This window comes from Chamaea fasciata, unplaced genomic scaffold, assembly GCF_029207755.1.
Source record: "Chamaea fasciata isolate MVZ Bird 193981 ecotype frontalis unplaced genomic scaffold, bChaFas1.0.hap1 SCAF_2, whole genome shotgun sequence".
In the NCBI taxonomy this organism is placed as follows: domain Eukaryota; kingdom Metazoa; phylum Chordata; class Aves; order Passeriformes; family Sylviidae; genus Chamaea; species Chamaea fasciata.
This window is the reverse complement of record NW_027094087.1, coordinates 85,952,457-86,068,889: the sequence shown is the minus strand read 5'-3', so window position 1 is coordinate 86,068,889 and position 116,433 is coordinate 85,952,457. Positions and strand designations below refer to the sequence as shown.

The 116,433-nt window shown below is 42.8% G+C and overlaps 1 protein-coding gene across 5 annotated transcripts; it reads right to left on the bottom strand.

Moving 5' to 3' along the window:
• Positions 1-1,904: 1,904 nt before the first annotated feature.
• On the bottom strand, positions 1,905-106,175 carry NPAS2 (neuronal PAS domain protein 2). 5 transcript variants are annotated; one of them, XM_066176595.1, is made up of 21 exons: positions 105,576-106,175; positions 56,211-56,264; positions 51,188-51,336; positions 47,894-47,985; positions 44,516-44,605; positions 38,211-38,331; positions 37,077-37,190; positions 28,000-28,118; positions 25,510-25,592; positions 24,501-24,607; positions 23,215-23,362; positions 22,620-22,701; positions 21,783-21,924; positions 20,963-21,069; positions 20,703-20,795; positions 14,703-14,849; positions 8,744-8,938; positions 7,245-7,411; positions 6,656-6,748; positions 4,566-4,752; positions 1,905-3,411 (listed from the first exon to the last, which is right to left on the bottom strand). In XM_066176595.1, exons 1-21 carry the CDS (start codon positions 105,878-105,880, stop codon positions 3,220-3,222), a joined length of 2,787 nt encoding a protein of 928 aa, XP_066032692.1. In that variant the 5' UTR covers positions 105,881-106,175; the 3' UTR covers positions 1,905-3,219. The 5 variants fall into 5 exon arrangements, with proteins under 5 accessions (XP_066032692.1, XP_066032695.1, XP_066032693.1 ...); XM_066176598.1 differs by having other exon boundaries at positions 20,703-20,777; XM_066176596.1 differs by having other exon boundaries at positions 25,510-25,589.
• Between the last annotated feature and the right edge of the window lie 10,258 nt (positions 106,176-116,433).

The following is a 116,433-nucleotide window of genomic DNA, read 5'->3' as shown; positions in this document are numbered from 1 at the left end:
TCTTTCTCCCTTTTCCTTGGAGTGGTGTGTGAGGAACTCAGCTTGGCGCAGTGGTGCTTCCAGCAAGCATTTTTCCTCTTGCAGATCTGGAGCTCTTGTTCCCGAGACAGAACCGAGACATCCCGGCGTGGGACAGTAGCCTGATGTAATCACCCCCCTGCCCGGAAAACCGACCCGAGCTGAGGGATTATGTTGGAACAAGCTGGGTTTGGGCTATAATGAACTAGAACAGCCCAGCTCTGTGAGGGGGACTGGCGTTGCCTTGTGCGTGCAACAGAGAACAAGGACAGTAATCCCAAACCGGGATGTGTGTATGGGGAAGAGCATGAAAAACTACGTCTTGACGTAAATCTCCTCTTGTGAGCTGTCTGTATCCTTCCAAATAATGTATTAAACCAGCTCAGAAGAAGGCAACCCCATGCTATTTACAGTATCTCCCTGTTAACAGCCTACAGTGCCACTGGTTTTAGAAAGTTAAGTGTTTGCTCCGAGCCTGAGTTTGGTTTGGACATACCACTGGCAACTGGGAGAGATGTGTGTTTATAATCCCTGAGAGTAGAACAGATTCTTAAAGGAATTTTCCCTTCCTTGTCTCCTGTCATAGTAGTTGAGATCTGTCAGCTACTGCTTCCACAGGCATTTCCTCTGAGGTGCTCATATTCCCTCATTACCTATTCCTGCATGAACTTAGGACTTACAGATTTGTCCCCTCCCTTCTCAGTAGTGGCTGGGATTTATGAAGTTAGCTTCTGGTTTAGTCAACTGGCCTTTGCTTAGGTTTGTCTATAGTTAATAGAGAGGTTCCTTCAGACATTAGGTGAAACTTTCACATCTAGCTTTCTAATCTTCATCTGGTGGGGTCACTCTTGCTTCACTGAATACAAGAATTTAAAGGGATGAGCAGGCTAATTCACCTTGGTAACTAAAGTTAGCAGTAAAAACACTTTCTTAGAGACACAATTCCCACATCCTCTCTCAATGAAGGACAAATACACATGCACCCATCAGTGCTACCAGCAGTCTTGCAGTTGAAGCATTGGGGTAATTTTGTCAATGGACTCTCTTTAGGAGATTTTTAGCTTTTTCAAAACTCAGTGCAAATAAGCTTTTTTTCATTTCCATGAAAGCTTACTTCCACAATTTCCATCTCCTAGCCCGGCTACCTCTACTGTTTCCCTATGGCATAGAAACCAGAACACGTGGGCCCTGCTGATGTGATACTTGGTACGCAAGGGAGGAAGGGCCATGTGTGCACTTTGTTGAACCTAATGCTGGCACCAGTGGTTTCAAGCTGCCATGAGGGCCACCCCCTTTCAATCTTACTGAGGGGAAGGAAGACATTCCTGTGCTCAGTTACCTGCCTCAATCTGGTGCGGGAGGTTCTCCCTGTCTCCAGAGGGAAAGCAAGCCTGTACCCTGGCTGCTCCATCCTGTAGTCAATTTGAATTTAACATAAAAAGGAGTCTGCACAAGGATGCTAAAGTGGAAACCAGACTGTCTACAGGGTGAATATTCCAGAAATGATGTACCCCAAAACTCAGGATAGCTGTGTCTTAAAACACTGAAGCTGGACATGGGTCAAAGCCCTAGATGTATGCTGAGTCAAACTGTTCTTTTAACCATCTGTTTTGTGCTAATATAAAACTCTTTGGTTGGAAGTACAAAGCTGCCTGAGGTCTTTAAAGGTGCTTGAAGTTTTAAAGGTGCTTAAAATGAGCTGTCTTCACTTGCAGCTAAGATAACTTCCTGAGCTTTCATTCCCAGTGTCTATGCCATGACAAAAACTACAAGGGATAGTACTTGGTTTTGCTAACTGGGTGCCGAACACCATTCAAATGTGTGGCTAAGATTAAAAGTCTAAAGTGAATCACATAGTTCAACAGTCACAGGAAAATGTGTGCAAGTCCTGCAATAAAGCCTTTTGGCTATTTTATTTTATTCTACAAATAAAGACAACTGTCCATCATTAAATGGAAAAAATAATAGTTTGAGTTGTATATAGCATGAAACAGTAGTTCCCTTCACAAAAACATTTCTAATTCATTAGTTTATTACAAAATACCCACTCACAAAAAAGCACAAGCACAATCTTTATACTTGTGAAATGAGTTGATATTTCATATACAAAATAATTTCCACATAATTCCATATAATTTTATTTTATATAGAAATAGGTCATTATTACAACAGCTGTACAATACACTACTTTTTATTTAATAATTACATAAAATCTTTCTTAGAAACATATCAACGGAAAACATACAAAAAAAGCGAAAAGTGCATTTTCTTTTTTTCTTTTCCTCCAAAGGAAAATTTAATCCTAAATGTTATAATGAAAGAGATATGTAATAGTCTGCAGCATCCCGAGTCAGTGGGCCAAAACACAGTGCATATTTCTCAGAGACTTGGAGTGGGTGAGTTTAGGTTGAAGAAGGCTTCATGTTGTACTATTGGAGAGTTGCATGATTGTGCTTACAATTTGAGTTCTCCTTTGCAATCACAATTCATGTAGGAAACGGTCCAGTGTGGGTTGTGGGTTTGTTTTTTTGGTTGGTTGGTTTTTAGTAATGAAGAACAGTTAGGGTAAGCTGCATAATACTTCTCAGATTCTAAATCAAGGGTTATGAGCTGTAGACCATCTTCACCAATGGCTGGGCTTTTTCCTCCATTGGATGTGCTAATTTGGCCACAAGAATAAAGAAACAAACTTCTCTTTACAGAAAGTGCCTAGGTTTTGTCATCTGTGCAGTTGTGCAAAATAATAACAATAATCATAATAAAAATAATCTCTTGTTCTCTCCTCGATAGACCTTTGACGCAGTGCTTTTCATACACAAAAGAAGAACTGAAACAGTGAAGGCCAAGTACCTCATGAGTCTGTCGACAGTCTTTTGGAATTGCCAGATGGCTTCCAGAGTGACACGCCGGGATTGAGTGCCTCTTCCCATGCTCCTAGTGGTGATGGAGGCCGCACAGGATAGTGCTCCTTTTTATTTTGCTCTGTCAGTACATCCTGTGCTCATGACACAGCGCAAATGGAAGCCGGTATGCCGTGAATGCACTGTCTGTGGCAGTCTGCACTCTGGGCGTACTTCTGTCATAGAGCCTGGAGAGAAATGCTTGTGCAAAAGCCAGAACAGTAAGTACAAAGTCATTCTCTTCTGCCCCATGTGCCCATTGGTTAAAGCTAATCGTGCATTGATTGTGCTGGTGGGACTCTTATCGCAGAGGCTGTGGTAAATTTGATGATTCCGATAAACTATTCCTTCTTCTTGATGTTAGTTGTTGCTGTTGCTGCTGCTGCTGCTGCTGCTGTGTCTGATGATACCCCATATTTCCTTGCTGTGGTGAGTAAGATGGCAGGAGCAAAGAATCGGGTTGTTCATTGTGCAAAGAACTTGGTGTTTGCACCTACAGATAAAATAAAATTTATCATGGTGTTCAATTCTTTCACACGTTAATGTCCTCAGGTTACAGGATGCTTAAAAATGCTACTGGTTTGCTGGCTTTTATTTCTGGAGCTGCTTGGCATGAGGTTAGCTTAACTAATGCTAGAAGGAATGGACATAAATTGCAAAAAAGAACAATCCAATTAGGCATCGAGAAGGTTTTCTCATAGGAATGCACTGCCTGGGATTTGCAGGTTATCCTAAAAAGTCTTGTTTGGGAACTGCGTGGGTGAACATGTCAGAAATGACATGGATGGAGGGCAGAAATAAAACGGGATCCTAATGTGCCTCACACTGTCCCTTCTACCCCTTCCTTTTCCTGAGCTTACAGTTGGGCATGACCTTGCAGTGTTGATGTGAATTTTGCAGATGTTTTATTGGAAACAGTATCTGCCAGATTTTGTTTTAATCATTCTCCACTATGATAAGGATTTCATTTCAATAACAAGAGTTTAATCATTTGAGGTTGGTTATACTCTTTCAATGATGCCAGTGGATATGTGACCGGGTTTTATAGACTCAGTTCAGCTCCTGTTGAACTAATACAGAGGCACCTAATTTCCTCCCTTTACTTTAGTATGTGTTGAATTAGGTCAAAAAATAAGTATTTTTACATCTTCAAATCACCTGGTTCTTCCAGGCAACATGCTCTACTTTATCTTCTTTGCCTTGTGCAGCTGAGAAAATATGTTAGTTTCCTGAAGGGATCCAGATATCTGATCCAGATCTATTTTATGTTGATGCTGGTAATTAAAAATCATCTTTTGACTTGTAAACTAAGCAAATTTTATACTGAATAAAGAGTACAGAACAAATCCTAAGGCATTGATTTTCTCCAGCTGGAAATAAACTTCAAATATATCCAAGATAATCTGATTATGCTTTCAATGTACAGAATTAATAATTTCCTTTAAAATATTCTGACTGTTCCCACTGCTCCCTTGCTGTACCAGCCACTGTAGCGGTGTGTTGCAGGTCAGAAGTCAGAATCGGAATCTCTTAAATGGACACTTCTGCCAGGATCAGGCTCCAGCAGAAACCTGGGGTCCCCTTTGCACAGCCCACTCACTTTGTTACTCAGTGTGCACACTTTATGCATCATCCTCTTTGTCCTACCTGCAGGTAGCGTTGTTGCTGATGCTGTTGGTGCTGGAGTTGCATAGGTGGCAAAGAGGATGGCTGGGAAGGAGGGGTAGTGGTGAACCCTTGGTTTAACACTGCTTGTCCCATCAGTATGATTGGAGAGCTGCTGCTGGAAGTCTGCACTTCCAGACTTTGAAACATTTGTTGGGTTTGAGAATACCTATGGAAGAAAGAAGCAAGACAATCAAGAACGAAGTGTTGGAAGCAAAGGTCTTCTCTTAAAATAGGGATGGCAATCCCTAGTCTTCCTAAATCATAGAATCACAGAATGCTGTGGGTTGGAAAGGACCTTAAAGACTGTCTAGTGCCAACCTACCTCCCATGGGCAGGGACATCTTCCACTAGACCATGTTGCTCAGAGCCCCATCCACCAATCTGTCTTTGAACACTTTTAGGGATGGGGCATTCACCACTTCTCTAGGCAACCCGTTTCAGTGCCTCACCACCCTCACAGTAAAGAATTTATTCCTAATATCTAATCTAAACCTGCCCCCATTTCAGTTTAAATTCACTACCTTCTGCCCTATCCCTATATGCCCTTGTAAAGAGTCCCTCCCCTTCTCTCTTGTAGCCCCTTTTAGACACTGGAAGGCTGCTGTAAGGTCTTCCTGGGCCTTCTCTTCTGCATTATTTATTACCCAAATAATTCTCAATAAATTATTCTCATGCATGGGACCTGCTAATATGAACAACAGCACTACTGGCAGCACTGCTTTCCCTTACTCTGTGCACAAGCTGGACTTGGAGGGAAGAATACATTTCACCTCAAAATCCAGATCACATTTTACATTCATTAAAAATTCTGGTTTATGCACATCTCGTCTTCAGCCACAGTATTCACATCCCAGGCTCATTAAGCCAAATGGCCTTTGATTCTGTTTTAATATGCTGAACCCTGTACTGCAGCAAGAGAGAAGCAAATGCACCTTCTGTCCTGCTGCCTGTGCTCCCCTGTGACTGCCTGAGGGGTGGTGATCTGCAGAAACATGGCGAGGGTTGATTACTTCTTAAGCTGCTCATACACATATTACCAAGTATGATCAGCAGTTCCCATCACCATGAGCCCCATTCTAGGAACAGAAGAAGCCTCTAGAAACCCTCTGGAATGAGGGATGGGACAGAACCAAAATACTCATCTCCTCTTGCCATTCTGCTTTTGCAAAGCAAAACTTAAGTATGTGTTGTTTTGTGGAAGGCTGTGGGCAAAACCACAATGCGACTATTTCCAACTCAGCCTAATTCTGTTTATCCTGTAAAGGGTGATGAGATCATAGTGTGACTTGTGTTCACTCAACAGCTGTTCAACATTAGGGTTTAGTCAGAAATGCTACAGTGGAAACTTGTATGAGGATGTGAGTTCCTATAAAAGGGTCCCACGAGTCAGGAATCTACATGAGCTGGGAGATGCATCTTTGCAAGTAAAGCCTCTTTTATTCAGAGGCTTAAAAGCAGAGCTACAATATTTACATTTGACAAATTAACTCAAGGTAATCTTAAACAACAATAATCATGTTTAAAGAAATACTGAGTAGCTACATTCCTGAAATAACATTAGAAAAATACTGTTTTGTAAAAAGAATTATTTTTGAAGAAATGATGTGCAAACAGTTGCTTATTATTTTAGCAGCTCACAATTAAGTACAGTGACAAAAACAGCTTAAAAAAGGTGTATTTTCATCAGTGTGTTCTGCTTCCTTCACCTAAGTCTTGAGGAGACAAAACAACTGAGGTGAGGCTTTCCTGGCACCAGTCATTTAACTGAGCCAGTGCTGACTTTCTCACATTTACCTTGGTGGGTCAGAAGTTCTAGTGCAACAGCATGCAGCGTGTGAGGGACAAAAATTCCCCCAGCCACGGCTTGTTAAAATGCTACTGGCACTTTGTGTTTCTCTCTGTCATTCTTCCTGATATAACCAGGCAGGGTAAGGCTGACCCTGATGCTGGAAGGCAGGCTCAGCACAGTAACACATTCCTAATATTTATAACTACTTTGTCATCTTATAAAAGAAGGCTACTTCCCCTCCAAAGCAGCTTTGATGTTTTATCTTTTACAAGGCACGTACTTGGCCTGGGATCCCGCCATGCTGAGGTCTGAAGGGTGTCTTGCATTACAGGACCCAGGCATCATGGGCTGAATAGGCTGGCTAAGCAACAATCTGGCACATGAGGGGAAAAAAAAAAAAAGTGACATTGCTGGAAGAAGAGGACCATACACATCCCACAGTGTGCAAAGAAACGGCATTTTCACAGGCACGGCACCAGGCTGAGTGTGAGGAGGTCTGACCCAGCTGCCGGCTGTGGCAGGCGCATCCTGGGCACTGCAAGGTGGAGGCTGGGGCAGCGCCTGCCCTCTGGGGTGATCTGGGTGCCCCAGCCCTAATAAATCACATTTTTTTACCATTATTATCTGCTAAGTATATGAATGCTTGAGTAATATTTTACAACTCTAGTTAAATTCACCTTGTGCTCTTCAAAGTGTCAGCAGCAAGGTTTCAGTTTTCGTAACGCTGCGGGGTCGGACGGCTACAGTTTGGGAATGTTAATGCACCCGTGCATGACTGCAGTCGCAAGAGCTGGTGTGCGCTGCGGTCGCTGTTCCCGCGGGGCAAAGCCGGCGGCTCAGCCCTCCCGGAGCGCGGCCGCGGCCCGTACCTGAGCTGCTGGTCGTGGCTGCAGCCGGCGGGCGCGGGCGTGCCGCCGCGGGACAGGCCGCCAGGGGGCGCCGCGGGGCCGCCGCCGCCTGAGGCGAAGGGCGCGGGGCGAGGCGGGGCGCGGCCGCCGCCCGGCGCCAGCTCCGCGCTCCGCGCCGCCTTCGGGCCCTGCAAGAGAAGAGGGGAGAGCGGGGAGACGGCCCGACTCGGGCACCGGTGCCTGGCGGTGCCGCCGCCGGCTGCTGTCACCATACGCGAAACGACTGTCATGCCCGCGGCTGCCCCGGGCCGGCTCCTGCCGGCCAGCAAACCCGGCGCTGCCCAAACGAACCCCCCATTAAGGCAGGAGCAAAGCTAAGCCTGAGGAGCTGCCGCCAAGCCCCATGATAGAAAGAGGTCAAAGTAAAAAAAAGGTGGTGTGGTTGTTTTTTTGTTGTTCTTGTTTTGTTTGTTCTCTCTTTGGTTTTGTTTTTTTTTTCTATTTCACAAAATCAAGAACAGGTCAGGTTGGAAGGGACCAGAGTGGGAAATCTGGTCCAGCCTCCCTCTTCTAGCAGGGTCATCCCTGAGCACATTACACCAGGATCGTGTCCAGACGGTTCTTGAGAATCTCCAGTGAGGGAGACTCCACACCCTTTCGGGGCAACCTGTTCCAGTGCATGGTCACTCTCGCATGAGTGACAGAGAAGTTCTTCCTTATATTCTGGTGGAACTTCCTGTGCATCAGTGTCTGTATAACAAATACAAGACAAGGGGCACTCTCTAATAGTCATTAAATAGGTATAGCACAGGTATGTAGGAGGTGAAAAGCTACAGCTGGGGACTCTGAAGACAATCATGCAAATATGCTTGCCACACAATTAGGAAGAAGAAACAGGAGCTAAGTTTTCTATGAAGGGAGGTAGAACAGGTGGGTGAAGACCAAACACTGGAAATGCTGAGAAACCAGTAGTATGAACAAAAAATACAGTGCCAAACCCAACAGCTTTCACAGATCTCAGTTACTGCTCAGGCTGAACTTTATTTTGCTGTGCAGGAACATGTTAACATTCTCAGCCCAAGGGTCTCAAATGAATCTCAGTGTATTCTGTATGCCACCACAGCAGACAGGCATTGTTGTGTTGGTGGTGTCCGACTGGGCTCGAGGAGCAAGTATTCTGAGAGGTCTCACTATTTCAATTTTCCAGTGGGATCAGTCAGGTTTCTTTCAGGACCACCTGAAGAACAGTAAGTCACCTACACCTTTGCATGCCCCCCTGCTCCATTTTCAAGCTGAAACAGCTGCTCAAGTAACCCTCCTGGCTGAGATCTTAAAGAAAGGCTTTAAGGTAAAGTAAATGGTGTAGGAAAACCCTTTTTATAGGCTGCCCTTATACAGCAGAATAATAAAGGGAAGGCAAAGGCACAGTTACAGGACTGACATGATTTTACTTTCTTGCTTAATAACAGCTCAATGTCTCCTTTCCATCTAAATGCCTCTCTATTCAAAGAAATTATTACCTGGCTCGGTATCACGCCTGCTTCTCTCAGTGACTGCTGGTTCGTTGTTTGTGAAGATGTGATTTGCCCTTGAAGTTGAGGACTGGGGACAAGCTGCTGCTGAGAAATGGCCCCTGACCTCTGCTGTAGCTGTTGTGGGTCCAGCTGCTGAGTATTGCTAAAGCTCAGGGACGCTGTTGGCTGCTGTAAGATCATCTGGAAAAGAAGAGGGGAGGATTTATTTACATAGCCCAGATGTCTTGAATAATGAATGTGACAGAAGTAAATCCAAAGATATATTCTAAAGCAAAATTATCGCATTTCTGGATTCGTAACACATTTACTGTTAGTTGGAAATCACCTATCATTCTTACATTAACAGCTCCACTGTCTCTAGTTTCTTGGTTTCTTGTTCAGCAAGTGCACCCATTACTTGTGAAATGTGTCTTGAAGGTAAAAGTTCTCTCTCCATTGGGCAGGCACAGCCCTCTTAAGAGCAGTTCCCAGTACATTCATTGTGTTCTGGGGCATCCTGACCAAAGAGAAGAGAGTAACTTTGTGTCTTTTCAGCCCTTTTGTTTCTCCTTTCAACAAAAATCCACCTACCTTTCAGACAGAACTGTCTTTGAATTTGTCTCTGGAAATTCAACATTTTACACCCAGCTGAGTTGTCGAATGTTTTTAATGAGGCCACAGTCAGGCCAGAGCTCTCCAAGCTGAATGGCTGTGTCCTTATCATTGACAGGATGTGTAAATAGACAGTCGCTGTCATTTATCTGATTTCCCATCAGGTAACTGTCACCTGGTGTTCTTCCTAACTGTGCCATGCATTTGACTTGTGCAAAAGAGCTAGCAGCTCCTCTCTTAGTGTTTCTGTAAATGATGTCCTCTCTGCCTTTGCATTTCAAGATGAGGCTTTCTTCTTTAAAAGTTAGAGGACTTGGGAATTTTTGCTTTTCTAGGGGCTATTTCTTTTATTACAGCTGTAAAGAGGGAAAAGTAATCTTTTAAAACTATACATTATTAATGCTACAAGCTCTCTTTGCATTATTTCAGACCTAGCCTTTCTGCCACCAAGGATTGTACAGAGATACACATCCCACACAGCTGACATAATTATTGGATTCTGATTCCACACCACTGCTACATGTGTGGAACTCCATTAATTTAAGTGGGGCTACTTAAGTTTTAAATGAAATCAGAATCACAATTATTCTCTTCGTTATTCATCCATCAGTCTCATGCCTAGCAGTACATCTGAGGTACACCCAGTAATTAGTACACCTTTGCGCAGCTTATTGCTATATTAACAATTCCCTAAACTATCATGTCCCCTCTAATTTTTCCTGGAAAAAGCCTATACCTTTCTCCAAAGGCCCAGCATAATATATTACTTTTCTTTGCAGAAGTATGGCTTGATCCATCATGTTTGTACTTATTTATCTAGCTTTAAAAACACAGCTTATTTAAATGTCATAAATTTTTAATTGATTTCTGTGTGCCAAGATTTTACCCAGGAAAAAAGGTACAGACAAATCTTAAATTAATCAGCTGGGAGAGGGGGACAATTAAGGAAAAGCAACAGCTTGTTTCAGGTGCTGTAGGCTAACCACATCTCAGAGATGTCTGATAGGAATAAATGGGTCAAGTGACAGGGTTAGGGCTGCTGCTTGCAGCAGGTCTGAAACTAGCTCTGAGTGTTTTCTTTTAAAAGCACTGCTCACTGAGTTTGGAGCCGTTACATTTCAGAAAGACAGATGGTCTCGCAACTTCTGCCAAGTAAATAGGTCTTATTATGAATAAATCAAAGACAAATATCATGAAAATTCATTTTCTTGTTTATTTTCTGTAGATAGAAGCTAAGCTTTGGACATGTTTAGTACATGAACTCACTTGATTAGCCCTAGCAGTGAAACAGGTTATCACTGATACAAAATTTGATATAAAATTTGGAACAGGCAAAGCAAGTGGTGCATGTCAAAAAAGTGATGGGGAGGTAGTGTGAGCCCACTGGTACTGGACAGATCACTGCAAATTAAGACCTTTAGGAGGATTAGCTTAGTGTCCTCCTTGTACATGGCACATGGCACTGGAGAAACACTCAGTCCACCCAATGCAAATTCAACATCTATCAAGGTGAATGTCAGGCAGGGTATGAACTTGCAGCAGACTACTTACTTAGCAGGGGCCGCCCTGTGTGCTTACCTCACTTCCAGATGAAGGCCAAGGAGTTTATCCTCCAAAGAAAGCAGAGTAACCTACTCTGCAATTACCAGTGTGCCATTGGGTAGGAACATGCAGAGTTAATGGTGGGCAGCTAACACACCATAAATTTAGAACCAAGTTTATCCCAGTAGGCCAATTTCATTTGTTCATGTGTTTGTACCCAGAGAGGGCTCTGAGTGTTTCATACCTGGGGACCCTCTGTTGCCATTATAATGGTGAAAGCAGCATTGTTACCCTCTGGACATAAAGGACCTGGAAAAAACAAGCTCAGAGAGGGAAGCAATGGTGGCCATGTCCCTGCAAAACTGAAGACTCAAGATGCCTTATCAAAAACAAGAGCTAACCTGATGGAGGATCAAAGCGTGGAATTTCCACCTGCTAGTTAAACCTAAAAGCTTCATTTGTACAAAACTTAATGGTGGTTTTTCATAACATGCCTCTTTTGTGATAGTCCTGTCTCAATTCCCCAAAACACTGAAATACAGCAGCTTTAAATAACAAGAGAAACCTTTTCATAAAAATAAAATCTTCCCTTGTCTAAGTAGATAAATTAGCAGCCTCCTAACTGTATAGCTGCTAATGACATGTCTCGTTGGTGATTTTGTGGACTGCAAGGTCAGTGAAGCATCTTACAAACATTTTTTAATTGGCCAGATTGTTAACATACACAGCAAAGCAGCGAGGGAGAGGAGGGACCCCCTGACACTGCTGCCCCCTCACTGCAAGATAGATGGGTCCTACAGCTAATGGCTGCATCACACTGACAAGGTATCCTGAGGAAAACATCTCTTTGACTCTACCTGTCCTTTGGATAATCAGGGGATTATAGCTTTTGGACTCATCATTATAGGCATCAAGACTCTTTCTTTATGTAAAATATATAAAGATGAGAAGCACAGCACTAGAAAGCTGAGATTCATTGACTTCGAAGAGAGCCTGCTTCACAAATGATGGGGGGCTGTGGATGGTCTTGATTGTAGTTCTTGCAAGCTGGTCAGGCTCAGCCTTTCTGCCTTCCTCTGCATCTGTGAATTAGCTAGACTGTTCAAACTGGAGCAGACACAGCATCCTTCTGACTTCTGAGATTACTCTTTCTGCTCTTGTCCTTGTCCTTCATCGTTGGGAAAAGCAGTAACAGAGATTTAATGGGGTTTTGAACACTTTTACTCAGGGCCCGCAACCCTCCTCCAGATAGTTTCATCTTTCTCTGCACGAGGCTCCTGCAAACAGTTTCTAATGCAGACTACTGTGCTCAACATCTGTCTGGCTGGGAAAGCATTTCTTGGTGGACTGCTGTACTCAGTTTTGAAGATCTCTGAAGGAAATGGAAATCGAGCTTAATTCTCCATGGAGCTACCTATATGCTTCCGTGTGGAAGGGAGTGAACCAGTGGGGATGATACGCTAATAAATCATCTAAGAAGGGAAAAGCAGGGAACACTTCTCCCTTTTCAGACAGCCTACATCACTCCCCCACACTTACAGCTCTATTACACAGTGTATTAAAGACACTAGAAATGTGCTTGATAGTAGCCTGTTTGTTACTATGCCTTTTAGCTTTGATAGTAGACACAGATCAATGTCTGCAGACATCCAGCTCCCTGAATGATGAAATCTGTGCAGCAAAGCACATGGTTGGATTTCTGATTTAACAGTTTACTCCTCGCTGCTTGTGAGTCACAAAAGAGCTGCCTGCAGAAGTGTGAGGTTTTCTTTCAAATTGCGTCTAGCCAAGTAAGGTAAAATTAATTCCTCATCTCAATCTATCCCTGAAACAGCACAGTAGCTTCTGTGTGTGTGTGTGTGGTTTTTTGGTGGTTTTTTTTTTTTTTTTTTTGGGGGGGGGGGGTGTGTTTGTTTGTTTGTTTGTTTCTTTTTTAACCTAGAGAAAGTGGGAGAAGAAAAAGGCCCTGGCCAGGAGTCAGCGTGACCACTTGCATCTCATCACCTTGTTTGATTGCTCTGAGGAGACCAAAAAAGCACACAAAATACAGAGGATATATTCTCCATCCAGCATTGCTGGATGACCCCATCCAGCATTGCCATTTCAGGAAAAAATGCAGCCCCCCGCATTTCCAAGCTCTTTCCATTCTCCCTGCCTCTTAGTTCTGCATCTGCAGTAAGCTGGGAAATGGTAGGTACTGATACCAAAGAACTTGTAATGGTCTGAAAATACTTGGTCCAACCTGGTGCAGTCTTCATGGGAGACGGCATCACCCAAATGGTAACTCAGAGCTACAAACTGGTTAGGGGTGGGCAGTACAGAACAACCCACCTTTTACCCTCAGGGCCTCTGCCTGAGCTCCGAGTGTATCTGAGAATCTGTTTCATGGTCTTTGTGCTGTTAAATGCATCCTAAGGCATATAGGAGACAGCTTTCTAAAAATAAAATCTGTTTTCTACATATAAGAATGTGCTCTGAAATTCTATTTTTGCCTGGATGATGAAAAAAAAGACTGTGTATGATTATTGAATATGTCACCAGGAGAGAGTAATGGTTGTCACCCAATTAAAAAGAGAGGAAGTGAGAATATAATCTCTTGATATTCATAATAACAATAATAGCTTTCAGACATATGACATGATTCTGAACTGAGCACCTGTTAATTGCAGAGAGACTTTCTCTTCCCATTAATCAAAGTCAGTGGAGAACTAATAGAAGAAACATGCTGAAGCTAAACCTGATCTCCCTATGTGATTGTATGGCGCCAGGAACAGGGAGTCCTGGGTTTGGAACTCACAGTTGCTGTGTTGCCTTACAGCAGTGCACATGAAGCAACTTAGGTAGCAAAGTTTCTAATTTGGCTTCGTTGATCCCTTAATTACCTAAACATACAATCCCAATTTGTTAATGTGTGAAACTGCATTTCTCAGACACTGATGATAGGTGAGAGTCTGTTTCTGCGTGGAAGTTGCAAGCAAAATTGTCACTGACTTCAGCAGGCCCCGTGTTTTCATCCTGTTCATAAAATACTCTTTGAGATATTTGTTTCCTTGACAGAGCCTGTTTTCTAAAACCAAATACTCACAAAGCCCTCAGTGCCACATTACTAGCAAGGATCATTTAACCTGGCATTTACAGTTAAATTATGAGGAAACTAGAGGTAATCACCCTACATTCAGAAAACTTTCATAAAACTGGATGATTTGTCCATTTGTTATTAAAGGAAACTTGTGATCTACTAAACTGCACTTGCTATTATTTCTGAGGTTTGGTAGGCATAAGGGGGACAAAGCACATACTGTACTAGAGAATTCTACCTCTGTGTAGGAGGTGTTAAAGGCAGAAGCAGAGCAGGCTCAGTCAGCTTCACCCTAAAGGCTTAAGCCTGTCCAGTGAAGAACAAATTCAGGGATCTCCCAGGTGTGAACAAATGACCATCATCAGAATTTCAGGGGTTTTTATGTGACAAGGAAGTCTGAACTTCAAGATTCTTTCTACTACAGCTGCTCAGTCTGAAGACCAAGTAGTCTTCAGACTTGGTAGATAAAGTAATAAAATGCTATTGTAAATGACCCAAATAATTCTCCTCCTAAGGCTGAGGTATTCCTTCCTTCTCTTCTTCCAGAGAGCTCTTAAATCTTTCTTGACATAGGTTACTCAAGAGGCTTTTAGAAGGCAACATCCTCATTCAGATGAGGTAGTATCCACTTGTCCTGATATCCTGGACTCTGGAGCAATTTTAAGTTGCCAAGCCTATCAACAGTCATGTGAGAGAGAATGCTTGACTCTGCCCCTTCCAGTAGTGACGCACCTGTACACTGGAGTCTTGGACCAGGCAGAGCTGCTCCTGTATCTTCTGGAGCTCCTCCTGCTGCCACCGGATGTTGGCCTGCAGGATCCGTGTCCGCTGCTCCAGCTGGTCCTTGATGGTCTGGAACATGCTGAATTGTGCTGAGAACTAGGGAGGGGCAAAAAAAAAAGGCGGGGTGGAAATCAGTTATCATAATACAAAGAGGCCTCAGTAGAACATTGTTCTGTAAGGAGTTACTGGTTTATTGATTGTAAAGCACAGCTAAAAAGTAAAAATGCCTTTGTAATACACTAACATGTAGGCAGAGATAGATCTTGTCTATTTTCAGGGTTATGCACATATATGAAATTGACTCACCTAGTATGGTCTGCTTACAATTGACCACGTTCTGTTGTAAGGACTCTTTTTGAGAGTACGCTACTTCAAAATATCAATAGCATCTTAACTGGATGGCAAATGAGTGCATTATTTTCATTAGCTTGTAGTTTGGAGCCCTTAGTGTGACATAGCAGTATAATCCAGATGTGTTTTACTAACGCTTTCCTTTTTCTGCACAGAAATAGCAGTTCTGCAATGCTTTGTTCTGCTGATGACTTACTAAGGCATCACAAAACACCACCACAACAAACATTTTCTAGATTTGTACAGCTGAGTAGTACTCAAGCAAGAAGAAATACTCATGAAGTTATTTTTATATGTAATGCAAAATGAATAGCTCAACTCAATGGAAGAAAGGCTATTCTAAATAACAGTAAAAAATGGAGATCATTAATCAAGGTCAAGAAGCAGATGCAACCTCCAACAGCAGCAATACTGGCACAAACTGAAATCATTCAAGAATTGTGGAGAGGACTAACAGCAATAAATCCCTAGTATTTGGTGCTTTCAGGTATTATTCAAAGTTCACCAAAGTTAATTATTACTTTAATAGGCTTTGGAATAATTGCTTTTCACAAGCTTATATTCCAAAAGTAAAAAGCAGTTTTTGACAAAAAGAACAAAGTCCTTCAGAAAATCTTTTCAGGTTTTTATGTAATCAAGGCATCCAAGATCTTTTTTGAAAACGTGTTTGGCTGTGGGCAAAAAAACCAAAAAAATTTGCTGTGACTTGAAAATGCTGCCCTGTCCCTACAGTTGTTGCAGTGGCTCTGTGCTAATGAGTGAGCTGATGCTGCTGGAACCTTCCTGCTCCATGGTACACTGGCTTACATTGTTTCTGGCTTTTTGGTAGGAAAAAAAGATAACAAGACAGGAATTAAAGAGTACTCTGGTGCTAGCACCACTGTACACTTCCTCAGACGAAATTTCTGACTACTTAAGAGAAAGCTAAATGTGACAGAACAGATTTGTATCAGCTAACTAGTTCACCTTAAACCAGTTAAGTATACCAAAGTACCTTTACATTCCCTCTAGCAAAGCTGGTATCTGCAAGTAAATGGTCTTTGGCAGAGAAAGAGTGAGAACTTCAGAGGGTTTATTTCCATTTATCAGGTGGAGGGTGGCTTTCCCACACAGCCTGGCAGGTCACTGCTCAGAGTGGTGGCCAGGTGGACGTCAGTCTCACAGCCAACCCTGCTTAGGGGCAAGGAGGGCTGCTGAGGTGGCACCTGCAGTTGCTGGTGACAGAAGCCACAGAGCCCACTTTGCTGCCAGAGGCATCAGTGAGCACTCACAGCTTGCACTCTCTGCCCGAGGAGGTGACATGAGCCCTCAGCCATGCTGTGACTCATGGTGCTTGTGCCTGCAAACAGCAGTGCAGCATCTACAACCCGTGCCTCTCCCAGAGCAGGAGGACTGGTGTCAAACCTCCCAAAGGGAAGTTCGTGTTACTTTGAATTGGTGTTACAAAGGAGAAGCCAGAGCAGGGTCTCTTTCTTTCTTTCTTGTCCATGTATAAAGACAACCAGAGGAATGCTTGAGCAGAGACCTCAGATGTTTGGGAATAAGAACAAGTGACTCAAAGGGGAATCCAGTGCTGCTTGTTGTAGCCCACCCTTCTGGTTCTGAAGAATCCCAGGTATCCTGATTTTAGGAGTGGAATGATGCTATGAGCAACAGATCATAGACGAGATGCAGATAATTCCTGCTTTAACCTGGGTCTGTACAGAAGATCTTTAAAAAAGACAAGTCTTGTAATCTAATTATCTCTATATGAACTCTTTTAGTGATGACTGCTTTTAAGTCTTTAAAAGGATCCTTATTAGAAAAGGAATTAAAAACAGTTTTAGCAAAGAGCTTCATTTTAACTGCCCGGCTTGGTGATGGCAGACTGATTAACATGCAAATTCTTTGAAGACCCTTTGAGAAAGGAACCTGTCTTTTCTTCAACTGATCAATGTAAGAAATTTTAAACCAGGTAATTTCACAATCATTTTATACTTCAAAAAGAAACAAAATCCATTTTTGACACTCCAGGCCTTAGTTTTAAATTTGAATTTGCTTTGTAAAGTTGCACACAAGAATATATTGCTATTGATTTAAAATTATTATTCCTTAAGTTTTTGCGCAGGTTCTTATATTTAGCATATTCACCTCATATTGTCTTCTTGTTCTCTTTTTCACATGCATTTTGTATTAATATACCTAATATCAACAATTAGCTGGTATACTGGAGTGAAAGCTGTTACGGACGAAAACAAGGAACTTTCTCTTTTGCTTTTTTATTTTTTCCTTTTCCCACTCTAGCCCCCAAACTTTTGATAACTCTAATTATGACTCCTGTGATTACAGAGCTTCTATTGTTTTTTTGTACAACGAGACACTAACAGCAATTGACCTGCACCAGAGAGTATTTATCTCAAGATCATTAACCGCTCTACTAATTAGGGAGAAATCTCTAATTGTATAATAAATTAAAAGAGCTAAACTCAAAACATTTCACAGAAAACATTGCTCAGCTTTAACTCTGCCATTGGCATCATATGAAGTTGCTCTTCATCTCACTTAGGTATTTACAACTGTCCACAGAATCCTTAGGAAAGTCATGTAATACACAGAAAAGTATCATCTTCCTAGATACAGTCAAACACGGGAGACTAAACCTGTGAGATCTTTGTAGTTGCGCCAGTTTAATCAAGGTTTGTTAACGCAGGCAAAAAAACCCCCAAAATAAACAAGTAAAACCCAGAGCAGTAATTTCAGTTTGGTTTCTTAAAAAAAAAGTAAAATAAAGTGATGCATTTGGGATCATGTCAGCAAATGCCCTGGTAGGGAGGGTCTCAATGCACTAGTGCTGGTGACGATCCAGGGAGGCTCTACAGCTCACGGAGAGGGACTGGCATTTTCATGGTGTGATTCCTCTCCTCCACCATGGGCATCTGAAAGAAACCAGCTGGACCATGCCCAAGGAGAGGTGTTTTTCTCCACTGAGTGCTACCCCAGGATGCCAGGGTTACTCCTCTCTCTCTGAGTGCTGGGGGGCTGCAGCCAGGGGAGGAGACCTGTGTCTGTCAGGATGGTTCCTCATTTCAAATGTGATGAACAAAAAGACATTCTCAAGACATTCAGTTCCCACGAGTGTAATGACAATAGGTAGCTGGGTAAAGCAAAGAAATCCTATTTGTTCTTTAGCTCAGTTTCCTTTAAAACTTTCTTTTCTGCCTACCTTCCAACTTTCTTTCAGTCCTTCTGGCCCAGGAGATGAGCCATGTTTCTTTTTGGAGACATTCAACAGAGTTGTGGGAGTGTCAGAAATACCAGATTGCTGTAACTTCATGAAAACTTCAGCTGAGCAAAGGAGAGAAGGAGCCACTCATCCCTTCCTCCTGTGGGAAAGGCTGCACCAGCCCTGCAAGGCACAGCCCCTGAGAAACTGGTTTTCATTAGTTTTGCAGCTCACCGAACAACTTGTTCTTTCTTTCTGTCATCTGAATAACACCTGCTCAATCCCAAACGGATTATTAGTGTTAATTATTATTCAGTCATCAACATCCGCTCTGTTGTACGGGATTTTAATTTATGACAATGAGGAAGGCAAACAAACAAATATTCTAATTGGGAGCACTTGGTTTAAAGTAAACCATTTACATTCAGGTGACATCTAGGGTGACACTGTGGTGTCTGTTCATTCACATAAGCAAGGCAGAAGCTAAAATTGCATTTCAGTGGAGACAAAACCATCACAGCCTTTGCTGGAAATAAAACTACTCAAAGTTCAAGCAGATGGTGCCCGAGGCAGCAGCTAGCTGCTCACTGCAGACACAGTTGTGGCCACTTATCATGTTTTCCCTGCTGCTGCCACCCTGTAGCCAAATGTTAGCCACAAGGACACCCAGGGCCTTCCAGCTCCCGCCATCAGTCACCTTCAGCTAAGGACAAGTGGCAGAAAAGGCAGCAGGAAGAAACCTGTGCAGCTCCTCCTTGTGAGCTGGCAGCAAGGCACCTGGCCACACCATTTCTACAAGCAACGAGCTTGTGTTCTGCCACTAAATTGCTGAGCAATGGTCAGCTAGGAAGCCAAGAAGTGTTCCTGGTGGGATGTACATGTACCTAGTTTCATCCCTCACTCACCTGGTGCTGCAGGCACCTTTGCCTTTTAAATAATTAATTATCTTGCTGTAGGCTGACATATTAATTATTTTAAAGTGGGATGTACAGCATAATATCATAATATTAATAACAGTTTATGAAAATCACTGAAGTGTGTGGGGATTTGGTACTCTCTGCAGGAGTTTTGCTATGGAGTGTGAACATCAGCAGCCTGAGCTGCGATGTCCTGGTGTTATTTCCCTGCTCCACGTCAGGCTTCATCTTGAGCTTCGCCAGGAGTACTGCTGTGACTGCTGCCAGAGGGCTGCCTGTGTAGACAGACTCGATTCAGCCCTCTTCCTTTCACCAAGATTTAGGTGGCTCAAAGAGGCTTAACCAATGACTGGACAGCACTCTAACTTGTCAGGAAAAAAACGGAGCTGGTGTGCCAGTAAGAGCCTTTTCTGGGGAAGGGACAAGGCAGCAGGGCTCTTGGTAAACAGCTGGAAAGCTGCTCCTCACAAAGAGCTTTGATGGAGAAGAAAGGGAGGTAGAAAAAAAGTCAAACAAAACACATGGAGGCTTATAATACATAAACTAATTGATGTTTGAAAATGCATTAATGAATAACGGAGAGAAGTATCTGTAAAAGAAAATGAATGCTCAGAGCAGATAATTGATATGCTGTTTATTCACTGCATGCTAGTGTGGAGTCATGAAAAGAATATTAAACATGGAAGATAAATGAGAATTTGTTATTTTAAAGCCAGGATCAGGACTTTATATGCTACAGAAATAAACTCTGGGATCTTGTGAGTGAGTATATGGCATCAATGGTAGAAGCAGTCTAGGTCCAGCAATATTCTGTCATTTCTAAAATCAGAGGATAATGGGGTGTATCATCACAGCAGGACCACAGGAGAAAAACAGTGTGCTGGGAACGTGGTACTCAAATCTGCTTCTTCAAAATCCACTGCAAATGTAACCCTGAGATGACTTTTTGGGCTATCACCAACTTTTGAGATATGGGTTAACAGATTGGAGGAATCTGAAATTTGTCTTCAGTGGCATCCTCACCATTATTGGCACACTCACAAAATGGGTGTTGTTGAATTTGCACGTCCTTTACTGCTGGTTAGTTCTACATCAGCACAGCCAAACAGGTGGTTTTGGCAGGACTGGGTGTCTCTGTTAGTTTTTGGTTTTAATTCTCATTGTGAATTTGATCTTGATGAGACCTGGTTCTGTAAAAGCAAAGTTGAAAAGTCTTTCTCTGTCTGTTTTTTGTCCTCCTGTGAAACAGATGTATGCACACCTGAACCTACATGCACCTGGGCTTCTGAACACCTGCATGCAGTTAAATGTTTAAACATACAAGTGTATAATTCAGATTACTTTCCCACAATATTATAAGTTTTTGAGAGTTTGGATTTGGAGATTTTGGTTACTAGAGAGGTAACCTAAAAGCCCCAAAAAGAGAAAATATCAGGAGATAAGCAAGTGACCTATTCCACTTCCAAATTCCCAACTAACCTGTGCCAGAGGTGCAGGCTGATTTTGCAGAGTTGCTTGAGGCAGCAACTGCTGTGGGAGAAGCTCACATGGAAGCTGAGAAGGCAAAGAAACCTAGGTTAAAAACAAAACAAACCAAAACTTATAAGTTTGGCTCCTTTAAAGTTTAGGTTTCTTCTAATGCCGTGGCTTCTGTGTAAGTTGTTTCCAATTGCTACGCTGCATATGTGGCACATGCTGTTGCACCCTCTGCCTACTTCCATGATTCCTTGTGAAGTTACCTGAAGAGCAGTAGGTTGGCTGAGTCTATGCACGGATAAATCCTGCTGTGTGCTCGGTGTTCTTGGCAAGGGAGTGTTAGACTCCGTAATCAGCTTTGTTGGTGTAGCTGCAAGAAAAGTACCAGTGAGATCTCACATGCTGGAAATCAACCCTGTTTGAAATGGGTAATACGACAAGACCTGGGTGGAAATTGTAATGGCCTGGCTAAATTCCAGTGGGAGTCAGAGCTGTTCTTGTTGACTTCAATGGCAATAAAATTAAACTGATAAGGAGGGTCTGGGCAAAGATTGAAGTAAATGAGACCGATTATGATTCTATGCTCCAATGAGCAGTGCAAAAGGACCCATGAACCAGCTGGAACTCCCTTTATATGGGCAAAATAACTGTAAATTTAGGTTAACTCAATGGTTTTTTTTCCAGATCAGGAAGCAGAAATAGTATACCCAAGTCAACACTGGAGCATCCTAAATCTTGGCCAGAGGAGAGTCACCCACAGGCTGTTGCTACTCATGTAAGTCTAGAGAAGTCTCATATTGCTCACACTGGTGCCCTCAAATCTAAAGACAAAATCCTCACTTTGGTAACAGATTGAAACAGCACATTTCACGTCTAATCCCACTGCTCATCTTCCAGCATTAGGGTGGTTGTGCTAGAACCTTCCCTCCTGTACATTACCACTTCAGCTTTTGCACTTCTTTGTCAGTGCATATCATCGATACCTCATAATTTACTGTAAAAGTCGCAGCTGTGGTATATAAGCACACCTTCTTTAACTTGGCTAAATTTAAAATAATTCCGTAATTCAGGAATGCCACTCACATGCTGGGTCAGACTTGGGTGTGTGGGAGGATTTTGGTGAGCTCCTGGATGATACTGAGGGTGTCCGACTAGCGCTGAGGATTGAGGCACCAATATCAAGTGCATTAAAGTGCTGTTCAGGATCCAAGCTGGTGCCACTGTCCTAAAACAAACCAGAAAAAGAGAATAGCTATTGCATCTGTCAGAGGTAAAGAATTTTAAAATTTAGTAATAGTAGCACACCAGTTCTTTGGCAGACCTAAAATGACTTGAGCAGAACTAATCTCAGGTGCGCCAGCAGAAGACCTGGACAAAGGCATCAATGCCCCTTCCAAACAGCATCAAACTAATGCATTTTACAAACAACTATCACTGAGTTAGAAATAAATAGCAAGTTACTGCTATAGTCACTTTGTGCCTTCAGATGTTTTTCTGAATCTTTGTGTTCAGTTGGATGTGACAGCAACTGCAGCCTCTGTGAGACACTCAGCCGTGCACTGAGGATGAGCCTTGCTGTCTTTCCTCAAGAGATCACTGAGATGTAGCCAAGAGGGCTGATTGCCAGAACTTGTCCAAATTAATCTTAAAACTGTAGTACCTTGCCAAGGAAAAGTCAAGGTATCTCACACTGTCCCTGCCCATGTTCCACTTCATTTGTGGCCGCTATTGATGTCCAGGTTCATCCTTTCATAAACTCACCTAATTTATGTCAAAGTTGTTCAAGTGAGCAATGAGTTCTGAAGTTGAGAGAATCCACTAATATTGGAGAAAGACAATGCTGCAGTCTTTGGTGAAGTTAGCATGGGAACAAATTGTGATTACTACATAAATTCATGGAAAAAGCTTTTCTCATGGTACCTTTAGTGCTGAGGACACAACCTCTGAGGACACTTCTTCCAAGCCCATCTCCTGTCTCCTCTCCACCCGAACATCTGCGTAACTGAATGGAAAACATAATTCTGTATATCAACACGAAACTGCTATATTTCTTAAAACGTGCTTTAAGAGAGTGAAGGAACAAATTACTGTATATTTCACCTGTTAAATGAACAGCTGAAAAGTGACTTAAGCCAAATGCTACTGAATAACATTTGACAGTTTTAATTTTCAGGTTTTGCTCTGTTCCTATCTCTTGAAGTCAAGATGCATATTAAAGAACTATATAAAAAGGTCAAGTCCACATCCTACAACCACTTTATGAATTCACTGGAAAGCTTCAACACATCCCTTTAAAAACAACGTAAGGTTTAGAGGAAGTGAATATTTAAGGGATCTGTCCATTCTCCGTTTTTGCACAAAATTGTGCAAAAACCTATTTCCTTCAGAAAGTTCAGGCTTAATTTTTTTGTTATGTAAATGATGTTATATTTTTAAAAGAAAATGCTGGCAGATACAAGGATGCTCCTATCTTACTGTCCTTTATGTCCCGGCCGGTTGATATGATTTTCCATACCTTACCACCATGTGTGTGCACACAATGAACTCTGGCTTGGAGTTCCACTGGTGGTAGGTGATGTAGTAATGGGTCTGGAGCCAGATCCACTGCTGTCCTTTGGTCAGAAACCGATAGCAGCACGACTTCCCCTTGCCGAACTGCATCACTGCCAGCAGAAAATACACACAGCTTGTAGCACAATCCCCCACGTGAAAATGACATGAAATGTGAAAAAAAAAAGTGACAAAAGTATCTGTCCTAGGTAGACAGAAGTATAAGCACCAATTTCGCTAAGTGCTCCTCTCAGCCTTCTGACAGAACAAAAATCGTAATGATTAGTAGGTATCTACTTCTGACACTTTGGATGGTACATTCCTACACAGTATAATTAACCTTAAGTCTGGACACTAATGAATTAGTGTCTGCCAAAATTTAAACATAGATCTAACCCTGCTTTATGTGCTGATCACATATTGCCTAATTAGACACCTGGGATTATTTTCTAAGTCATCATCTTAAGTTCTAGAGCAGGAAAATACAGGATAAAAATGCTTGAAAAGATGAGTATTGTGTGCAGATGGATTTAAAATGAGGTAAGCACAGGAGATAATACTGTGCAAAGACAAAAATAATTTGAAAGAAAATTCCCAGACTGACAAGAATTCAAACTACAGCAAACCAGGGTGCACTGAAGGTTTTGAAGATTCACCAACCAAATTAACCTCTACTTTTTTCCCCTGGTGATTTCAAGAGGTTCCCAAACATCCACATATTTAGCCTTTCTATATTTCAATGTCAACATATGAAAACTAATGTTGACAGGATACTTTCAAGACAGGCAGAGGTGGTAAGCTGAGATGTTACAGCCAGTTCTGTAGGCAAATATTTGAAAAGCATTGCCTTATTTTCTTTACTTAGTGAAAGAGTTTTTCAATTAAATCCTAATAGACCGTATTTAAATAATCACAGCTAATCCCAGATACACAGTCAACAACATTAGGAGAAATAATCCAAAAGAATTGCTTGAACTATTTCTGCATATTCTTCACTAACAGAACAGGGGTCAAATTGGGCATATTTTATCCATTCAGTGAGTCTCACTGACTACTTTTGGGGAAGGTAAAACTGTATTTTTCAGAGCTTGGTCAATCTGTCCCAGATGCCAATCAGCCGCAATGCCTGCAGTCTGCTACAGCTCTGCTAAGGTATACAGGCTGAGGCAAGAGTCAAACCTCCCCTTCCAAACAACATTTCACTGAGGTGTCCCAGTGATTTCCCAGGAACCTGGGCCATGAGATACTTACAGTGTTCATGGCACCTTGCTAGCAGCTCTAGGTCATCTATGTGGTAATAGTCGTAGCCAGAAGTACCCAGCACTTCAAAAGGCAAGTATCCGATAATCGGCGGCGCTCTGCGGTTGGGCACAACATGAGTCCATGAAACACAGCACAAGCAGTTCTGCATGTTGATGCAGAGATGCAAACAGCCCAGATCTACTTTCACTTATCAGTGTATAGTTGTTCACCTCAGGGGGCTGGGTCCTGGCTTTCCCCCACCTTGAGCCTGGGATACCCAGCTGGGCACAGCAATACCAGCAGGCACCATCCCACCAGGACTATGACAACACCCCTTCTTCAGAGAAAATGTCATTGTGGAAAGCAGTCCAGCTTCTCAGGGACCTTGACACAGGAATCTGCTGTGAGGGAGGCTGGCTGCTGCTTGGTCAGGGGCTCTGCGATGGCTCCTGCAGCCCTTACACAGGGGAAAATGCGTGGGGAGGTGTTTGGAAGCCATCATGTGCTGGGACTGGGGGATAAGAGAGGAAATCATCTGTGCTGCTTTCCTGTGGGTGCCTGGAGAGCTCATCTGTGGCATGCTGAGTACTTGCTTTGTACTTTTGCCAGCACAGATGCCTCAGGCCAGCATAGACTTTCCCTCCATAACTCAGTGGGAATTGCACACACGCAATCAATGACTGGATTTGGAAAGAAGGATTTCTGCAGCTGTATAATAATTAGATCATTTTGCCATGTGACAGACTTTGGTCTGTTGATAATTTTAAAGGAAGGAAGAACAAGCTAATCAAAAATTCAGCTGAAGAAACAGAGTCCTTTTGTTTTAAAAGCCCATTAAAAATAAAAGCAAAAGTAAATGTAAAAAAAGTAAACATCAGCTTTTGTAGGAATTTTGGTGGCAGCCCTCTTGTTCATGAGATTTAGACGTGATATGGAACACTACTTGAGAGAACTGTACTTGTGAAATAGTAGTAGAAAAGCACGAAGCACAAACAGCAGGGCTTTTCTTGTTACCAACCTGTGATCCAGGAATAAAAATTTCCACTCCAGACTGTGTCTTGATGTGAATTCCTCTAGAGGTTCTTCTACAATGCACATCTCCTGTCCAATGAAGAAAACTGACTTACTGAGAGTTGGAGCTTTGCCCCTCTGCTTCATCTAGCTTTTATCAGCTATAAATACATGGTGCATAAGAGGACAAAACAGAGGATTCACCCATTTTCTGGCCATTTCAGAGAGAAAACTACTGTATTTATCAATGCCAACATTTTTTATAGGAGATAGGGAGAAGAACTTGTAATGCACACATACTTAAGAGCTGAGACTTTGCCTCAGGGTGCCAAAACTTTTTTGGCTTTGAAGCGGTGCCTGGGGTGTGATGGCCGTGGGCTTTCCCAGCATCCAGCCTGTGCCTGATCCCACCAGGGCTTGCCACATCTTGCTTCACTCCCTCTGTGTTACTAAAGATACCCACCACCCTTGGTCCTTTTGGATGTCTGCCCTCCAAGCTCTCTGAGAAAGGGGGACACTTTCCTTCTCCCTCAGTAGCTGCAAAGGAATAAATGCCTTTTCATGCAACCAGCCTGCCTGGGACCTGTCCAGTGGGTAAAAAGGGTCAGTGTTGCCTTGCATTACACTGCCACAGCAAACAAGCTGGCCCTTAAGATTCACAGCAGCTCTCAGTGCTCACGAGCATGGTAATTAATAAGTGAGCTGTGCAAGGCAGGGCACAGGGCTGTCTGTGAGGCAGGACGGCCTTGCCCCAGAGAGATGAGGATCAGGAGGCAGTCACTGGTGGTCACTTGCTGGGTGGAGGTGGGAAGTAGAGGGAAGGATGGCAGCACAGTGCACACCTGTACATGGGCTGGGGCTGGCTGCACACTCCATGGCCACCTCACTGTCCACTCCAAGCTCTCCTCTGCCAAACTCTCTTCTCCCACTGGGTGCTTTGCAGGGGCAACTGCAGCTCCATGAGCTGCCTAGAGTCAGCCTGGAAGCTCCTGGTCTGGGGACCTCCCAGCATGAGCATTTTGGATTTGTGGCATCCAGGGTTCCTGCGTCCTTCATGACTCTCCTGCAGGGGCGTCTCCATCCTCACTGGTAAGGACAGCCTGCCCATTGGCCCCCAATGCAGCTCTTCCCCTGCTCCCTGATGCCACATCCCCCTATGCTGTGGGCTCAGTGACACCTTCCCTTCATTTCCATTACTGCTTCTCTCTCTGCTGTCCCTCAGGCAGAAGAGACCATCGATGTTTTAAACCCTGTTGGGACCAGAGAACAAGCTGAGGTGTGCCACCATCAAGCACTTTTTTGACACATGTCAATGCTGACAAAGTTGTTTGAAGTCTAGCTGTGCAGAGGCAAAATACTTCATAAACACCTTAAATTTCTCTCTTCCCCTCTATCCAGTTTAGGCCAAAATCCATGCTGATGCCACAAACACACACTAAAAATCAAGGCGCAAACACTGCTGTGTGCAACCAAACTGCTGATTCTGTCTTCCTTAGCTGGTCAGATAAACATTTTACATTCATTTTACAGTAGGAAGTCAAGAGTAGGAGTTAGGTGAGTCACCCAGGTGAACTGAAGAGATATGTGTTCAGGACTTTGTAGCAGTTAAAACCTTCTCTGGGCTGTTCAGCAGCTGCTTCCTCCCTAGCACTGGGAAGCTCATTGCCACGAATAGCCCATTTTGTTTCCCTGTTTATTTTGAGATGCTAGCTACCCAAAGACAAGGGAATTTGCTTTTATGGTTCTCAGAGTACCTGTAACTCCAGCCGTTCTGCTGATGTGATTATTGTGGTTAAGATTCATGGAAGTGTCCTCACTCACCCAGAAGGGACATTACTTGCCTGCAGGGTGAGGAATCAGTATAGAATGCCCTGCAAGTTGCAGAGCAGTAATGGAATCAGGTCAAGGGAGCAGTGATTTCATATAGGTCACATCTTAATTACATAAAAAACCTCTTAAACTCTAGGCAGAGGACACTTGATGCAGTAATTCACATTTGTTAATTAGGGAACAGCAGTATTAGGCACAAGCTTGGTTTGTCCATCCTTATAACCACAAGCAGCTACTTCCAGGATTTGTGAGAAGGGAAACAAGTAGTAGTCCACGAAGGATGCTGAGGAGCACAAATGAAAGTGTTGGTCATCTGTATCACAAAATCACAGAATCACAGAATTAACTAGGCTAGAATAGTTAAGCTGAGACCTTTGTACATTGTCCCATTGCAGGAACAGAAAGCAGCAATGAGGAACCAAATTTCATAGTGACTTTGCAATTCCTAATGCAAGGAGGGTTTCTCTATCCTGTGCAAAGGGGGCAGAAGTGACACTGCTTCCACAGATCCTGGCTTGAACTGATAATCCTCTTCAATGGATTTTTATGCATGAAATGTGATATCTGTAATCCATTCAATTAGCAAAACTAAGAACCTTCTGTGTCAACCCATCTGAAAGTGTTTCAAGAAGTTCTGAAACGCACAGGACCCAGGGTGAGCACTTACCTTTAAAAACTGAGGCGTTGCCAAACGAACAGTCGCAACAAAGCAGATTTGCTTTCCTGGGGATGCTCTGTAAGCCCTTGGGACAGCCTCATCAAAGCCATTGCAAGTGGAGTTAGGCACTAGTTAGAGAAAAAAATGGGACCTGGAGTCATGCCTCATATAAGATTTGCTCTCCCTGAATATTTTGCACACTCCAAGTGTACTAATACTATTTTTATTCAGAGAAGTGCTCTAAAAGCTTTAAAACCTGATATGCATATATTTAAATCCAAGTCAGTCATGTTAGGCAGAAAGGCATCACAGCTTAACTTCAAGTATGAATTTTACAGGTTAATCCTGATAAAAATAAGGCCAAACCTTATTACAGAGCATAAACCAGTTTTCTGGAAAGAAACCCCACGCATCCAATTGCTCTTTTTCACCAGTCACAAGAGAAAAAAAAGAAAAAAAAAACCTGCAGCATGCCTAGCACTGTGACTTCCATGATGCAGTGAAAAAAAGTGTTGGCAAAGGAGGTAGCTGAAGAGAGTTCGTCAAGTCATCAGTGGCAAAACACTGGGGCCCACAGCCAGCAAGACTTCATCAAACTAGCAAGAGAATGCTTGTGATTCTTGGCTGCTGAAGACTGCCTTCCCCTTCTGCATCAAAAGAACTGTCCCCAGTATGCTCAAGTTATCCTTGTTTTAAGGAAGAGGAAAAGGGACCCCATGTACGGCACTGGTTTCCAGAGATGGGCTCATCTGGTGAGTCTGCAGATGGCCTGTTGTGTCCTCCAGCACTGGGCAGAGGAAAAAGCTGGATGTGATGTGGCTTCACATTTTGTGTATGGTTTTTACCTGTGTCTTTCATGACTGCATGGCTCCAGCTGCTTTGAGAGCCCACTAGCACCTCCTGCCAGAGAGATGCATTGTCGAAAGGATGTCGTGCTGTAAACTAGCCCACAGTCCCGTGCTAGAATGATATAATGCAAATTATTCCTCCAAGTTCAAGCTGTTTAGAGATGGTAATGCCACTCCCACACTATGAAAGAAAATGGTGCGCCAGGCTGTGGTGGGAACTGGGCTGGATTCTTGCCTTGTCTAGCTGACTTTCTCCCCACAGGGGCAGAGAAGGTCCTATCTAGTAGCCAGAGTTCACCAATATGAGCTAATTTAATGCTAATAGGGATTAATACTTATATGAAACTCTCTTTCCTTACTATTAGGCCCCTGTGTCTCCCTTCATGAAGTTTGCAACAGTTTGGCTCTTCTGCGCAGGGCAAAGCATTACTGTGAAATTGATGAGTTTTGTATCTGTCTGAGGAGAAGATAAACTAGCCCATTCTAGCCTGGGGTGCTTCTGCACTGGGATTGCATTCACTGCCACCAATTGCAGACATGGAAGAAGTCTCAAGTGATCACATATGCTTTTGGAACCCAATTCAACCTATTAAAAGCCTTAGAATATTGATGCATTACTGGTAATAAGGATGACAAGGGATGCGACAGAAAAGAAAGTATGCTGAGTAGAATGCACACCTGTGATTAACTGGTTTAGGCCACTGCATGTGCAATATATATTACACCAAAAAGGAAAAGAAAGGTTCTTTATGTCAGAAGACAGCACAGACATGAACATCCACAGAGATCAAGTCCTCTCTCATAGTTGAGACTGGATGGCATGGCTGACTAGATATACAGATTAAAAATATGAGCAAAATACTCCTCCTTTCACCAGCAGAGCACATGTGCTCTCAGAACACCCTAGGAATGTGTTCCCATTCTGATCCTGGGGTTATGTGTATATATGTGGGCTTCTATGTGATTATTAACACAAAAGGTTGAAAAAAAGAAGAGATAAGTTCTACAGGGCACACGAGTAGCCTAAGTAAAGAGTTATTGGTCCATCTCTGATACTATTATTTAGTGCAAATCTGTTGATTTCTGTAGTTGGTTCCATTTAAAAATTAAATGGGAATGCTATAAACCCGCATTATGGGCATTGTGAAAATGCCCATAACTTGTGATAAGTTACTTCCAAGCTTGCCATGTAGTATGTTGTGACATTTGAAGTCAGTGGGGCTGTTTCTCTCTGTAATAGCCACATACAGTTGCAAATTCTTGCAGTCTGGGCTCTAATGTATGAAAATAAGATAAGCACATTTAGCCTCCGAAACACAGGTATAATAAGTTAACCTAGTTAGCAAACCATGGGATTGCAAATGACACCAGTTGTAGAAGGAAGCAGAGACTGAGTCACTCCAAAGAGAGCAGATGGCTTTTTTATGTCAGCTGTTGGATGTAAACAGCCACGAGCCTGAGACATATTCCCAGAACACAGCAGAATAGATCCCTGAATGTGGCATTTACTTAGAAGACAGCAGAATACGTTCCTGAATGTGGCATTTACAAAATACGATTATATTTCCAGCAGGTAAATGCAGTAGTAAGAGAGCAATAATTATTGTGTAGGACAGCTAGGCAGTAATTTGGGATTTCCTCATAACGTTTGGAAATGATGAACTTAAGCAGCAGTGAATGAATAAGCCCAAAGAGATGAGACAGAGCTGGCCTGGCTGGATGTTATCCTGTCTTTGAACAGCTACTGTGCCATCTCATACTCAGCTGCCTTTGACAAAGTCCAGAGCATTAAAAGCCTCAATGATGCAGGCAGGTAGCCACTACATTGTCAAGTACATCTCCATCTGAAAATGACAACTGCAAAAACTGAAAGAAAAAAACCATTCACATTTGCTTCTGAAATATTTTGCTGCCTGACTTAGGTTGTTGGTATATTTTCTTTCCACAGCTCTATCTGCACAGCCTGCTTGGCTCTGCTTTTCCAGCTGGTCAGTGAATTTCAATCTATTTTGTTTGATGAATTTTGAAGTGTAGTTAAAAAAAGTGATCCTTAGAGGAATTTTTTTAAAAATACAATCCTGGTTTAACTTTTTAATCTTGTAACCTTCTGAAAAATCGACTTTATGACTCTCCAAGTCTCTTTTAAAGAAAAACAACATCTTGAGGTAGCAAAGTTCAGTAGTGAACTTTCTGAGAGCACCACAGAAAAATAGTGGAACAGAAAACATAGGATCAAGTCTGAGGCTATGATGATATTAGCATTTGTAAGTCAAATATAGGGCTTGGAGTGCTTTCATCAGAACTTGCCTAATGAAAATGTTAGGCTGGCCATAACCAGGTGGACTTGGGTAAATGAAGGCCAGTGTGTTTCACAATTAAATGATTGAGACAAAATACCTTGAGTAAGGAATCAGGTCATGAGACAAAGCTAAATACAGAATCAGAAAGGTGAGACAATTGTCTCATTTATATCAGCTAGCTGATGCTCCTTAGCGTGAATTTTAATAGTTTTTGTGGTTACCTATCACACCTGCTCCTAGAGTACCACAAAATTCTTTTATATAAATATTAAATACCTGCAAATATCTCATAAGAGACAAAGAAACTGATTTACTCTTATAGAAATCTTTGTTTGTTTGTTTTCTTTTTTCTTAAAGGCCAGGACACTAGGGACAGAATGTTACAAATAAATAATATACACAAGGAACCAAGCCCTTCACTATTACAGACAAAAGGATTTTTATCCTTAGGGAGAGAAATCATGCCACATGAAATGAATGAAAACATGTTTAAAAAACCTCAGATGCCACTTTATTCAGTTAATAATAGTTCAGCAGTCAGTTGCTCGGTCATCTTACTTCAACTTGGAATGTGTAAAACATAATCTTCCTAAGATAGCAAACCTCCTGCTTATGCCATTTGAAAGAAGAAATCCCTCCTTCCTACTTTGTCAGGAGATGTTAATATTTAAAGAACCTGTCTTAGTGACTGTCAAACAAACTGAACAGTGAGTTCAAAAAATACAAGTCAAACAGACCAGAATAAAATCAAAATTGTTTCATATAAACTAATTCAGGCCTCAGATAAACAGAGTATTTGGCAAATAATAGATATAATGAAGAAATCTAAAGTGCTGGTGGCAAGTCAGACTGCTCTCAGTAGCTACGGAGATGAGTAACAGTGACAGTGTCCATACATCACCTGTCCACTTTGATCTACTCTCTCCTCCTTCCTCCTCCTGTTTCTCCCCTGGCCATCCTGTGTTGATATGAATCCCAAGCAGATTCTTTAGGACAGGAATGGTGTCTTTTCTTTGCAGAGAGAGCCTAGCACGAGTGCTGCATATTGTTAGCTGCAGCTTCTATGATATTGTTAATAGCAAATAATAATATGTGGCTGTTGGTTCTGATCAAAACATACATTTTGGATTGAGTTATTGTTTCAGTTGGTTCAGCATATACTCGAGGCTCAAGATCAATGTATCTTCTGTATTAACTATCTATTTCTATTAAAAATGAATTCAGATGCAATTAATTTATCTGAAAATTAAGATTTTTTTTCTCCTCAACATAGTAATTTTCTTGATGTTTGTTATTGTAGCTGAGAGATGTATCAGCTAACAGTAGAGTATCTGCTATCATTAGCATTCAGTAACCAGATACTTTCTCAGTTTCCATGTAATTGGGAACAAAAATGCACAATTTTAAATTCCACTATAATATTTTATTACTTGATTAGGAACTCTTTTCACATAATGCTTATCTTCTTCAAGAGAAAAAGCTTCAGGCATTTTGGATGAAAGGACAGATCTATGACTTAAAAGATGCTGGTGGTCCTTTTTAATATTGGTTAACTCTTTGAAAGGGAAGACTCTGGTTTTGTCCCTTTCAGGAGTTTTTAAGCAAATGTGTCACTTCAGAAAGAGGATACGAGAGCCAATATTTGGATATATAATTATGAGAGATCTTTGTCTGTTTAAAAAGGTACAAATAATTTTTATAGGAGGGATAAATCCAGCCCATCTTATCATTTCTTATCAGAGCGAGCTATTAAGCGGCTTTGTAAAATACTTTATTCTCACTCAGTTTGACATTTTATACTGGGAGCTGAGCACTTCCTTGGACTTTTGGGGAGGGTTATACCTTTATTACTTGCCTTCCCCCTCAGTCCTCAGGCAAGACTGGATGTGAGCTGCTGTATTTATTCATTGGTGATGCTGATATGACTCTCTCTCTTATCAGGTACTACTGGTCAATAGGTATAGTGATGCACTTGGCTCCCTCAGATGTTTGCAGACATTCATGTCTCTTGTTAAAATCTGGGCTACAGACTCAGAACCTGAAATATATAAAAATATTGGACAGAGTTTCTATTTGCAAATAAAACAAAAACAACCCTGATGATCTGACAGCAAATAGGCATATCTCACAGAAGCAAAAAGGAACTCCACTTTCCTCATCCAAGTGGCCCACGGGCCACCTCCCTTCCTCTCATGGGACTACTGAATCTTCACATCAGGTTACAGTCCCGCTTTTCTCATTGAAGCTTAATTAATGATGATTATATAATCCTCCCAAATGGAAAATCAAATCTCTTGTATTTGATTTAGCACAGCCAGTGACTCATGCAGGCACTCTGCACAGCTTGCATTGCTGTTTCGCTGGTCGGCTGCTCTTGCTTGGGCACAGCCAATGCAATGGGGATTCATTCATGTGCAGGCAGCTCATCTGCATCCCTGGTGCAGATACAGCTGCAGAAATGTTCTGCAGTTGGGCTTGCAGAGTACAGATTCCTCAGGACCAGTCCAAGTGTGCACACCCTTGCTAACTGTGGCACTGGACTGGGCAGCTCCTCTAGCCTGCAGCTATAGCTGACCCCAGGAGCTCCAGGGACAGTGATCTCCTGGAAGACTGAATACCTGCTGTGAACTGTGAGAGCTCTCCTAGGCAATTTCTAGGCCATGTACATGCATGTCCCCGCTTCTTCTGGGATCAGTGAAGATGTCGGTGACTGCTCCTCTGTGGGAGTAGCATGGGTTCGATATAGATGGTGTGTGATCTGGCTCCCTGACAGCAATTCTGGTGACAAGTCACCTTGGCAGATATCAGGTATTTGTTCTACTTCAGCATGAAAAAAATTATCTTTGGCATCTCAGTGCAACGGCCTTTAAAGCCCCAGAGCTCCCATTAAAGTTAGGGAGAGCAGCTAAGCCCCTAACTGGCTTTCTAAGCCGCAATCCTTCAAATTAATCCATTCAAACCCATCCCTATATGATGTTCTCAGCCGTAAGTCACAATGCGATTTACGGAGAAGGTATGAAGGAGGAGGGATGGGGGGCAAGGTGACTGGGAACTCACACACATGACCTCCTGGCCCCAAGCACCAACACTGTATGAGCAATAAACAATAATAAAATAGGCCTAAGGAGATGATAAGTCAAAGGAGGTTACATAAAAGGTTATGTGGAAGTAGAACAAAGACAGTGATATTTCTGTTAAAGAGGGTGAAGAAGGACCTACCAGTTCTTAAAAACATCAGCAAAGGTTAAATGAGAAGGAATGAAGACAGATATACTCAGGCTGTTGCTGCTATGGCTCTACATTAATGACAATAGAATAGCTAAGTATCCTGATAGGATATAACATGCCCAGGGATAAAAGGACTTCCCTGGCCCTGGAGACTCTGGCATCCCTGTGGCAGGAACACACAGGCAGACTAGGCTCAGAGTATGCTCAGCAAACCATTGGAAACAAAGGTAGGAGTTGGCATTGGGTGTCTAAAAAGGAACGGCAGGATTTGTATTTAAAGAACATCCTGTATCAGTCTCCCATGTGTAAAAACATGCTCACACTTCCACTGCTGTGAAAAGCTACAGGGAAAAACATTCTTCAATACATTCATAAGAAATGTCTCCTGCTAATTAAGCCTAATTTGCAATTTCTGTCTTTCTCCCCCAGCTAACTCTTTTCTTATCTTTAGCTTAGAATCCTTCCTTCACAAACACCTCCAAAAAGCAGGCTTTGGGGCCAGCTGATCCTATGCATATAGGACAAATGCTGCCCTGAGGGATATGTGTCTCTCCCACCACCCTTCCCACCGTTTTCTTTCTTGCCCACTTTGCCTCACAGCTGAAGGACAGATGACTTGAGAGTGGGTATTTATTTAACAGGTGGAAAAGAGGGCAATTACTGTCAGGTCCAACAGGAGACAGCCCTGAGGAGCATGGGCTGGGGGATGGTGCCTGATAACTGCGGGCCAAGCAAAGGCAGGAACCCAGCCCACCACATGCTTGAAGTTGTTTGTGCCACAAGTCCCTGTGCCAAAGCACAGGTGCTTGCCCCCAGCCCTTGGGTGGCTTTCCCAAAGGGTGGAGCATTCATACGGTGCTCACTTGAGCTGATTCTCCTGTGCCTTGCTCAGGGGATGGCTGGCTGGTGCAAGGAGCCCAGCAGATCCAAGGACAGCCTCTTCAGAGGTCTGCACCCTCCTCTGGATGCTCATCCTGTGAGCCAAGGGTATCAGCTCCCAAGCCAACAGTGTGCTGCTGCTACATGTGAGTTCAGTGCACTTGCTTCCACCTTTGTGAGAGGCAGCCACAGGGGTGACTCCCAGCCAGAGGGGAGCAGTGCTGGACATGCACTGGTGAGGCATTGCCATCAGGCTCTGCACTGAACTGGCAAAACTGAAGTCAGATGTCAAGGAGGCCTGGAGGCACCATCTCACAGAGCCAGGCTAAGGCTGCCCCTCTCTGTCAACAAGAGGGTCAGGCTGCAGGGGAGATGGGAAGAAAGTGGAAGATTTGGAAAAAAGTGGCACAAAGGGGAAAAAAAATGTGAAGAAGAAAGCACATGACTTGTTTGAAAGTTATTAAGATGGGGTCTTTGGAAAATGATTTGGCATCTTCTGAAATCAATATGTTCCCATTTAGTTTCTATGCATTAAGCTAGGGAAGATATCTGTAATGTAAGTTTTATCATTCTTCTGAGAAACACTGAGCCACTGATAAAATTGCTGGGATGTGAAATCCTAACGGGTAAGGGAGCAATATTAATGTCACACCAAAATAAAGGGCTGAAAATCCTTGAAGAAAATGGATCAGAAATTCCCCGGGTAGAAAAGCATCCTTCTGAGTCAGCACCTGAAATCCGGTTTCTGCTCTAGAAAACAGAACAGCTTGATGTGCGCGTCTGTCAGGCCAGGCGCATTTCACTTCATTCAAACTAGAAAGCATGCAGGCAGCTACATTTTTTTATACAAATAGAGCCTCAAATCAGATGGCACCAAACAAGAAATACATATCTCCATCCTGCACATAGATTTCTATTCTAGTCATGTGGAGCAAAAGCAGAAAGTTAAATGGGGACAGGGACATTTTTTTTTTCACAGCGTGGCGTGCAGTTTTTGGAAAGCACAGTGGGGAATTTTTTTTGCAGAGGATGACCTATTTGGAACAATACCAGCAACTTTGGAAATGCCACTCTGGAGTTCAGTCAGGCAAGTAACTAAAGCAAACTTGGACAGGCAGGAGAAGGAAAGTAATAAAAGAGTATTTCATTTCTGACACTAATGGCCGTGCAGCAATCTGTTTGTTAGAGAATGGGTGAGGTGGAAATCTGCTCTTCATCCCATGAAAGATGGTTTCCCTGGACTGACTGTGGTACATTAGTGACTACGCTGACTGCATTTTTTCCTTTTTTTTTGGAGAGTATTGGGTTCTGCAGTGCTGGAGAGGAATGCAAAATGGCAGCTGGAGAGGGAGGTGGGTGGCAGTGTCCTCAGAAGTTCTGATGCCACGTGGCACTGCTGCCTTTCCCCAAGATTTTGTAGAGAAGGGTGAGAAGAGAGATTTGGCAGGTTATCACTTTTGGCACAGAATCTGTGTTTAATGTAAACCAGCAGATAAGGTAGCAAAATTATAATTTTGCTAATAGGTGGGGTCTTAACACACAGTATTAGTGAGCACAAATAAGCCCTCTAAACCTGTCATTATTTGCAAACTTACCCAGAGTCCAGGATCACTGCAAGTGAAGGGCAGTAACAAAAGCAGCTAACACAATTTCACTCATCACATGTATTCATCCAGCTATTGCAACTCAGCCATGAGATCCGTGTGAAGCAAAATTTATCCCGTAATGTTAAAAATAGTTGTCAGTTAAAAGCCTGTCTTGTTCGATGGAGCAATGCTTATATTTTATTTTACACAGCTAAAGTAACATTTATACAACAATTAAAGCTTACCATTGCTGTAAGACCGAAAATTTCCTACAAATTTTATGTATTCATATGTTGGAAATTCCTTTGGGTTCAAACTTCCTCTCAGAAGATGACAATAAAACTCTAGTTCATTGTCAGCTGGATTGTTAAAAGAAGAAGAAGAAGAAATAAATATACTATTTAAGCTAAACACAACCAATGGTGTCTTCCAACCCCAATCTTGCAACTGGTGGCACAAGTGCAGCTTGTTACCACTCAGGAGTCCTAAACACCAACGTGCTATAAACACCTTGCAGGACCAGGGCCTCTGCAAGGAAGCACCTTTCAGGGATGCAGGTTGCTCAGTGCTGTGCACAGGTGTGCCTGCAGCTCAGGAAGATTAACTCACCCTTTTCTGACACCACCTCATCACAGGAGTTACACAGCCATAGCCTTGGTGCAGCAACAGAGAGAACTGGGTCCTTCACTTACTGCTTTTTTCTATTTAGGCTCCTCACAACTCACAGCTGTTTTACATCTTGTGTTGGAAAACTATGCTTAATTACCCCAAAATATCTATTAAATTAACTTTGTATTAGTACAAATGTATTAGCTATCAGCTGCAGGTTTTGTAGGATACAGTAGATTGAGCAGCTGTATGTCTTACATTATTGTGTGCTTACTGGTTTTCTACATCTTACCTCCTAGAGTGACTAAGGCTGAGGAAGCAAAAACATTTCTAAGAAAAACAAAATTCAATTGGAAAAAGAATTACCATGGTTTTAGAAGTATTTTTCGACTGTAAGGCAAACCAAAGGGACACCACATGAGCTTATCCCTGAACTACATCTTACTTGAACAGGCTGAAATATCAATTAAGATGTGATTTGTCTCAGGCGAACTCTCAATTTCCATCAGCTAACCTATTTTCCTTAGCTGTCTCAAATGATATGATATTTAATAATTAACATAACTGCAAGTAGTCTTAGCCTAGTAAAATAAAGGCAGAGTTTCATTTTAAAATAGAACCAAAGGGTCATTCCAGGTAGCAAGATCTTTTTGAAAGGCTATGAACCTAATTTTTTTATTGCACATCACATAAAAAACTCTTTCTGGGAGAAAATTTTTTTATCCTGCCCATGCTTTTTCATTTACTAGAGAAGATAAAATGAAACTTACTTTTTAGGTAATCCGATGAGGCAGAATCTGTCATAAGCATACAAGAAGATAACATCTTATAAATTTCTGAGTGTTCTTGTTCTGGGAGGAAGTTTAACAAATTCTGATCCAAGACATCACACTGCAAGGAGAAATAACTTTTGAGACAAACAGAAATATCACAACAAACAACACTTGCAGAGATGTGCAGCAAGGTGTATACAAAGCCTGTGGCATCTGACAGGAGTTTCCTCACCAATTTCCAGGTGCTCTAAAGCAGAGAGGGAACCTGTTGGACAAACAGAATGGCCACTTCTCTGTGGGCTGGTCATCAAATAAAGTCTCAGCACGCAGCAATATTGAACGTTTCCCAGAGATCATCAGATGCAGCAGGTATGTCCACACAATTAAATGACGAGACCTGGGAGAGGGCTGGAAAAGGGTGTCTGGCTCTCCATTCTGCTACTGAGTTCCATGCATAGGCCTGTTGTGGGTCACTGGAGTTTGTTCTCTCCTTGACAGAACTTGACTTGCAGGAGCAGTGAGGCTGAGGTCACCCTGAACCAGCCAGGTCAGTCCCAGATCCAGCCCCTTTCCGCAGAGTCCCCTCAGCTCCTGGGAAATGCCCTTCGGGTGGCAGGCCTTGTTCCCCAATTCCTGCACCCTGGCAGATGGGAGCAGGGAGAAGGGGACTTCCGAGTCTGGACAACATGATTTTACAGCAGTTAGTCTCCAGGGAGGGGGACTTCACAGTGCCACCAACACAAGCCCTCCCTCTGGCCAGCCATGAGCTGAATGTCCATGTGCCTCCAGCTCCATGATCAGCTGGCTTGAACCCAAAATCCATCCAAAATCTAGGAACTGAGATTTGGGAATGGAAAGAGGAGATGGATTTGTGCAGAAGACCATGGCTGCCCCAGGGTGAAGAAGACAAAGAGTCTGTCACGGGCTGCCAAGAGGAAGATCTCCCTGTGCTCAGCATGGTGACTAACCCAACACTAGCAGAGTGTATCCAAAAGGAAGCCTGAGATAAAGTGACCCTCCAATGGCATCAACTTACATCTGTCCCACTCGAGACTTCCTCAGGCTGAGCTGGCACACTGACACAGCTTTGTGTGACATCAGAGCAGCCTCTATCAGACTGTACAGTCATGCTGAAAACATGTAGGCTATGTATGAGACTGGCAAGTTATTAACCATCATTTATTTATGTAAGATTGTGCTTTGGTTTCCATCTGCTTTCTATTCATGCTAGCTTTTCTGTGTGGAATTCCTGTTTAGAGTGGTGAAACTCATTGAGCAGACTTTAAAAATCAGAGTGCTATGCTTTATGCACACACCTTGACAAGAATACATTGCTTTAGATTATTCAGTTATGAGTGCTATATATGCTCATTAATTGAATATCCCTGTCGAGAAGAATACTTGAAAGTTATTTTTGTGGTTTTAGTTTGTATTTTATTAATGTGAATCCTACTGATCCAGCATGTGATAAAGGTTTTTTATATGTCTAAATACTTACATACACACATCTATATACACATACTACACTTCACAAAATACAGTACATGGTTTCATGTATTTTTTTGGTTTTTTTGTGCATATGAAGAAAGAGCCTTTGACAGGAAACTGCACTGTTGAGTTCTGCTGAAGTCTTAGGGGGAATCTCAGAAATGATTTTTTTTCCCTGTAAATGACAATCATACCACCAGGTTAAATAATCTCCCATCTACTCTGCAGTAACTGCAGGAAGACCAGATGTGAGCCATCAGCACCCCTCTAACTGAAACCTTTTGTCTCCATACTGTGACCAAGCTCGAATTCCAAACCTTTGATTAGTTCTGCACTGCTGTTTCTGTTTCAGGTGATAGCTGCAGAGGCCTGTGACTACACCTACGGCTGGAGTTACAAGAGACTTCTGTTCCACACATCCCCTCAGGGCAACCTCTCACCCTGAGCACCAGCTATTCATCGATTTGCAAGCCTTGGTATTTACAGTTTTTGCTGCCACCATGTACCATTATCCACAATTTAATATTTGGTTTGCATCCTTGATGATAGGAAGTACCAAATTGTTTTTTAAATGAGTTTGAAAAAAATGCCAAGGTTTCTACTTCTTAATGTATTTCACAACTCTTGCCTCTTGCAGAGGTTTGGCACACCTGTAAAACAGTGCACAGAACAGAATTTCTAGATCTTGTACATATCAAGACTTCAACAATGCTCTTCAATCAATATGTCAATCCAGAATACATTGCTAAGACAAACAGAGAGATGGAAGCAAATATTCCACTGTCTCACTGGAGCTGTAGAACATGCCAAGCAAGTTATTCAGAGCTAATTCTGCACCAGACCCAAAGAGCAGATATCTGATGTCATGGCAAAAAGGTGAGTGGTGAGACAGACAGGCACTGCAAAGGGATCTGGACACACTGGATCAAAGAGTTGAGGCCAGCTGTATGAGGGTCCAACGAGGCAAAGTGCCACATCCTGCACTTGGGTCACAACAACCCCATGGTGCTACAGGCTGGAGACAAAATGGCTGGGAAGCTGCACAGTGGAAAAGGACCTGGGGGTGCTGATCAACAGCAGCTGAACATGAGCCAGCGGGTGCCCAGGTGGCCAAGAAGGCCAATGGTGACCTGGCCTGTATCAGCAATAGTGTGCCCAGCAGGACCAGGGCAGTGATTGTCCCCCTGTACTTGGCACTGGTGAGGCCACCCCTTGAGTAGTGTCCAGTTCTGGACTGCCGAATTCACCTCACACTGAGGTGCTGGAGCTCCACAGAAGGACAATGGAGCTGGGGAAGGGTGTAGAGCATTGGTCTTACAAGGAGCAGCTAAGGGAGTTAGAATTGTTTAACACAGAGAAAAGGAGAGATAAAGTCTCAGGGGAGACCTTATCACACTCTTAAAACTATCTGAAAGGAGGTTGTGGTGATGTGCAGTTTGGTCTCTTCTCCCAGGCAACCCCTGACAGGACAAGGGGAAATGGCCTCAAACTGCATCAGGGAGGCTCAGACTGGGCATCGGAAAAAATTTCTTCACGAAAGAGTGGTTAAGCATGGGAAGAGGCCGCCCAGGAAAGTGGTAGAATCGCTATCCTTGGAAGGGTTCAAAAAATGAGTGAACATTGCACTTTGGTTTAGTGGGCATGGTGGTATTAGATCAAAGGTTGGACTTGATTTTGCAGGTCTTTTCTGACCTGATTCTATTGACGAAATTTGACCATTGGTGATAAAAATGGATCAGTTAGAGGAGAATGGTTTGCAGCTCTGTCTAATTATTCTGCAGTGGGCAGTTCTGAGCCACTAGCTGAGACAGCCACTGAGTATTGCTGAATGAGATAGGCAAAGCAGATAAAAGATAAACTACAGTGACTGTGGGTAGGCTTGCTGGATAAACTATGTTAATGCACGGTTATGCTGCTAAGCCCGGAATCTATTCTGCTGCTAAGCGAAGCTTTGGAGTATTTACTGCTGAAAGCTAAGGCAGGCAAAGAACACCTTTGCCTGCATGGATCCTGGTCTGTTGTAAATACAATGCATCAAGTTCTGCAATAATGGGATGCATAGTTAAAATATTTCTGCAGTTTCAACAGAACAGCTGTACCCCAAAATGGAACTCCTTCCTCCTAATTTCATTGCTTTTACCAGGCAATGGGGGCACTGGTTAGGAGGAAAAATTCCTGCTGCAGGGAGAAAAAAGCAAAGCAACTAAGCGAACAGGGTCACTAGAAAATGGATGGTGGAGGCCTGCAAATGAGACAGGTTTCTTTCCCATCACCACAGAAAATAAAGATGGCTATGCACTTGTGTGCTGGGATTTGGCCCCTGTATCAACCTGTATGTCCTGACTGATTCCCACTGCTACCCTGTAACAGCAACACAGCATGCTTAACTTTTGTACACTGTAAGGTGCTGTGTCCTGGATTTTTCCACCCTGACATTTACTTTAAGCACCCAATACAGCAGAGCAGCTCCTTGAGTTTCACTGGGTAGCCCCTGATGAGAAATCTCAACCCTGCCAGGGACCCTCTGGAAAAGTAAGCAAGAAGGGACAGGGAGCACTGTTCTCAAGAGACTGCGTATTCTTGGGAGTCATAGTGTACCATCTGATTGGCAAATGCTATAAGTTGTAATCAGATTTCAATGAGTTCACTTCAGTTAGAGTCATCTTTACCATGTGAGCTAGACTTCTCAACTGACCTACAAGTAGTCTCCAGATCTTGTTAAAAAAAATAAAATTAAAATTACAACAGAGAAGTTTGTGCTTAAAAATTCCCCATGGAAGTAAGGGAAGCTGTGTTAAAGAGAGCCACATATATTTGTTCTCAGCATTGGAGACTTTCATGATTTTAATGAAAGAAAATACATCAGTTTTCTTAACAGGAGCCCTCAGAGAGCCATGCTCTGCATTCTGCCCAGTTTTGCTTTCCTTTCATTGCTCAAAGCAGAAGATTTGCAGAGTATTTTTTCCCTGTTGTCACAGAGGAAAAAGAATTGGTGTTTTGTCCCTCAAACAGTGACTGAATTTAGCTTACAAATAGATCCTCGAGGTAAACAAAATAAGCCACATAGATTTTCCAGATAGCACTGTGATCAGTTTTAAAACTTAAAAAAAACAAATTGCAAGGACAACAGAAGACTAAAATACCCAGTGTGCACCTAGACGCACTCTCAGCTGGGCCCCTGACCATGGCGATTTGCCAACCTGGGGTAGGCAGAAGCCTTTACTCCTTGTTCAGTTGTGGCCTCTGGGATGCTTCCTCTCCATGTGTGAGCTGGTGGGGCATTTGTTACGCATTACCACTCCAACAGCTCCAGGAAGGTCTGCTCTACCTCCAGCCCTGCCAGGTTAGTCCCTGACTTGGACTGCCATGTGCTGCTTCTATGCAAATAAAAAGTAATGTCCATCTTCATCCTTATTTTGGGCTGGATACCATGTAACATTATCACACAAAGCATGTCTTTGGGAGAGAAAACCAATTTATTTTCTGATGGTCCAACTCAGGAATCATAAAGCAGAATCTAACCATGTTCAGTCAGGGCTTCAAGTTTTAGGCACAGGATGTGAAATGTGTCTTCCCGAAGAGGAACACATTCCCACAGCAGATCTCTCATCTCCACTAAGAATCAGCATTTGGAAAAGATATCAATGACACCTCCAAATGACGAAAGGCAAGGAAATTTCATGGAAATCAGTAAGTGTAAGAAAACCCTGCGTGTAGGACAGAGCTCTCCCCACCCCTGAAATGAGGCAAATGTCAGAAAATAGTCAAGTACTGGTCTTCTAAACTGTTGAGGATGAAAGAAAACTGAAATAAATACACTCAATTCAATCTGTTGTTGCATAGCAATATTTTTGCATTTACCAGGAGCTCTCTTTCATCAAGTTCCTTTTGTCTCAGAAGAAAGTAATTTTTTTCCTTATTCCAGCAAGGTTGTGTTGTGAAATACATTTGTCTGGGCGGAAAACATAACACATATCTGGTGAAAACTAAATGAGAGAAGGAGAATTGTAATTTTCTTAAGAACATGGCATGGGGTAGTACAATAATGATTTGGCAGCTAATTTTTTCTCCTGGGCATGTATTTATTTGAGACCAGGATACTGAAAATGAGTGTGAAGATTAATCCGTAGTTATTGTGCCGTTTCTCCTAGAGCAGCCTTAGCAACAGGAGCAGGGTTTGGAGCAGCCCCCCACCCCTGCTCCTCCAGCCCAAGCCAATGCACATGGGAGTGTCTTCTGGAGCAGCACACAGAAAAAGCAGCTAAATGTGCCAGAGCATTGGCTGGACTGGTGTAGGGATGCACCCAGCACCAGCTCCAGCAGCACCTCCTGGGAGCATCCTGCGCTCCCCTTGGGAAAGCACAGCGGAGCTGCAGGGAGAGCTCGTCAGCAGCCTCTGGCTAACTCCACATTCAATGGGGTTTTTGTCCTTTACCTCCCTGGGAGCAGAATAAGGCCCTAACAAGCTTCTCACTGGGCTGCCAGCAGCACTGGTGCTATTCTCTACTAGCTTAGAAATCAGAGATGAAAAGGATCAGCCAGGTCACCCTGTCCCTCCCCTGGCCAGACTATTCCTGCAGAGCTTTTTCCATTGAAGCTGAAGTGCCTCATAGCAACAAAATCCTGAAGGGTATGAATCAGATAGAGAGAGCGCAGAGCTGAGCAACAGCAGCAGCCAGCATAATGCAGGGACAAACTCCTTCACCACATTTGCAGGAAAACACCATCCCCAGCACCGTTTTACATCTGTTTCTAAAAGTGCAGTGCCCAATTCTACAATGTGTAGTAGAAAAGCCAATGCCAGAATTACTCACCGGTAAATGCCCTAGTAGAGGTGTGATGCTGTCAGACACATAGATGATGCTTCCACCTGTGGTGACTGCTATAATGAAGCCGTCTAATGCCTAAGGAAAACGGAGAAGTCGAGAGTGCTTTAACACTGAGTAATGAGTGGTGTAAACAGGACATCTCATCATGAGTTGATCAAGACAGTTTGACTTCGGCACCATATTGTTATCGAGTCGTAGGAATGTTATCTCAAGTTTCAGAACAGTAATTCTCTGATTTTACAGTCTGATTTAACTTTTACAAGACTCTTTGTAGTCTAGTAAAACTTACTATTGAAGCAACAAAGGGCTCACAGGAACATTTCATGTCTCAGTTTTTAAATTAATCACACATTTTAATAATGCAAAATGACTAAGACTGGATCCCTTGGAAGTTATTAAAATGAACATTTGAGCTCTGTGTAAATATCAAAGGACGATGAAAGGATGCAGTCCTATCTCAAAATGGTACTTCTCTGCAAACCCCATAAATCTCAGTTTGTATTAATGTAACATTGTATATTACTGGGCTTTCATGTAAGTAAAAGCAATGCAAATGATCAAATAATCCTTAGCCTGAGTTTTAATTGAGTGATTTATTTTAAAGGTCATGGTATTAGATTACTCATTCCAAGAGAAATTCACCCTTCTGCAGAGTTTCTTCCTCACTTTGGTCCCATCTTGTGGTAGGCCCCTTCACTCCTGAAATGTCAGCCTTATCCCCACCCTCTGCACAGGAGCAAATTCACCTTCAAAATGAGTCTCTTCTTTAGTCTGAGCTGCCAAGTTTTGAGCTAAGTTTTGTTCAAAATTAAACCTAGGGAGGTTTTGAGATCTAAGGCAAGATTAACTTAATTTTTCGGGGATTCTCCTCAGAGTGAACTAAAGCTAGCTGATCTTTAGATTACCATAAGGAGAGCATCTCAAAAAATTAAGACACAACAGTAAGTGCTCAGAGAATATATTAAAACCTTCCCATTGTCATTAGGGAGTCACCAGTGAGGCTCCCACCCTTCAAGCAAGTGGAGCAAGTCTGAGTCCTTCCTGTCAGTTCCCTGATGTTCAGGTGTCAGTGTTGCCAGCAGTATTTGGGCAGCAAAGGCACTGCAAGCACGAGTGAATCAGAGCAGGGTTTGACTGTACTCCAGTGCCCATACCTGCTCAGGAGACAGGTGTACTGCAAACAGCCTGATCAGAGAGCCACGGTGCTACAAAACCGTACCACAAATCCAGGCCTGCCTCCAAGCCGGACTTGCAGTTGATCTTGTAAGCAACAGCACATCCTTCCCCCCCATGGCTTCAATAAGGGAAAGAATTCTGAGAACACTGGAAAATGCTAATTGTTAAAAAAAAAAAAAAAAAAAAAGGAAAACACAAAGCCTTGAATAAAGACACAAACATATGTTCCTTTTTCCAGAGAATGCTGAGCACCCACAACTATTTAAGTCAATAGGAATCTGCTGGTGCTTCAATGTTTTGAAAAGCAAGTCAATAACTTATACCCCAGTAGAAGAGTGTGTGTTTAGCATCTCTGAAAACCCTCCAGCTGCTATAGTTAGTTTGATTTTGTTAATCTAGGTGCAGAGAATATGTTTTTCTTTAGTGCAGTACATTCAAGCTGTTTTCTAAAAAAGCACGATAGCTGTTAACCCATAGAAGAGAGCAGTGGTTTTACAAGGCAGTAGGATCGTGCATGTTACTATGGTGAAGGTTGTTAGTTTTTAAAAAATCAAGTCTTTATTTCATATCCAATGCAAATTACACACAGTGACTCATATCAGAACTCTGTGGTAAAATCAAGTTAATGTGTGCATAGCTCTGTTTTTATTTACTTGCAACTGGACATTCCAACATTAAGAGAGCATTTTCCTCTTCAAAGGTTTTTCTTTTGCATCAGTCCTAGACAGACAAACAGAGCCTAATGCCCACTGAAATTTGGTGACAGCCTTTTCAATGTGGTAAGGAAAGGCCATTTTCAGGAAAGCTGATATATTACTGCAGTCAATTATGCCTTGAGTCTTTTTGAATTAGTGCTTGGAAAAAAACCCTCCCCATCTTTTAATAACAGGATGGGAAAAACTTCAAGCAGTCTTGTCCAAATGCTAATAAAATAAGATTAGTAGAAAGGGAAAATAGCAGGGAATGATGAGCATCTGGCACAAGAGGACATACCAATACCCAATGTTATCTTGAAGGGCATGGAAAATCACAGTAGCAAGAAGGTGATTTATAAGCTGGGAAACCAAAAGTGATTGTTTTAATCTAAAATTGTGTAGCATACAAGTAGAATCAACAAAGGCCCAGCCTGTCAAAACAACAGTCAATTTATTGCTATCTGAGGGACATATTTCAGTGCAGACTGAAGGAGTTATGTGTGTTAAGTTCCTGTGCACAGAGATGGAAATGGGTGGTTGTCAGAGCAATGGGAGCAAAGTGTCTCATAAAACTGGTCCAGGGGAGTCTCATCACAACAAATTGCAATGGCCAAACACTGCCAGTCCCTGGGAGCCAGCAACGTGCCCCGGCTTTATGCCACTCCTTGGTGGTGAAGTTGTACCCCAACACCCTTCCCTGCTCACCACCAGAGCCTGGATCATGTGCCATGTTCACATCATTTGTGGAAGGACAAGAAGCTTGTTCTCAAAGGACACTGTGGGGCTATGCAACATCCACGTGTTTAATACAGGAGAAGACCCTTGCTAAGGGCAGTTCTAGCTATTACTGAGAGAGAAAAATGCATTCTAGCAACTCATTTGCTTTTCATTTTGAACCTACATAAACACCATTGAGCTGCCTTCCTTCAAATCCCAGCTAGCATTAAAAGAACCTATGCTGTAACTTAAAAAATATGATTGCAAAATGCTAGAATAAGAAGTGTTTGATAAGGGCCTTGCAAATCAGAGTGGAAGTACCAACTGTATCAAGCCAAGAGGAGCTGTCAGGCTTCACCTGCTTGTTCAGCACCTAGCACTAGAGGGACGTGACACCACTGCGTTTCAGGTGCTAGTCTTGCATAAATATTAGATGCTAATAACGCCTTCCTAGAACAGGAGAAAAATGGCCATGTGCCCTTTACCTCACCTCTGTTTGTGAAAAAAAACATAACCTGTGATTTGAATCTTTGTCCTGAACTGCTTTTCTTGGGAGCTGCTGCACAGCTTTGCAGGCTGTGGCAGCACAGCACAACGTTACAGCTGAGAGGGAAGAGCAACAAGTGGGAACTTTAATCCCAGTGACAGCTCTGCTTGATGGTCAAATACAGCAGTTCCCAAAACCTCCTCTTTTGGAACTGCAGGTAACAGTTTATTCTAAATGCATGGACATGAGTGCTAGACAAAATTAGGAAAGGTATATACGTATGTTTACCTCCAACATCAGCTGGGTGAATTCTTCATTGCTGAGAAATGAAGGTTTCCAGTCCTGCTGAATTTCAGAAATCTCCGTCTGTGCTGAGACTTCTAGACAAATAGAATATTTACACCTTTAAAAGTCAAATTAAATTCTACCTTGCAATATTACATATGAGTTGCTATGAAAAGAGAGAAATAACCTTTGTATTCAAAAATTGCAGTTTTCAAGCCCGAAATGTTTTCCTCATTTTTTACTCAAATCAACTTGTACTGACTTCAGTTGGAGCATGTATTCACAAGGCCATTGGCCTCAAGCAGCATTACTGGGGTATTGATCAAAAGATAAAACCACTTTGCATGAAATTAAAATCAAGGCAAGGATTAGCACGTGTCAAATTGCTATTTACAGTTTGCAGCTTCAAAATTAGGATGCTAGAGAGGGTTCAACCTATAGCTTCTGTGCCAAACAGAACAGCAAGAATGCTCCTCCAGAGGAGCTCGAAAGGGCTGTGACCCCAAACTGCAGAGCGATTGCTGTTTCCCGAAAGGAGAGCAAATCACAAGCATTTGCAGCAGCTTTACACCTGTGTTACTGCCACCACTCTCTCCCTACCTTCAGCCACATGGTGCAGGGAAGCCCAGGAGAAGGAATGGATCACCAGCATCTGATCCCAAATCCAGTGCGGAGGGCAGGGCCTCCTCTGCTGTCAGTCCATAAGGCCTCAAGAGGAGATGTGATCCACTGCTGTCCAGTTCTGACCCCATGGCAGCCTGCAGAGGGCTTGCTCCTAGAGGGCTTTCCATGGAGGGGTGCAGACACACCGGGATAACAACTCACAGCTTTGCACTGAAACTGGGGACCATACTAGATAGCTGGTTGTACTGTTTGCCTTTGGAAACAGTCACTTGTGTTAGCTCTGAGTCAGACAGGATTCTGGTGGACAGCTCTAATTTAGAGAAACTTGAGCTGGTTTAGTTTGCTGCTCACTCTGCTTCTCTAGGACTGTGCCCTCACTCAGCTCTAGTAGTGAGGGGATGGTGAGCACAGACTGTCTTCTCTTTTCAGCACCTCCTGCTAATTAATCCTGTTGATTAACACTTCCAGAGCATGCAACACTCAGTGCTCTGTATTCGGAGCACATAGGCAAACTGGCCAGAGAAACGCAAATGGATAAACGATACTAAAGACAGTAAATTTCCACGAGTGCCTGTGCATTTTGTCACCAAGAAAGAGATCAAAGCCTCTGTTCAGGCTGTATGAGTGGAGATACAGCCATTTGCTCCTACCAGCTCATTCAACCCTCTTTCTGCACTGCTGTGGGCTGTCACTGGTAGCACAGCAACTCTCCACAGCCCCCATGGATTTACACACAGGTTTGAAAAACAGACTAAGGAAAAAGAGTCCATTGGATTTTTTAAGTAGTCTCAGAATACAGGATACTTTCAGCAGATCTGTAGCTTGGAAAAGCCAAAGTACATGAAATGGTGACTGTTGGGAGAATACTTGAGATTTGGGAGATTCTGTGGATTATAATGAAGGAGGCTGTTTATGAAGGAAAAAATTGAACATTTACCTTCTCCTCTGTTTTGACTAAAATCTTGGTTTAGCCTACCAAACAGAAGGCCAGTATGACTCAATAAACCAGATCCAAAGTATGCTGAGGATAACCAACACTTATAAATGCTGATGGTTTGTAATATGTTGGGTTTTTTTTGTGACTACTAATCTGGTTTAAAAATAGACAACACTGGCTTTTTTTAGCAAGTGCACAAACCCCAGTCACATTTTGACCTACTTGCTGTGGAAAGATTTGTGACTGTTAGCTTTCTTTCACCTAGTTGTTTTTCAAGCAAAAGCACCTTTTGGAGCAAATTATTTGGACCTTCAACTACACTTACACACTTATTTCAAATCTTAGGTGATTGTTCTTTGCTTAGCTTTATAATTGAGCATATTCATATCTTCCTTTGTCTTGGACAGCTAAAAAAAAAGGGAAGCTATTACTATAATATTTTAGAAGTGTATATAACTATTAAACCTTGAGATGTCCTGGTCATTCCCTCCTGTACAAAACCATAGATTAATGGTTTGACTCATTGGTCTTAAATGTCTTTTCCAACCTAAACAAATAAATGATTCTATCCTGTCTGTGGTAAAAATTCATTTAAGGAGAAACTGCACTCTAATGACAAAACCATTATAATTAGTTCCTCAGTAAGACTGACATTCGTGACTCCATTTTGTTGCAAGCTATGATATAAGTTTTAATGGTCTTTCCTGTTACACCCGGAGTTCTCCAGGGTGCATGAGGGAGGTGCTGGATGAGCCAAGATAAGCCAGGCAACATGGCGCATCATCTTTTGAGACCCCTTTCTGCTTTCGGGGACCAGGGGCATTCCCCACAGTCACCCACTGAAACCTCTTCCTCATAGGGGGAGAGCAGGAGAGCCCCATTTTAAACCAGTGCCCTGATTTACACAGGAGAAGCACTTCAATTGACCACTACTGGTGGGTGTCAAAGCATCAGGAAGGCCACAGTGCACATTCCTCCCTCTGAGCAGAAACTAGACCAAAGAGAGTAGATCAGGAGGGTCAGAAATCTCCTCTGCCCTCTTTGAAGGTACATTTCTAGGGGATTTAACTGTCACTGGTGCAAGCATTTTAAAAAATAAACTCCCGGCTTTCCGATGCTGAATTTCACTACTGCAATTGGATGCTGTGCACATGTGATGTAGCTTCTGCTTGTGCAAACCGAGTGAAGCATGTCAACTATCTGTGGATGCAATTTGCTGATGCCAGCTTCAAAAACAGAGGCGCTTTCTGGTTTGAGTTTTCTACTCAGTGTTGAAAATTGAGTCCTACACAGTCCACTGAGGAGCTGGGGTGCTGAACAGATTGCTTCCCTGCACTTTTTCTGCAGAGAAACAGGGGTGAATGCTTTACTCTTCTGCTCAGAATATTGCAAATTTCAAGTAAGGGAATCTTCCTTCTGCTCCCAAATCTCTCTTGTTCAAAGCATCTGTCTTCCTCCTAAGTGCTGCAGGGCACTGTTGCCCTCTTTCCCTCAGCTGCTGCCATTTGGCCCCTTCTCTAGCAGGTTGAGAGTCATCTTCAACTGATGAGCAAACAAGGAGATGGATTTGGGCAGCACAGCGTCTGCAAATGATCTTTTTTGATGAGATAGAAAAAACCTCAAATACCTTATGTTGGCACTTTTAGGGCCCTCGAGCCATTCTGATAATCACTGAAGGAAACAGGATATTATAGTAACTGTCTGGCGAGTGCATGAAGAGCTACACTAAATCTTACCATTGTGTTTCTGCAGAAAGCCAATGACTTTTTCCAGCACAGTAGTTTTGTCCATTTTGCGAGTGTTGCCTGGAAGCATGGAGCTGAGCTCTTTGATGAGAACATTGAACTGATCGCGCCTCTTCTTCTCAGACTTGTTACGCGAAGCCCTGTAGACAGGGGAAAAGAAACAAAGGATGAGCAGACCAAGAATGGAAATGATCATGCACCTGCTCTTTGCAATCTGTATACATAAAATTAGCTTGCTGCATGCGTTAGCATGCGACAATTGACACTGGACTCCAGCAAAGCTGCAGAAGCAAGTAGGAGGCAACATTCCCACCTCCTGCTCTTGCCTTTGAGCCACCTTTAGCGCCCAGTGGAGAGATGGAGGTTCTGCTCACTCCTCTGTGCTGCCTCTGGACACTCTGGCTGAGCTTATCAGGAAATTGTGGCTGAGCTTATCAGGACAACATTGAGCTTGTAGTTGAGCTCTGTCCATCTCCCGGACATATGCAGGATCTTAAAAATTCATGCAGTCTCTGGGAGGCACTCAGAGTGAGAAGAAATAGGAATACTATGACAACAGTAAAATTGTCCATGAAGAAGAAGAGTGGAGACTGGATCATACCCATCTGTGAAGTCTTCACAGAAGAGACGGAGCCCAGTCCAGCAGCCGTCGCACTGGAGCTGGAATGATCTAGAAGGACCTGCCCACTTTGGTCACAGGTGCTCTGCCTACCTACAGGCTGGCAGAGAAGAATCAGGATGTTGTCCTCCAGTCATTAAGATCAGAGACCTGAGTAGAAGTTGCTGCAGCTCCCATTTGGTTTGTATGCCACTTTTTTCAGTCCCCTTTCCAAGGTCACAAGGACAAGCAGGAGACAGGGCATCAGCATGGATTGGGTCTGATGCTGGGATGCATTGCCAGACTTGGGGTCTTGGAAGTGCCAGCAGTGCTTGCCCTTAATCTCTGTGTGCCACTGGGAAAATGAGTGTCAGTGCCCCAAGTCTCTAGGTTTAAAACGAAGACTCTACAGCTTTCTTCAACGGTCTCGTCTGTTTAGCTTGCAGATTCCTCAGAGAGAGCCTGCTTCTGCTGCTGTGTTTCAAGAGCTCAAAGGAAAAAAGGATCTGATTTCATCTGGGGTGTTTTGGCACCATCATAATACTGTCATTAAGGCTGTTGATAATCTTTTCAGCATGCGCACTCTGTTTTTTTTTTAACTCTATGTCGATCTGTACACATGCGTTTTCTGACTTGTTCTCATGAATATAACAACTGTTTGACTCAAAGCTTATCACCTGGACTTCTGTATCCATCTGGAAATAGAAATAAGTATAGCCCAGTACGTCTGTTTGTTTTTCTGCAATGTCCTCAAGCAGACGAGATTTGCCTCGTCAATTACGCAAAGATCTAAAAATCTGGTTACACGTAGATGGGAAAGAAAAGCCAAGAGGCCAGTTCTCACTCTGAGTTTCTCAGTCCCAGCTACCTCTGCTGTGCCTCAAAGCAGTTCTGGATGCACACTGCTGAAAATCAGAGCTGAATTTAGCCCAGCATCTACATCCCCTGCGAGGACCAGAATGGTAATAAACATTTTCAGCAGAGAAATCACTACAGAGGCTTCTGGATGTTACTACTGACAGAGGGGTAATTTTTGTTTGTCTTGCTCTCAGCCCTGAACACACTTGGAGATACACTGGATAGAAGCCAATGCTTGATTATTTTACAGCTTTGAACACAAGAGATTGGGTGGATACTGCCTGACTGATTTCAGCTTGCTCTTATTACACTGCAAAAGGCTGTCAGAACAAGATGTGAAAAGCTTCAGCCTTATCCTATTTTTCTACAGTTCAGGACAACGTTAAGAATATCAACATTTTACTTCCTCATAATTCAATCCTCAGTTCATTTTAAACTTAAAGAGTCCAGATTTCCCTGAAAATAAAATAAACTACCAACTGTTAATAGGGAATGTGTTGCTTAAAAGAAAAAGAAAAAGAAAAAGAAAAAGAAAAAGAAAAAGAAAAAGAAAAAGAAAAAGAAAAAGAAAAAGAAAAAGAAAAAGAAAAAGAAAAAGAAAAAGAAAAAGAAAAAGAAAAAGAAAAAGAAAAAGAAAAAACCCTTCACAGAAATATAAAGTATCTATTTTTAACACTTGACATTTTATTCACAAAGGAAATATAAAAAACTCCTCTAGTGGAAATAATTCTACCAAGATATGAATCGATGATCACAGTAAAGTTTTGAAAAGGAAAAAAATGAGAAAAGATTGGAAAAAATGATAAAAACTATCCCTACACAGTTGAAAATACTTTGTTTAGTAGAGTTATAAATGCATGAAGCAAGATAGTTTTCATCATTTCCCTTTGAAGATAATTTCCTAGCCTTGCTTACTTCACTGCTAGGGCATACAATTACAGTAAGCCCAAACGACCTCTGTCTTAATTCCATACTACTTGTCCCAGTTCTCCTCCCTCCTTGCTACTCCACACAGATTATAGCATATTCAAGGGGAAGGAGGAGATACAGTATGAATAACTCCAGGACTTTTAGTGCATACAGCTAAAGGTAGTACAGAACAGCCTGAATTCAGAATGATCAAAATCAACAATTTAACAGCCATTTCTTATTTGCTTACATATATGCTGTTTGTTGTCTTAAACAGATACTGACTTGTAGATGCTACATTTTGCTAATTTACAATGGAATGTGACTTTACACTAAATTTCAGATTTCTTCTGGCTGTCCAGTGGAGTGTGTTATATATGCATCAATGCAAGTAACTGTACCACATACCTTCATTCAGAGTCTTAAATTTACTTTTTATTTCAGTGGTAAATGGCAGGTAGTAGTCTTCATGATTAAGCACTTTCTCATGGCTCACTTCAAGCTGGTTTTGGTTGGAATTTGGAATTCAACTGAATTGCAAAAAAAGTATTTTAAAATTATATACTATTAAAGCAAACTGAAAGAAGAGCAAACAGAGAAAAAAGTGCACAAAGCACACCTTTTGTTTAGAATTAATAAATCTCCATAACCAAAATAAATCTCATCTAGCATCAAAGAACTGAAAATGAAACTATGGCTTCTGATCTCAGATCAGAAAACCTTCACATAGGTCTTCAATGCTCCCAAGTGTGGTGCCATCATATCCACATTTTAGTCCTCAGGTCTTCGGAGTTGTGCATTAGGGAGTCAGGCGATGCAGAACAGGGCTCAACTTAACCAGTGTTCTTCCTGAAGGAAGAGTTATATATCTTGGCCAGATACCGAACACCTGGCACAGGTGGGAGTGCAAATGCCTCTTCTCAGGAGAGGCCGGATTTTTTCATGTCTGTGTAATACAACCTGACATGCCTAAAAAATTGCAGCAGATATACATGGTGTGTATGCGTATCTCTACACACGCCTAACCTGAGAAACTCAGCTTCTGGCTTGAGTCCATCCCAAAAACTGAGGTCCAGAAATTTTCAGTCTCACCTAGTTTTAAGAGAGAAAATAAAAGGAGAGAACAATTTCCTGGGCTTTTTAATCACTTCTGGTGTTTCTCAGTCCTTATAGCAAATAAAAGAAACAAAAAGCATTTCCCTTGTGGTACAGGACAGGTGAGAGTCCTCAGTTTACAAGACATAGCATCAAAATATTTATCAAATAGCTTCTCCTAAGTTTGACTCTCTCTGGAAGGAAACCTGTAGCTTTTAAATGAATCTGAACCATTCCAGTATAATGTATTAACTTTTGATCTTCATGAAGCATCTCATGATTTCAAACTCAATTTCAACTTTAGCTTTATTTCTAAAAAGCAAAATGAACTCAAACTACAATTTGAAAAAGCAGTTTCCTTTTTTAATTTTTAAAGTTATAACTTTTTTATGCACCCTGATAGAGGCCTGCCCCAGGGTACGACAAAAATTCCTTCTGGGAACAAACGGCATGAAAACCATACCAGATGGTGATGACAATTGCCGATAGCGAGGATACGTGTTATCCTATTTTTTCATATATGCATTCATTTTAATGCAATTTTTTTACTAAACAATTAGCACACAAAAATCTTGAAGATGCTCAGGCCTTTAGTAGGTGAAGCAGTGCTGCAAGGTGGTCTCCTTTCTGCACCCTCCGAAAGGAAGCAAAGGGGAACAGCTGAGCCTGGCTGCAGCCTGTGCTGACCTATATTGGTGAGACAAAGCTGCAGGGAGGGAAAGAAGCGGAGAAGGAATCAAAAGAGATGAAACTGGATCAACTGCTTGTGCCTGGACTGGAAATACTCTCATTAGAGGGAACCAAGGGGAAAAATGTGGGCAACCTCTGGCTCTCTCTAAAGTAATTAAACTGCGGGCTGAGGCATTGATAACCTCAAATGCTTCCAAACTGCTTTTCTGCAAGATGCCGGTCAGCTCTGATAGTTATTAAGAGTTTCACTGCCACAGGTCTTCTGCCTTGAAACGCACCTTTTCTCTCCCAACAAAAGCTCCACAATGAATTCCCACCAACTGGGACTCAGTGGAGTACAGACTGTATGTGAATGTGGGTTTTTGCCAGTTTAAGGCTAACGTTTCGTGGTCTTTCTCTGCTCCGAAGGTAACTTCTGGGTATTTTCATTGCTGTGAGATAGGCACTGATGAATAAATGACCATTCTAATAGGGAGAAAACCCCACTATTTCAGTTATTTTTCTTTTGTAGAACGTATTTAAAGAAAAAATAAAAAACCACAACATTTTTATACACTCTGGAAGCTCAGATGATGTATTATAGTGGCAGAAGTATGTTGTTGGTTCTTCAGTTCTGATGTTCTGCAGTAATGTGAAGAAAACGATCAATGCCTTGGCTTTTTTAACATTTTCCACAGGAAACATTGCTAGATTATTTTCTTCTCACAGTGCAGCCAGGAGTAGGAGTCTGTGAATGGCATTCTTCAAGTTGTGTTTGACTGTGTTTTACTCTCTTGCTCTTTGTTTAATTGATTATGGATAAAACAGCTTCTGCAGCAACAAACATTATCAAGCTCATCACAGAGAGTTATAAAAGATACTTACCTCTTTGCCCTGTCTTTCTCATCTTCATCCATTAGATTGTCTAAGCAGTTTTGTCTGTTGAAGGAATGCAAGAATCATTATGAATTGTCATTTTGTTAGCTCTATTTGCAGGTTAATCTCAGAGTCACTATTTCAATTTAATAACACAGAGATGATATCCAGGTCAGATAAATGTGTCAGCAGTGCTCTGTGCCACAGTCCTTGATTTTAGGAAATATCCATTGAGGGTAACGTTATTCCTGAGCATTATGCTAGCCTTAGGGTCTCTAGCCAGGGATAAAGCCTCCCAGGCACCACGTGGTGCATCAGCACAGTACAAGAACAGTCACTTCTTGGGGATTTTTTTGTGTGGAGGTTACTCTCTGCAAACTTGTAGACTGGATGAGCCTGGGGTCTGCTCAAGCTGAAAAGCATTTTCACTGCTCCCATATTCCCACCAAAACCATCTTCAGTGCAAGAGTCAGCATCACTGATGCCTTTGACTTCTCAGGCTGCTCTTCCTACTGGGAAGCTTTTCATCCTCCTCTGTGGATCTTGACCCAAAGCCAAAAAAGATGGTAACTACTGAATTACATCTCAAATTCAAAGTACCTTTATAAATCCCACTGCCTGAGCCATACTTAAAAAACTCTTTTGCAGCCCAGTCAGACCACCTGCCCAGCCATGCTGGCACCAAGCATGACGACTGGCCCATCCCCATCACTCTTTTTGCTGATCTTCACAACATGTTGTGACCTCAGCTTTGTAGTTCAACTGCTCTAGCAGAGTGAGTTGTAAGGAGAAAAGGGTAAATTGTCTAAATTAAGTAAATTTGTGTAGGCAAGGCAAAGGGAAAAATACAAAAGCAGCCCAACTGAAGGCTGAGTGCCTCAGAAACATTTGTCACTAGCTCACTGCCCACTCTCCTTTGCTCTGTGACCTTATGAGAAAGTGATGCTTGATCTGTAACCACTTCAGCCCAAGAAGGAAGCTCTGGGCTACTGCACCTCTTATGGCATCTGGCACCCCTTTGGGGTACAAAATCCATGCGCTGCTGCATCCTACACAAATATTTTCTGAAACAGCAGCACAATGCCACTGGATATTGTCAAAGCCTCATTTTCAAAGCAGTGGTGTAATGACAGGCAATGATAACACTCTTTTCCAGCAATGTTTCTCATATAATGAGTCCTCAACATGTAAGACATGAATAAAATTGGAAGGGAGGAGGAAGGAAGTTAATTGCTAGGCTTTATTTAAGCCCATGTTATTTTCCACATGAGTCACACATAAATTTGACTGTTTAAAGAACATTTTATGAAAAAAAAACCAAAGTGAAAACGTAACTATAGTAAAAACAGGATTCTGTTACTAGTTCTCTAACAGCAATATTCTACCTGGTCATTACTCAACAGTTAGATAAGAACACAAAACTACCCCATAACATTTTATCAAATGAGTTATGAGGAATTAGAGCCACTGGTCACTGATTGGAGAGTAAAGCTACTACATATTGGCACTCCGCTCTTTAATGAAGGATCAGCAGGAAATATGAGGGCCAAGGGACTAGTTTTTTAGTCAAAACTGGTGAATTTAAGTTGTTGAATTCCATTATACAGAACAAAACAACAAATAATACCATGTAGTTTTTAGATTTTTTTTTTCAGATACTTGTTTTGACCTGCAAAACAGCCACAATCAGTCATGACTTTTGACTTGCAAGTCAGCTATATCATAATTCATATTTTGGACTAGGAAAATGTATAAACCCAGCGAAATTTTATTAACCAGTGTTTTACACATATTTTAGGTGTTTATTTGCTTAGTCCCATAATGAAACTGTTATCCCAACCACTGTGCTTTCAAACAATCCAGGCAAAAATGAAGTGACAATATTCAGTGTGTTTTGTTGTTATTTGCTCACTTATTGCAACCTATGCTATCCAAGAATACAGAAGGCATCGTTAAAATGGCAGGATTAGCCTTTAGGATTTTGCAGTGTTTCTTTGCTAAACCTTTGCTCAAAATCATAGAATCATAGGACATCGGGGGGTAGGAAGGGACCATAAAGATCATCCAGTCCCAATGGTGGGAGGACACCTTTCGCCAGACCAGGTTGCTCAAGGTGTTATCCAACCTGACCTTGAACACTACCAGGGCTGGGACATCCACAACCTCCGTGGGCAAGCTGTTCCAGTGTCTCACCACCCTCACAGCACAGCACAGCACAGCACAGCACAGCACAGCACAGCACAGCACAGCACAAGATGTTTTGTTGCATGCACACTTGTTGAATCTAGGGTATGACAATCAAAATGGGGCAGTATCAGCAGCAGAAGATGCTCACCCATAATCCCTAAAGGTCTTCCTCTGGTTGTAACAGATTCCCAACAGAAAGCAGGAATATGTGGGTAAGTGTGCTGAGTTGCTGTGAGGAAGGATGGAGGTGGATGAGACAGTCAGCATCAGTGCTGCTCAGCCCTGGCTCTTTTGGAGAAGCACAATGCACCCAATGGAAAGGGGCTTCCTACATCTGTACCCCGTAAACCATCAAGAAATTACACGGACAGGAAGCCTCTACTCTTGAGAGAGAGCAACAGATCTAACTGGTCTGTTCTGCCAAGGATTTGGCGAGATCTGTAAAGCAATTCATGGCCAGCTTCCAGTAAACAAGGTTTCTCGCTGACTGACATGAAATTCTGGACCTGCTGTGCTGTTGCTAGCGTGAGACAATATCTAATTGTCATTTTGCTTCTGTTTGCTCACATGGCAAAATCTCTAGAGCACTGTAAGCATTGCTAACAGGGTTTGCTAGTACATACGTACCATATGAAATTAAGACTGTTCTCAATAAAATAGATACATCAGAGGATACAACTGCTGCGAGCTGCTATTGCCATCCCTCGCCAGAACCCCACCAGAGCCTTCTCCTTACACCTTGACAGAGAAACCCACGGCATGGAGCTTAGGTGGTGCTTAGTGCAACCTGCTTGCTCTATGTTATCCTCCCAGTCCCCCAGCTATGAAGGTCCCAAACTGCAAACTGGAAACCTACTATCTCTTGGTCTAAGAGAAAATTCTGACTCATTGCAATGATGGAGGCAGGCAGTAAATACCAACGCTCTGTGCCACAGTTCCCCTGCAAAGAAGTGACATAAAAAAGCGAGTGGCACAAGTATTTCTCAAAATGTGAAGAATCCTTTCATGATAACAAAGGGAATTTGGAAACCTATAGGTAAGAGCATCACATAATGTAAGTCCTGCTGGCAGAGTATTTAACAGTGACAGTTACATTTGAAGCTTCATTAGTATCATCACTATCATCAAGGAGGGAAGACTATCACCCAAAAAGATGGGAACTACTTGGAACAAAGAGGAGAAAGCTCACGTAATTCCATGAGGGAGGTACTCAGACAAACACACAGAAAGATGCATATCCACAGTAGGGAAGTAGGGAAGAATGGCATTTTAGAAACAAAAGACTGGCTAAAACCGTTAACCGTGTAACCCCGGCTTAGTTATCAGATGGAGAATTATAGCACAAACATCCCCCCCACATTCATTCACACAATGAATAGTTGCTTGGGAAAGAAGTAATTAAGGCAGAGTGCCAGCTCACTCCAGGGACTCTCCAGAAGAAAGGTTGCACATGTTTATTTTGATACAGTCTATTCCCAGTGGACACAGAGCTTGCACTATAAAAAAATCATCTGGCACTGATCACCTTATCCTGTGCTAGAAACATGTTTTTTATTGAGCTAAGCTACTACTTTTCTGGGCTGGTACTACTTTTCTGGTTGGTTTCACTCCTTCCTGCCCTACTGCTCAAAGGGATATGCTGGTAGACACTCAAATGCAGGTAATCAGTTGTTGATTTCCCACTGAGTTGCCACAAGGCCAGCTAATAGTTCTTACAAATCAGCCTGATATTTATCAAGAATTTTTCATCACATTCATTTAACTCAGCTGAATTAAATCGGAGATGTAAATTTCTTTCAGAGGTCCTGAGATGTGCCTGGGAGACCTTTGTGAGAAATCAGTGTGTTTGTACTTCCCTGGCCCTCATATTTGGCAGCTCAAGGAAAAGACTGGGCTTTTCCTCCTCTTCCCTCTCTGGCAAGGTGGGGTGTCTGCCTCCATCACCTCACAGGTCTTCCTGGGTATTCCACCATTTTTCCTGTACAGGTATGGTCAGCCCTGGGGAGAAGGGTGTTCCCACCCACTGCAGACACACCATATGAGCCTTACACCACACACCTCATCCTCAGACCACTTGGGATGCTGGTACGATGCAACCAATCCTAATTAAAGATGATGATATTGCACTTGGAGAACAATCCTCTCAAAGACAGGGTTGAATGGAAAACCGGGATACTGGGATGAGACACCTTGAACTATCCCTCTGACTTCTGGGCCGACCCTTCCCAACAAATGCTATCTTTGTGAAGGAGGAAGGAACAGAGCAAGGGCAGGGCAGACATGCTCCCATGCCTTCCACACACATCGCTCAGCCTCCAGGGCCCGTCTCTGCTCAGCATTGCTCCTGTTCTGCCTCAACAGGGAGCTACTGTCCCATCCCCCCTTTGAAGGGGAGCAAAAGGCTGTTAGCAGAGGTCAGTGTAATACAGAAGGCACATGGATATGCTTGGTGGGGTTCAGGATTCAAAGACCCTGAACCAGATCCAGCCACGCATGGCATCCTGTGCTTAGTGACTAGGATCCAATACATAGGAAGAAGGCACTAAAAGAGAGTAGAGGCTCTAGGCATGATCCAGGGGCACAGTTTCAAGGCACCCACTAGCACAGGGGACAGCGTAGCTTGGACACTGTGCTGGCATCACTGATCACTGCCAGATGCCCTGCCCAGGGATGAGGAACTAGGTCTGACAGGCACTGTGGTTGGACAATGGCATCATCCCATGGCTGTTCCACAGTGCGGGTTAGATGGGACTTGCCCACCCTGGGGAGAACCACTGTGGCTAGGAACTCTACCTGCTTCCCCACAGCTAAGCAGAGCTCTGAAATGAATCACACTAACAAGTGAAGTATTTCCCTTCCAAGCCCTGCTGGAAGGCAAAGAGAAAGATCAGCAAACAGGAAGCAGCAGGAAAGGTCACAGAGTGACAAGTAAGAAATGACCATCTGACCATTTTAAGCACCTTGTTCCAAGTTTCTGTAACATGGATGAAGCACCCCGATATCCCACCAGGAAGCATACAGTGTGAACACACAGCGGAAGGATTTGTACAAACACAAATCAGAACAAATCAACAGATTCATAGATGCATCAAACTGAACTGTACCACTCCATTCTCTTTTTTCAGATATAAACCTATGAACTGTTAGAAGAACATGCTGGAGTCCATAATTAAATATGTCACATTCCCAACCATAGCAATAAAAATTGATTTGTCAAAATGTGAACAGACTAGCCTTTAGAAAACTTAAGATAGTAAAAATTCACTTTCCTGATGATATACATGGTTATTTGAGAAAGATATGTGGCTTTTTAGTGGAAGAATGGCAGTCTGGAGTCACCATGGATCATGTCATGCTGAGATTGTTATGGGAATTACTGTTTTTAGGAGTGAAGGAAAAATCCAGAAGCATCATAAAGTATCCAGCTTTAAGAGTTTTTGCCTGACAGTGTATAGTGAGGTCTTCCTGCACTCAGTAGGTTACTACACTTGGTTTACACTAGAGATGATGTTTAGAGGCTTCAAAAAAAGAAGGAAAATTTTTGAGAAAATACTGGACTTCATGAACCTCAGGGGCTGTTTCATGTTTCATACATATGTGTACAATGAATCCTTAGATGGTAAAGGCTTAAAGCAAACAGACATTAAAAACAATCCACATGTGGACAGTAAAAATAATGCAATTTGACAGAAATGAATGCTCACCTCTTCTGAACTGGGGATGATAGAAAGATGCTCATAGGTAATAGAGCTGAGTATTAAGAGATTATGATGAAAAAAAATAAAGGTTCAGAGCATATTCTGGTTTTATTCTTTACAGTACCTCCGTTTAGTGGAAAGGGGTATTATTTTCCACATGTCAGAAACCTTGACCTATTGCCATGTGTTAGACAGCCTGCCCCCTCCACTCTGGTACCAGCAGAATTTTGGGATGTGCAGCCTGCGATCCCTCTGTAGATGCAATTCACATCGGTTTAAGTCAGGAGCGAGACGGCTGACGTCAGCAATGCCGTGCTGGAGTGTGGCCACGGTGAGAGGCATCTTTTATCTCCGGCTTGTGAGCAGCGTGTAAAGTTTTGTGCAGTGTTTGGATCTCTGATGAAGATCAGTACATACATGCTCGTTATCTTCCTCACTGTTATTATTGCTACGGAACGACTAAAGCCATTCAGAATTTAGTGAACAGGCTGTGAATCCCCATGTTCAACCGCTGCTCTGCTCTCCCCTCGCACGGCTGGAAACAGAAAGGCAAACAAATTAAACTAACATTAATCAGCAAAGACTGCCATCTGTATAACTCAGAGCACTTCTCCGCGTGCCCGTCCCCTTCCAGCAATGCTAAACAGGATTAGCCTTCCGTGGGCGGATGGGGAAAGTAGGTCAGTTCGGTAACATCGCTGCGTGTGATGAACGGAGGAGGATGTGACTGCAGTGGTCTGCTGGCAGCTCTCTTGCCTTCTGTATGAGCCAGGAGACGAAGCACCTGGGCTTGTCATGGGGCACACGAGGTGGCTCAGACCCTACATCCCTGCACGGTGACACCTGACGTTTGTAGGATTAGGGATGTGGCAAAGCCTGATGCTTAGAAGTTAGTAGGTGCATTTCAACAAGGAAACTGAGGCACAGGGCAGCTAAATGCTTAGTTATTACTAGTTTGTATACAGCCAAATATTCATCAAAGCTTACACATAAGCCAAAGTGGCAAGGGATGGTAAATCACCCGGCGGAGGTATTGTCTTTCTGTATTGACTTCATTGGGTATATAGAGATGGTGGCAGGAAAGCCAAAGCTCACCTCAAGTGACACCTGCAGGTCATGACAAGGGCAACAAGAAGAGCTCCTGCTGCTGTATCAGTAGTGAAAGGTTGAACAATGAAAATGCAGGACTGCTGCAGTACTGGAGGTGTGTGAGGGGGTGAATTAGTGAGAGCAAAACAGGTAAGGCTGATGCCTGCTTTGAGGCAGTCTTCACCAGCAAGGTCTCCCAGCCTCCGTGTTGGAAGCAGGGACAGGGAGAAGCAGAAGCACCAGCAACAGGTGAGGATCAACTCAGGGATCTTGAGGAAGCCTGGGAGAAGTTGACCATACAAGTTGATAGGGACTGACTACTTGCATCCTAAGGAAATCACTCCCCTTTAATTAGTTCCTATATTACATATATTCTTGAAATATATTTTTTTGTGCTTTTGGTCTCTGTACCAGAAATAGCTTGGGCACTGTCTCCCCTACACTGACATTGTTCCTGCTTTATAAACAGATACATATGTCGACACTGTATGTCTGTATGCCAGGTGTTTGTCATGCCACTTCTAGATGTTATTATAAAAAAAAAAAAATCACTTTATGATAGAATTAGGAAAAAAAAAAAAAAAAAAAAAAAAAAAAAAAAAAAAAAAAAAAAAGAAAGAAAAAGGCCTCTCAGGAGAATGGCCCTTGACTGTAAAACCTGTTTTTCTTCTCTCTCTACTTCTCATGTTCCTAATCTGTTTTAGGTATTTATAAAACTTTAATCCTCATAGTATCAAAAGTCCCAAATGTTCAAAGACTTTAAATGTGCTTAACTCAATGCTGCTATAAGAAGGCCCTCATGTATGTGTATCTTTGCAAAATGCAGGTCAAAATGTGGAGGTAGAGCTGCACAGATTATTTTGCAGTTATTAGCTCTGAAACCTTCCCTTGAAAATGGTCTCAGTTATAAAGTACTTTTAGTTGTAAGAATCTGTTTATGTTCTTCTGCAAATATTTAAATAAGTAGAATAATGTAACATTTGACCTATGAACTTCTGATGGTCAAATGCTCAGCTGATACAGGCAAAATATGCAAGTATACTACTATAAAGATTTATTTGTCAAAAACGCAAGGATTTTTATTTTGTTTGACGTGAACTACCTGTGAAACACCAATCCAAGCAGAAAATTAGTCTTTCAATGGGGCTGTTACCAGTCATTCTCTTAGTTTTCTGGCAGCAACAGTCTTGACAAGATCATTTTTACTCCTTCCATACGATTAAACAGGCTATGGTGGCACTGGAATGCAAAGCAAGATGTCCAGGAGCTGACATGGTTTGGTCTCACTCCCCCTACTTCTTTGATTGTTAAGTGTTACTCCCTCCACCTCTTTCTTTGTTGAGTGATTATGGATGGCTCTCAAATAACCAAATTACACTTCTTTTAAAAGGCTCTGGATCTAGAAGTAACTTCGCTAACAGAAAACATTGTTCTAGAAAGAAATTCTGAATTTATGACAGCGTTATTCAATTAATTGTCACAATTTACACCAGCTGTGATCATTCCCTCCATACGTAAGATGCTGAAACAACAGACTACATGTTTCTGTGGAGATTTCATCAGGAAAGCAGAAACTAAACACGAAGCCACATCTCCTTCAAGTTTTAGGCACCTATCCTGATGTGGCATCTCCTTCTTCATTTAACAGGACCTAGGATGGAGGGCTGTCCTCTCTCAGTGTCCTTGCCATCTCCCTGCCCATGTGCGATTTGTTTGCTTCTTCAAACCAACAAATATTGGAGGGCCAAGCTCCAAGGAGAAGACTGGGACTTGAGCCAGGCAGTGAGTGCTCTCCTCAGCCCTCCCCATTTTCATGGGCATCGCAGCATGGTGACACCCATGGGTGCTCAGCTGCTCTGCCACTGATGGGGTTGGAGGTGGGAGGCGTGAGGGGACAATGTGACTGTCCCTGCAGACACCCTGCAAGACTACTTCCCTGTTCCATGCAAGAGGTAAAGCTGTGGCCTAGATCTGCTGGTGACAGATAAAAAATCCCTGCACAATGTTACAGAAACAAATACAGATATCAACATCAATAATCCCATCACTTTTGTGTTAACAGCTTGATAACACATCTGCTTATAACTCACACACTGCACTAAATTTTCTGCTCTACAGTAACTATCATATTCCTGTCAGCAGAACTAAATATTTAATCATCTGGGGAGATGAATCATGAAAAGCTGTTTGGGGGAGATATTTTTAAATGGACAATTTGTTGTCATTTAATTTTGAGAACTTGCTGTCTCTTTCTCTTCAGAAGGGACCCTTGCAAGCCTGTGACCATACAGATTATTGCTCTGTACCACTTGCTGTCTCCCTTGCAGGTAACACAACCTACAGAGTGTTAAGGTCATTTCTGACCAGAGCAAGGCAGGAGGCTTCAGGGTTTGCCTGGGCATCCCTAAGCCTAAAGACAACAAGGATAGAGACACACAACCTGCCGGATTGCATGACACTTCGGGGAGGAACGTTCTCTAGTTGCAGTCTCCCAGTTTTCTGTCTAAGTCCATAAACCTGCCAAGAGGTCAGCTACAGCATCAGACCAAGGCGGCACCTGTATTTTGTTCCACCTTGGACAATTATGCCCTTGAGTCCCTCCTGTCTCAGACTGAGCCACACTCCAGCTACGTGCAAAGTACTGCTTTTCTCAGACTCTTCATGCTACCAGTGGTTCCCATTCCTACAAAGATAAAGTTTCTCCAGCGTGATGTAAAATTCAAATCAGGTTTTACAAAATGAATCTCTAAGGAAAAAGGATAATTATTAAAGAGCTTCGTTAGTGCTTTGCAATCTTAATTATGACAATTATATTTTTGTAGCTAATATAACTGAAATCCTGCTTTTAAATCCCATTAATGAGCATTTTTAATCCCTCTCCTACTGGGCCAACAAAACCATAATGTTGAACTTTATATTTACACAGGACACTATTTTTAATAAAAATGACGCACTGTTTACTGAGAGTTTCCATTCCCTTTTATCTGCATTTCAAAGGTGCACCTTCTCCCAATACACAAGAAATTAAGAAAAGCAAAGATGGATGCAGCAGCTTGGTCTCGATTTCCCTTCTTGGCAACAAGAGGGCACAGTCTCTAAGCCAGGATGGCAGTAGGCTGTGGATATTGGCTGCCATCAGGAGTCAGTGACACCACTGCTCCATTGAAAGGACAGACTTTTTTCCCTAAACAGCCCAAGGGTTGAGCTTCATCTGCTCTGGGTCCTCACGTGCACCTCCCAAGCAGGCAGACGATGTGACCCACTGCATGAAACAGAGACCCGTTGGGTGGAGACAGCAGGAAGTTGCACAGGACAACTTTGCCACACTGGAACAGTCCCACGGATAAGTGGGATACTGAGGGATGGCAGGAGCCATGCTGCAGTGGCCAACAGTAATTGATGACCAGGGGGAAAGGTGGGAGCTGGGAGAAAAGGTCAAAAGAAATCTCAATTTAAAAAAAATGCCTGAATACACAAACTATTAGGGCTGTGTGTGAGCAGGAAAAGGTACCTCCCCAACTTACTGGAAACCCAGGCAAGTGCCAGCAAGTGACACTTTTCAGTGACACAGTATTTTCCGAGTGAAGTTTATAATCCCTGATAGAGTGGAATTTGCTGCTGTGTCCTGTTCTGACCCACCTACCACCACCCAGGTGCAATGGCCTAGTGGAATTTTTTTGCGAGTCTGTTTGCAGACAAATATTCTACAGTTATCTAATTGAGAGAAAAAAGTAAAGGATCAAAGAGGGAAGAGCATACAAATTCAGATATCTCAATAAAGAAACTAAAACAATAAAGCATATATTGAATATCATCTGCCCATTAATCTCTGGAGTAAATTCAGAAAACTAATTAAAAGCTTCTACACAGATAAATGATAAGCTTCTTTATTCAATGAGCTCAACATATGAACAAACAGAGGTTTGTGTTGATATCGTCATTATTAGCAATTGCATTAAAGCAAATGATTTTTGTTGTGCTACTGGGAATACAGTGATTTGAAAAACAAAATATTATGAGATGAAAATTCAAACCTTTACAAGCATATAGCATTTCCTGGTTTTGGGGTTTTTTTAGTTAATGGTAACTCTTATGGGTCAGCATGATAAAAAATAAGATGTGGAGAAACAAGCCCAAAGCCAGTACAGAAACAGGAAAAATCTCTGCTTAATCATTCTCCAGTGGAAGGCCAGCTTTAAGGGCCGATATTGCTTTCCCACATGGGAAATTCTCTAATTTCTCAGTTCTTCTGCACCTTGTGTCCCTTTTTCTGCTATTGGCTTCAACATTCTCAGGGGATTTTGTCTTGAATTTTAGAGGGAGGCTTTTGCCTCGTCAACCGTAATTGATAGATGTTCTATTTTTGTGGTGCAACACTGCTGTGCTACATGATGTGTGCGGTGGTGCTGCATGGGGAGTTTGCAAGGCAGCTAGAATTGCTCTCTCTTGGTCCTCTGGGAATAAACCCCATCCCAACCATCCCTTTAGATAGCTGTGACTTGAAAAAGGGGATTCTGAAGAACACAGGTTTACAGCTTAAGCTGTGTGTTTAATTCAAGTGTAGTGCCCGAAATAATTAATATCAATATATAGTCAGTTCGGAATCTGATTATTTAGAATCAATTAAAACTGATCTGGCTCCAGAATTCAGATATCCTCTTAAGGATCCTACACAAGGAAATAACTTGAAAAACTCCTTATTTTATCCATAGTGCATTCCAGTGATCCAGCACTGATTAGCATAAAAACAGCTTTAAACCGATGAAATGCAGGAACAAGAGAGAACTATAACTGCTTTTGTTTATATTTTTTATTCATACACCAACATCTTCCTACTTCATATTGTACATTAAACTCTCCCCATTGACCAAAATGAAGCAGAGATTTCAAGATATCTCAGGCTAATGTCCTCTTGAACACAGGCTAAATGAAGGATATAGTCCATAGAGTGCAAAGTGCACTTAGATTTAGCTTATTCACTCAACTGTGGCAGTTCAGAAACAGAGAAGTCATTAAAAGCCCCACAGCAAACGATCAAATTATGCCTCTGCCAGATATTAACTTTGAAAAGGAATAGAGACAGTTGGAAAACCACAGTGAAATACTGATGTGGTGATTCACCTCGCACTTATGTACTGCATGACTTAGAACTGCAAAATAATCCCTGTTCTGTGCCAAATGATATTGGGAGGAAAGCGTCTTTTGGCTCTGATGGGTGCTGCTTTCCACTCATAATGTGCATTTTCCCTTCTCACTTGCAAGAAAATTTGCTGTCAGAATCTCAACTGACTTGCTATTTCATTTGCCATCTGTGTCAAATATTCATATAGGCACACTAAGTGTGTGTCCATGTCCCAAAGGGTATCAGTTGTTGCACACTGTTTCCTATCTTTCATAATTACCAGGGAAAAAACTAGGAGGGGGTAAAACCTGACATAATTCTATATCTCAACTCATCCTGTACCACATTTTATTTATATAGAGTGCCATAGCCATTACTGGAGCACCACATATGAAGAAATAGGACTTGAACCCACAGTGCACCATGAATTTTGCAGATAACCTAAAAAAAATTGGATTAAATATCCTGCAGAAAATAAGGTACTTTACATCTCATCTATTCTGTAGCCACTACTACGACTGCAGCCCTTGAAACATTATCTCATCTGGCTGTAGAGATGTAGTTCAGCATCAATGCAGCTCACTGTAGGTCTGCTGGTTTGCATATTTACCCAGTGTCACAAAAAAAAGCTTGTGTAGGGCAGCTCAGTTCGAGGGAGGGCAGGGAGAGGGAGAGAGAGGAAAGAAAGAGAAGCAGTTGGCAGGGAGCTGAGATTGGGGTCGGGTTGGGTCCTCTGGCTCACAGTCTCATGAACAGCTTGGAGAGGTAAATCGCAGGGCTGTGAGTTGAGGAGAAAAGGGAAAGTCCCGTGTCCTGTTTCTAAAATCCAGACAAAAAGAGAGATCGCCATAACAGTTTTGGGGACCCTAGGAAAAACGCCATTGTCACTGGTTGGATTGGGAACTTTATTTGCAAAAATGCTATCGCTCCTCCTTGTTGGGTAGGTTTAAACCAGTCTCAAGGGTAGTTATTGAAACTGCAGCAACTTTAGTGTCTGTGAAAGATATCAATTTATAGAAACTGTGCCAGAGTATAAAATTTGATGTCACAGCACTTCACTTTGAGAAATTTTTACTTCATCCTGCTGCCACACCATTTGGGGGTATTTGGGTCTGGGGATCTTTTGCTTTTAAACAGAAAAATCTTAGGTTCTCCGTGGGTGTTTTTTTCCCTCCTCAGCCTCCCTTCTTTAGATACTTCAAAAGGCAAGATCCTGAGAAAACTTTTCTGCTGGTTCCTATTGTTTTCTACTTCAAGTGAAAAAAGTACATAATGTTAAATCTGAACACCAAGACTCTGTGAATGTGTAAACTTCAGAACTATTAAATCTTTCAGCCTGTGCCAATGTAAACCACCTAAAGAGCAAAGAATTAAGTACACTTTATCCTCTCTGACCATGATTGAACATGTTCCAGTCCTAAAATCTGCTGCAGGGAGTCGCTCAAATCCCCCAAAGCAAAGTAGGGCTTTTTCAAACAAGCATGAGAAGAAGAGGGACATCCTCATCCAAATCTCAGCCCAAGCCATTTTGCTCTCTTCTCTGAAAATTATCGCCCCACTGTTTCAAACCACCTCCCTCTCAAGGACATAGGGCAGAAAAAAAGTAAAAGGTACCTTTCCTAAGTGAAATGCTCCATATTACTTAAAGTCATGGGAAAACTGCACAGAAAATTCAGAAGGCACGTTCGCAGTGCACACTGACATCTGTCTATGTCTCCACCCTTTCCAATGCTGCTCCATTAACGTCTAACTGCCCTGTTTATTTTGAAAAACAGCTATCTTGATCCAGCTTCTGGAAGCTGATAGATGTACATTTTGAGAACCCAGTTATGGGCTTTCTGTCCAGCAGCAAGAGCTTCTCCCCGTCCTGCTTCCCCAGCTGCCTGTGGCATGCTCGGCCAGGACCCTCTCCTCTCGAGAGGAACGACTGTGGGGACCATGGCACTGGTTTGTCTTCCTCCTGCCCAAGCACACACCATCCCCACTCCCCTACCTTGTACTGGATCCAGTGCCTGAGTCAGAGGCCCTGCTTGTGTGCTGGCACTGGGTATCTGGAAGCACGTGAGTGCCGCTACCACAGCCAAAGCCTGATGTACATGTTGGCCACGAGAAACAGACTGCCACTGCCTGGGTATCCAGAAGGGTTTAAGCTATGGTTATACTCGTGGAAAGCTGGAACAGAAAGGCATTAAGAGGCTGTCATTCTTTAGATTTGCTCCTCTCTCTTAATCACTCGGAAATATTTTGTGGGAAAGAACCGCAACGCAGTTGCCGCTGTGCTTCAGTTAGTCCACTGTCTTGTTCTAAGCTATTTTTGAAACTGACATTATCCTGAGAAATAATGAGAAGTCTTAAACTGTACTTCACTGCGTACTGTGTGAAGCACACAGTAAATTTCTAGGTAGCTAAAGAGTGAGGAGTGAAATGCAAGAGAAAGTTTTCCTGATATATTTTTTCTCTCTTCATGGAAATGTTGATGTGAAGGATAGTAATACTGCTACTGAATTCTGACCCACGTAGCTATAAAGATGCATTACTTCCATCAGTCCAGGAGACAGTTCTCTCAATCTTGCTTCCTCTGCAAACGCAGTTATCTTGCTCTGGCACTTTGCAAAATCCTCCAAATTACTATTAAATTAACTACTTTTAATTTATGAAGGATTTCAGCTGAACTCATATTTCTGTGCCATTAATTATCAAGTATCTTACTGATTCTGGAAAAAACATTAATAAATCAAATGAACTTCCACCTTCCCCCCTGAACTGGAGATGGGGTGTCATCAGTCACACTCTGAGAAAGTTATATTTCCTTTGGATTCATCATTCTTCTAATTCCAAATCATGTACTGAGTGGGCTCAGGGCAACATTTTCAACACGTGGTTTTAAGTAAGTGGTGGCAATATATTTAGCCATCTTAACACGTCAATGGATTTTCAGAGGTCTTCTGTGATTTGAAGCAATCCTCCTTTTGCAATGTTAAAGCTGATTCGTTTCTTTGTTTGTTTGTTTTCAGAAACAGTAATTACACTGGTGGTCTTTTAGATCCAATATTTCAAATATTATTTTCAGGGTATCCTTAGACACAGTGGAGCTCTAGGAAAGCACGTGTCACAATATAGGTAGTGATAAATCTGTAACTGAAGGATGTGTGGATGCTTGGAAGGGTAGTTAGTCCAGTGGGTAAATAAAGATATAAGTGCTGATCTCCTGACATCCACAACTGAAAATATGGACCTTGATACGCAGTGCTGGTCTTCAGTATGCCTTCACATAGCAAAAAGGTCGGCAGGGCTTCAATATAGGTAGCTCACAGCCCAAAACAGTCTAAGGACTGTAGAAGAGCGGGCAGATGAGATATTTCAGAAGCTGACAGTGCTACCAGGGGCACCCTTATTATCCCTTTAAAACAGTGTTAAAGAGTGAAAAAACAAATGTGTTATTTCACAGACTAGTCAACAGAAGTAGATATTCCCATTTCATCAGTGTTTCATCCTTCATTTGCCAAACCCAACACAAATCTTGGCAAAAGAAGGTATTTCATGAAGTTCTGTGGACTGACTTAATGTATTAATCTTCACAGTGACACAGATTATTAGAAACTCAATGATATGTGGAATGTTTTATGATGTGCTTTCATGCTGATAAATAGCTAATCACCATGTATTTGTGACAACAGAGCATTACAGAGAGCAGTGATATGTGTACTGAAAAACACCATTGGTCCTTTTACGCCCTCTGCATAATGCCCTATCATCTACAGTGCTTAACTTTGCAGTCTTGCTTTCAAAACCACACAAAAAACATCATTATGAGAATCCTAACATTTGTCAAAGCCTCCTTTCTCGTCTTTTGTGTTGTTGTGTTTTTTTCAGTAAAAGTGCATTACATGCCATTTGACAGCTGGTAATTGTATGTGTATTGAATTAAAGCATTGATTTTAATTTTCAAAGTCAATCTCACTCTCTTTTAGCTGAATGAATTACTTTGTTCTTGAGAGAAAACATTGGTACTGGACTTCAGATAGAGGATCAGAGCTTAGGCAGCCTGTCCTCAAGGGTATTTTCTGCTGCTCTTTTGCTGAAATAACGAAAGGTACAAACTTGCCCATCACCCAGAAAAAAAAAAAAAGATAATAAATGTCTGAACAGCTAGCACAGCTCTTAAATTCATAGCTATCTTTCAACTATTTTGTGTTGGCTGCTAGGATGATTTTCGATTGTACAGATAAGCAATAACAGACTGGGCAAAGCTGGATAAGAAACCTTGAAAGAAAATCCAAGTGCTGCTAGGAATTGCATTGACTATCATGGATTGCAATGTACCTTTGGGTCAGTGGTGAAGTGCATTAAGAAGGCTCCCTGGGAAACATGTTCTCTGACCCCTTCTCCTGTACTATCCCTTTCACAGATGCAGACACTTTTCATCCCTGAGACTACTCCTGAAGAACTTAACTGCAGACTGAAGCAGCCATTGTCATGTGGAAACCACAGGAGGGAAAAAAAATCCCAACACCACACATCAGAAAGAAGGATCACAGGTTGTCATCCCAAAGAGATGTTCAAATAAAGACTGAAGCTCTGCACCATGTGTCAGAAGACAGGCTGCTGCTGCTTCTCTCTCTCAAACTCTAAACACCACAAACCAAGTCTCTGACCTGGTTGCTCTTAACACGCATTCAAAGACATCTGCTGTTTCCTTATTCCTGAACTATCAAGCCTATTACCTTGAGCTCAGTCTGGATTTTGCCCCTCTCTGTGGTGCATGAACCTGCCCTCCTGACCGCTCACACCCCTGGTGAGAAGAGCCTCTTTCCGCAGCCATCCCCCATCCAGGTGTGGTACAGGGGAAATACAGTCTGCCTACTGGCATCCTCCACCACGTCAGAGAAACGAGGCCAGTCTCTGTTCTCACTCGCATTGATGTGAAACAACAGTAAAACCTTTGAAATGCGTGGAGCTAAAGCTCTGTAAAGCTGACCTGGAATTGTGATCCAGCACTACACACAGAGTCACTGAAATGGAGCTAGAATGACCAAGCACAGCAGCTGCTTCTTTTATGAAGAGGTTTCCTGCTAACTGGAGTCGTGGTTTGGGTGAGGATTTGCCCACTCAGCACAGCTCCAATCATGCTGCATGCTCTGTGTACAACAGAGATGGAATTTGCCTGAAGATTTTTTTTCTCATAGTGACTGATAAATTTGTTGCAAATTAGGCTGAACAAAGAAGACCTCTGCTGTTTAAGAATTTATTTTAATATTGTGCCTTGATTGCTCCACACCTTAAGATTCTGCAGACACGCTATAGCTTTCCCTTGTTTCTTTATCTAGCATTTCAGTCCTTCCTTCCCAACAGGCGTTATAACAAAATGCAGCATTAAGACTTCATTAATTCAAATTTACCACTAAACCCCTCTCCACCCTGCAACACTCGGAAAGATGCAGCTTATGTCCCACCTCAAGCATTTTTGCAGTTCTGCCAGTTTATGTGACAGAAAATGCTAGTCCATTCTGTCTAGTGTGTGTCTTTTTTGCCCTAAGACCTGTGGGGTTTTTTGCAGCTGTGCATTAAAGTGGATTTTCTCTGCGGCATAATAAAAATATCACAGTAAAGACATACATCATCTTTTCGATGCCATGTTACGTGATGACATTTTTCATGGTACACTTAGTTTGCTTTTGTCCAAAGCAATTGAAAGTGTGAATGTGCACTGACCTGCTCCAAAGCAATCCTATTAGCCACCAAAAACACAGAAGATCACATACATCAATTTGAGTCTGTGCAGCACAGCATTTATTATTTCTGCAATAAACTGTGGAGAAAATAAAGTGTTTTCATTCATGTCTAGCTGCCCTATTGCCACAGTATTACTTAAGAGAAGTAAAAATAGGGATATATATGCAAAGGGCTTTTCTCCATCTGGCCCTGATGTCTGTATCACCACCCACTTTCTGGCTTTTCATCTTATTTGACTTAAACTCTCTACAGCCTTTACAAGTGGAGCATCCTGGCTTCTTCCTACTGCTTCCAGGCTTAGACTAGCTCCTGTTTCACTGCTTCCATTTCAATGTGGTAAAGGGAGAAACTGCTTCAGGAGCTTGATGCATGTTTAAAGATATTTGGCTATCTGCTTTTCTACAAAGAAAGGGATCAACTGATGCCGTATCTTCATATTATTCCTAAATTTGGGAACCTGACACTAATTAGAGGCACAGCTGTAATAAAGGATTTTCTGAGAAGCAGATGCTCCTTGTAATGCAAAGGTGAACCTTACAGCAAACCACAGGATTATTATTACACTAGAAATAACAGGGTGACAGCAGATCTTCACACAGCATGGAAAAAAATCACAGAAATTACTGGCCTCTATCCAAGGACAATCATGAGGAATTTGGGGAATTAGCACCCTCTTCAAGGAAAAAGTCACTGGCTGCCCTGGATGATGTGGATTTTACATACAGTTCTTTTGTCACAGAGATTACACAAGCTCCCCAGCCTTGCCTTTGCAAAAATATTAAAAGATTTTAAATGGGCTTTATTCTACAGAGACAGAGTCCCAAATGCTGTTACACAAATAAAGTGATGAATGGGATGCCTATATATCATTTATTTCCTCTTGGAATTGGTGACCTTCCATCAGTCAGTAGTCTCCTTCACAGTCCCTCACTTGTGAATTATAAGTTAATCAAGAGTACAATGGAAACAATGCATCCATGGCCTGCTCGCTGCATTCATTTCTCTCCTCAGGGTGGATTACAGATGTTAAAGTTGTAATGAGCTTTCTTTTAGTCCAGTTTTGACCTCAATTCTGACTTTGCCAGAAAAAATTTCTCATGTGAGCTCATGCAAGATGTATTTGGAAAATACGCTGGGATCTGGAAATGAGCATTGTGAAGCCGGAGTAGTCTAAAAAAGAATACTGCTCTATTACTGCTCTATACTGCTCTATTTTAGGGTAGTGGGTTACATGGAAAATAATTTAATCAGAGAATGCTATTTCACAAGTATCAGTGCAGAGGAATGAGTATTTTAGCATACTGCCCCATTTTACACAGCCTGAGCTGCGTCTGGGGAACATCCCCTTGAAGGGGATGCAATACCTCCACTGGAAGTATTTATTTTCAAAACATAGAGATGCGCAATAGCTGTGAATGGAATATGAGGAAAAAAATATTCTCTTACAGTTGATAATATTAGTGGTAACAATGAAGGAATTATTCTCATTCTAAAGAAGAGTTGATCTGAAAGGTAAAAAGAGGTGGTAATTAATTTCCTTTAATAGTCACACTGGGATCTCCTGTAGTGTGCAGTCTGATGTTAATAATATATTTTCCCCCCTATAATTAATGTTCATGTTCTGTTCCTGGGGGACTTTTCTCCGCTACCCTCAGCATTGTCATTACTGAAGCATGCACAAGCAACTTTAGCACTTTGGTGGCCACAATAGCTGATCCAAGCACTGCATCCTTTGCCTGTATCTTTTCTCCTGTCATGTGAGTGGCAAATGGCATCACTAGAACATGCAACCCCAGGAGAGCTGAGGAATTATGAGGTATTTTTTCCCATTGTGGAGGAAAGCACACCTTTAAAGAAAATGGTAAGACAACAGGGAGGGAAAGAGCTAGCCCTCTTTGCCTGCCCTGCTTTCTGAGGCTTGTGGTTCATGGGTGCAGATGCTGCACCTACTTGCCAGCACAAGGCTGGGGCACAGCAGGGTGAGCAAGGAAGCCCTTGGTTTTCAGACCAGCCTCTGGCTCTCATGCCAGCTACCGAGGGCACAAGAAGAGAATGAAGCCAGGGCAGAAGCAGCATGGTCTGGGTTTCTTCTGGAAGTCGGCCCCTAGTATAAATGAAAGCTGTGCTGTGCACCAGAGACCAAGCAACTTACTCTAAAATACTCTGATTAAGCCAAGTTTGATGCTCATTAGCTGCAAATGCAGACATGACTCTTTTCAGAAAGCAACAAATCTGAGAGATCCTTGAGCTACAGAAAGGGCAGGAGAGTAAAAAGCCCAAGAAGGAATATGAGACTAAGTGCTTTAACATTCTACCACTTCCTTCCATCTCCCCCAGATTTTATACTTGTTTAATTTAGGGTTCCTGCAGGACAAAAGTGCCACAGAAACAATTATCTTCCCTTTAGCACTAAATTTCCTTTAGCCTGCTATGCAATGCTGACGTGCATTTATCACACTTTAGAAGATTAGGGAGAATGACACTCAACAGACAAGTCAGAAAAGAGGGAACACAACAAAAAGCTCAAACACAGAACCATTTTGTTTTCGTAGGATAGCAGAGATACACACCTAGGAGAACACAGTATTGCATTCAGCTAACTCAAGTCACACAAATCCAAGTATCTTCTGTTTGGTTTTGGTTTGTTGTTTTCAAAAATATGTTGTCTTGAGCAATTGGGCAAAAAGTTTCAACACCAAAATGTTTCTGGAAGTGCTTTATTTCCCTCTTCTCCATCCACCACAGCTGCCACCACTGCCCAGTACAAACAAGCACTCCCACACCAGCATGTCCAGCCTTACTGGCCCCATCCAGCTCTTCTCATGCACACAAGCAGGTTGGCCTTTCCTTCAGTACAGGAACTTTCCCTTTGGCATTTACTCATTTCCTAAAATGAGGACACTTACATCACAGCACACAACACACCTATGAGAGCACCTTTTAGGGCTGAGAAACCGAGCTTGCGCAACTGGTGGTCTGCCTCTTTGTTTGAACTCGTGCTCTTTGAATTGCAAAAGCTTTTCCTGGAGCAACAGAGACTCACTTTCTTCATCTCCTCTCTCTGACCTTTTCTACCCCCCTTTTTTTGGTTCTTGGCACAAGAAGAGTAAACAAATGAAAGACAGAATCAACACCGTTCTCACAAACTTTCCTCCCTAATTTCACACTTACTTTACACCTGCATCCTGAGTCAAGGATATCTCACCGAATTCTGCTAAAACGGTAGTCTACCCAGAGATTTAAGTTTTCTGAGATGACTGTAAATATAAAATGTAACAGATTTCACCTTTTTTTTTTTTTCCCCTGGAGGGGAAAACTGAAATATCAGCAGTTTCACTTTAGAACTAATTTTTATTTACTTCTTTAAGAATAAAAACTCTATTATGCCAAATTTTGTTAGCTCATATAGACTACTGCCAGATGTAGACCTAAGAAAAAGAAAAAAATCCTGGCTTGGGAATGCCACCAAAAATGCCCAATACTAAAGACAGATGTAATGCACAGATGTAATGTACTTACTGACGTTTCTTCCTAGTTGACATATCTATAAAGCAGTAAAATGACTTTAAATAACAAGAAAGATGGAAATTGAGGGTGCCACTATCACTGAGCCATAAAAAAGAAGGTTCCATAAAACTCAGAGATGGAAAGTAAGCAGACTTAAGGCTATACTGCACAAAGCCACACAGCACAAACCCACATTCCTATAAGAAATGTTTGGAAAATAAACATCCATATGCATAACATAGCTAACACAGTATAGTGACTTCTTCGTAGCTTAAGTGGAAATATTTCATTGTATGGAAAGTACTTTGAAGGGTGACATTTCAGCACATAAATGCTGCATCTTCCTGCTTATTCTGACAAAAGATACTTCTCAGATACATTTGATTCAAGTTTTTCCAAACTTTTCCAAGCTTGCATTTCCTACTTCGCATTGGAGGGTAGTAGGGTGGAGGGTGTGGAGGGAAAAGGAGGAGGGAATGGAAAATAGAGGTGATTTTTTTTTTTAATTGAAGATTTCAGTAATTGTTTCTAGACCCTCACATATCTAGGACTTGCACATTTAAACAAAGATGAGTGCAAAATATTATTAATGAAATATAAATTAAGGAGAAGACTGCCAAATAGGTGATATAGCATTCTCTGTCTGAAAAATGGCATATTTTCATGGAAAAAAACAACATCAGAGACATTTTGAGAATCTTTCAAAGAAATCTTTGGGACACTGCTTTTATAGAAATCTGGAATACATCTTCTCTTTAATGAAATAGTTCAGATTTTCTGACCTTTTCAGTAAAATAAAAAATATTTGGGAAGATACTAAAATATTCCAGAATATCTTATTAGATGTGTCTCACCTGCACATAACTCATAAGCTACTTGCAGGCAGTGTCCACCAGAGTAAAAACTCTGAAATTACCTGTTGCTTCTTCCCCCACTGTGGGTAATCATCACCTTGAGACTCTGGTGCAGGAGGTGATGTGGGTAAAACATGAACTGCCCACGCAAGTTTCCCATTCTGTCAGACCAGCAGGGGATAGAGTAGTTCATTGCCTTTCAATTAGAAAGCTTTTGTGGGCCTTCTGTCCCAGAATGGCAGGAGACACTGAGGTGCCAACAGATCCACAGTTTCCAGTAAGAGAATGAACTAAAGCCACGTAGTGGTGGTGCTTCACATCTGAGCTCCCTGGTGTGACTGGAGACCTGTGGGTGCTTGATCCCAGGCTTCAGGCAGCAATTTGGTCCTGCTGAGTGAAAGCAGCACTGCTGCTCTGAATACTGCTCTTAAGCAAACCAAGGAAAATAATATGCTTACATTACCACTTACACTGAGAATACAACCTTCTCCAGAAGAAGGGATATCACAGTACTACTCAAAATATCTTGTGGCAGCTTGGTGTGCATGGCCATGTTGTTCTCCCATCCACAGGGAAACTCATGTCTAGAAATGCACACTGTCTTATCAAAGGTTTGTTTCTAATTAAGGAGTAACTGAAGCCCTTTTTAACACCTGCACTGCATGGATTTAATATACTAATGTGTAAACCTGTCTCAAATGTCTAATCCTAAAAATGTTTTACTTTCTTTTTGGTACTCTAAAGTAGTTAGTCCTGCTAATTTAACTCCATCAGGCTGAAAGGCATTAAATGAAATGTCTAGAAGGAATTAATTTAAGTACTTATCAAAGACCACTAATATCAATTTCCACTGGTAAGTAAAATGAATATATGTGAACTGGAATCAGATACATTGATTCTACTCTATTCTTCTCTATTGTGAAAACATAGTTTGGAGATAAATAGTACTAAGATTATTTGCCCAGGAAAATGTGCATTATCCTAATGGAACTGCTCTCATGACCTTGACTAAACTACTGCACTCCAGCTTTGTCAAAAGCAGTGCCAAAATACCAACAATAGCATGACGTACACGTCTGTTTTTTGAGGCGTCCATTTTACAATGAGGCTTTGAGAAAAGCAGTCTTTATCCACAAGCATTTCTTGACTTGTATGTGGAACTACTGCCGTAATTCTGCATAAAGAAAATTAGAAGACAACACAGGACACTGTTTAGGGCCTGTGCTTGGGCTATAGTTAAAAGGCAAATTAAATGCACCTTACACTGGCATTTTCAAAGGACAAGTTTGATACCATAAACAAAGCTCATTTCTGCTGTTGAGTGCTTCCCAAAGCATCTTCTGCCTTAGGGGTTCATGGCTCAAAGACAGCACAGGCTGTTCCACATGGCCACTAATACAAGTTTAGGAACGGCATCAGCTGGTGTCTGGCTTTGGAAAAGCTGGAGCTGAGTATTTCTGGCTGGCTCCTCCAGACTGAAAGGCTGTGATTCAATCTAGGTTGGTATTCATCAGCTCTAGAGACCCAAGTTTGCTCAAGTCTCTTAGCAGTCTGGCTGGAGCAGAGACTGGGGCTAAGGGCTGATGGGGATGAAAAGCTGGTGCTATTGCTCGGAAGACCAAAGCTCAGAAGAGCACAAACACAGGAAAGCGTGACCAGTGGTAGGGCTGAGTGGAAATAATGTGTTTTAGAGGTTACGTTAGTCTGGGGTTTAATGGCTTGGTGTAGAACTAGAGTTTGAACCCAAAGAATTGAGTTAATTACTGGATCTCAAAGGGCATTACTGATGATCCAGCTAAAGAAAACAGCAAAGCCTCATCACAGGCCTCCCAGAGCAAACACAAGGCTATACCTTAGCCTGAGCCAACACGTCGGCTTCCTCAATGCTCGCCCTTGTGCTGCATATACTTCCAAATTTGATTTTTAGCCAAGGAAAGTCCTTATGCTGACACACTGAATTTTTTCAGAGCTATTATTAGCTTACTGAAATGAAAGTGCTGTTGATAAGAAAAAGCTTAGATAAAAAACCAGGACAAAGTGACCCGAAAACAAGTATGGCTTCATGGTCTTGCCAAATATATGCATTGTGCCAAGGCCTATCATGTACTGGCTGTGTCTGTGTAGAACCTAACAGGACTGGCAGGCAGGTAGCTTGGGAATAATACCATCTAAGGCAGCAGGACCTAAGAAATCCCCTTAAGAAACCATAAAGAGGACCATTCCTTGAGAAACTGTCTCTGCTGCTGATAAGAACAGTGTCTGGTCAGTGACTTGTTCCTTCTGAGAAAGTGGGATCACCAACCACTGATCTGAGGAGTAAAGCAGCTTACAGCTTTCTATGTTTTGCTATATTTGCATGTGATATGCTCATCAGCAAAGTTTTTTAGGGTTCTTGCCTGTCTTCCGGCATTGTCTCAATTTTTCAGCAATAAAAAACCCTCTGGCTGGAACATCACAAATGCTGGGGCAAACACCTTCTTTGTCTTGGGTCCAGCAGAAGTGTTCATGTTGTGGTGTTAATGAGGATGAGCAATGTTAGAAAGCCTCAAGAGACTCACTGAGCTAGACTGAGTACAAACACCAGCAGAGCAAATGGCTTGTGCATAACCCTGGAGCAGATACAGGCTGCTAAACATACCAAGGATGAGGGTTAGTGTTAGAGCTAGGTTCAAAGGATGGGGTAGTGGAAGCACTGGCTTCAGAAGTGTTAACAGCACTGACCCTGCAAGTTCACTGAACTGGTATCAGGACTGAAGAGCAGGTAGTTATCTGTACTGTGACGAAGGGCACATAAACTTTTGATGTGCAAGTTAGATTTAGAGATGAGACTGACAGAAGTCTCACATGCGACTGAATCTGTAAGGCTGGGAGAAGAATGAGCCAGTTCTTCTTCTTCTCAAGACTGAAGATTCATTTTAGCTCCAAATCTGGGGTGCTTCAGTTCCTGCAGTCCCTCCAAACCCCAAATGAAAACTAATCTTCCTTAAGCTCCTTGGGGAAACCTGCTGCCATCCTAACACAGTGGGCCTTTGACCAAAAAATGATTAAACTCTTCAGATCCCATTTCCCTTAACCCCAACCAAAATGAAGACAGTAAAACTCAGCAAAGCACCTGCCTCTCAGCAGATGTCCCAAATCCTCACTGCAGCCCAACAATTCCTGCTGATTGTCCCAGCAGACCAGGCAGCTCACTTCTGCCTGATTTTAACTGCAATCACTGTCCTAAGCCTTATTATATCTTTAATTATCATGTGAGACTTCTAACAGTTAGAAAAGTAAATTTAAGATGTTGACTCCTGCCTTGTCTGCCTCTCTCTCTACAGATACAGGATCCACTAGCAAACTGAACTTCCCATCCCTGAAGCTCTACCTCATGTGTATCCCCAAGCTTGCTTACCTGTCCTACATCGACACTCATAGGGCCAAAACTCAGCTTAGAGCTTGTAGTCCTATCAGTGCTCACTTCACACCGGCCTTCTGGTCAGTCTTTTGCAATCCATGAATATTTCTCTTTGTTCCACAGCTAAAACTTAACAGTATCTCTTTCACAAACACTGCATAGAAGTTGCCCAGTGTCTCCTTCTTTCCTCCACACCTGGGCTTCAAACTCAGGTTTTTTCTCTTATCATGCAGCATTGAAGTGTTGAAGTGATCCCAGTGAACTGTTGCAGAAATAAACCGAATTCTCCTGCTCTTGTGATTGCTAGCAATAACCCAAATGTTAATCTCAGTTTTAAATTTCTCTACCCCAAAGCCAAGCAGAATAAGATGGCCTGTGTAGAGTAAAGGCCTGAGACTAGCTTTGAGCATGACATTCCTGATTGACTTGGGCCCATTCTACTGCCAGCATTTGGGTCCAGCAGGTTGTGTCACTGATGGGTGCTATAAGATATGTATGATGAGGGTATTACAGTCTCTGCTGGGTGCAGGCCATTTAGCACAGCCATAAGGTGTCCCGTGTCAGGATTAGGAAGAGCAGAGATGGAAGAGTTCCATTTAGTACTATGCCCTAAAAGTTCCTCTGTTCCACGATGATGTACTGTTGTCTGGTTATGGTTATACTTATTAGAATATTAAAGAGGTTTTCAACAGTTTTAGACAGAATCTTTCTCTTTCTTCTCTATAAAAATATCAAACAAATGTTTTTTGACAGTTTTTGACTTATTGAAGAATTCCTTTGAAAAAGGCCTGGCTTTATGGTGAGGTGACTACCTGACTGCACTGCTATAAAGCAGTACAGCTCAGCTTCAGGAGGCTCCTATGAAGGGAGGTTCACTGTCTTTCCTATGCTTACATTCCCCCACTCCTCTCCAGCCACGCTAATGACAAATTAGGCATTCCAACCAAAGTCAGGGTCCAGATAGCCACCTTAGTAACTTTCTTGAGCCTTGTTTCCACATTAAGAAGTTTCCTGGAAGTGGGCTGAGTTCTTTCAGAAGTGGAGGCATTGGAAAGCACAAAGGCAATCTTCCTGCCTTAGAGCCATGGAGGAATTCCCTGGCCACAGTGTTGGACATGGAGAGCATCTCCATACACAGGTCAGTCAGGTCAGTGAAACATTCTGTTTTAACTGTTGCATTACACACTTGACTGAAACTTTTGGTTCTGAACAAGCTGTATTTTTCTGGCACATTCCTAGGAAAGTAGATTCTCAGTCTGCTGCCAGGTAGAAACGAATAGTTGAGTTTTTTAAGAGCACCAAGTGGCCTATTAGCAAGTGTAAACGCATCCAAAAAAATGAAAGAAGACTGTATTTCTGCTTCTGATTCACTGTTCTGTGCCAAATAACACTTTCTCAGTCACCTTTTCTTCCTCAAAGAGAACAGGTTGTGACAGATTGAAGTTTTCTCCCCTGCTATGTCAGGAGCCTTTATGTGACAATTACAATATCATTTTTGTTTTACGATCAGCTGAAGTCAGTTCAAAACAGCACGTCACCTCACACATGAAATAGCATTACTTTATGTGATGGGTACTGGAATTTGGCAGGAGCATTTCCTCATTTGCAGTCTGCTTTTTTCTGTCTCAACTCGATGCAGAGTAACTTCAGTTTTGAAGTCAGTCAGGCTTATCTGGAGGAGTGACTCATCTAGGGCAAGCAGAGTAGCCAGCTCCTGCTTGCTCTGAAATGCTAAGGAGTGGAGGAGGAGAAAAATTACAAATTCATGATGGGGAAGACCTCAGACCTTCCAGATAAAACCTGTGATATTTATTGGCGGCCCTGAGAGCAGCAAGCTCAGTGCTCAGCAGGCAGTCTCTTTATCCCCTCACTTTTCATGGTGTTTGCCTTTCTCTGTTGTTGCACCCAGCTCACGTGCCACACGCAAGGCTGGCCTCAGAAAGTTCAAAGAGGAGCCAGCTGGCTGCATATAAGCGCTCAGATCACTGGATCCTACTGATGTAATCAACAGCACCACGTCTTCTAGCTTTTTTATTTTGTACATCTCTAGAATAGCAATTAGCCAAGAGCAGGTCCAAATACTGCAGTGTTCAGAGTGATTCTGGCTTTCCCTGACAATTGCTTTTTCATATCATCTATTAGACCTAGGAAAGTAATACAGCATTTCCCATTAATAACCTCTCTCACTTGTGATTTCTATTCTTGTGGCCAGAAGAGACAAAGTGTGCAGTCATGGCACAAAAATCTCCAGAACAACCACTACTATAATACTTCATCTGCCAAAACTGCTATCACCACAAATTCAAGACACTTGATCCTAAGACCATCATCCACCCTTCCCAATCTCTGACCAGTTCCTACTTCGTTCCTGGTTGCCAACTTTTTTTCCTAAAATGTTTATTTTTTAAAACCAAACCCAGCTCACTTCCGATGTGAAACACTTAATCCTCCACTGCATTCAAATTCAAAAGGAAGAGTTCGCAGAAAACACAAGTTTTTTGAGTGGTTAAACTGTCAGAAAGCTCTTGAGTAGGTTCTCTGATGTCTGCAGGGACATCTGTAATCTGCTGTAATAAAAGTTGAACAAATTCAGCAATTTCAAGATCTTTATCTTTCTCTCATACTTAACAAATTGGCCAGCAGGTTCAAAAGACACACAAACACACAAGCACACATGCAGACAACATGACCAAATATTCCTTATTTCCCCAATAAAATCACTGTTATATCAATACCCAAACCATGCCGGTTCAAGGACAAAATCCTGTACGGAGTAACAAAGCAGTAAGGGAGAGGCAGCAAAATGTACAAGGACAACCATCTCTAAACAGCAGGTTGAGGGAGGTGATTCTCTCCTTCTACTCCCCTCTGGTGACACCACACCAGAGGGGAATGCTCTGGGGCCCCCAACATAAGATGGATGTGGACCTGCTGGAGTGAGTCCAGAAGATCATAGGGCTGGATCATTCCAAACCTCTCCAATGAAAACAGGCTGACTGAGCTGGGATTGTTGAGCTTGGAAAAAAGGCTTCAGGGAAACCTTGTAGCTTACTAGGATCTGAAGGGGGCTGACAAGAGAGCTGCATGGGACTTTTCACACAGGCATGGAGTGATGGGATAAGTAGGAATGGCTTTAAACTGAAAGAGGGTAGGTTTGGACCAGATGTTCATTAGAAATTCTTTGCTGTGAGGGTGGTGAGACACTGGAACAGGTTGTTCAGAGAAGCTGTGGATGCCCCATCCCTTGGCAATGTTCAAGGCCAGGAGAATGGGGCTTTGAGCAACCTGGTCTGGAGGAAGGTGTCACTGCTTATGGAAACTATTCTATGATTCTATGATCTGAAGGAAAAGAAAGAAATCTTTGTCTTTAAAAAAAACCCCAAAGAATCCCAAAAAACCAACTTAAATTTGTTTATGCAATAACCCTTTATTTCACTATGCTATCAGACATGTGGCCTGGCATTGTCCTCTGCTTGCACAGCCCTATCAGACATAGGGAGAAAGATAATGTATTAAACACTCAGGAGCAGAAGTGCGAAAGCACAAGGTGCCAATTCAGGGGTTAGGAGTCTCTGAAATCACTTTGAGTTCATTCTGAAAAAACTATCAGACTGTCAGACTCAGCATGTCCCTTTGACTTCAGTATTTCTTGGGTTTTAAAAATCTAATCAAAGAGCATTAGCATTCTACAGCTGTATATTTACAGTATACAGTACAAATGAGAACAGTAAGTGCTACTCAGATGTAATGGTCTTTCCTTTAGATGCTTTATATTCTATACTCCTAAGTGCTGCCTGAAGACTGATGAAAACTATAAGGTTGATTTACAGTCTATTTGGAGGTTAAAAAGTGCATTTAATACTTTAATTTCCTTGTCCTATTTTAATTCTTTTTTTTTTTTTTTTTTTTTTTTTTTATATCCAGGCTGGAGTCCAAGAAAAATGCAAGTTTTGCAGATATGTTTATCGATCTTTGCTTTGTGATTTAGTAATGTGCATCATCTGGTTCTTACTTGTACATCTTAAAAACCCAGTAAAGGAAGATGTTGAGCCCATGCTCTAAAATAAGTGTATGTTTTAAACATGCTATTAAATTGTAGTTCCTACATTTTCTAGATTTTTCCGTTTCCTTTCCTGGAGTTTTAATTCCTCTGTGGCGTATCATAAAGTCCTTACTCAGACAACTACTTTTCTATTTACATTGTTTATGTTGAAAACTGCAGGAGGCAATTAATATCTGCAATACAAGTACTTCCTTATCATTTAGGTCAGCAAAGTTAAATTGTTTTTTGACATACTAACTATTGAATAAAATGATATTAAGGTCACCAGTCCTTTTCTGGGAAGGATTTTCTTAAAAATCCAGCAATGGCTCCAGATTAGTAGTCACAGTGTTTATACAGATTTTATGAATGATGGCTCACATGCACTCAGTTTTTTGTACAGCTTATGTTTTTAAAAAACCCAATGACAGCTGCCTCAGTCCTGCATGGAGGTTGCTACATTCTCAGCAATTCCATTCAGACAATCAAGCTCTACGGAAGCTAAATTTCAATTTATTATTTTCATATTTGCACTTTTTCCTTTGCATTTCCCCTTGTGCTTGCATTTCCCTCCATATTTATGCCTTTATCTCAGGGCTTTGGGCAATGGGCTGTCTAGTGTCCAGGAAGTAAGCTAGGAGAGTGCTCAGCACTTGATCATCACCATGCTGTGTGACATTTCACATCTTTTATTGTAATCGGAATTTCAATGGTCTCATCAATACTGATGAAATTTATAACATGCCAGGAGGGCACTCTCAGATTAAGCTGTTTTCTTGTGTATTAAAGGGTTGTCACAGAACATTAGGTGTGAGACACCAACGAAATGGACTGAGACTTTAACATAAGTTTAATGACCTAGAGCTGGAATTCAGTGACCTTTCTCCTATGAGAGCAACTTTATTACTCTACAAGTAGTTTCAGTTCGTTCATGGAACTACTTGTAAGATGCACTCACTGTGATTAAGGAGGTAAGAATCTGTCCCTGTTGACAAAAGACTTCTTTGACACTTCAGATTTCCTTTGTGTGGCTTTTGCTTTGACTAGTGAGCACTTCATCAGGTGAGTCATCCCCTTTCACTAGGACTAAAGCTTGCACAGCTTGATCTATTTGGATTTATGGGCATACCCCATTAAGCTACATCACTGAAGTGAAGGACACTGCTTTGGAATAATAAGGTATTCACTGTGAGCAAGTAATATTGGACTAGGGCTAGAAACACACTGTGAGCATTCTGGCAAAGGAGACGATTCCTCTGAAGTGATCTCAGCTGGGTAATACTCTTTAGGACTAATAACCCAGAGGGGAAGATTTGTTGCATAAATGCATAAGGGACTGTGGCTTTAAATTCCTGCCTTACAGATGGCCCTAAGCACAGCCCTCACTAAGGCACTGAAGCAGCAGAAGGAGGTAGGATTTCAAGCCTCCCTTTTATCCTGTACTTCCTTGGGGACATGCATTTTGCCTGCTTGGTGAGCAGGCAGTTCAGGCTCTACATCTTGAATGCTCAAAGCCATGAAGGGTGGGCCAGCCAAGTTGGCTTATGGCCACCAAACAGACGTGGTTGATCGTCCGGCTTCTCCTGCACTGCTTATCTTTACTGCTGGTGCATGGTTCCTTCAGTGAGCTAGCTAAATTTTGTACTTTGGCAAAAAACCACAGCCATCCTTTACTTTTTTCTTTTATTTTCTGACAGAGAAAGCTGACAGGACTTCTGCAGAAGCCTCATTAGGAAGGACAGCAAAGGCAACTGGCAGAAGTGCACAGCTAGGAGCAGGGAACAGGGGAAGGAAATCTGGGATTTGTACATGGGACTGGTCTTCCACCACGAAAGTGCACTTGTGGTGGCAGAGTGGACTTAAATAAGTTGTAGTCTGTTGTGAAACCTCGTCTTTCAGGCGTCAGTAGACTTCATTATGAATCCCCTCAGCTGACCACAGCAACTTCCCTGCATGGCCTTGCAGGGAGGCCCAATTTGGGGTTGTTTAGGCCCAAGAAGAGGAGGCTCAGGAGGAACCTCACTGGTCTCTACAATGGCCTGAAAGGAGTTTGTGGTGAGGTGTGGGCCGATCTCTCCTACTGTGCCTTCAGTGAGAGGACCTGAGGAAACAGTCTTAGACTGACACAGGGGAGATTCAGATTAGATATTAAAAAATTTCACTGTTTGTGATGTCAGACATTGGAATTGGTTGCCCAGGGAGGTGGTAGAGTCACCATCACCGGAGGTGTCTATCAGGTGTGTGGATGTTGGGTGATGTGGGTTAGTGGTTTACGGGTTGCAGTGATAGTGCCAGGTGAGCAACTGGACTCAGTGATCTTGTAGGTCACTTCCAACCTTGATGATTCGATGATTCTATGATTCAATTGGGCCCATTTGTGTCAATATTGCCATAAAAACTAGAAATTGAATTGTGGAAGAAGACTATTGCCTTTCCCAGGCAAAAATGACAGCATTATTCTGAGCACCAACAATACCAACAACCATGCAAGATTACACTATTAAATTGAAATAGGTTAGTTTTAAATTGAAATTCAGAATATTTTTCTGGGAAGGTTCCCATGTTTTAAAAAGAAAGGAAAACTCAGGGCACTACAGGCCAGTCAGTCTCACTATGCTAAGGCACATGGAAAGTAAGGAGGTGACTGTTGACAAGCCAACATGGTTTCACTAAAGGCAAATTGTGCCTTATAAATTTGGTCGCCTTCTACAAGAGTGTTACAGCAGTGGTGGATGAGGGAAGAACAATGGACATCATCCACCTGGGCTCGTGCAAAGTGTCTCCCTGGCACAATGTCTTTGTGCTCAAGTTCAACAAGGCTATGTGCAAGGTCCTGCACCAAGGTCAAGCAATCCCAAACACAAACATAGGCTGGGCAGAGAATGGATTCAGAGCAGCCCTGAGGACAAGGACTTGTGTGCTCACTGCCCTGAAAGCCACTATATCCCAGGCTGCACCAGAAGAAGTGTGACTAGCAGGTCAAAGGAGGTAATTATGTTCCTCTACTGTGCTCTGGAATAATAACCTCAGCTCTGGAACCCCCACCATATAAAGGACATGGACCTGCTGAAGTGAGTCCAGAGGAAAAAAACAAAAAAAATAAAATAATCAATCTTATTTCTTGTCAAGTCTTCCTTTCATCTCACACTATGAACCATAGAAAAGCTAGAGTTTTTCCCTCAGCCTTTGATCACTGTATTACCATGACAACAATGTTTTTATTGCAGCCATTATAGATGGACTACAGATGGTAACTGGAACCCTCAGAAGTCCATGGGTGAGATTTTGGTCTTCAAATACCAAGATAAATGAAAGACTTACTCTCTCCTGAAGAGCTATCTAACAGGAAAGTTATTTGCTTTCAATTCTGTAGCCAAGTCCACTGCCTTCCATCAGTTTAAATCTACTGACTATTTTAATTATATGGAAAACCAGGTCAAACTTTTATTCACCACTTTGCTTTGCTTTTTGCTGACTGAAACCTGTAATCTGGCAAGTTAATGCATCAATCTGACGGGATGTGACATGGATATCACAAAGGTTTTTATTCTCACTGTTTACATTATTCTACTTTCCAGAGTTTTCCAGCCTTGCACAGCAGAAAGGAAATGTGTAAAGCTTTGTTCTTAAAGCGCTCACAACTAAAGGATACAATTTTGCATACATATAGGCTTGGAGTGTAAATATATGATAGAAACAAGCCCTATTACTCTCCTGGAGACATTGATGCATGAGGGTAATCAAGTCACTTTAACAATAAAAATAACTTCAAACTTAAGCCCAACTTTTAATACCTTCTTGAATCAAAGGTATACTACAAAACAGCACATGCAATTCTAGCTCAGCAAGCAAGAAAATGCAAGATTCTTAAAGACTGTGTTTCATTAGCTTAAGCAGGATCCAAACAGACAATGAAAGTCCATCTACACAAGGTTTTGTAGATAAATTATAAATATACATTAAAACTGTCATTAATGCCTGTCAATCTGCTTCTAAAAGATGTAATTAGAAGATCAAAAAACTAATTAGAAAGTCTGTTTGATCTCAAGAGTTTGGTTACATACTGACAATCTTGAAATAATTTGTATTAGAAAGGAGAACTGTTAAAGCTTTATATAATTCCGAGCTTGAGAAACTGATATTTTTAAGATACAAAAATGGTGCACAGTTCTTTAAAATGAAATTTTATCACCAAGGTAGTAATCAAAATTAGTACTTATTAGTAAGAAAAAATATTTATTAATCTCTTTAAACCAGATAAAATGTATAATTTAAAATCTCCAGATGATTTAAACATACCAAACCCTTTGTTTTCTAGCAGCAGAAACACCTGAAAACAAACAAGAAAGTTTGCAGGAAATACGGATTTTATATAGAACTAGCCTCACTGGAGCTCTCTCAGCTTCTGCCTTTTCTAGGGAGCAGTCTGAGGACAGCACATACCAGGAAGCCTTGCCTCATTCTTTCAGTTTCAAGAACCTTGATTATACAGAACATCTCCATGATTAAACCACTTGGGTTGAAACTCTGCAGTCTGGTGTCTGCCTGGGAATTTTGATCATTCCTATTTTCAGCCAGAAGAGTTAAGAAGCAGAGATGATATATTCATGAGAAAAGCTAGTCTTTGCTTTGCAGGTGTGTGTGCTCTTTGCAACAAGGATACCCTCATTTAAAAATCTGCCTGAATTTGCCAACGTTTAATAAAGCTGAAGCTTTTACCCAATTACATGGAGAACAATGTTGTTATTTGAGTGCTGGTTTGGGCCAGGCTAAGCTAGCATTGCTGGCACAAAAGTGGTCACATCCTTCCCCTGCCCATCCCAGCCTATGCCAGTAGTTGTGAAGTGACTGCGTGAACTGATTGTGAACTGCCAGTGAATTGACTGACTTAAAGTGACCAGCAACAACAAAAAAAATATATTTGATTATAGTGTGATTGCCAAATCACTAAATACTACATAATAATGAACATACACGAAGGGAGTAAATCAAAATCACACAGGCAGACTTAATTATACTGTTTCCTAATTTCTGAGCGCTCAGCTTTGCATCCATAGCAGTTAGCATTCAAGGCAGCTTCTGTGAGTGTGTGATTTTGCTAGGTCCGTAAAAAAATGGAAAACCTCATTATTTGGCACTGTTGTGATATTTCCAATATACCAGCAGCCTTCCGCTCACTTCAGCTAGCAAGCTACATCAGCTGGTGTGGTCACAAGGTCCTGCTGTAGGTAGGGACAAAGGGCTGCAGTAAGAGGTAGGGATAAGATGCCCTCCTGCTGGGCCCTCCTGCTGGGCTTTGAGGTAGCAGAGGAGCACCAAGTTTGGCAGCACTGGGATGTGCCATCCCAGATGCCCACATGGGCCAGCTTTTCCTGCCTGTCCTCCCTGACCATCAACTTGATGCCTCCTTCTGTACCTCAGACTCCTCCTCAGTCCAGTTATACACTGCTAGATGAGCACATGCTCATCTCTACTTCTGGCTGTCCAAGTCCCAGGTACTTCCTAAGAAACCCACTTTCAGACTTTTCTCAGTCCAAAGACTCTTGTCCTCCAACCTCTTTCTCTCATGTTGCCACCGGATCTCCCTCTTCCAGATTCGGCTCCATGCTTTCTCCCTTCATGACACACTCTTTCCAGCAGATCACACCACCCCCTCCTTAGCCAAGCTTGTACTAAGGGCTTCTTCTTTTCCATCTCCTCTTTTTTCTCACTGCCATGGATTACAGCTGAAATTCCCTTGCCTCCCTTACTCCTTGTCCATGTTCCTTCTCCTCCTGGTCATCATTTTCAAGTCCATCCATGCTCACTGTTCCCACTCCTGCTGGTCCATTTTTCATCTCAGTAAATCATGCCCTTGCCTGACCTGTACAAAACCTTAAGTCAGTCTCAGCCTTGCCTCCATTTCTTCATTCAGCAGCTCCCCTCAAGCCCCACTTGTCCTCACATCCAGAAATGTAAAAAGTTTAGCAGTTACTCTAAAGTGGCTTAAACCCACACTGGTTCCAAACGAGATCCTTTGTCTTCCTCCCACCTCTGCAACTTTCGTGGCTGCACAGTGACCCAGCTTAGGAAAATGCAACAGCTGAAAACTAACCTATCCACATAAAGAAAAGATTAAATATCAGCAAGATCAGCTTTCTGGTGTCAAGAGTTGGGAATAACACAGCATCATCCTTTGCAGTAGCAGCAGAGACATACATGGACGTGGTGGTTTGACCCTGGCTGGACGCCACATGCCCACCAAAGCTGCTCTATTGCTCCCTTGCTCAGCTGGATAGTGGACAGAAAAATGTAACAAAAGGTTCATGAGTTAAAGATGAGGAGAGAGACTGGAGATCACCCACAAGTTACTTTCAGGGGCAAAACAGACTTACCTTGGGGAAATTATTTTAATTTATTACTATTGAAATCAGAGTAAGATCATAAGAAGTAAAACAAATATTAACAACACTTGCCTGCCACCCCTTACTCCTTCCCACGCTTAACTTTATTTCTGATTCTCTACCTCCTTCCCACTAGTGGCATGGGGAGACAGGGAATGGGAGCTGCAGCCAGTTCATCACGTGTTGTCTCTGCCACTGCTTCCCCCTCAGGGAAAGGAGTCTCTCCCCTCATCCAGTGTGGGGTCCCTCCCGTCAGACAGTTCATGAAAGACTCCAACCAGAGCCCTGCCCATGGACTACAGTTCTTCACTGATTGCTCCAGCATGGATCCCTTTCCACAGGGTGCAGTCCTTCAGGAACAGACTGCTCCAGTGTGAGTCCCCCACAGACCCACAAGTCCTGCCAGCAAACCTGCTCTACCGTGGGCTCCTCTCTCCATGGGTCTACAGGTCCTGCCAGAAACCTGTTCCTGCGTGGGCTTCCCATGAGGTCACAGCCTCTTTTGGGCATCCACCTGCTGTGACAGGGGGTCCTCCAGAGGCTGCAGGTGGCTATCTGCTCCCTGTGGACCTCCATGAGCTGCAGGGGAACAGCTGCCTCACCATGGTCTTCAGCACAGCCTGCGGGGGCATCTCAGCTTCTGAATCACCTTCTCCCCCTCCTTCTTCACTGCCCTTGGTGTCTGCAGAGCTGTTTCCCTCCTTTATTTTCATTCCTCTCTTCTCTGGCTGCAATTACTCCTGCCCATACCGTTTTTTCCCCTTCTTACATTTGTTATCCCAAAATCATTAGTACCTTTGCTGACTGGTTTGGCCTTGGCCAGCAGCAGTTCTGTCTTGGAGCAACTTGGCATCGGCTCTGTCAGACATCAGGGAGGTTTCTAGCAGTTTCCCAGAAAATACACACCTATAGCCCTCCCTTCACCACAACCCTTCCATGCAAATTAAATACAATGGATTAAAGCAGTCTTGCAATTATGGTTTAAGCCAAAATGGGTAAGATTCGAGGAAGGAATAGGAAATCAGTCTTAAATGGAAAAATACGCTATATGGGCAGTGCTGCCTGAGTTCATGCCAGAAACATCTTGTGACTCCCAGTTACTGCTTTGTTCTTTAAGACAATGGTTTGCAAGAGGTGTCATGCTCTGGCAAAGTGAGAGGAGATTCACATCAAATATACTCCTCCAAAAGAAACCTGCAAACTAGCTAGGAAACAAGATTAAGAAGAAACATCTAAAACATTATTAACTCCAGAATAAAATGCAAAAGAAAGGGCTGGCCTGAAGTGAGACACTTCCTACATTATAATACCCCAAAAAATGTGACTTCCACTGTAGTCATGCTCAAGTCAAAGTGCAAGAAGGAATGCAACAATTAAGGTTATTCATTCGGTGAGGTTCTGGAACCAATTATCCACATTATATTCAGGTGTAGTCTGTATTTCAAATTTTGGGGGACACTGTCAGTGAGGAATGTGAAAGAACCTTCAATGAGCCCTATATTGGAAACATCTTTCTGCCAACTTTACTATACTCCCCTGAAACATTTTTTTTTTGCTGGGATTGCTCATCCTACTCAGGGAAAGAGTTTAGTTTCGCCAGCAAGGAACCTGCACACAACACACATCTGTTAGAGGAAGTTACCACTGTGCCCTTACACGGGCTAGCACCAGCAAAGATGTGTTAGAACAGACAAGATCTGGCTCACCAAAACAACCTTCCTGCAGAACCATTTCTGAGCTCTCTCTGCAGTGCCTTTCTCCTTCCTTCCCTGTGTTGCAAAACATTAATCTAGATTCATAATTCAGATCCTCAAAAGAAGCAAGTAGGGTTACATCAGTGCCTGAGTCAGTTTAAGTTTTGCACACAAAACTGTGAACAAACATTTTTCATGAATGAAGTAGCAAGAAAGAACCAAAAGGTTGGGGTATGTGTTCACTGCTGATAAATACTTAATAAATTTCAGAAACCTTCTGTGGCTGATGCGACGTGAGAAGGACTTAGCATACAGCACCGTCTTTACATGCAGATAGCCAAAAGTACTCTGCAAAAGAACACTGTCCTCTTCTTGGGGTGCCAGATGGGTGAATCTTAAAACAGACAAACATGAGGTTGCAGAGCAACCATAAAACATCTAATTATAAACCTACTTCACATCATCCAAGCCATATGCAGAGTAATTCAAAAAAAGGAGAAACAGGAACGAATGGGTAGATGAAAGCAGAAAGCTCAGGCTTGCTTCTCTTCTTGAGACTACATACAGACAAAAAGCAGCCTCCCATAAGAACAAGGCCCCTTTTGTAGCATGCTGATTTTCAGACAGCGCATCTTACTTCACAGCTGCCGTACTACCACGATGACTGCTCCCTTTCCATCCAACCCATCCTCGCTGCTCTATACGTGAGTCAGACTGGAGACCTATTCAGCCCCTAAATATGTACTTAAGTCTTTCCATATTCAGCAAAGAAACTCAGATGAAATTCTGAGTAATGAAAAGCATGTGCTTAAGTGTTTACCTGAATAAAGCTGCTCTGCTGAATTTGTGCTAAAATGTCAAATGCATGTCAGGCAAACTCAGGATCTTCTGCAGCATTCCTGTTTGCCGAGCCTCTGCCATGAAAAGTGCTGTGTCCCAAAGGGGGAAAAAGTTTTTCCTGGAGAGCAGCCCAGAACGAAAGGAGCCATCAGATCAAAGATAAGTCTTACCTCCCCCGCTACACCCCTCACTTCCCCAAACAGCAGATCAAGGCAGAGGAGGACTACAAAAAAGGAAAAAAATAGATTTGTTTTCCAGCAGAAAAATGAGACATTTCCCCAACTCCCTTGGTTTCTCCAAGCAGTGCAGCTAGGGAGCAGGCTGTTGCTTGCCTGGAAGCTCAGACCACAAGATATGAAGTCATGGAATGCCAGTGTCAAGTTATTTATTGGCATTTTCCACCTACAAGCCACTTCACAGCTTGGCAGTACGCAGGAGGGTGTTCAAACTGACCACAGCAGACTGACCTTTCTGCTTCCACAGACAGAATGGTCTCCAGCCCCCCTGATTCAAGAAGCCATGAATACTTTTGTTTGTTGGCCATTATTCATTAGATTTGGGAGACCAAGCTGTTTAAACTCAAACTTCTTGGAGTGAAGAAAAAAATGTTGCACATTTTACATTATCTCTTGCAAATAGGAAAGCTTGCTGCAATCTTCAAACACAATATTTATGAATCGGTCTTTCAGCCAAATCCACTTTTGCATAAGGATACACAGCTGCTGGTACCCAAAACTATGATAATTCCCAAATATATCTTTGCCATTTTTAAAATTATTCTAGAGGCTTGAAAATAATATTTTCTTTCATTGTAAGTGAAATCTCTAGTTCTGATGTTTCAAAGACAGTCTGAAATTAGCTGGGTTTTGTGTGTGTCTGTTTGTTTGTGCACAAGAATAATTGATTAAATCAGCACAAGCGTAACTGATTATACACGCTAACAAAACTACTGAAGAATTCAGCAGCAAAACCAGCAGTGTCATGAAGAGCCATACCCAATTTTTATGCTTACATCTACTATATGGAATCTCCTCTTAATTATAGAGTAGCAAATTTGAAATGCGTCATCACCTTGCACCATCGGATATCATAGATTTTGAATGAATGTAACCTGCCTTTTTCAACACTGTTAAAGAAATTTTTTTTAAGATGTCTCTTTGTTACACTCTTCAAACTTTTTCATTAAAGGGGAAAATTTGCATAGAGGAATATTTAAACACAACCTAAAAATAATGTCAGCCCTCTTTCATTAACCAGAGCAATGACCCTCTAATAGTTTCACACTGAGAAAAAATACAGCGAGAAAAAAAATGCAGAGAAATATGCCAAGTCTAATGCCATTTAGGACTTCGAAAAAATATATATTATAGACTGGTCAAGTGAAATGTGAAATTCAAACTTAAAAGTTGAACTTATATCCTTCAGTCCTCGGCAAAATCATCTATTTTTAATGGAAACAGAAAAGCTATCTTTATCAAATTTCTCATTCAGTTGACAACAATAAATCTATTGTTCAGATGTGGCTGAAATAGGTCTTTGGAAGAGGAGGGCTTTAAGAAAATCAAACAGAAATTGCATCAAAGAAGAAATGCTTCTTTAACTGTCATTACTCTCTATATATAGCCTGCAGTTTTTGATTCACTTTAGGTTTGCCAGAATAACAGGCAATTGGGCACCGTGAAAAATTATTATTTTATCATTCCCATATGAGAAAATGTGTTTAAGGGAAAATAAGCGAGTTTAGTGTTATGTCTTTTACTTTAAGAAGAATGTCTGCAGGGATCCAGATGCTGAGAAGCAGTAAGCTGATAACTTTAGCTTGAAATGCTACGCTATACATTAAGAAGCCATACACCTACTATTTATTTCACAAGTATGAGTTAGGTCTTCTGAAAAAGAACGCAACTTTCAGTCAGACTTGCACGAAAATAACAATACTTGGCACTCTCCAAATGTTTTCCATCTGAAAAATGCAAACAATTAAGAGGTAGCGGGGTTGGGGGGACTGAGCCACTGTGCAGGACACCAATGGAGCCACGACATCCAGGGAGAGCTCCAAAGCCATCAGGGGTTGCACAGCTGGAAGCGAAGTGACAGCGATACTGCCTGATGGATCCTAACCATGGAGGTAGATCAATGCCCAAAACAACCCTTACTGTAGCTCCTCTTCCTGTCAATGGCATATTTAGCATCCCAGAGCCCCCTGCTTTGTGCCCCCGTCTGACACCTGGTTATGACTGGCACCCAGAATTGTTCATACCCTACAATACTCTGTAAAGCTGTCCTAGTTTACAGATCAGAGAAGTGATGCACAGAAAGCATTATGTGTGTGGTCTAAGCTCATAACATTGCACAGTAGAAGAATTATGAATAAAACCCGTTTCTCTGGATATTTCCAGTTTTGTCACCCTCAACAAAACCCCTTTTACACAGACTTCAAAATCCGTGAGTGCTTTTTTCTGACTGCAATACTATGCCAAATATTTATTTTATCAGTCCAAAACTCAATTTACTGCTGAAACCCTGCATCAATACTTCAGAGGCAATTCTACCCAGAAGAAGAGGAAGGATTACAGAGACGAATATTGTGCAAATAAATATCTGCCTGGAGCACCAATCTTACACACTGCTGCTTTGCCCTAAGGCAAGTACCTTAAAATAAGCACCCGTACATAGAAGGGGTCTAAAGGTAAATGAAATTCCTGGAAACATGTATGATGTATATCAACTCTTTACAGTGCTGTAGTCAGTGAAGGTGAGAATAACAGACTGAAAGAGAGTGTGAGACAGTAAGAGGAGAGAAGAAAGGAGGGGAGGGCAAGGTGGAAAGTAGAAGATCCTAAGACCTGAGAGAAGTAAAAAAGAAAAAAAGATGCTAGTAAAGGAAGCTAAAGATACAAAATTAGAAATATAAAAGGAGAAGTAAGAGTTAGAATACAAGGTGATATAAAAATTTAAAATTAAATAATAAAAAAAATATAACCCAGAAAGTTTAGTCCTTTCAGAAACTTGAATCAGTAATTATCTGTCAGCCAAACTCTCCTTGATTTCAGTGGGAGTTTTGCCTTAATGAGGACAGCAGGACCAAATGCAGCTTCATTTCTTATACTTCAATAACAGCAAGATACAGCAAGATATTCTGTTGTTGAAAAAGATGATGCATTTTTGAATAAATATGGATGTTAGAAGCCAGGCAGTATAAATGTAATTGTTACAACGAGCTGAGTAACATCAGTGTGCATCAGCTGACAATAAGGTCCTTTGTGCTGGAAAGAAAGAAAAAAGATGAAAAAAAAGACTGGTGCCACTCTACACACAATCAAATTAAAGGCGCACAATTATTCCAGCAAAGCTTCCATCGACTCCAGTGACAGCCCAGAAACAAAGAAGATTCTTCAGTCCTTCTTATAAAAAAATATAAATACAGGAATGACTGTGAGTGACCTATTTATTTTTCATCAGTTTTGCTCCTGCTGAAATTGTTGGAAATGCACCCAGCTGCTTTACAGAACTATTGTTTGATTAGGGTGTTTATGTGAAACGATCTTTCCCAAATACTGTATTACTATGTGAAAAAAGAAGCATAAAAAAAGTACATTGGGGAATAAAATATTCTTCTCATCCTCACAGCCGAAGATAAAGCAAATTATAACAACTCGTTGTTTATCTGATGAACAGGATGAAGATTTTGCCTAAGTAAATAGTGGCCTTAATGGTCCACGTAGAAATCATGTGTCTCTCCTCCCCTTTATAAATTATAAACTAAAGGAACCCTCACTAGTCATGTAACTGAATGTGGGTATGTCTAAAGCAAAGCCTCCAATTTAAAACCTTTTCCTGTTTTGCATGTCAAAAGCAGGAACAGACAAAATACCACAAGTAAAATCCATACCAATAAAGACACTGAGACAGATATTTTGTATGGGAATTAGAAATAACAGAGAAATATCCTATCTCTAGCTGATCATGTTGCACACAGTATTTATTATTGACTAGATTTTGCAAGCATACCGTTCTTATGCATATGGGAAATACGTCAATTCACCCATGAAGTATTAATGAGAGGTGTCCCACCCAAACCAATAAGTCTAGGACATGTTCAAATTCAGATTTATTCAGCTGCTGACTCAATCAGATAACCAGGAATGCTCAAGTTTTGCACGGTTACATCCACCTGTTGATTTAGAGATTACAGGTGGAAGCTGCCTTATTAAAATTGTTCTCCAGCTTAAAAATTTGACACACCTAACAGAGGGAATCAAGAGAAAAACAGTCTGGTCTGCCTATCAATGATAGAAGGATAGTAAATAATCAAACTCAGTTATTACTGTTTGCAGGGCTAACATTATGCTTAAAGAAATTCATTGCCATCTGCAAGCCTGTTAAAATTGATTACAATTTTCTTGTGCTATTTTTCTTCACAGTAGTTGAATAGTATTGTCTGTTTTTAAAGGACAAAAACCCCAAAGTTGCTTGAATAAAAAATTGTTTATCCCTGGATAGAACAAACCATAGCGATGAACTTTAAGAATGGTCACCAAATTAGAAATGAGAGTGAAAAAACAAGTACTTTCCTGTTCGAGGCTTTGTTTTTAATGTCTTTTTATTTTTAACTAGATTGAGTGCCGATTACAGAAAATTCAAGGCTACCCAGACACCAGGGTGCTCAATTGAGTGGAAGGTTTGATGACTTCTCTAAAAAGTGAGGTCTGCGCATGAAATTAAGTCAGTATCACTGGCTTCAGATAACTTGGGGGGAAAGAGACGAAAAGGTTAATATTGCTTATTTAATAACGTTAAATGAGATCAAACAAGACGTGCAGGATTCAGGAGGGCTCTTGAAGCTCTGGTTGTTTCCCCAGGCTGCTTATGCAACCTTGTTTGTGCAGGCAGTGCAAGGGCCTGCCATTTTATTACGTAAGGTAGCCCAAAAATATACAGCTAGGCAGTTGTGAGCTCCATTAAGTGCTGCATTGGAGTTTCTATATCAGTTAGCATATGAAAATTTTAAGAAATCATCAGAAGGACTTCAGACGTTGCTGAGTTTGGGATTGGTACTTGTTGTTTTAACAGCAATAGACCTCATCCAAAAGCCAGCAAAATACCATCAGCGTGGGCTGCGTTTTAATACACTGTGCTTTGACCATTGTTCAAGTGAACAGCAATACAGACTTTGGTCTAGCACAGCCGTCATAAATGCAATCCATGGTTTTAAAATCTGCCTTTCAGATGATTAAGCAAATTGTCTGGTTTAGTAAACAGCAGTCAACACCATATTTTTGTTTTAACCACAGTTTAAATGCAGTGGACAGCTGAAGAAATTTAATTCCCAGTCCTCTCATTCTCAGTTCAGAATGTCAAAGCCTGGTCTTGTAGAGACAGATGAAACTCTAACTACAGCAACACCTCGTCAGGGAAGATGACCACCTAGGCCCAAATCCTCTCCCTGACACCAAGCAGCAGGGAAGGCTGGGGAAGCCTGTGTCAGCAGGGCAGGCATGTAGCAGTATTACAGTCTCCCTGCGGGGACTTCTTCAGCCAGGCATTGTATCTCGTTATTCAATGCCTTCAGGTGGGATTGCTTCCCTGAATGAACTGCTTTCTGAACCTACTTGAACCCAGGAAGATAATCCTCGCCATGACTGCACAGCTCCACAACAGGACACCAGGGAGTGCGCTCATGCAGCGTACACTGCTTTTTGGGATTCTGAACCATGCCTTGACTCTTCTTTGGGGCACTTCATCCTGCCCTTCCCAACCAGCCCGTTCCATGGCAGATATGCTGTAATGGGGCCAGCCCTGAGCAGGGAAAGTACAAGCCACCAGTAGCATCTTGGCCTTGACAACTGAGGGAGGCCAGATACTGCTCTGCCCACTTTTTTTGCAGAGCATACACAGGGAGACCACCTGGTTGAGCAGCCCCTCTCAGCCATGGCCAGACACAGGTGCTGAGGAGCAAGTACAAGAACAAGGCAAACCAGTGGTGGTATTTCTTCAGGATACTCACCAAACTTCCAAAATATGCAGCTCCAAACTTCCTATGCCAGAGGCAGTGGTTTTAAATTTAATAGCCCTAGATGGATTTCTCTTCCATGAACTCATCCAGTCACCTCATTAGCTGATGTAACCTCTCAGCATCCACATCCTGCGGTGAGGAGCTCAGCAGTCTGACCACGCCATGTGAAGAGCCATCTCCTTTTCCTTCCATTCCTGCAACTGCCTGCTTCACCCAGTGCCCTCTGCTCCTGTTGCTGTGATCAGTCATTCTGGGTTTGCCTTCTCCATGCTTTGCTTAATTTTACAGAATGTTTGTTGCATCACTTTATCAGCATTGTCAGTCCTGAGACAGGAGTCACTCTGTTTCTCTGATTACCTTTGCTACATCCCTCCAAACCTTCTCCCCATTATCCATCTCTGATGTGGGGGAATCAGCACAGGACACTGAAGACATGGCACACTACAGCTGCTATAGTGAAATAACAAGGATTCTTTTTTATTATGTTCCATCCTTTTAAAAACAATCTTAATGTTCTATTTCCCTTTGGTTTTTAACTCATATCTGCACACTGCATTGTTTGGGGTTTTTTTTCTGAGTTGTCCAAGGGTGATTGAAATGTCCCAGTAGATGACACTCTGTCATGCCAGCACTTCCTGTACATTTTGAAATGAGAGGTTTCATACCTGAACTTTCAAATTTCAGTTCTGATCTCAAATGTACATACACATCCTCTAGATTTTATTTCTATATCATCATTCCACTTGGCTAGAAACCTTCTATTCTATGCAGATCCCTAAGAACGGTAGTAAAACAGCTGAAAAACACCTTCTGTCATAATCAGGCCAGCAGAAGCCCAGCTGTTTTACACAGACTTGTGCCCAAGCAGGAGAAGGTTAGATAACCATCCTGTTCCCACCATTTTCATGGTCATTTTTGGAGTATCTTGATGCTCAAGGCATGCTACCTGCCACAAAGACACAGGAGAAAGAGATGGCATTGCCTCAAAGTGCTTGCAGGTAAAGGAGAGGACAAGAAACAGCAGGCAGATGGAGTGCTATAATACTGGTGTTATAGTATGGCAATACTATTTCCTGGTAACAAAGGTCCAAACTCACCAGTGACCTAAGTTTTGTGAGAGCTTTATTTTTCTGAAGTCCCAGGTGGATTTTCAAACCAGAGCAGGATTAAAACTAGCATTGGTGATGAGTAAGACTATTCCTCCCAAACGTAGCAGGCAGCCTGCAGTAAACACTGTTTTCTGCCATGGTCCTTGGATAAAGGAACAGAAGTGTCTTTACCAAAGCGTCATTAAAACCAGTGTTTCGCTGCAATCTGCTGTGCCTCACGGTTTGCCTTCAGGAGGAAGAGAGACAGGAAGAGAAGCATAAACCACAGTATTTATCCCTCTATCTCCAAAATGTACATCGAATTTATGTGGACGAGGCCAAGAAAGCCATTCCCCTAAATCTCTCAACCTCATCTGCCAACATCCCCAAGCCACCACAAGATAAATGCAAGGAGCAGAGAATGAACCACATCTGCAGCTTCTCGGCTCTTCATTCAGAGCATGAGCCTACATGACCCACATCCCCTGTCACCCACCCCCTTGCCTTTCCTGCCCTGCAGCTCTTGTATTTTTGAATTCAGCTGGCAATATACTGTTTTACACACACATATATATGTATATATTCTGTGTCCCATAGCATGTCACAATGGCGTTAGTCCCTCCCAAAAACAGCAATACCAAAAGCAGCACTGCATATATAAATCCACCACCATCTATGCATTCTGCTTAAATGCTATTACATGGTGTTTCCTTTTCAAACTTCAGTAGTCAGACTCATTAAATCAGTCTATCAGCTGATGCAGACTACCGACTGAATTATATTAGCTAGAATATTTGCATGGCCTCAGCCTACCTTTTCAAGAAGTTTTGTTAAGATCAAGGACCGACAGACAGTTAAGCCAAATCCAGGAAAATTATTTTTTTATACAGATAATGACCCCTCTACAAAATCTGCAATTCAAGTGCATCTGCCCTAGAGCCTATATACAAAACTATAAACACAAATGAAAGTTACCTAAGTTCATCTAAGATAGAAAGAAAAACAATTAAATGTACATAAAATGTATATTTGACTGTTATTTTTAACTGTATGACATTTACCAATCCAGGGGAGAGGCAAAGAAGCAGAGGCAGGGGCTGAAACACACAGCAGGCAATATGGGGAGGAAAATGAGAAGGATGAAAAAGTAATAGTTCCATGCTCTGGTTATCGAAAGACTGGAAATCACTGCTTTTGCATGCTCAGATCTCCTGTCCCTGTAAGACAACAAGTGCCAACTTCTTTCTTCCCACCATTCCTTCTCTTGGCCTGGGTTTACCACTTCTGTCTACAATTCCCTGCACCTTTGTCCCAAGATTTGTCATCTATGACCCCACAAACCCTTTGTCTCAATTCTCTGCTCTTCAATTTCTTCACGTATCCATCACCAGTACTTCTTCACAGAAGTGGGACAGTTCTAGTCCCACAATTTCTTGTCACCATGCAAGTGAATTAAACAGTTTCCTCCTCCACCCTTCCATGGCATCACCAGACACACTCTACCACCAAAGACACAGTTGAGAAAGTCACCAATTCTCCTTCCTGTGCTCCCTGTAGAAGCAACACCTTGAAAGAATAACTGGAGGGAAAGTCCACTCAGCCCATCAGCCACCAACTAGAGTGCCTTCATCCTTCCCACGCAGAGGAGCAGTTGCTCAGCTCCTAACAGTGCTGGGATGTTCAGCGTGCTTTCTGCTGAGAGCATCTTGAGTGAGTGCAATGGTCAAGCCCTCAACAATTCCCCTCCCAAGAGCACACTCCCTGAGTATTATGATACTGGAGAGAAATTCTAGAAGATTCTCAGAGGCTCAATATAAGGCACACCCCCATTACAAGACTGATCCCAAGCCAAATATCTTTTCCCAGCTCCAAAACACGATGCCACAAGAATTCAAGTCTCAAAGAAACTGTTTCTTAGCATAGCGAAAAAATTCAGATTCACAGATAGATCAAGGACTCCTAATGCAGAATATATACCTATACCATCTTTATCAAATACGTGGTCAAAGAACAAGTTCTCTTCTAACCATGTTCTCAGAAATAACCAAACCATTTAATCTGAAACTTCCCAAAGACAGTCTGTCTTCAGCAGACTCTCCACCTGGAAAATATTAGCCTAGGCTCAAGCTTAGCAAACGCATAAGCACTGACAGCAGAGCATTGTACTAGAATGCACTGGCTTATTTTAACTGTAGACAACATTGCTGCCTATGATAAAAAACAAACAAACAAACAAAAAAACAAACCACCCCCCAAAAAAAACCCAAAAAACCAACCCCCCCAAAAAACCCCAAAAACCAACAAAACAACTCCTTCAAGGGTTCTTGCATGCTTCAGGGTAGAGATTTGGGCAAAAAAAATATCACAATTCTGCAAAGTATTGTCTGTGGATTCAACCCTGCAAACATGCAGGAAGGCACCTTTATTTGTGAGGGAAAACTAATTTAGGCAAGCCTACTGTCTCCAGGCTTTGGTGCAGGGCACAGAAGTGTTGCCAGCTTGGGGAATCACCCTGATGACACGTACCTAGTCCTAGAAAACCTTCATTTTCACATCTCCAGTGAAATAATGTGCAGTTTGGCAATCACATTCTCCAAATACTCCTGGCCACCACTGCAGAGCAACCCTGTGTCCAGATTCATCTACTGAAATGTATGCAGGATTGGGCCCTCCACCAGCTGACAGCTCTCAGAATCAGACGTGGATCAGTGGATGAGCTGGCTGTGTCTGGACACTGTGAACTCTAATTATTTAGTACCACCAAACAAACTAAACCCACAGTTTAGTGCATTAACATCTCTCACTGGGGTAAATGAGATAATTTTCCACTTCAAGAGGCAACCACTTGTTGAATTGAATGCTCAGGTTGGCAGCCCCCATCTGAGAGATCTCTACAGCCCTTCTGGAGGTTTAGCGCCATGAAAAAATCCAAGTTCCTCTGCTGGCTGTAACGCTTATAACCGCTAATTATTTCTGAGTCACTTGAGTGAAAGTAAGCTGCCATCCTGTAGACAGCTAAGAAGCACGGAGCAAAGTTTCTGGATGAGCGTGCCTGTTAATTGACAAATCAGGCCAGTGACCATAGAGGAAAACACCACGGCACAACTCCGTGTGAATCCGGAGCTGCCGTACAGCCGTGGATTTAAGGTTTACCCCGTTCCACACACGGGAGCAAACACGCGGGAGCTCTGCGCAGGGCTGCTGCAGCAGCAGGGCTCTCCCAGCACACGACACAACCTCCGCTCCCCCCAAGAGCTTTCGCCCATTCAAAAACCCCACTGGGTCTTACTGGAAGTTTTCCTTCAGCGAACACCGCCCGGTCGCATCGCAAACCCTGTTCCAGTCTAGCCTATATGAACCCTCCAAGTCAGGAGACGTCCAACCACACCAAAACGAGATGGGGAGGAGGACTGCTTAGGGGGCAACTTATTTTTCCAACCGGAGGGGTCCGCCCGGCCGGACCCCGCCAGCTCGGCCGGGACAGACACGCCGCACATAACCGTGCTCCCCACGGAAACTTTCCCGCGGCACAGCCGATGCCACCCCGCACCGCCGGGCGCGTCCGTCACCCCCGCGGAGCTGACCCCGGCCGCCGCCGCCGGGGGTCACGCGTGGCCGAGCATCCCGCGTGGGTGCCCCGGGCGGGCGCCCCCGGGGCGGTGTCAGGGGTGGGCGCCCCTCGGGACGGAGGCAGGGTCGGGGCCGCACGGCCGCGCGTTACCTGGGGTGCCGGTGCTGCGGGAGCGCGGCGGGGAAGCCCCAGCCGCCGCCGCCGCCGCCGCTGCTGCTGTCCGCGGTGGCCACCTGGGCGCGGGAATCGCCGCCGGTGGTGGTGCCGGTGCCGCCGAGCTGGATGCCGCCGCTTTTCCGGTGCCTCCCGGTGCCGTTGCGGCAGCGGCCGCCGCTGCTCCAGCCGCGCAGGAGGCCGGCCTCGGGAGCCGGCAAACTCTTCCTCGCCGACGAGGAGCCGGGGACGCTGCCCGCCTCCTGCCTGCCGCCGGTGCCGGTGCCGGTGCCCTGTCTCATGGTGCGCGGGGCCGCCGCATGCCGCGCTGCCGCCGCCCCGGGCGCCGCGGGACCCACGCGCGCCGGGGCCAGGGGCTCCGCCGGCACCGGGAGGCCGCCGGGAGCCCGGGCTGCTGCGGGGGGGTGCGGAGGCCAGGGGCCGGGGGGGCTGCTGGCTGGGGCTCCCGCTGGGGCATTAAGTTGGACGCGCGGCCTGGAGAGGCAGGGCGGACGCGGGGGCTGCGGGGCCGATAGTTCTCCGCGAAGTTGGAGCCCGGCGGGCGAGGCGGGGGCATCCTCTCCGCCGGCCCTTCATCGCCGCCTGCCCCCGCCGCCGGGCCACCGCCCCGCGCCCTCAGCCGGCGGCGCTGCGGGGGCGCGCCCCGCGCCCCGCGCCCATGGGCGCAGCCGCGGAGCCGGCGGCAGAGGATCTCCCGCGCCGGCTTCCTCCGCCGCTCGTCGCCTTCTCCGGCAGGGAGCGGGGGGAGCTGGGTGGGGGGGTGAGGCCGGGGAGAGCCCAAACGCGAGGTTGTTGCTCAAAATGGGTCAGGGAGGGGGAAAGGGACCCCGGCGCTCGGCGCCCCCCTACCCGCGGTGGGCGCCGGGAGGGCCGGGCTGGGGCGGTGGGCAGCGAGAGGGCTGCGGAGGAGCTCTCCCGCCCCGGCTCCTGTGCACAAGTGCAGGGAATGTTCCACTGACCTACATATTTTTCCAAACATACGTGACCTTTTTTTTTTCTCTCTCTCTCTCTCGTTCTGTGGGAGGAGACAGGCGAGGATCCAAGAAAAGGAGAAGCTGGAAAGAGAACGAAAGGGGAAGCAGGGGAGGAAAAAAACCTCAACCAAAAAGCCAGCCCCGCATCAAGGATGGTTTCACACCGCCGCCGCGAGCGAACCCCGGCGTGCCCACGTTTGCATATGTCTGTAGCGATATCCCCGCTGTGCACCGGCGGCCGCCCCGGTAACCTGACCCCGGGAGCCCCCGCCGGTGCCGCGGGCCCCGCCGGGCAGGACTGCGTCCGGTGCCCCGCCCCGGCTCCCGGGGCGATCCGGCGGGACTCCTGCGCGGCTCCGCTCGGTGGGCTGGGGACGCCCTCCCGCTCGGCCCCCGATTCGGAAGGTGGTCCCACGCCCTGTCCGTGCCCGCTGTCCCGGCGGTGGTGGCGGCGGGAGCCGGACCGGAGCCGGGAACGGCACCGCACTGCCCCGGGGCAGGCTCACGGCCTCGCTGGGCACAGGCAGGAGCTCCCGATCGGTTATGCAACGGCGCACAGGCAATTGGAGCAAAACCTTGACAGAGAGCGCTTTTTTTTTTTTTTTCCTTGTTTCAAAGTAGGTCATTCTTTTTATTCCCTATTTTGCCTCTTTTTTTTTTCTCCATTTTTTTCTTTCTTTTTTTTTCTTTTTCTCTAATACGCGTCCTGCAAAGTAGCCAGTAAGAGAGAAGGCGGTGTGCTCGAGCCGGGTAGGAGCTGGCGATCGGAGCCTTGCTCTTGCCTCGACGGGCTCTCCCGCCGGCTTCTGGCGGCAGCTCCGGCGTTGCCCATCTTTCCCAGGGAAGGCAGAAAGGGCCGGGGAGCGGGGCCACGGCTCGGGCAGAGCGCGTCGCCTCCCCGTCGCTCCCGGCCGCGCTCCCCGCGCCTCCGGCCGGCGCAGCCCCTGGAGCCGCGTCCCCCGCGCCCCGCCGGCTATTGCCCCCTGCTCGCTGTCGCCCTGGCACCGCCTGTGCACCCGCGGCTTGTTGGCACTGCTGGCAGACACCTCTTCCACCGGCAGAAGGGCTTTCTCCCCGAGATACAGTATTTGCTTTCAAGAGAGTTGTATTTATTTCTGTTCAGAGGAGGGTTTTGTTGGGGAGGGAAAGCCCCCATATCGAGGTGCAAGCTTTGTCCCTGCCAAAAGGCCTGACTGCACAGCCATGCCTCTTCCAGCAGAGTTTGTGTGGTGGGCCAGGCACTGTTTCCCCATGTCCTCCGATGCCTCCTTTTGTAAAGACACGTTAATCCTCGCAAAATAGCAGAGAACGCTCTGCCCACTCCGGGTGTGCGTGTGTGGGTGCAGCGTGTGGACTGACGGTTGCTCCTGCTACCTTGGCTCCTGCAAGGAGCTGTGCTGCTTCTCCCACTACCCCCACTACCCAGCTCACCAGTTACCCCACTGTGGTGTCTGCCTCCTGCCATACATCTTATCCAGCAGTTACTTGATTCAGCTCAATCCCCAGTGGAAATGTGAATAACTACAAAGTATGGAAAAACGTTGCGCTCCTTTGCTGAGCACTTTTACACCATACTTTATACAACAGGCATGACTAATGTTGAAAGGGTAAAGTTGTTTACTTTTAACCAAGATTAAATACAAAACTTCAAAAAGCTCCTCCCTTCCTTTGGATGAAACCCAGCATTTTTTCCCATTTGGAAATTGTCAAACAGTGGTTAAACAATCCTTTGGCAAACAAGTAGTGCCTGAGGGAATAAAGCATCAGATACATGGGGAGTGGAATAAAAGACATTTCTGTTCCTGAGGTACTTTTCTTGTGTTGCACAATGAAGTACAACATAAAATCTTCAAGCCTTGTAAGGTTAGAGAAAAGGAACTTCCCATGATTATATACAGAACATGATTTGATATTCCAGTCTTTGAAAACCTATCCTGCCATTTCCCAAATCCTTTCCCCAAACTAACCCTCTGCTTTCAGAAGCTGGGAAAGCAAGTACGTTAAAGAAAATACCAGGTTGAGAAATACAATCAGGGAGACACAAGGGCACATGTACAAAGTTACATCTCTGCCACGCTGTGTTTTAACGTTTTCCCTGTGAATTTCTAAGGACACCATTGCACAAGTGAACAAGTGAGACTGGTTTAAGTTTGTTTCTTAATTCATTCCCTAGGTTACCAGAGTAAACTTTAATTAGGGCAACAAAGAGCAGCGCGGCTGAGGGTGAGGCAGGCTTTTCCCAGCTCATACCTGAATCCCGTTGTGAAATACCAGCCATTCAAAACACAAAACACACAGCCTTTTCTCTCCATCCAGTGACACATGGAAAATAACCAAATGCTGTCAATACCACGTTTGGGTTGGAAATTTACCAAAGGGTTATGCTAGATGCTACACTTAAGAACTTTAGGCAAGGAGCCCAGTGTTCAATTTTAAAGAATGAAATCTTTTAATAATAATGAAATATTAGTAAGCAACTTTTCAGACACCAGAAGCCTGAGATCCAAAGACACAATCCCTTTTGTTTTGACTAGAATAGGCTGGCCAACCTTCATGGCCCAGAAATGGGGCAACAGGGTTTTCAATAGGCCATGAACAACGTGGCTAGGTGTCTCCCAGGGTGGAGGGCCAAGGGGAAGAGCCTGAGAGGACAGTGGCGCCCCAGGGACCCTGCTGCTCCATTGTAGAAGACCATAGGAGGGATTTGGAGTTGGGTGTGAGTTCAACCCAGACACACTGTGTTTAACTCTGCTGGTTTGTTTCCTCTTGCTGCCAGGCGTTAAATTTATGAGGTGCTGGTGCTGCTGCAAGTGTAACCCTCGGCAGAGGGGCTACCTTGGACATCCCCTGGCTCCAGAGCCAGAGCCTGGCTGCCACATTCTGGAGGCAGAGGCCTCCCAAGTACCTAAAGGGGGCCTGCAGGAGAGCAGTAGAGTTACTTTTTGCAAGAGCATGTCGTGATAGGATAATGGATAAAGACTTTAAAATGAAAGAGGACAGGTTTAGATGAGATATTAGGTGATTTTTGTTTGTTTGTTTTTTTACTGTAAGGTGGTGAGGCACTAAAACATGTTGCGCAGAGAATTTGCAGATGCCCCATCCTCACAGTGTTCAAGGCCATGTAGAAAGAAGCTTTGAGCAACTTTGTCTTATGGAAGATGTCCCTGCCCATGGCAGGATGATCTTTAAGGTACTTTTAAACCCAAAAGGTTCTGTGATGGTTCTCTGATGGTCTGTGCTATGCAAAGGCTTTTCATTTTCAGCAAACACCAGTAGATGTTGCAGGGAAATAAGATGTCATTTGCAGCCCGTAGTTCAAATGTGAAGCCTACATTCAGACTAGTGTTTGTGTAGAGGTAAATAGGGTTATCCCAAATAATCATCCTCTAATCAACATAAATGACAACAGTGGTGCAAAAGTCAGAGAAAGCGCTGTAGGGGGGAGGACCATGATGAAAACAAAAATAAAGGACCCACAAAGACCTGACCAATTCCACTGAATATGAAACTGTTCTCTTTAGTTTTCAAGAATGTAAGGACATGGACAAAGATTCATTTGATTCATATTAATTAAGGGGCACGACAGATCTTGGTACACTTTTCCTACCTTCCATGTTGAAAGCAAGAGCAACAGGAACAAATAAATGGCAAATAAATCTAACATCTCTTGTTAGTCAGCGGAGTCACACCAGCTGTGTCTGCTGGGAGCTCTGTGCTTCTTTCTAGACAGGCTGGCTGGGGGAGGCAGGCATGAGAGCACAAGGACAGATGTGAGGAGCTCCTTCTTTGGGTAATGTACTTCTGTAACCAATTTTGTTAGAAATTTCTGCAGGGAGCAATAGTCTTCTGGGGATCAGCATTATTTTTCATTCTGCAGCTTGCAGCTTCCTGAGGGAGGAAGAGGTAGTGCATACTTATCAACCAGCGGCACAGTCTTCAAAGCAGGGAAAAGCAGAGAGACGCCACAGTGAAACAGACTTCAGATGCATCCTACTGGGGCTGCCCCAAGTGCTGGAGTAGGATGTTTGATAGGTCTTCAGGATCTGTTCCCCTAGAAAACCAAACTCCTTGTTTTTCTGCATGGTTATTAAAAGAGAAGAGACAATTTGCTAATTCAAACTAACTTCAGTCAGATCTGGTTTGAAAAAATAATCAATTGCCGGGAAGAACTCAATTTTCATGGAAGAACTAAGCCAGGTGTACAAACTACCTGAGAGTTTGACTTTCTCAGCTTATTCAAAAAAGGGGTTGTAACTTTCATTTAAGTGGTTAATGGGAAGAGTGGGGATGAAGAAGGTGTGGGTTGAAAAATTAGTTACTAAACATTGAATAGACTTGCTGTCTGGAAGGGCTGAAATTGCTGCTGGGTGCCCAGAAAGCCCTAAAGCTTGCTGGCAATCTTGTGGCTGAGCATTAGCATCTTTTCTGGGAAGAACTTCCAGACAGCATGAGCTGTACATGTACACTCAACTGCCATGGAGCATACTGCATGTGTGTGTGTCAGCCTGGCAAGCCAAAGCTCAAGGCGGTGGAAGTAATTCCTTCTCGTGTGGGAAAGAGATGATCTGCTTACCCTCTGGCTGACAGCGGTCCTTGTGCCAGTGCACCTCTTGGCCCATACAGGACTTTTGGTTCACTCACAGCTGAATAGGAATACATCTCATGGGAATACATCCAGTTTCAGTGTGACTGTGCTGGTTAATAGGAATAAGAGACTATGGCATGTCTGTGCTTGGGGAAAAGGCTCTGGTCTCAAATCAGGCTGAAGTTTATTCATATTTGAGAGCTGTTCAAGAAAAGGAAGCTCAGACTCGAACCCAGGAGTAAGGGATCTGCTATTTTTGCTCTGGAAGTCCCAGTGAAATAGAAGATAATAAGGGGTTGTAGTACTACAACTGAATTAAGAACAGCTGGGAGAAGTCTGAATGCAAACACAGCATCTTTGTCTTTACCTTGACTGAGAATAAAAGACTGTTGCTCATAGTTATTATATTTTACATCCTACATTACTACCGCACTGTGTTAGTACTTTTTTGGCGGGCACACATTCTTGTGGACGTGTATAAGTATTTTAATTCCTGGCCAGTTTTACAGAGACCTTCTACCTCATGCAGAAGCTCTTGATGAGCAGAAGTAAGGTGTAGTGAACTGCTGTCTCTCTCCTTACATGAAAGAGTCTGATCGCCATCTCCAGTGATTTTGGCAGAAGCTGGATTAGGTGTGGATTTCATCATCACAGTCAGGATTCCACAGTTTTTCAAATAATTTTGATAATTGCTCTCCCTCCTATTTTTTTTCTGAGTACTGGTTTTACTCCAAATTTGCCAAATATTTGGAGTTATACTACTCACCACCACACATAAAAATTATTTACTTTGCTGTTTCAAACTCTTAGTTTGAGCATAGTCATACAGTTAGGAAAAAAAAACAAACTTCAGAAGACTTGTTCCTTTAAACTAGATTATTTCCTTTCTCTACTGTCAATGAAAATGGGCGAGTTCATGGCCTGCTCTTCCTTTTTTGTGGCTGTAAGCCTCTCACCCTCATTTTGAGGTTCTTATTTCATTGTGACTGCCCCAGGAGAGTGTCAAAATACAAACAAAACAATTTCATTAATGCAAAACCAGGTGGGATGTTTCCTTGATTTTGCAAAGTCAGAGATGGGGCTGTAAGAACTTGAAGGGTGCATTTAGCTTCCATCTCTAGGGCAGGCAACGCACAGATGCAGCTTCTAGCAGAGGCTGTGATATTCCCCTTCCACAGAGCATTGCAGGAGGGAAGGAAGCAGAGGAAGAGAAAGTGTTAAAAAGGTAAATATTGACTCAAAGAAAAGCGACATAAAGGAGAATGTGGGAGAACTGTAAATGAGCCAGAGAGGATGGAGAAAAATTCTTCAGCAACTGTAATTAGGTTAGATTTCAGAAGTAATTGCAGTGTTCCGGCATCAGCAGATACTGTAGGCAATGTTTGCCCTCAGCTCTGCTTGCTGAGAAGGCAGTGAGTTGTCTCAGCCTGCAGGGCCTGATCCTGGTGTGGTGGCACCAATTGCACATGAGCCCAGTGAGGCAGCCCATGTCCTCCCTCTACATGCCACTGGGAGCAGCCAGAAGGTTGGCAGGGAGTGGAAGTGGTGAGTGCGCAGAAGAAAACACAGTGGCATCTGTGGATGCAAACACACAGCCTAAGTGAAGAATATGTATTTAATTGAGCTGCTGCTGCAAAATTGTGTTAGGAATTTAATGCTGGATAAAAGATGTTTAAATTGTCACCAGTGTCTGGCTGATGCTGCCACTGCTGCAGAGGTCATGGTGAGGCTGGTCTAGTGCCTACCCCCTCACCACAGGTTGGAGCAGTAAGTGGGATGCAAGAACTGCATTGCCCTCTGGTTCCCTTAAGATAAACTTCTCCTGTGTAAAACCAGATTACATAGGCTTTCTGCAGGGAGAATAGATTTCACCTTTAAGTCTTCTGCAGACATTTTACATTAGCACTTCATGCACCATCAGAAAATCAATTACCGTTGGTATTACATGCAGATGAACAGTGCAGAGTAACGGAGAATTCATTTTACACAAAGCTTTTAATAAAATACTAAATAGAGCAAAATATTTTTCAAAGGGCTATTTATAGGATCTGTGTAGGAAGTATGTCTCCAAGGGGAAGTTTGCACCTTTGTGATTTGGATGAGGAGTGAGTCTCAGCTTTCTTAATGCTAACATTGGTCAAGAACATATTTCTTCCAGGCTGGATTGTAGATGAGAGCAGTCCATCATCTATAGTGCAATGGCTGTCACTTCACATGGAGAAACACTTTTTCTTTTAAAAACAAGAGTTTCACATGCTGTGTTGTTATAGTGCCAATTGTTGCAAGACGCTAAAATAACTGAATTACTTCTTCATTCTTGACACTCTTATCATCTTTTCCTGTTCTTGATGCCAACACAGTTTGCTGATTAGATTTGCTGCATGTATTTCAGTAAATCATTTACTTCAGCACCTTGTTACAAACAGACGTATCTGCAAGAGCAGTCCTACTCCTACCTGAGTTTGGGTATGTATATGGGGCAAAGAAAGGGACTAAGGTGGTTTTATCAGGAAGCAATTATGAGAATAAGAACAGAAATGCAGGGTCAGATCAAAGTATGCTGCCAAAGTGTGTGGCCAGAAAGAGAAGTCTGAGGAAGTGAGTAAGAATAGCACAGGCATGCACTTCCCTGGAGTGCTTTCTCAGTCATCAGTAGTTCATGCTCAAGAGCTTCCCATATGCCCATGTAACCACCATAAGCAACATCTTCCTGCAGGGAACCCCACAGCTTAACTATACATTTTATGAAGAGCCATCTGCTTTTGCTCAATTTGAACCTGCTGGTGTTATTTGCTACTTTTTTTGTTCTTGGGTTGGAGGAGAAGGAGAACAATCAGTCTCTCTTCACCTTCTTTATGCTCTTTATGGTTTTATAGGCATATGCCATATTCTGTCTCAGTCATCACTTTTCTTAGGATGGAAATTGCTCTGTGTTTTTGATCATCTGTGTGATCCTTCACTGAATGTTTCCACTGTATTTCCTTTAAGGTGAGGACCAGGACTGCATGTAGTGTTCAACAGGCAATCCAAGTGCACATACCCTAAATCTGTACAGGTGCATGATGGTGTTCTTGTTTTCCTTCACTAATATTTACTAGCACAGGGCTATGGCTCTTGTGTCTTTAAGACCTTCTGAGGTGCATAGTACAGTTCAGTTACATGAGGTCAAGACCAGTTCTTTCCCCATACCTTTTATTTTTTAATAGCCCATCTGAATCCAAAATAATAGAAATTTGTCTTATCTACATATTTTACTCTATTGAAAGAAAAGAATGGCTAGAATATTGCTAAAGGGAAAATGTATTCTTATTCATTGTAACTTCCAAGATTTCTGAAGGGGCTATATTTAAGTATGTATGCAAAAAACAGCCATGCTGGGAGGGGAAGGGGGATCAATCACAGAAAGCTTGAACAGCTAAAGGAAATGTTTCGAAATGTTCTAAACTTGTGAAAATAAAAGTATGACAGGAAAGAATAGAATAATAAAAAGAAATCCTTTGACAATTTCCTTGCAATAGAATGTACTCCCTTCTTTAAATGTTTTTGTTAGAGCTAAAACTGATGAAACCATGAGAACAACTAAAATAGATGAATCCTTCTGCCAGTTGCTATTACAATCTATTACTTGCAGGAAGGAAGCCTGTTTGTTTAAAAATATCCTCCCTGCCCTTAAAGATGCAGTGAGGTGTTTTTTTCATTACTTGAAATTGGTTGTAAATATCATAATTACCCAGTTCCTTTTTCCTTTCGCAATCCTTGCTAGGTGTATTAAATCTCACAAATTTAATCCAATCTGTGCTGCTACTACTAAGTCAGACTGATAGGGCACTATAGAAAACCAGCAGTGATGACCCAAGTTTCAGTCCAACGTTTCCTATTTGCAGGGTAACCGATACCTATTTCCCACTTGGTTCCACTAAGCCAACCACAACCCTCCCGAATTCCCCAGCTGATGCACACCCTCAGGTTTTCCACCATTTCCTCCTACAGCACTGGCCTGTACTCCCTGCCACCACCCTGGGATTAGTCTGACAACCTCAAGCCAAGTGACATGAGGTACAAATATTGAACTCGTGCCTTAAAATGCCTTTCCAAAGCTGGGCCTAAGTATCTCCATCTGGTTTATGAGAGTGAGTGAAATGGCCTGAAAGCTTCATTTCAATTAAAATAAGCTCTGCTCCAGGTCTTCTTGCAATAATCAGCCGTGGCATTCAGCTTTCAAAAGCTGATGTTAATGCTTTATTGGCACGAGCATGCTGGCCTGTTTGCTACTTCTGAGAAGCACAAAAAGCTCTGGTCTGCATCACACAAACAGAATTTCATATTTTTGAAACTTTTGATCTGAAAATTTACTACCCTTACCACTTCCGCATGGCTTATATACTTGCATCTCTTCCATGGAGACACAGACATTTCTTTGGGGCATGATGAGCTTTTGACTTTTGCCTTTCTTTGATTATTTTTTTAGATAGAGAGCAAAGATCTTTTCTGTGAGCATGCCTGCCCCAGGCAGCTACTGTTCACGGTGGAAGCTGAGTAACATTTTGCTTTTCAAACAGAAATCTGAGTGTGTTGTACAATTGCAACAATACGAGACCGACATGGCAAGATGGCATGGAGCCATTCATTCCTTCCTGGTAAAGAAGCAGGCTTTTGGAAAGGCAGAGAGAAGGGTATTGCCAGTATATTAGCAAGGCATGAAGCAAGGGTGAAGAGGCCGTTGAAGAACATGTGAGGCATTGAGAAAAGGAGAGGTCAAGAAGATGGGATGAGGTGAACAGAAGTCTGGTGGGAGGTATGGACTGACTTGCAAGGATTTGGTGTGACCTGGTGATGTAAGCACTTTGCTGAGGCCCTGGATACTTCAGCGTAAGTTTGAAGTTCAGTGAGCTGCTTTATTGCCACTGGAAAGTCACTTCACCTCCCCAGCTCTCAGCTCTCTCTCTCTTCCCCCCACATCTCTTCCTGCTCATCAGATAAGCATCAATGAAGAATTGTCAAGGAAGGGGGGGAAAGAAAGATAAATTATGCTGTAGCTGAATGATGAGGACATGGGACCTGAGTCAAAAGATTACATGATCTATGTGGTTTAGGGGAAAGGGATGAGATAACTTTAGCTCCCTTCAGATGATCTGACATTGTTATGTTCTAAGCTCTAAATGCAGAGACATGATCCCGGGGATGAGGTACAGAACGTGCAGCACTCAGCCAGCATGACAAAATCATTGCCAGGTAGAGATAAATGTAGCACAGTCAAATTACATAAACCCCTCTG

Coding starts and splice junctions, on each gene's coding strand:
- NPAS2 (XM_066176595.1), bottom strand. CDS start 105,880: ATGAGACAGGGCACCGGCACCGGCACCGGCGGCAGGCAGGAGGCGGGC. Junction 37,191..38,210: donor CTCATCGGATTACCTAAAAA/GTAAGTTTCATT, acceptor TTAACAATCCAG/CTGACAATGAACTAGAGTTT. Junction 7,412..8,743: donor CAGGCGTGATACCGAGCCAG/GTAATAATTTCT, acceptor CTTCTCTTGCAG/GGCCCGAAGGCGGCGCGGAG.